This window comes from Xenopus tropicalis, chromosome 1 (assembly GCF_000004195.4).
Source record: "Xenopus tropicalis strain Nigerian chromosome 1, UCB_Xtro_10.0, whole genome shotgun sequence".
Classification (NCBI taxonomy): Eukaryota; Metazoa; Chordata; class Amphibia; order Anura; family Pipidae; genus Xenopus; species Xenopus tropicalis.
The window spans coordinates 98,042,062-98,186,240 of NC_030677.2; the positions used below are offsets into that span (position 1 = coordinate 98,042,062).

At 38.1% G+C, this 144,179-nt stretch overlaps 3 protein-coding genes across 6 annotated transcripts in view; 2 read left to right on the forward strand and 1 right to left on the reverse strand.

Moving 5' to 3' along the window:
• Positions 1–1,484, forward strand: part of dohh (deoxyhypusine hydroxylase) — a 4,145-nt gene extending 2,661 nt beyond the window's left edge. The window contains 2 exon segments of the mRNA NM_001126626.1: positions 72–309; positions 1,135–1,484. Of these exon segments, the coding sequence (NP_001120098.1) occupies positions 72–309; positions 1,135–1,451 (555 nt within the window). The 3' untranslated portion in view covers positions 1,452–1,484.
• Positions 1,485–25,113: 23,629 nt separating this feature from the next.
• Positions 25,114–33,417, forward strand: smim24 (small integral membrane protein 24). The gene is made up of 4 exons (XM_002938823.5): positions 25,114–25,249; positions 27,681–27,816; positions 28,829–28,864; positions 32,945–33,417. The coding sequence occupies exons 1-4, from the start codon at positions 25,189–25,191 to the stop codon at positions 33,078–33,080; spliced, it is 369 nt and encodes a 122-aa protein (XP_002938869.1). The 5' UTR covers positions 25,114–25,188; the 3' UTR covers positions 33,081–33,417.
• Positions 33,418–40,699: 7,282 nt separating this feature from the next.
• Positions 40,700–118,546, reverse strand: nfic (nuclear factor I C). Of its 4 annotated transcripts, none has more exons than XM_002938820.5 (11): positions 118,276–118,546; positions 95,857–96,388; positions 81,134–81,205; positions 80,434–80,508; positions 77,373–77,496; positions 72,876–73,000; positions 64,679–64,807; positions 62,426–62,610; positions 58,576–58,729; positions 47,366–47,451; positions 40,700–46,116 (listed from the first exon to the last, which is right to left on the reverse strand). In XM_002938820.5, exons 1-11 carry the CDS (start codon positions 118,276–118,278, stop codon positions 46,099–46,101), a joined length of 1,503 nt encoding a protein of 500 aa, XP_002938866.2. In that variant the 5' UTR covers positions 118,279–118,546; the 3' UTR covers positions 40,700–46,098. The 4 variants fall into 4 exon arrangements, 3 of the variants coding, with proteins under 3 accessions (XP_002938866.2, XP_012810254.1, XP_004911089.1); XM_012954800.3 differs by lacking the exon at positions 118,276–118,546 and adding an exon at positions 110,836–111,284 and having other exon boundaries at positions 58,576–58,678; XM_004911032.4 differs by lacking the exon at positions 118,276–118,546 and adding an exon at positions 110,836–111,284.
• Positions 118,547–144,179: the final 25,633 nt, after the last annotated feature.

Here is a 144,179-nt window from a genome sequence, read left to right on the forward strand (position 1 = left end):
TGCATCAAATTCAGTTTTCTTGTATATAAAGGACATTTAATGCTTAAGTGGGCTATTCTTTTACATCTCAGGTTGCAGAAACTTGTCAGCTGGCCGTGTGTCGCATAGAGTGGCTTCAGAAGAATTCAGATGCCCCTGATTCTAATCCTTATTTATCTGTGGACCCTGCTCCCCCTGCTAAGGAAAAAGACATTCCTAAGCTCCGTGCAACACTTTTAGATGAAACCTGTACGCTGTTTGACCGATATCGTGCTATGTTTGCACTGCGCAATATTGGAGGAGAAGAGGCTGTGTTGGCACTTGCAGATGGTATGCCCTTTTTAAATCTTTTCCCAGATTTTAGCTTAAATTTAGGGGACATGTTTGCACTGCGCAATATTGGAGGAGAAGAGGCTGTGTTGGCACTTGCAGATGGTATGCCCTTTTTAAATCTTTTCCCAGATTTTAGCTTAAATTTAGGGGACAATGAGAAGGGAGTGAATCAATTGCACCCTTTGTTGTTAAGGATACTGACAGATGAAGAGATTTGTCACCTGCAGTAAATCTGTGCTGCTGTATGCAGCAAATCTCCCAAAAATGCTGTCCCCTTGCGTAACCTTCAGGTCGCAGCTATCCTGCTTAATAGTAGAAAGTTGCCTTCTTTTGCATTTTACTGTGTGTAAGCCAGATTGCTGCAAGTAATGTGTTTTACTTTCAGGGATTCAAAGATTAGGCAAGAGGAAAGCATTTTTGGGAGATTTGTCAGCAGGCGTGTCAGTGCCAGTACCTTACAACTGCTGAATACCGCTTACATCATTCATGACATACAACAAATTATCCCCCTTGGACGCAATTTAAAAGGGAGCCCTCAATGTTATGCCATCTTAGGAGAGGTGTTAATTTGCATCTTCCAGGTCTGCACCCAGTGTAGAGGTAGCATTTTTTTGTGGATAACAAGGGCATTCTGCATGGGTTTTAAGTGGTGCAGTTTTAAAAATCTTGTCACTCAATTACTAGTAAATGAGCCTTATGTATTTTCACCCAGTAAATCGGACCTAAAATGGCATAAGCTGGACCAATGGAATAGTAAAACATGCATTAATTGAGTAAATCATGCATTATTAATTATTTTAACTATGTCTTTTACATTTTCAGGATTGCAGATCAGTGGGTCCCTATTCCGTCATGAGATTGGTTATGTGTTAGGTCAAATGCAACACAAGGCAGCTATCCCGGGGTTGTCTGCAGCTCTGGAGCGTTTTGAGGAGAACCCTATGGTTAGGCATGAGTGTGCTGAAGCTCTTGGTTCTATTGCCCATGAAGATTGTCTAAAGGCACTTCGTGCACATGTTGGTGATGGAGAACAAGTTGTAAGAGAGAGCTGTGAGGTGGCCTTGGATATGTATGAATATGAGAATAGCGGGGACTTCCAGTATGCAAATGGACTAAGCCAAATTTGTGGACAAATATGAAGTTTTATAAATAATACAAACTTTTCATCCAAAGAAGTACTGCTGCTCTTTTATTTAACTTCGCATGGTATACTTTAACATTTAAAATCTTTGGCATTGCTCAGTATTTCCTTTTGGCAGTTGCTAATAAAGATGGGGCACTGAGGAAATACATTCAGCACATTTGACTGTTGTCAGTGAAGCAGAGTCGTTGGTCGGTGGTAACATCTGCTGTGCAGGCTTTGATCTCCAAGAAGGAGCATACCCACTGGACACCGATTACGTCTTTGTTTCCAGTCCATGTACTCGTAGGCATATGATGGGGAAGAGAAATTGGTGTGCTTTGTGAGGGGGATAAAGGAGCATATTACAAAATTGTCAAGAGGGGATTGTTTGCTTACATTATTTTTTTTGAGTAAGCCTAATTGGTTGCATTGTTTTTTTTTTTTTTAATTAAAATTTAATTGATGCTGGTATTATTAGCTCTTCATCTTAGCCTGTACTACGTTTCCTTTTTAAAATTCAGTGTTTGTTTAATTTGGATTTCTTAACTCTAAAGGAAAACAAAACCCCCAGAATGAATACTTAACCAACAGATAAAGATTATATTATGCTACGTGAATTTTTAAAGACTCTTACCAAACTGGATTATATATATCCGTAAATATTGACCTTTTAAATCCTTTCCCTTGATCCACCATTTAGTGATGGGCTGTGTGCTCCCTCAGGGACCACATGACCAGAAATAATGCAGCTCTAACTGTAAAAGGAAGTAGTGTGGAAGCAAAAGACGAAACTCTGTCCATTCATTGGCTGATATGGCCTAGCATGTATGTGTGCCTTGGCTTGTTTGTGTGCACTGTGAATCCTATGTTCCCAGGAGGCGGCCCTTAATTCTTAAAATGGCATTTTTCTATTTAGGAGTACCCAATAGCCCATACACTAAAAAAGTATATTTCTATGAAAATGGTTTATTTACATATGAGCTGGTTTATGCAATATATGTTTATAGAGACCTACAGTGTTTAGGAGTATAGTTTTCCTTTAATGGTGTCTTCATACATAAGTAAATAAACTTAAAGGAAAAAAGAAGAGGAGACCAGAGTAATAAAAGGAAAATGTCAAGCTTTAAAAAAGGGGATGCGGAGCAGCAAAAAGTAAAAGGGCAAAATCTTTATAGCTTAAAAAAGGAGAGCCAAATAAGACAGGGCAAAAAAGAAGAGATGAAAAATGGTGGAGCATAAAAGAAAAAGTGGAAGAAAAAGTTTAAATGTTAGGTGGCCAACACACCTTAAGAGCAGATTTATCATAATCCAAAACATTGTAATTTTTCAAATTATCTGAAGTTTAAGTCTTTTTTCATTTGTCAGATAATTCTTATAGTGATGAGTGAATCTGTCCTGTTTTGCTTAAAAATTTGCCAAACTGCGAAAAAAAATCACAAAATGCTACCACGCAACTCTTTTTAAATGCACACAACTTTTTTTTTTTTCCCCTCACTCCAACTACACTAAAGTCAACGGGCAACTTTTTTTAAAGCACGCAACTTTTTTTTTTTTGAGCAAATTTGTGAAAATTTGAAATTTTGCTGCAAAACCATGACTGCCAAAAACAATTGCTCATCACTGTGCTTAAGTAAGTCCTGTGATAACATTTCTCCATAAATGGCATGCTGGTGTTCTAAATTCTATCCTTGTGAGCAAGCTCCAGCCAGATCTTCTAAAGGTGGCCCCACACGTGGCAATTTTAGATGTTGCATGAAAGATCGTACAATCTGCCACTAACCGTTCAGGGCTGAAACGGCAGATAAGGAGGTAGAAACAATAGGATTTCTACCTCCTCCTGCCGAATTAGCCCTGACGGGAGATTTTGCTCAGGCGCCTTCTATGGCGCCTGATCAAAATCTTTTAACCGGCCCGATCGGTGAGTCGACCGATATCAGCAGCCTTCTGCGATATTGGTCGACTCACCGACTTGCCATACACGCACCGAATATCTCGTACGATATTATCGGTGCGTGTATGGCCAGCTTAATGACTATTAGAAGCAATGACTATTAAAATACATAAAGCACACGGACATTTGCACCAGTTTGGAGAAATCAGTGTATGTATTTGGTAAGGCTCTAGCCCAGCGATCCCCAACCAGTGGTTCATGAGCAACATGTTGCTCACCTTCCCTTTGATGTTTCTCCCTGTGGCCTCAGAGTAGGTGCCCATTTTTAAATTTCTGACTTGAAGGCAAGTTTTGGAAGTGTAGAGACACAGAAACTCCAGAGCCTCCTGCAGACCAGCAGTCCACGTGGGGCTACCAATAGCCAATCACAGCCTTTATTTGGAATCCCCAAAGAACACTTTCTACATCTGAGTGTTGCTCACTGGTAAAAAAAGGTTGGGGATTCCTGCTCTAGCCCATGGCCTTATTTGTCAGGAAACAACTAGAACCTTAAAAACAAAAAACTTTATCTTATTACAGTATCACACTTTTCTTTTGCCTTGTAATCTGAATTAAACAGAATCAAACCTTACAGTATTTAGGTATGGTTTTATATGGCCCAGACCACAGTTTGGTGTAAAGACATTAAGGATTGATTACAATTTAGAGTGTATATATAACACAGTTTAGCCCACAGGTTATCTCAGTGATTAAAGCTAATTCCACACGAATTGTATTCTCAGCAAGCTGAAAAACATTTGCCAAGAATACACTCCTACGCTTGAAAAGCATCTTACCTGTGCCTGCACATGGAAGCATTGAATACGCTCAGGTGCAGGCACATGTAGCTGATATCCACCAAACGCGAGATTTTGCATTTCCAGCGGATATCGGCTACGTGTGCCTGTACCCAAGTGTATTCAATGCTTTTTGGTGCAGGCACGGGTAAGAGGATTTTTAAGCGTAGGAGCACATTCTTAGTGAGTGTTTTTCTAAATGCATTAGCCTTTAGCATGAGCCGATACAGCTGCTAAGAATTAGTGAGCAACATTTTTCATTGGGAACTAGTAATTTGCTATTATTTTTAAACCAGTATTTACAGGGTCAGCCTGTGTTTTGTTCCTCTCAGGCTGAGTGATGTGGTTGGTTTAGTTAGCAGAGTTTACATCTTTATTTGTTAGGTTTCTAGGATGTTTGAACCAGCCCCCATGTTTTATGTGAACAGTACTGAAAAGAATTAAGGTGATCATACACAAGCTACATGGATGGATTACAGTATGCAAAGATTTAAGTTTGAGTTTAGATTGAGAACAGTTGGAGCAATGGGCTTGTAATTTTAATAAAATATTGCAGTTAGAATGAATACTAGATCCTTTAAAGGGGTAGTTTACTTTTAGGTTTGCTGAATTACAATTTTGTTGAATGCCTCTTTTATAGTAACTTTTTAAAACTTTTGATTTTTTTTCGTTTACAGTTTAAAATGCTGTCTAGTTGTTGTCTCTCTCCAATTCTTCTCCTAGTCTTCAGTCTGTCATTCAAACCACTGCTTGATTGGCAGGGTAAACTAGACCCTAGCAACCAGCCAAAAATGTCAAACTGGAGAGCTGCTAAACAAAAATAAAAAGCCATAAAGAAAAATGGTCTGAGTGTAAATTGGCTCAGGACATTACTGTTGTATGTAAATGTATATATATATATAATGTGCAAAAGTGAATTCAAAGGGGAATTAGGTGTCGTTGTTAAGATGATCTGCCTGGGCACAGCAAGAATAAAGTAGGAGGGCACCATGTACAGTGAGCACAGAAAGATTTTTGATAGTTACATGGAGAAGCCAGTCATACACGGAAAATCTTTTTTTTTTGCTGAGGTTGGTAAACATTAGGATCATTGTATGGGCTGGCTACCCAAGTGGCAGGCTAAATAATTCTGAAAAGGTTCCTTCCAGTGGGCAAGTAACCATCCAGTATTTCTATCCCAACAAATTTGGCAGGTTGCATTAAGGTGCATGGAGAAGTAGTTCTGAAAAGGAGCTGTACTTTAGCATTTAGCATTTGAACACAAGTGTGATGATGAATTATATGGAAGAACTGCACTGAGCCCTGCACAATGTCAAAAAGCCTAACAGACAACGATATGTGGTGCAAAGTAATGCTTTAAGAACAATTAAACAACCAATACATGTTAGAAGTGCTATCAGTTATTTAGTGTTTTATTTATTGCCTTGTTGGCAATAGAGAAATTGGCAAGCAGGCAGTTCCAAGGTAGGAGAGTTTTAAGGAGGAATAAGAACAATAAAACTAATTTATTCTGCAAAATTGTGCAAACAATGCATATTTAACAAAATGCAACTGTGCAAGCTTTTTAGATTTTACATTTTGATTCACAATAGTTCCCCATTAAGATGCTGTGTAGCAAGTCTTGAGGCAGCTTTCAGAAATGACATAGAAACTGCTAACAAAATGTTCTTTACAAATAGATATGGCTTTGGCTCTGGGATGTGTTTACTGTTAGGGCCAATTTAGCTTTGTGATCAAAAGTATGCTTATATCTGGTGTATTGTTTTCAGAATTTGGCAATGCATAGTGATGAGCGAAAAATTTGCAAAACAGCAGGAAAATTTGTGAAATGGCAAAAATCGCCCGCAGCATTTTTGTTTGGCAGTCTTTTTTTTGCCACACCTGAAAAAATATCTAGTTTTCCTAGGTAAATTAAAAATTTCCTTAAATTGGAAGACCGTCAAAATCTGCTGGTTGATAACATAAATGAAGTGTGAAAACCAGCTGAAGGGTTAAATGAAAAGGAGCTGCCTTGGCCACTCTTCCCCGCCAACAATATCTAGATCTCTCATACTATACTTTCTCACAGCTTAGTGTAAGTCAATTTGCTGCAATCCATGACGTCAGTGCAGCTCTTTGTTAAAACTTCCTAACTGACTACTTGAATAAGATCTGAATTATACTTACGACTAATGGGCCGCTGTGCTGTAGCTAAAGTGGGACAAAAGGTGGAGGGACAGTTAGCACTGGATGGAGTGCACAACTTTATAATTCAAGTGCATGATTACATGTGTGATATTAGAGCTCATCACTGTAAAAAATCCTCCACTTTCTGTTCAGTCTTATGGGATTTTTAGAAGCATATTTATAAAATGGTAAAATCTAACTTTCACCCATTGATAAATACACTTCTAAAAGTCCCATAGGAATGAATGGAAAGTGGTAGGTTTTTCTGTGATGAGCTCTAATTTCATACTTCAAAAAATCGGTCACCAAGTGAAAAATTAATATGATATGCAATTGACTTTGGATATGTTTTTTTTTTAATTCATTACTGTTCCTAACACATTAATCCATACTAAATAATTGCTAACTGATTGTTATATGTTACTAACCAGGTGCAAATTTACCCAATGTTATTAAGTAAGTCTCAGTGGAAGGGAAAAAGAGAAGTTCATTAAGCTAGGGAGTAACGCTTTTTGGGTTCAGAACAGTGGGCACAATAAAAAAATGAGTGATTGATGTAAATTCTTACATTACCCATTATGGAACACAAGTCTGCCAAGCTCACAGTTTGTGAAAGTAGCCACCCTGGTCCTAGTGCTTAACCATGTGACTTTGGGTAATCACTTTTTATTTAAGGTTTGATCCTCTTACGTGATTGAAAATCCTCTCAGCTCCTACCAGTGTGGGTTAACTCCTTGTCTGCTAGTTGGTTTCTGTGGGGAATTAAACCTATGCTTGTCCCTAGCACCTCCTTCCTGTTTAAATCTTCAGTTTTGTATTAAAGTTGTGGTTCACATTCCAAATGCATTTTGGTGCTTTAGGTGTTTTCAGTATACCAGAAATAAAAAAAACTTTTTTTCAATTGCTTTCTATTTTTCGTTTTTGACAGTTTATTTTAATTAGAATTTAAACTTGAATGTTTCTCTCTATAATGTCTCACTTTATCAATACTGGGCAAAATTGCCCATGGGCAGTAACCCATAGCACCCAGACAGTGATTGGCTTTTTGCAGCCAACTGCAGATAGAACAATGAATGCAACAATCTATTGTTGTCATGGATTACTGCCCACGGGTCAATTTTGCTTATTATTGATAAATGACCCCACTGCTGACCTGTTACAATTTGCTAAATTAGTTGGTACATTTATCAGCAGCACTTGCCTATAATTAAACTCAGGGATTATGCTCATCAGGGCCAAAGGTAAGAAATGTATCAACTAATGTATTAAATTAGAACAGTTTACAGTGAACCCCTTCCTAGATCTGCTCTATAGAGACAGGAGAAGGTGAAAAATTAAACTTGTAACATCAGTATTAGAAAAACAGTTAAATAAAAAACATAATGCCATTGAAAAAAAATCCATTATTTTTAGTGAACTACAATAACATCTTTCTACACTTTCTACACTTAAGCATTTGTACCAGATGAAAGGCATCAACAAACCTACAAAGCAATGAACGTACACCTGTTTTATTTTAGGCATGGAACCTTTTAATACCTTGCAAGATATATGGCTAGGAAGGATAAAGTAAGGAGGATAAGTCTCAGGATCAGCTGTTGGCAGCCTACTGTGAGGAGACTGAATAAAGAAGTGACTGGAGCTAAAGGAAGGATGCTGCAGAGGAAGGGCAAAAAGATTTTGTGACAGGTAGGCAGCATATTCATTAGAAATATGTGAGCAAAGAGCAAAATGATGAAGAGAACAGCAGAAGAGCAGTGGACAACAGGAACCATGTGAAGAAAGTTCTATTTTTTCTTATGCGGTCAAATATACATGTTGTAGTCTTAGTGAAATGCATTTTGGTGGCTGACAGTTTACCAAATGAAGGAAAATGAAGGAACTTTCAGAATAATCTAACTCTGAACCCTACATCCCTATTGCGGTTTCTGCAGGAGAAGCTGTTAAACAAAACAAATTTTCTTGGAATATTTATAATAAGCACATGATAAAAATATATGTATATGTCAGGACAAGATACCCAGGATTGTTCTTGTGTTTCATACAGAGATGTGAACTGAAGGAATTTATGTGAAAGGAGTAACGTTCTAAGACAAATCTGGAAAGATAATGGCTGGTCATCTGCTGTCTCATTACTACACAAGTGAGGATGAAGAGGAACCACTTTACAGAGACTATAAGCCACCTGCACTAGATGCCATTCAGTTGCCAAAATATGTGCTTTACCTGCTAATGGCTGCATTGGTGGTAGTAGTGGTAGCATATGCAATAGTGGGCCATCTGATGAAAGATCTTCTGCATGATTTTGCAGGTAAGACTAAGAAGATAGAATAAAAAATGAAGTGGAAAATGATATGCCTGCCATGTCCAAAGCTAAAGGGGAAGTTTACAGTTTAAATAGCTTGCAGTTTATTTAGTAATGGGTAATCATGATCTGGCACCACAGTGTGTACCTTTACAGGGAGAAATTCACAGTGATCCATTGTTATTACCAGAAACCGGCTCACTGGCCAGGGCTCCGTTTGCAGCTAGTTCCTGCCCTTAACCTACTTTTACAAAGCCCTGAAGTACTGAACAAAATGTCCCTTGCATGCACATTAGTTTCATACAGAGAGCGAGATGCTAAATCAGCTTTTAGTTGTTCTTTATCTGTATATTGTTTAAATTCGTTTTTTTATTTTGTAGCTCTGCAGCTAGAATAAAAACTACTGTCTGGTTATTATTGACCCTGTGGCTATTGTATAAAGGCAGAGGATTTAAAGTTTAAAAGATGATCCGAATACAAAAGCAAATAATTAGAAAACCTCAAAAGTATATCAGACCAGCTGCATCATCATTTAGATTAATCAATACATTATATAATAGACAAATTTGCCTTTGATTATACTTCAGGTCTACTAACTTCTTATTGCAAGCAAAGACCCAGTAAATTCTAGTTTCTATAGGTAGTTGGTGATGAAGAAATTTTCTAACCTGTTATTACATAAACCACTAAAAGTTATTGTTTAACCAGTTACCTGTCAAATTTACAATTTGTGGATAAAAGGCATTCACTGATAAAGAACAGTGGGAGGCTGAAGCAGGTTGGTGCATGCCAGTGGGGTCTGATACCATGGAGGTAATATCCAGGCCAGCATGCAGCTATGTACCAGCTATGAAATTTATATACACAAATAAATTTTTAGGTCACTATATATTTACCCATTTTGATTTGTTAGAATGCATAGATTAACTAACTCAAATGAGTAAAAAAATGAATAAGTAAATAAATAAATAAATGAAACTAAATAAATAAAATAAACTATGGGATACAAATTAAGGTAATGATATAAAGCATACCAATAAATTCTAAAGGTTCGGGTGTATAAACCCCAAACCTATCTCAAAATTTTCAATCCCAAAGCAACCAAGGAAAGTCAATATATACCGGTCAAGATTCAAAATTAAAATAGCTCACCAGAGTCCAATGGTGGTCCGGGTGCTCAAAGCCAGTGTCGGACTGAGATGGCAGGGGCCCACTCTCAAAACTTTAATTCCTCCTCTCCTCCCTCAAACTCTATTATCCCAGTCTCTTTTCTCTACATCATACTCTATTCTTCCATCTATCAAGCTTCCTTGTTCTCATACAGAAATAGGGAGTGACCATGAAATAGGCGAAATAGATAGAAGCAAGAGGGACCACTTACACCAGGGCCCACCGTGAGTTTTCCTGGTATCCTGGTGTGCCAGTCCGACACTGCTCAAAGCCCCGAACCCGTAGCTGAAGGGTGAAGAAATCAAAAATCGTTGAAGGGACTTTCAGCACACCAGGACGGAATGAGTCCGCTAAAACATGTTTTTTATTTCTCCATTTAAAAACAGAGTGCCTGACACGTTTCGTGCGCGTGCACACTTAATCATAGGCCATCACGCATCAGGCACTCTGTTTTTAAATGGAGAAATAAAAACCATGTTTTAGCGGACTCATTCCGTCCTGGTGTGCTGGAAGTTCCTTCAACGATTTTTGTTAGAATGCATACTTACCTAAAATCTGTTTTAGGGTAAACTTACTATTAGGGGGCTTTTACTACAGATAATATGTGTTTTCCCTCAAATATTTCTGGTTCCCTCTTAACTGGTAGTATAGTTTTATTTAGTTGATGTCAGACATTCTGGTAAAATAAATAATATAATATATACATTTAAGGGATACTATCATGATTTTTTTGGTATACTTTTTCTTTCTAAATTACAGTTTACATAGCAAATAATTCACTGTACCATTTAAAATTTTATTCTTTAACCAACAAACGTACTTTTTTTTAATTTGTAATATTGGAGTGTAGGCAGCCATCTTAAGGTGGCCATACACGGGCCGATTGTAGCTGCCGATATCAGTCCCTTGGACCATTTTGGCAGCTTATTGGGCTGTGTAGGGGAAACAACGAGTGGCCTGCCCAATGATATCTGGACTGAAATCGGGCAGATATCGATCGGGCATTGGCTCGTTTATGCGGTCCCCAAACCTACTGCATCTATTCCAGTCGTTAAAATTCGATTGTTTCACCCCAGGGACAAACGACCGAATTAGCCTAAATTCCCCCAATATCGCCCACCCATAGGTGGGGATATTGGGAGAAGATCCGCTTGCTTGGCGACCTCGCCAGGCGAGCAGATCTTTACGTGTATGGCCACCTTTAGTGCACTGTGCCTGAATCTGAGCTTTCAGAAGGAGCCAGCGCTACACATTAGAACTGCTTTCAGATAACCTATTGTTTCTCCTACTCCCATGTAACTGAAGGAGTCCCAAGCTGGACTTGGATCTCTTACTATTGAGTGCTATTCTGATATTTACTGGGAGCTGCTATCTTGCTACCTTCCCATTGTTCTGCTGATCAGCTGTTGGGAGGGGGGTGATATCACTCCAACTTGCAGCTCAGCAGGAAAGTGTGACTGAAGTTTATCAGAGCACAGGTCACATGGCTGCGGCACCCTGGGAAATGAATAGTATGGCTAGCCCCATGTAAAATTTTAAAATTAAATATAAAAAAATCTGTTTGTGTTTTTGAAAACTGATTTCAATGCAGGATTCTGCTGGAGAAGCTCTATTAACTGATGCGTTTTGAAAAAAAAAGTTTTCCCATGACAGTATTCCTTTAAAATAAAATATCAAATACATTTTACTGCAGTTAGTGTTAAAAACAAAGAAACTGATAACACAAATAAACTGATTAGAAGAAATTAGGCCTAAGAACTTTATGGTATTTGGTGCTCTTTGGACTGTGGGAATGGGCACAATTTTATCATTGCATAAACTCATTTCAGTCTTAAATACAACCAGTTTGTCTGGATTATGTAATATTATTGAAAGGAACGCTTGGCCCTTTACACTCATAATTACTAGCTTTGAGAAATTTTACATTTGATAAGAAAAAGTGCCTGATATGAACAGTATGATTATTAATAGTCTGGACAGAATTTTTTCTTCAAGTGAACTGTCATTAACCCTAATCACATGGTATGTATGCATATGATATTGGTTCATTCTTGAATGTATTTTTTTTCCTATCTGGTGTAACTTGTAACTTACAGTACTGCTGATAAAAATTCTGCTTCAGGGAGAATTAATAATATTTGTAACTGTTTTATGGGAGGATTACATTGTATCTTCCAAGACAGCAAAGTCAGCACTAAAAGCTCAGGAGTAAAACAAAGGAACAATAATGTGCAGTATTTCCTTAATAATAAGAGGTGAATCCTCTTTTGATAAAAGTAGGAAAAATAAGAGAACACCTGTAGCACTGTTGTCCTACATACCTAGGGTATGTGAGAAGCAACTTCACTACAGTATAGCACTAAGAAAAGGAAGTACAGGTATGGGATCCCTTATCCGGAAACCCTTTATCCAGAAAGTTCTGAATTACGGAAAGGCCATCTCCCATAGACTCCATTATAAACAAATAACTCTAATTTTTAAAAATGATTTCCTTTCTCTCTGTAATAATAAAACAGTACCTTGTACTTGTTCCCAACCAAGATATAATGAATCCTTATTGGAGGCAAAACAATCCTATTGGGTTTATTTAATATTTAAATTATTTTTAGCAGACTTACAGTAAGTTATGGAGATCCAAATTACGGAAAGATCCCTTATCCGGAAAACCCCAGGTCCCGAGCATTCTGGATAACAGGTCCCATACCTGTACAAGTATAATGTACTCTCCATGTTTCATATAAGATACTTATTTTTGAAAAGCCTTATTACAAATTCAGCTTGTAACAGGTACACCCGTAGCTGATAGTCTCCTGCCACAAAGGTGATAATATTGCTTTAGGCATTTATATTGCGCAAAATAAATAGGGGACATTTTGCAATGAACCTAACTAACTTTATTATAAGTGAAATGTGATAATTAATAATCAAATAATAATAGACATGGCTAGACCTTAGAACATAGGTACTGAGAGAAAAAAAAGAATAGCTACAGAGATAAAAAAAAGAATTAAAAATAGTGTATTCAACTCAAATATACAAACAAGGATAAATAACAATAGTGTAAAGCGTGCACTGTTTAAATTAAAAGGGAGTTAACTAGTCTTCTTGAAAGGTTTAGACAAAGCAACAAAAAGCAATATTTTTAATTGCTCAGCATAATGAAGTTCCTAAAGTGATAAATATTTTGAACAACACTGCCATTTGTTCCAGATGATCTAAGCTTTTATTTCAAAACATTTGGGTGGTACTGTAATAGAAAGTGACAGGTTAAAGGAACAGTAACACTAAAAAATAAAAATGTTTTAAAATAATTAATATATTATGTACTATTGCCCTGCATTGGTAAAAGTTGCGTGTTTGCTTCATAAACACTACTACAGTTTATATAAATACCCTGCTGTGTAGCCATGGGGGCAGCCATTTAAATTGAAAAAAGGAGAAAAGGCACAGGTTACATAAGAAGATAACAGATAAACTGTGTAGAATACAATGGGAATCTATGCTACTTATCTGTTATCTGCTTAGTAACCTGTACCTTTTCTCCTTTTTTCAATTTAAATGGCTGCCCCCATGGCTACACAGCAGGGTATTTATATAAACTGTAGTAGTGTTTATGAAGCAAACACGCAACTTTTACCAGTGCAGGGCAATAGTACATAATATATTAATTATTTTTATACACTTTCATTTTTTGGTGTTACTGTTCCTTTAACATAGGTTGCCATCTCCAGAAACCAATCAGCACGTAGCAGTCACCTGTTTGGAAGAAAACAGCTGATTGGTCATTATGGGTCACTATACTTGTGCAAACTTTGCATCTTTTATTAATTACATGTTACGACATTAAATTAAAAATGTGTGATTTTGGGGGAAATAAAATTATTGGATTTCCTCTCTTGGGTTCCCTATTACTTGTGTTATGAATTACATTAGTAAAATGAGCAAAATTGAGAGAGATATATTTAGAGATTATAGAATATAAGCAGTATACCAAATAGCCAAAAGTATTTTTATAACAAGGCCTAGTTTATATTGGAGTTAATCAGACTGATCAGACCATGCTTAAAGGGGCTGTTTGCTTTTGAGTTAACTTTTAGTATGATGAAGAGTAATATTGTGAGAAAATTTGCAATTGGTATTTATTTTTTATTATTTGAAGTTTTTTACTGATTTCACTTTTTGTTCAACAGCTCTCCGCTTTAAAATTTCAGCAGTTATCTGGTTGCTAGGATCCAAACTATCTTAGCAACCAGGGAGTTGTTTGAATGAGAGACTGGGAAACGAATAGGAAAGGCCCTGAACAGAAAATTAAGTTATAACAAGTAACAATAACAATAAGACTGTAACCTCACAGAATGCAATTTTTTTTTTGGCTGCTGGGGTCAGTGACCCCCATTTGAAAGCTGCAAGGGATGAGATGAAGATAGCAAATATTTAAAAAAAGCATACAAAATAAATAATGAAGACCAATTGAAAAGCTGCTAAGAAATGACCATTCTATGACATACTAAAAGTTAACTTAAAGGTGAACCTCCCCTAATGTGTATGGGCATTATTGTGATAAAACAGGAAAGAGCCTCCCCTAATGTGTATGGGCATTATTGTGATAAAACAGGAAAGAGCCTCCCCTAATGTGTATGGACATTATTGTGATAAAACAGGAAAGAGCCTCCCCTAATGTGTATGGGCATTATTTTGATGAAACAGGAAAGAGCCTTCTCCAGCCTATTACAATAAAGAAGAAAGCACAGACTTGTTCATAATCTAATTACATCCTAATTGATACTGTACAAATGAGTGAAAGCAGCAGCATTCCAGTTACTTTGTGAAAGTGCAAACTAAAGCCTATTGAGCTTTTTAAGATACACTTAGAAAAAGATATATCTAACCTTAACCAATTTCTCCCTGCAGAATTAAAGTAACACCCTTCTGATTTGGCTTAACCCCACAACCTGGTCCCTGGACTTCTCATACCTTACCATGTCCTCCACCCACTTTCCAATACACTTTGTCCTACTCTTACTGAACTATTCAGCATATTTCCATTCTCATTAAAACCCTTTCTTAAAAAGCAGCACACCTACTAACTACAGTACAGTTTTCATACTATCTTTTAACTCTAAAGTGCTAAAAAGTCTTCTTTACTGCTGCTATATCCAGCATCTCACCTTCAACTCCATACATCCCCTGCAATCTGGCTTCCTCCCCATTCTGAACTCTGTTGGCATTATTCTTTCCACTTTTCTCTCTTATTTTCTTATTTTTTTTCTTAACATTGCTTTTCCCTTAAGGTCCTCTAGCCTTCTTAATCTATACTACTAATTCATTAATTCATTTATTTGAAATAAATATTATCTTTCTGCTGTTGACACCCAAACCTACCTGTCTACATCAGATCTTTCTCCTTCTGTACTATTTAAAATTACACATTGCCTTTCTGTTATTTCCTCCTCTAGGCATGAATTCGCAGAGAATTCTTTTTTTTTTACGTGCCCATCATTATTTTTTTTTTTAACAAATTTTTTGCCATTTTGCGAATCTTTTAAAAAATGTGCAAATTTTTGGCGAAGCAAAACGGGACAGATTTACTCATCACTATATAACACTACCTAAAAACGCCACCTGTCCAAAACCAACTTCTTTGTCTTAACTTTTCCATTCAGCATTATGCATGTAGGAAGGAAGCCATCTTCTGGCATCATCCACACCTGGACTGTCAAACAATGATATGCAATTCATCATTTAAGAGAATGTGCTTTCTCTGCTACACTGCTACAGAGTTTAGTGGTAGCAACCTTTACATGATTCCAACCAACACTTGGTGCATGGTGTTAGACTTGTATGCACCTGCTCACCCATAAAAAATATTTAAATACTACCAACTGAAAACATTTTACAAGTGGTGTCCAGATACATTATATGGCAAAAGTATGTCAGATTCCATATCTGCTGCTTCCTTATGCAAATCCTTTCACTAGTTCCCAAATCCCAATCAATAACTACTGATATTTAAGGTCCTAAATGAATGAACCCCTTCCTACATCTCAACTCTGATATGAAAATTAGTCCATCATGCATTCTGTGCTCTGCTTCTGACCCTTATCTCTCTTTTCTTCCCATTCTCAACTCAAAGATTTCTCTTGAGCTTCTATTGTATCTGGAATTAACAGGTATAACTGATCCATGATGATTTTTCCTTGCCTCCAAACATTTAAAAACTCCCAAAAACCCAAGTCTATAAAGAAGCTCATTTAATTTTTCCTGGCTCATCAGACATTAACAAACCATAATAATTACAAATTCAATAAATCTTAAGTTTTAACTTATCCAAGTCTCCCAATTATATTATATAATTGTTATTACATTATTGTAAAGTGATGTGGAACTTGTTGGTACTATAAATACTTTATAGTGATAATGGTTGCCATCGGAGAATGGATGAGCTGTGGTGATTAATAAGGTGATTTATGTTTACAGGGTAACCCTTTTGAAATAAAAAATAACAAAAGTGGTATTAAGGCGATACCTTTATTGGCTAACTAAGATAACCATAGCAAGCTTTCAGAACATTTTAGTTCCTTTTTCAAGCTGATTACTGTTAGATCAGAGAGAAGTGTTCATTCACGAGCAATAAATTAGGAAGTTACAGAAACAGGAAAAGATGATGTACCGTGTTAGCCAGTCAAAAATGTTTACAGGGTAACCCTTTTGAAATAAAAAAGCAAGCTTTCAGAACATTCTAGTTCCTTTTTCAAGCTGTGATTTACAAATATGTACAAATATGGGTTTTATATGATTGAAAATAAGCCCAGTAATGCAGACCTACGATGCCTCTAATCATTTACAAATCTATTGTTATGACTAACATGCATGTTTTATACAGTTACTATTGCAACTGAATCAGTAAGGGAATACATAATACTATAAGATTAACATGTCCAACTTCTGTATCCATGAGGTTTTGAATGGATATCCAGGACAGCCATTGCTAACAATCCTATGCCCTAACCCTACCAGTGTTTATTTCTGATTATTTATACTGTGTTAATTTATGTTTCACAGATTGGGCTTTTGGGCCAAAATTAGAAGAATGCAAAGAAGGGGAAAAGTCATACAGAGATGATGGAGAGAAAAGAGCAAATGATATAATCTTGAATATTGATGGATTTGGTGAGACACAGAGCGGCGAACTTCCACCATTTGATTTAGATCCTTTGCCACCACGCTCTGCTCACCGTGCCTCTATCATCACTTTCAAAGAGACAAAAGGCAAACTATTCTGAGATCCTTTACTTGGACGCTGGGGTACCAAGTATGAATTAGCATAGGAGCAGAAGACATATGTATGATTCCTCAAGCATTGGACACAGGGACAAGATGCTTACCTCTTTTGCAATTTAGTATTCTGTAAGCAATATCTGCCTACAGACACTTGTTGTACAGAAAGATTGTTCAGTAAGAATTGCATCTACAACTAAGAGATAAATATAACGTGGAGACCAAGAAATGCCTTACTTTATTGCTGGGGCATAAAACCAACCGCTGTCAATATCTAGCTTTATGTTTCTGCCTAATTTAAAGCTATTTGTTCTGTTACTATGTATAAAATGCATAGTCAATATATTGTCAATAATAAATTTACACATTTGCACAAATCATGGGGGAAGCATCAAACATGTTATTTCCTTCTTAGCCTTAACGTCCTGCACAGCAGTGCAGTAAACCAACGCTAGCAATTCACTAAAAGTGTAAAACAGAGCAGGTCACTACTACAATAGAAGAATGTTCAAAAATAAACAGGTAAGACTTTCTGCCATATGTTTTTGTATTCTACTTTCTTAAAACAGTTTCTATTAATAAACAATTAGTAGAATCTGAACTATGTAGCACCCCCATTTTAAGGTCAAGATGTAATGTATTCCCCTTCGTAAAACTGTATTGGTAGCTGAACTGCTGGGGGGTTCTGTTGCCCTCCTCTGAATCAAGTTATAGATATATTTTGAGAGTGTCAAAGCTATAGAAAGTTGAGATTTTCACCTCCTTATTATTTGTTATTTGATGGAGTGGCTGGTCATAAAAGCACCCTACTCCATCTAGCTGTCTGGAATAATTTTTTACATGGTACTCTGAAGTTCTCGGGGGTAAAAGTGATTCATTTTTTCCCACTTTGTTGTGCCAGTGCCAAAATACTTCGATAGCCCCTATAATGACTGGAAGCCTACAGAAGGCTCTGTTTGGCAATTACACTGGGTTTTTATGCAACCAAAACTTGGCTCCAAGCCAGGAATTCAAAATAAGCACCTGCTTTGTGGCCACTGGGAGCAACATTCAAAGGGTTGGTGAGCAAAATGTTGCTCACGAGCCACTGGTTGGGGATCACTGTACTACACTGTATACTTTTCAAGTCAAACTTAGTGAAGGCAGCAAGCTTAAAAATGTACAGTAGAACACTATGATTACAGATTGAGCATTGTGATGCTAAAATTCCACACAAAGCAAGTAAAATATATAGATCTTAGGGCAGGGCTGTCCAACTGATGCCCCCCGGGCCCCATGCGGCCCACGAACCCCCTCTGTGTGGCCCCCCCACCTGTCTGGCTGCTTTGATGGTTTACCTTTGTGGAAGTTTTAAATGGTATCAGTACTGAGATTAAATGGCCCCCTGCATGGTTCACACCTCATATTCAGGCTGTAATCCCCCTGTATTGTTTAAATATGTAATCTCCTGTACTGTTCACACCTTTTAATCCCTGCATTGTTCACCCTCTGCATTGTTCACACCTCAGACTCAGACAGAGTATGGCACACACAGGCAGGTTAGGGCAGGCAGAGTATGGCATACACAGGCAACCTTCTCTATACTGTCTGTGTGTGCCATACTCTGCCTGCCCTATGCTACCTGTGTGTTCCATACTATCCCTGCCCTATGCTGCCTGTGTGTGCCATACCCTGCCTGCCCTATGCTGTCTGTGTGTGCCATACTCTGCCTGCCCTATGCTGCCTGTGTGTTCCATACACTGCCTGCCCTATGCTGCCTGTGTGTGCCATACTCTACCTGCCCTACCCTGCCTGTGTGTGCCATACTCTGTCTGCCCTATACTGCTGTGGTAGGTGAACCTGGCAGGGGTCTGTTCTGGGCGTTTGTTAGCATTTGAAAATAGTCATTATATGTGTAATTATGTTCTGGAGGTTGCTGTGCTATCCACAGGGGAAGTGGAGGCATATGGATTTAAGGTTGTGTCTTAATATGACATAATATAATTCTTTCACATATGAATGAAGTGTTGGTTGCACTCACATTCTCCAAGTGCTCTGGGCAGCTGTTTAGCTAAGCATAGGGGTTGTCGCAAATTATCAAGCAGAAAATGAGGTTGGCCTGTCATATATGCTGATGCTACTGGGCTAATTATTAAGTCTTATACAAATTGTACTGGTTTCTGAGCTGTCAGGTAATGAGAATCTGAATTAATTACTAAGCAGCCCTGTACTGTGACATTTATATCTTATATACACATACCCCCCCGCTTTCCGTGGAACAGTCCCAGATACTTCAATGAATGTCCCGCATTTCCGTAATAGATTACGGAAATGCGGAACATTAATTGAAGTATCCGGGACAGCGGGAGGCGCTGGCTGGAACCGGGCGCTCCTTCTTCTTCAGCGGTTTCTCTCTGTATGTGGCTCCTTGCGCGGCGATGACAGGCCCTTTTTTTATAAGGTTGAGCCCCGAGCGTATTGACGTCACGTGTACACACGGGGCGCAACCTTATAAAAGGGCCTGTCCCTGCTGTATAAAAAGCCGCATACGGAGAGGAGCCGCTAAAGAAAAAGCGTGTATGGGGGCTACTTACTCTGGGGGCGTTGTGTATGGGGGGTACTTTCTATGGGGGGCACTTTGTATGGGGGGTACTTTCTATGGGGGCACTGTGTATGGGGGGTACTTTCTATGGGCGGTATTTTCCATGGGGGCACTGTGTATGGGGGGTACTGTCTATGAGGGGAAATGTAGGCACTTTCTGTGGGGGGGTACTATCTATGGGAGGCACTTTCTATGGGGGGTACTGTCTATGGGGGCACTTTCTATGGGGTGCACTGTGTATGGGGGGAATTGTCTATGGGGGCACTGTATGGGGGGTAATGTCTATGGGGGCAATGTGTATGGGGGGAACTATGTTTCAACAGCTAACTTTACTTGTGTTTTGAAGAATTTTACACCAAAATGAAATTGATAAGCACACCTCTTGGTATAATGTAGGATAATGAACATGTAAAACAAAAATGTCCCATTAATGGCCACTTTAAATGAAGGTCAGGCTATAGGTAATCTTCCCCCATCTAATCTGCAGTTATTACACTAATACAAACAAACATGTGAAAGAGCTGGACTTGTGAGACTCAAATAGGCCCATTGGTCAACACAGATGCAAAAATATTGGTCAAAGACTGGCAAACAGATAATTGAAAGTTACAACACCCCTGGTATGCTTTTAGAAAATACTTCAAATGTTCAAAGACCGCAATGGTGCTCAGATCTGAGCAATTGTGCTAAAAAATGTTCTTTTTCTCTTGGGATCACTGCACACAACATTTCAGGGGATGCTCCCCCCTTCCTCGGGTGCTCTTACAAACAGTGCAAATGGAAACAGGTATATAAAGGAAAGTCCACTCCCCTCAATTAAGCAAATCAGTGTGAACCTTTAGACACCAATTACATTAGCATGTAAGCATTATATAATAATAAAGAAAAAATACCTGACGCATACGTTATAAACAGGAAAAAATAGCTAGAATTTTCCAATATTCAGGTATAGTCCACTCTTACAGAAATTTCCAACTCATAAAAATACAGTAGTGGCTGTAAAGGAAGTATATGTAATCAATGATAAAAAAAAATCACAAAAATCCAAATACAAATGAGAAGGTTACACATAGTAGAAGAAGCAAGAAAAATTCTGACTTTCATTAAGGCCCATAGGAGCCATTGTATTCAGTTTATCAATCCACATAATTTCTTTTTGTAATAACACCCTATTGTAATCACCTCCTTGGGAGGGACTATTTTCCACCTGTTAGACCAACCATCTTAATTATGTGCTACTATGCCCTTGTTGCTTATAATATTTACTCACTGGTGTTACATACTGTATATACAGGTATGGAATCCCTTATCCGGAAACCCGTTATCCAGAAAGTTCCGAATTACGGAAAGGCCATCTCCCATAGACTCCATTATAAACAAATAATTCTAATTTTTAAAAATGATTTCCTTTTTCTCTGTAATTATAAAACAGTACCTTGTACTTCATTTTAACTAAGATATAATTAATCCCTATTAGAGGCAAAACAAGCCTATTGGGTTTATTGAATACTTAAATGATTTTTAGCAGACTTAAGTTATGGAGATCCAAATTACGGAAAGATCCCTTATCTGGTCCCATACTTGTAGTAATAAAAACTATACCATAAAAATCATTACAGAATCCCTTTAAAGGTAAACTGCTATAACAGATTATAGGGTTGATTTACTAAAGTGCCTTAAAACGAGCGCTATTTATAGCATGCGTTAAAAATTTTATCGCATCTAATTTTTTGCGTCTTAACACACGATTCACTGATTCAATGTTGTTTGCGTTAATTAAGTCGCGAAGACTATTTTCGTGCGGTATTTGATGCAACGTGCGCTAATTAACGCAGCTCACTACTTGTCACGCGTGCTAATTAACGCACATGCGCTACTTTTCACACGCATGCCATATTATCCATACACAGCATTACGTTCGTAAAACTACTTTTTTGAAAATGACCATTTCCCTGCAAACTGAAGGCTGCATCACTCTAGGGCCAACACATACTTGAATAAATAACACTGCAAAGTCCTTATTATGTTGCCAAAAGCTCATGAACTGTACTTTTCTATAATTACCGCCTGCCCCAAGTAGGTGTTATTTTTCGCACAGACTAATGCGATATTTAGCGCGTCTAAGTGTTTGGGAATTATGCGTTAGTATTATTTCTGTGCGATATGCGACTTAACGCATGCGATAATACTTTAGCATATCGCGCTTTTTTTCATGTCAATTTTAACACAAGAAAGCATGCGAAAACGCTTATCGCACTTTAGTGAATCAACCCTTATGTATGTTATTCCTGATGGCCTGAGATACACTGGCATGATGTACTGACAAAGCCATACCAAATGAGATGAGATTTTCAGCAGTTATGATGCAATCACTGACTATTCAGTCAATTATAATAAAAAGGGGAAACACAATAAAAAAGACAATTATGTAGAAAAGGGATATTTACAAAAAAATCGACATTATCTTATCTGTCACTAAAATAAATGGATGACAAGCACTTAAACAGGTGAAATATAAGGTATGCTGACCCTACATATAGCACAAATGAGGCAAGGATTCTGAATCCCTGTCTAGATAAGAATGAGGTGGAGCTGACTGACAGTGTAAAGTTAACAATTATTTACTCTTTGGATCAGTTGCTGTGACAATATCTCATTTACTAAAGTCCAAAGATGAAACATTTAACTCTCTCAAGTACCATGCAAAGGGAAAGGGAAACCAAAACAGTCTGCATTTTGTTAAGATAAAAATTGATAATAACAATAAATATTTCATACATTGTTGCTGATTAGGGCTAGGTTATTTTAAGATTAGACTGTCCAATTTAAATCCCAGCCTTTGAGTGGTATTTTTGGCATGGCTTTGTACAGTATAATATGCCCCCAAGAATATCTAGAATATTAGAAACTTCCAACTGCTTGGAAAATGTTAGGGAGTACTGTTTTAGGGAGACAGGGCACCCTGATTTTTCTCGGGCTTCATGATTTGGTGAGGTGTTAGCGTTCAATGCCCCATAGCACAAAATGCCTTGGGCAGTCGAGCACATTGTGCCAATCTGGCACACTGATCAAAGCAGTAAATGTTTGTATAGATGTGCCAGTTTGTTAAGCACTTCTAAGGGCCATGGCAGATGGGGAGATTAGTCGGCCGCAACAAATCTCCCTTGTCGCGGATGACTAATCTCCCCGAAATGCCATCCCACCTGCGAGAATGTAAATCACCTTGAAGGGAAACTCAAATGCGATCCCACCGGCAATTTACATTTTCAGTGGTGGGATCGCGTTTTGGGGAGATTAGTCGCCCGCAACAAGTGAGATTTGTTGCGGGCGACTAATCTTCCCGTCTGCCACGGCCCCAACTGTAGTTTATATATTTTACTGCTGTAATCCCTTTGAAATTCCCAGTTTGATGTTTACTGCTATTTTTAGCACCAACATTTTTAAGCACTAATATTTCAAATTTGCCCCTTAAAGGACATATAAACCTCCCACAAAAAATCAGTATACCCTTAGTGAGCATAAAAGATAAAAACAAATAGTGATAACCATACTGACAAGTAACGTTTATGTCATTTTTGGTTATCTATGTAGTACCTTTTTAGATGAGACCATACAAAGAGCCAGATTCAATAGATTGAGAAAGACTTATCACCTAATTTAGTTACAGATTTTCCTATAGAGCCAAATGTAATTCAGTGAGAAAAATGTAAGTCACTGTTTATCACATGAAAACTCTATTTAAATCGAGGGGGAAAACTGTAACTGAACTAGAAGAAAAGTTTTCTCTCTCAGACTTGCCCATAATTTTCACATGATAAACCATAAAATGTTTTCTTACAGAATTGAATCTGGCCCAAATTCTGATAGCAAATGCAGGCCGGGAGTTAAGGATGTGAAAATCTGAGCAGAATTACTATATTCAGAGCCAGTTTTTACACTGGTATTGAACGTGTAAGTTATACATCTTAGTCACAGCAGCATAACTGCTTAGTTAAACAATTTTACTACTTTGGTTTCTACACGGGTTTTGATGCGGTTGATGGTATAAAGTTCTGTCAATTCTGTGAGAAATTGAAATGATCAGTTTATAAGTAGATCACATTATGGGTCACATTATGGGTCACTAAAGGTCGATAAAATGAGTGCTATTTATAGCGTGCGTTAAAAATATTATCACTTGTTAACGACTGATTCACTAAAAGGACACTTGTCATAATTAAGAAGCGATGTTATTGTGGTTATTTATCTGGCGATGAGCGATTTTAAGTGATATTTTATCGCATGCGCGATATTTTTTGCCGCACGCTATTACGCACGTAACAGTTACTTTCTGAAAACTGCTGTTCTGAAAATTACCATTTCCCTGAAAACACAAGCATGCATCACTCAAGGAAGATCACAAAAATCCAACTGCAAACTCCATCTTGTCACCACAGACAATCACCAGCTGCAATTTTGTTTAGTAACGCCTACTCCTGGGAGGCGTTAAGTTTCACAGTAATTATCACCACATTTTACGTGTTTAGCGCTTCATATGTGTTCGTGAATCATGCGTTAGTACAGGTATAGGACCCATTATCCAGAATGCTCGGGACCAAGGGTATTCCGAATAAGGGGTCTTTCTGTAATTTGGATCTCCATACCATAAGTCTACTAAAAAATCAATAAAACATTAATTAAACCCAATAGGATTGTTTTGCATCCAATAAGGATTATTTATATCTTAGTTGGGATCAATTACAAGGTACTGTTTTATTTCTATAAAGAAAAAGGAAATCAGTTTTAAAATTCTGAATTATTTGATTAAAATGGTGTCTATGGGAGATAGGCTTTCCATAATTCTGAGCTTTCCGGATAACGGTACTTATTTATCACATGCTTTTTAATGCAAAAAAGCATGCGATAAGCGTTATCTACCTTTAGTGAATCGGCCCCTATACTGTATGTGGAAACGGGAATTCACCTTGATTTCAATTAATAAAAGGCCAAAGTAGGCATGAAACATTGTATTGTGTAGTCTGCACCATGATATACCAATTAAAGCATTTTAATTTCTTAAAAACATGGTGGAGTGCTGTTCAGAGTTATAATAAATATAGAAAATGACTATTGCGGGACATGCACCCACTCTACAAAGCTTGTCTAGTAAGGTGCTGACTACAAGTTTCCATCATTTACCTACAGCAACCTTATACATATGCAATTGATACATATTTTACATTTTTAATCATAAAATTAAAATTGGCTGTTTATAAATATGCCCCTAGGACTTATATTGCAGTAATGGGGAGTACCTTGCATTACGCTGTATAGGAATGAGTTAAATAGTTACTAAAGCTCCTAGCTGGTAAGGTAATGGATTTTACCCCCTGAGGTGCCATAAAACTGCTGATAACTAAGACATTAATAAGGCTTTGAGGAGGAGCCATATGAATGCACTATTTGCAGGAAGAGGAATTTGCTCTTTGGTAAAAGTCCCATCTGCATTGGTGCGATCTTCTGCCTGGCACCTCTCTGACCACCATCATGTCCACGCTTTGCTCAGTTGTCATTGGGCTTATTCTAGCTTTTTCAGCAATGGCACAAGGTAAACATTTAAGCTTGCTGTTTTTTTCCTGCCTGTTCTTTTGTGAGTGCAAAAGGTTCCCATTGCTTTTCTGTTAAACAAATTCGCACACCCCAGTTTTATTCTAGCTACTAGCTATTTCTATCTGCCATGAGCTTGCCATGTAGCTGTGTTTTATTCTTTTTAATCTTGTAAGCAAATCACATGCAAAATATGATGTTTACTTACTTTTCTTAGTATATTAAGGATCTTCCAGTATGTCAATGAATATATTACCCACCTGTTATTAAGTGTTATTAAGTGTTAACAGATATAAAAGCACAAGTGTGCTAGCCTCAGCAATAATGACACAAAATGCTACAGTGGCACTTTGTAAAAGCTTTTTGTCTGGTTTATAATGTCACATACTTGCACCTATTACTGTAAATGTGTTTTATAAATTATGTTGTCTGTGGTTAAAGGATTACAGTAGGTACACAATACAATGCTTTTTTAACAAAGCAAAATAGGATAGATTTTTTTCATGTGGAGCATAATATAAGGGACAAATAGGTAAACAGTTTGCTCCATTTTCATTTACATTGCAACCATCTCTCCCGTTACAATTTATGGAATTACATCCTACAGTATGTGTTTATTTTTTTATGCCCTCATAAGTGCATCCCTAGGGTTCGACACCACGGTGGCAGCACAGTACTCATCAAGAAAATGTCATTGCTGACATTGCCACTTCAACTACACTAAAAAGTAGATGGTGGCAGTGTATAATTATATAGTACTATATAATATATATATATAATATATATAGTACTATATAATATATATAATATATATGGTATATATGTATTATTATAGTACACTATACAATATGAAGAAGAGAGCACTGGCACCATAAATGTATTTATTTACAGTGAAAGGGCACTCATCATGGGCTTTTTTTTGCACTTTGCACACTATTTTGTGCATTGAAAATGACCCCTATGGTTTCTAGAAGCCCAAAAGTGTTAAAAAAGTTTTCATGGCTGCCAATTTGGCCCCAACAAACAAAATATACAACATTTTGTGCGTAAAAAAAACCTTCTATACAGTAAGTTAGGACTCCAATATATGCACAGTACATTACATATTTCATAAATAACACTTTGCAAATGGGCAGCAACCCATAGCAAGCAATGAAACACAAACATTTAATTGTCTTTTAAAATTCTATAGCATAATACGCTAGTTCAAACTTTCAAGCTTTTATTAAATGAGCACTGTGCTTGTTTTATGCATACCAAAGCCTTTAACAATAAGGTAACGTCTGGAGTCGATATAAATTTAAAAGTGAGCATGTTTTTACCTCCTTAGGAGGTACATAGAAAAAAAATAAACCCAAACAAAAACAGTTTACCACTGTCGGGGAGGAGCAAAGGCAGAACTCTAGGCTTTTAAAGCTTTGGGGAGGGACCTCCTGTTGGAACATATGGAAAGTATATCCTAGATAGCGCTGTAGTTCAGGAAAATTACTGTTGTACTTTCGTCAATGTATTTGTTAGTGACAAATATTATCATATATATTCAGTATGCTGAAGTACTACTAACTCTAGTTCTGTAGGTGCAATCTGCATTCAGTTTGGTCAGTTTTTTGAAATATTGAAGAAAAAACCCAATATGAGCACTTCTCATTAAATAAAGCAGCTGAAAAGCTATTAACTTGCTATGCTACTAGCCCTTAAGCTGAAGTCTGTTTGTTTAAACTGAATTTGCTAACTATTCTAGGTTCCAAGTTATTAGCCATTAAAAATTAACAGTAAAGTCAATGATGTATGGAGTGATCCTGGTGTTTTGACAATGTGTTTTCCTTCCAAAGAACAGGGCCAAAATGTGTAGCATTTTAGTGTGTTACTGAAAGTTATTATATATATATATATATATATATATATATATATAAAGAATATGTAAAGTAAAATTCAAAAAAATAATTTATTAGGACCAAGAAGAAATATAGACTCACAGCCTATGAGTAAGTGCCCTACAAAGCATGAAATGCGTTAGGAAATGGTTTTTTGAATTTTACTTTACACTACTATGACAATTATTGATGTATTTGAACTAAAACACCTTAACCACAATGTGATGTCACCTCCCAATATATATATATATATATATATATTTATAAATTTAGATAAATATAAATATATATGTGTGTGTGTGTGAGAAAAGGGGACCTACAGAAATAATTATTACATTCATTCATTTATAAAGCACCAACATATTCTACTGTATATAATAGTACATAACAACCAACATAGACAGACTGATGCAAAAATATTGCACAATTAATATGAAATGAATGTACAGTACAGCATAATCTGTGTCCTGTGAGGGGAATTTTTTAAAGAAACATAGACTGTGACTATGCCTGTTATATGTGAGTTTACATTCCCACTGTAATTACTATTTCTTGTAGGTGCAGAGAGAGCCTCTTCTGGAGGAAATTCATATGCCCTACAACCCTGGTTGCTAGGCCTTACTGCTGTGGTTGTTTTCCTGTTCATTGTTTTCATCTTGCTGATTGTTAACAGACTGTGGTGCAAAAAAGAGAAGTAAGAATTACTAGTATCAATAATATACAGCACTGACCAGCTAATTAACCAATAACCATAAAAAACAGTATTATTTTTAAATAATTCCTACTCTGCATTTATTGTATTTATCCATACAGCAAAAACACCATAATCCATCATATAATCTTTTGCCTATCTGGTGAATAACATAAGACCTTTTCAAAACTTTCTCAAGCTGCTTTTGAGGAATTAATAATTTTCTCATCACATACCCATTCTTATTAGACCCAGATATGGATCCCTCAAAACAGCCTCCTCGTGAAGGAAATTCAAACCCTCAACAGCTTGTTTTTCTGTGATGATAATGACACTGCTGTTCCTCTGTGCTTAATGTGTCCTCTAGATCAGCCTAGTTTCTATATTAGTTCTTATATTAGCTTATTAATGAACAATCCCTTCTTTAGTCTTCCTATAGTTTCAGAATGACCATTGTGTATAGCAGAAATGAAAACTGTGATAGAGGTATATACCTCTTTTAATGCTGCTACTGCTTTTGTATACTGCTACAGCTACAGCTAAAGCTTTTTTACAAGCGCCCAAAATTGCACTGATTAAATTAATGTTCTTATGTGATTGTTGGTCTAATTACTAGGCAAAAACATAGACCTCTCCAATAGGTACCTCCATTGCAACAGTTACCTCTCTACCTTCAACCTAGATACTGTCAGATAATACATATACCTATGCTAACTAACTGTAGATCTTAAGATCACAATAGCATAAAAGTTCCTTTTCAAAGCATTAACAGAATCACCTGGCAGGGCATTCCTCAACCTCACTGCTCTCACCTATGTTGCTTCAAATTAAAGTATAGTTCCTAAAGTCTACAATGGGTGGCCTCTGGTTTTATGTTATTTTCTATAGGGAAAAAGATCCCCCCACTATCTGTTCAAAATTTGCTCTAATGTACTTGTAAAGAGTAATCATGTCCCCATTGCAAGTATTTTTTATCAACAGAAAATAACCTGTTTTCTGGTAAATTGTCTTACAGGCATGAATCCAATGAGGAGAACCCCAAAGAGGAAAGGTAAGGGCGTTCAATTTTGAAAAAGAGTATAATAAAAAATGCCTGTCACAATTGGTTTGCCTAAATGCTCACTATAGTGTGTTTGGACAAAAGACCACCAGTGGAGGCAGTTTCCATTCTACTAAATGGAAGGTGGCATAGGAGGTTTGGGGTATTTGTAAGGAGGTGAAATAAGATTTCTTTCTGTGTATATAGTTAGGCTATAATAATTTTGTCCACTAGGTGGCACCAACCTATTGTTGAAAGGTTAGAGGAGAACCTACGTAAGCTGTAGTGAGATATCTAGTATAAATAAATTTGAAGCAACTGGACTTGTTTAGTAATCATTGAAGATGTTTCACTACTCGTCCGAGCAGCTTCTTCAGTTCAGAGATAGCTTGAGTGAAGCTTGGCCACTGTAAAGTGGTCAGGGGTCCTGTAGACTTTGGTGAGGAACAGTGTGTAAATGAGAAGAACAGAGAAATAAAGAGAGAACATGGTGTCCGTGCTGAAGAGACAGAGAATCTACACATAACACATGTTTACTGTGTTTTAGATTTTAGTTTTAGATGATCATATAATTCCATATACACTTTATATATGTATCACTAATTTACAGGAGTCTTTATTCTGGTTGTATATATTGTACATACTTACCTTTTTACCCTCTGACTTGATTTTTTTTTGGTTTTGATATCAACACAGATAACTGCACATATATGATTTTTAACTTGGTCACCATTGTAACGTTTAATCAACAGAGCAGGATTGACTTGTTGGTGTGTAAATATGCGCATTACTATGGAGATTCGTTGTGTAATTACATACGCTACACAACGTCATGACGTCATACACGCTTGCGATTCTACGCTCTTTGCCAATTGATTCTTTTGAATCCAGGGAGGTTCTATATCTACATATACTCCTCTTCATGTAGCCTAGCAAATTGCCTTTACATAGACCGAGCAAATGCTCGTCAGGCCCTTTTAGCTGTGGGGGTAGACAGGCAGACAGGCAGGCTAATAGGTCTTATCAGTATAGGTATTCAAGTGCGCAGCCTATCATTCAGGCACGATGCATCGATCCTCGCAGGCACACCGCTAAGCCTTCTGATTCAAATCAAAGTACGGAGGAGAGCACCATAAAGCAGAATACCTGCTAAAATATACTTTTTATTTCAGACCACAACACACAACATGTTTCAGGCATGATAAAGGGCGTTATATTGCCCGAAACATGTCGTGTTGTGGTCTGAAATAAAAAGTATATTTTAGCAGGTATTCTGCTTTATGGTGCTCTCCTCCGTACTTTGATTTGAGGCTAATAGGTCTTGATGTGAATGGGTGTTGGGTGGCCTTGGGCTGGGTGTTAGAACCAATGCCGAATTCTGTTAATACGCTTATGAATTGGGAGGGGTGTGCTGAGAAGAAATAATGTCTTGACAAACACACCAGGCTCCGTTTCTTTGATATAACAATAAGGGGTACATTTATCACGCTGTGTAAAGAAGTGGAGTAAAACATTTCCGTTGATGTTGCTCATAGCAGCCAATCAGATGATTTTTGTAGGTTTTCTAACTGTTGAAATCTAATTGCTGATTGGTTGCCCTGGGCAACATCACTGGTAATGCTTCACACTTTTTACACAGCATGATAAATATACCCCTAAGTGTTAGTTGTGACCTACATCATACCTATAGGAATATCAACTACTTTCTATCCTGCCTCTGTTCTAGGGTTTCCACCTCTCCTCTCTGGGAACTTCGGACAGGGAGGCGGGGCATGACGTCATGGGGATAAGGTGTGATGTAATGGGCGGGCTGTGCCATTACGAGGGCGGGGCTCTGACCCAACGATTGGCCAATTTCCGTGTCAATCTTAGAGAATCCTGCCCGGTTTCCAAATTTGACCTGGACAGCCCTACTCTGCCTTCTGGTTTTTATTAGTATTTTTCTTTAGACATAATTTTAGGTGTAAAAAGTTTTATTTTATTGTGACTTACAAATCTGATTTACCGTAAGTGAGTGGTGAAAATTGTGGATCTCTTGGTGGGTTCTTTCCAGTAGTCTATTTTTCAAATATTTGTTTTTGATCCTGCACACTCCCTGCATTTTACTTTGTCTCTTTATGAGTGGAAGGTGCTGCTTCTAGTATCTATTTAATAATGTAAATCACCAGTGAGAAAACATACATGGACTTCATTTTTCCAATGTAGCTTGAAGTTGCCTCACAAGAATACTTTGGGCTATGTCAACAAAACAAAGTTTCTGCAAGTGCCATAGCCCTTACAGAAGCAAGCAAAGCTCCCTTTGTGCAATTAACCTCATTGTGCAGTCACAGGCATTCCAAGCAGCAATAGCATACAGGGTCAGAATGGGGGGTGCAGGGCTCACCCGGGCTGCTGCCCCAGGGGCCCCGCATCGCCCAAGAGCCCCCCCCCCCAAGATGCCGTGTCACCCGCACCTCCCGCAGGGGCCCCCGCTGTACCAACCAAACCCCCTGCAGGGTCCCCCGCTGCCCCCTGATGTCCTCCCCTGAGCGCGAATAAGTGAAACGTGTCAGGGGACAACGTCAGTGGCAACAGGGATCAGGTCTGGGCATCCGGGGCCCACCGGGTGTCCCAGTGGCCCAGTCCGACCCTGTTAGTATAAGTTGATGAGCCCTGCAGCTAGCCTATTTCTGCTTTATAATGTAAGAAGTGGCTCTGTTTTTATTGGTGATCAAAAATGTACAGTCAAGGTAATGCCTCTATGGTTTGCCAATAAAATAAAACTAATCACATGGTTTCCAGAAAAGTAATCCTTCATGCATGCAAAAAAAGCTACAATAATTTGTCCATTAGTAGATTTTATAGACACTGTCACACATTGTTTTAAGGACATTTTATTCTTATAACAAAGTTATTTTAACTAGCTGCCATAGATAAAATATAGATATTGTTACAGTAAATTTGAAGATTAATAAAAAAAACTGTTATAATTTACAGGGAAAGAGGGCTCCTGATAAGAAACTGCCTGTTACCCCATGTATTTTTTCCAGTTGGACGCAGAAGGGGTCATTTAAGAACCAGAACCCAGTGTGCAAACTGCAAAAAAAGACCACAAAAAGCCATTTTTTTGTGTTATGCACATTGTGTTCTGCTGCTTAGGAATAGCCACGGGTCTCTGTATTGGTGTGGGGCAGACAGAGAGAGGCTGAAGTCACTTCATTCATTTAGGCTTGAAATTTAAAGGGGTGGTTCACCTTTCAGTTAACTTTTAGTATGTCATAGAATGGGCAATTCTAAGCAACTTTTCAATTGGTCTTCATTATTTATTTTTTAGAGTTTTTAAATGATTTGCCTTCTTCTTCTGACTCTTTGCAACTTTCAGCCAAAACAACAATCACTCTGTAAGGCTATCATTTTATTGTTATTGTTACTTTTATTACTTTTTTGTTTAGGTCCTCTCCTATAGATATATCAGTCTCTCATTCAAACAAATGCTTGGTCACTAAGGTCATTTGAATCCTAGCAACCAGATAACTGCTGAAATTCCAAACTGGAGAGTTTTTGAACAAAAAGTGAAATAATTAATAATAAAAGTGAAGACCAATTACAAACTGTCTCAGAATATTACTCTCTACATCATATTGAAATTTAACTCTAAGGTGAACAACCCCTTTAAGGAACAGCAGAGGGCACAGGGGCCTTGTCCTTATTGCTTTCCCTATAGCAGGCAGTAAGACGGTGCCTGACCTGCACCCCTGATGCTGCTTTCAGCACAGAATGATATTTCAGCTCCCCCTCGCTCCTCCATGCTTATGTTCCTTTGCATCGGGGGGGGGGGGGGGGGGTATCTATTCCATCCCATGCTTGTGTGACTGCTGGCTGTGATTGGCAACCCTTCATTTGAAACCTGGACAGGGTCCTTAAAGGATCTATGGGGAGCTCCAAAAAAGGGGCCATTTTAGCCCACACTGAAACTGGCACCATTTAAGTATTTATTATTGCCTACAGGATTGGTGGGATTTTCAGTTATGATATATATCTCTTTTATCATATGTGAGCAATATAATGGTTTTGTCTGTACCCTAACTCATTGGATTTATTCCTTTCATTTAGGGTTGAAATTAATGCTTATGAAAATAAAGGACTGGAAAAGGATGATGACGATGAGGACAAGAAGAAAGAGCAGAATAAAAAGGAGGCAAAGTGGGAGAAGGATGAAAAAGAGGATTCCAAAATCACTGCCATGTGACTTAAATAACCACTACCGTTTCCTGTAATTTATTTTGCAAAAGATTTAGGCAGTACAACACCTGCAGTGTTGAGGAGAACCGTAATAAAAGTTGTAAATTTTGTTTCTTTTTGCATAAATAATAGTCTTTATTAGACAGTTATTACAAATGTTAATTTTGCACAGTGTATTTTTAAGGTCTACTTAAAGGTAGACCAGCGTTGGCTGGGGTGCCAGGGGCCCAACACAACACCTTTAACTGCAGGCCCACTCTCCAAAATATTTTCTCCCTCCCTCTTCAATTATTTGGAATGCTTCTTTAAGCTTTACACTAAAATAAAGTTGACTTTGTATGTACCATGTATGTTTTCATTCTAGAGCAACAAATGTACAGTATGTGCTTGTGAAACCCCAGCAAGCATCTTAGATGAAAGACTGTAATTCCTCAACTGATTGGACTAATTTACGGTCATAGATATATAAAACAGAACGAGTGAAGTTGTTACTGAACATTTGCATTTATTTTCTTAGTAGAGTATTGGTATTAGATGGGTATAATGTAGCCCCTATGTTGGTAAATTAACCCTATTATATCAAAGTTAACCACTGGGTTGTTGGTTTAAAGCCAAAATAATTTTTGTGCATGTGTTGACATCTACGCTCTAGCACACAAATTCATGCATCTAACAGCATTTTTGTGCACGCACATTTATCAATTGTTGCCAACCTTTTGCCTGACTACTGATCTGAGAATCTATTCCGCCTGCCTAGACCTTTGCCAGATAAAGTCTTTGCCTGCTATCTTGGTACTTTTTTTTTTTTACCTTTCTCATGCCACAGGAGTGTCCTGCTTAGCAATTCTGATACTCCTCCACAGAGCCCAGTCCAGTCCTCATCTGAAGGTGCTGTTTGAAATGTGAGAAATGTAGGAGAGTATTTTTTTCTTTAAGTGGTGCCTAAATCCAGCCAGTGCTACAGTAACTGCTTGCTTAAGTTTTAAAAAGGTTGCTAAATTCCCATTTTTTCCAATTTTTGTCTATTTTTTTCATTATAAAATGAGAATTTCACTTACCTCTTATCGTAAATTCCATTTCTTCTAGTCCCGACATGTCAGTACGCACGGGCAGTATTGCCCCCACAGCTAGGAGGTAGGACCTATATACCAAAGCCAATCAAAATTAACCCTTACCTATAAGACCATGTGACTTCCTCCTCACCACTGTTATACATTTGCCAAGCAATACAAGAAGCAAATAATTGGGATGGGAAACCCCGTACTGACATGTCGGGACTAGAAGAAATGGAATTTACGATAAGAGGTAAGTGAAATTCTCATTTTCTTCTTCGTCCCTTCCATGTCAGTACGCATGGGATCTACCAAGCCATGCCCCTAAAATATAAGGGGTGGGAACAATAATATCAACAGATGCTAAAAACAAATCAAGCATCACAAGAAAAAACGGACCATTACAAGAATCCTCTCAGGGACCAGAGGGATTTCCACACTACGGTTGCCATAAACATCCAAGCCCGGCTCGGGAGGATCCTCTGCCAACAAGAAGAAAATGGTCACAATCATAACTCTGACACTGGGCAGTTCACTGGTGTTACCAGCCCCGCAGCAACCAACCAGTTAACCACAACTCTGATGCATTATCCACTAGAGCTGTCTCTATGCCCCCAATCCTTAGCACTAACCTGGGGCCCTAGAAAAATAATTGTGGCACACAAGCATCTAGCTCCAAAGCACACCGGTATCAGCTTAAATTGGTGTTGACAGCCGTCAAACTCAACAACCCCCAGATATCAGCCAAAGATAATCCAAGCACAGATCTGAAGCAAGGAACAGTGAAAGGGCACACTAGCCATCAAGCCCCCCTATGGCACAAACAAGCTAGGGACTCAAGCCTGTAACAGAGCATGACAGGCTGAAACCCAACTTCCTACCACTCACTGTAGCTACCAACCTTGAGAGGCTACCTAACCAGCAATGTTAGGGCCAGGTTTAGGAACTGTACACAACCTGCAGATGGAAGATCAGCTAACCAGTATAACATGACTGGAATCAACTGGAAAACATGCAAGGAACGACTGGTGCACAGCCAGCCCATACTCAATGTACCATCTAGCCACCCTGCATGAAAGTCAGAAGCGCCATATACTATGCATGCTAAACAACCAGCGGACAAACCAACACCCTGCCAGAAAGCAGTGGTGGACATGTCAAGCAAAGCACTGGAGAACACGCCAGCTGCCATCCCTGCATGCAAGAGCCCAGAGTGAAAGACAGCTAACACACAAGCAATAGCAAAAACTAGCGCTGTGCTTGCAATACATGACTCTGCAACCACTGATGGACTGTTCAGATACTGTAACTGCAAAGAAATCGCTCCCTAAACTAGCCACGAGCAATCTCAGGATCACCCACATGTCACCCTCAGCGACCTACCAGAACCAGGGGGGTAGCGCCCATAAGTACAACTATAGGGAGAACTACCAGACACCCCACAAAAGCCTTACCCTGACTTAACAAGAAAGGGAAGAGGGCTGTCGCATTCTGCCAATGTTCACCGAGAAGAGCAAGTTACTTTTCCAGGAACAGCACCTAGCCTGGTAAGCCCTTCCACTGATCTAAGATGAAAAAAAAAAAGTGAGGAGGGAGATCCTACCTACCTGTCCGGTAGGACAAAAAATAACGGTGGTGAGGAGGAAGTCACATGGTCTTATAGGTAAGGGTTAATTTTGATTGGCTTTGGTATATAGGTCCTACCTCCTAGCTGTGGGGGCAATACTGCCCGTGCGTACTGACATGGAAGGGACGAAGAAGAAACATCATTTCTCTCCCTTTAGGGTAATGGCACATAGGGCAGAAATCTTGTTTCTTGTGGGTTACAAAAAAACACAAATAATTCCCTCTTATTGCAGTGCTTCAAAATACTTTACCCATGGCGATTCTCATTCAGCACAAGGTATTTTTGGTTGTTTTATTCATGTGAAAAAACATATTCTACACCATTGTACCATCATGCATTCTAGATGGCTTTTCCAGATGGCTTTCCATAACCCAAATAGCAGTTTGCCTGGAGAGGGAAGCTGCAGTTGTATCAGATCACAGAGGCAATGGTCACAGCTACAAGTATAAGGTTCTGTAGCATCTCCAGCTTCCTTTGCAGCAGCAAATATTATATTTTCAGTTTTTGTTGATGAATCTGACTTGGAGTCTAAACCACTTCCAGAAATATCCATGAGTAATAGGAAAGACAAGTATAACAAGGCGGGCCTATACCAGTCTGTACCTTCTATTTTATATAGAACACAGCTCTGCACCTAAATGTTAGCAATGGCTCTGCACAATATAATTAGTAAAAAGACATGTCAGTATATTATTTTTTGCAGTAGACACAGCTTTGCATACTGTATATTACTCCGTGATTATCTTAGAATTGGCACTGGGGACAGCTCTGCATTGTAAGCAATAAATGCAGTATATAGCTGCACATTATAATTAGTAGTGGAAACAGGATAACATTAAACATGCTGTTCTTAGTTTCAGCAATGGAAACACCAAATATGTTTCATATTTCATGTTCACAGTATTGAGTCCCAAATTAAACCTACCATATATAAATGCAAAATAGACAAGGACTCATGAACCCTCATCTGCTCTTCTGCAACCCAGCTTCAGGGGCAAAAAGTAATATGGGTACAGTACCAACAAAGTCAGACACATCTTAGCAATACAACGTTAGAGCTACATACATTAAATGCCATATTTCTAAGTAATAGTTACATTGTTAAATTGGGTTGAAAAAAGACCAAAGTCCTTCAAATTCAACCCTTTAAAACAAACCCCAGGCACACACATACATATCTACATACTCCAATATATAAACTATATATGCCAATACATATACTAACTGTATATCTTAAGGACACTATAGCCTTGTATATATGCTTGTTCAAGAAGTTATTCAAGCCCCTCTTAAAGGCATTTATAGATTCTGCCATCACATCATCGGAAGGGTATTCCACAACCTCACTGCCCTCAATATGAAGAACCACCAACGCTGCTTCAAATAAAAGATCCATTGGTGGCCAGTTGTGCGCTGATGCTTTTCTGTAGGTAAAATTATCCCCTGCTATCTGTCTATAATGCCCTCTAATGTAATAGTAAAAAAATTATTATGTCCCCTAATAAGTGCCTTTTCTCCAGAGAATCAACCTCAACATTGACAGCCTACCCTCATAGTTTAAAGGAGAAGGAAAGGTATATTCCAAAATGTTAAGCACCCCCCAGTGATTATAATCACTTACCTGAAAACTGCACTGGCCAAGGGTACCTTTGCACAAGTGATCCTCTTCCTCTTGTCTTCTTTCTTGGCTATTCACTCTACTCTACATGTACAAGCGGTGTGAAGACAGAGGAAGGAAGAGAATCACTTTCTCGCAGGTACCCCGGGCCAGTGCAGGTTTTTGATAACAGGAGCACCGACCTGGGGTATCAGGTAAGTGATTACATTCACTGAGGGGAGGGGGCCCTAACATTTTGGCAGCCCCCAATAATTATACCTTTCCTTCTCCGTTAAATCTGCCATGCCTTTTACCAGTTTAGTTGCATGTCTCTGTGTTCTCTCTCTATCTCCTTATTAAAGGACGCCAACCCATAAAATAATTTTTGCCTAATAAAAGAAAACATAATTCTAAGCTACTTTCCACTATGAATTTATTAAACAATTCTAGTGCTTTTTCAAAGTTATTTGTAAAAGTGCTGGAGGACTTGCTTTTGCAATATTGTTTAAAAAGTTATAACCAGGAGTTAAGAAAATGGCTCAAGAAGGGCAAAGCTGGTCTGTAGTTGGGAATCTGGTCAGCTATTATCCTGGCTTCTGCTTTAAAAACCCAGTGAGTGAGTTTTAGCCTATAGGATAAACCCATGTAAATAAGATTTTCCTGGAGCTCTTTTGGATTAGTTCCTAGAATTTTGTGAGTTTCTAAACAAATAAAAAAAGCCAAGGGCTAAGGACAGACCCCTGCAGTACGCCACTAACGACACTGGTCCAATTAGAAAATTCTGCATTTAAGACCACACTTTATAATCTGTGCTTCAGCCAGTTCTCTATCCAAGCACAAATGTTATGTTCCAGGCCAATATTCCTTTGTTTACTCTCACATGTTCTAGTCTCTTATGAATTTCCTTCTGAGTGACCCATTCATCAATAGGTATATTATTAGAATTAGGTCTGTTGAAAAGGAGGCCTTCATTATCTGGTTCCTCAGAAGACAGATGAAAAATAACAGTTTGGAATCTTTGCCTTTTCTCTGCTCTTATTAACCAACTGACTTCCCTCCCCAGTGAAAGGGTTCCATTTGCACGAGCAGTTTAAAGTTGAATTCAAATATAATCCAGTGGCAAAGCTGTATTCTAATTTGTATATACTTGCCACCATCCTTCTTTCCTCTACTGTCTTCTCTCCTTTTGACATCTTTTTCTATCCTACTGAAGGCTGGTATCATAACAGGCCACCCTCACAATAATTTTCACACAACAGGAGATACTAAAAGCCTTATTTACAAAGTCAGTGGCAACTTTGGGACACCTATTGCTGTGTCTGCATTTCAGTGTTTTCCCCCCACAATTACAGCATAATTGCTAACACACGATTACTATGCCCATTATACACCAATACAGACACAAAGTAATGTTCATTTTCTCTGTGTGTTTTGGAATCTTATCACTTGTGGCACACCACATTAGTAATGGTAAATAATTCTGTGTGGGCAATTGGCACTCACTGCAATTAGCAGCAAGTCTCTTGGAGCATTGCTGTTTGCCCTTGATGCATTATTGCCAACTGACATCTTTTTTTTTGCAAAATGGGCATTCATTTTTGTACATTATAAGAAGGAGCTATATATATGTTTTATATAGTGTAGTTATTTCTACCAACAGCAGATGAGGAGTGTACTGTCCCAGCAGTTTATGGTTGAAACTATAATATAATATGTGGGCGAGGATGCCACCTAGCGACTGCATTTATAATGGCACATTTTAAATTGAATTTCTATTTATCTGTTAGCCCTTTCTTTCTTCATCTTTATTTGTCAAGTTTCTCTTACCTTTGTATCCATTATATGTTAGGAAGTGCTGCTAACATTAAAAATAGAACACTCCTTTTGACCTCTAACACTTGTAAACAAAATAAACTACTTTTGGTCGACACCAATGTTAATGACTCTTAATAATTTATTAATGTGCTCTTTGAATCTAGCATTTTTCCTGCAGGAAACAACTCAACCTTGCTTTAAAGCTAAACTACATTTGAGAATTTGTAGGATAGTGTTGGATTGATAGAATGTATACTACCAGTTTGATGCAGTTGCATGGGTCAAAATATAATGGGGCTGATAGAAAAATTGACCATCCAACGTGACATGCCTGCATGTTTGTCCACATGCAGCCCCGAATTTGGCCCCGTCAGCGCCCCCCTCACTCGCTCTCCCCAGGATCTCCATCACGCTTAGACCCATGTCTATTTAGGGGCATGCCACTCCTTGTGCCACAAATACATCCAAAAAGGTAAAAACTGATGGTGCCTGAAAAACGTTTTCTTCTCATTGAAATACATTTACTGTCGGATGTAGATGCAGGAACAAAACTCACTATCTGACTTTATCTGAGCCAACTTGCATTATAGCTGTGGGGATCCGAGCTGTTGTGTGACAACATTTTCTGGGTCAGAAAAAATCTTATAAAATCTGATCAAGTTCCCCCGTGTAGAGTAGTACTTAGACAAATAGCAGAACCAAATCCCTGTACAGGTATGGGACCTGTTATTCAGAATCAAATAAAACGTACTGTTTTATTATTACGGAATTAAAGGAAATAATTTTAAAAATTAGAATTATTGAATTACAATGGAGTCTATGGCAAATGGCCTTCCTGTAAATTGGAGCTTTCTGGATAACATGTTTCAAGATAACAGATTCCATACCTGTACCAGCGTAAAACAGAAACATATTTTTTTTCAGGGCTATATTTTCTTTGAACAGACAATTAACCACAACATTTTTCAAAAAGAATTGTGTACAGGTATCGGACCCCTTATCCAGAAACCCATTAACCAGAAAGTTCCGAATTACAGAAAGGACATCTCCCATAGACTTCATTTTAATCAAATAAGTCACATTTTTAAAAATTATTTTCTTTTTCTCTGTAATAATAAAACAGTACTTTATATTTGATCCCAACTAAGATATAATTAATCATTAATAATTGGAGGTAAAACAATCCTATTGGGTTTAATTAATGTTTAAATAATGTTTTTAGCAGACTTAAGGTAGTAGATCCGAATTACGTAAAAATTCCTTATCCGAAAACCCCCAGGTCCCAAACATTCTGGATAATGGGTCCCATACCTGTATTATATATGTAAATAGAGCCATGGGATTTTTGGTGAATAGTCTGATCTTTGTAATTAAAAAAAAAATACTAATAAATAGTACCACAAATAGCATAGGTTCGAGCAGTATACCTTTGGCTTGACATTATACAGAGTAGCTCACACAAAGGTTACATTCACCAGACACCACATGTCCATGCCTCCCACTTTTTGACAACAAAAAACATAAAACTGCTGAGATTTTTTTTCTTTTTTTATATATTTTTTATGCATATTTTCTGATTGCTTACAAAAGAAACAATTTGTCCATTGTTAAAAAAATAAGGTAACGCATTTCCTCCCCCAAAAATCCCAAAATAAAACAACAGAAGAAAGGAGATCTCTATGCATGAAAAACTATACAGATTAAAAACCCAAGTATTTAAAATTCAACAAAAATTAATCACCCCTCATTTAACCTAAATGCAGTCAAAATTGATTGCAATGTTTACATGAAGTCCCTTTCAACAGCATTGAGGTTGATTTTAGCCCTCTAAAAGTTTTGGGGAGAGGAGTACCCTGAATTTGGTTTATTAACGGAATACACAAATCTTGCTCCTTTTCACCCTTGCAGACAGGCCCCACCCCATATTTAGTACATATGATCCGTGGCAAGTAAAGGGGCACATCCTCTCCCCATGCTCTCACAGGGTTTAGGGCACACAACAAGTTGCATATATTTGGAGGCTTTGGAAGACACTATAGAAAAAATACAGAAAAATATTTGTAAAATGTTGCCACACGTGGGAATGGGAAGAGGACAAGTAAGAGATGAAATGTAAAACTGTATGGTAATAAGGTCAGGATCACACAGTCCTGGATTTATATATTTGATGGAAATACAGGGCTAAGATTAAGATGCTGGCATTTATTTACAATTACCATTATGAAGATTTTGGACATTGAGGAAACCAAATAAGGTAATAAGAAAAGGCAATACAGAAAAAACAAGGATTGTAGCTAGCAATTGGTTTTTTTAAACTACCATGAAATATGTCTGTAAGCATCCTGTTGCAAAGTGGAGAATGTAAAAAGCAGCAATATAAGGTAAATATAAAGCCAGGACTGGATTAGTATGATGTAAGAGAGAGGCAGTTAACCCGACTAATTGCTGAAGACTGTGCAATTTGCTAAAAATGAAACTGGGGCACTTTTGGCTCACCTGAGAGCCTGCTTACAAAGGCCCATCAAGTCTTTATGAGTGGCCCAAAATTAGATTACTTAAGTATACCCACTGGACCTGCAGCAAATGCAGCATTTTTACCTTTGCTGTGTTCCCAGGAATATAAAGCAGTCACTTTCTATGTTAAACTCAGTTTCTGTCCATTGGAAAAGGCATTTTGATAATGGCTTACAGCACTGGGGCAGTCAAAATGCTGAATGTCCTATAGACCTTTTTACTATTGGCAGTTGCTGGTAGATGGCATTATCAACAGTCACAATAAACAAATCCATATTACTACTCAATATAAGATCTCAAGATGCTGCACTGAGGCTGTACTTGAAAATGTCCCAAGAAGCTTTGCAAGCGCTACAGTTCTAGGTTTGGGACTATGATATAGAGGTAAATACCCCTCAAGGAATACAGTAATCAACCTGTTGCTCTCTAATTTTCTCAACTGCAACCCAAGGCAAACCAACAGATTCTGGCTTAAATGTTGAAGCGAAATAAAGGCTACAGCTTTTGAATGGCCGTGGTTAATACTGCATTACTTCAACCACTTCTACACAATTTTTATGTCCAACAAAGAAAACCCCTGACACTCAATTGTGTAGACGTATCTGTGTTGGAGTGCAAAGAAAACAGATTGGGCAAGACAAACAGAGCAACTTTCTGAGGCTAGGATTGTGATATATACTAACTATACTAACTTGGCTTTAATCATGTTTAACTTTGTATGTAACACCCCCAAGTTCTGTGACCTCCACTCTAGAGGAAATCCAGCTTCTTACCATACCTTGAGATATTCAATATTCAGCAGCTTTAGAGATAATATGAGTTAGATAGCATGAACTGAATAAAGCACATTTTGCAAATATCGCATGCTTTCTTAAATGCTAAAATGTGACTATTACAATATATATCTCATGAAGTCCTCAAAACCATGAAGCGTTTTTAAACTTCCAGAGTTTTTCTTTAATGTGCATATTACTATACAAAAAAGCACATGAAAATAATAATACAGAATGAAAGCAATGTGACAGGTTTGTTCAGAAAATGTGTAGCAGACGGGAGAACAATGGCCAAATCTCTAGGGGTAGCTCAAAACAGCACGTATTTACCAATAACCCTGACCCACACTTGGCAATAAACAAAAACTTGCACTAATTGGCTATAAACAAATTTGCTAGTTGCACATACTCTGGTGCATAATATCCAAGGAAGACTGCTACTGATGTTCTGCCAGTTAAAGGGTATATAAGCCCACATCCTACAATTTCCTTTCAGATGTATGGTACTTGTATTTGCATCAAGTTTACTACACAATTTATTTTATGCCTCTGGTATCTGACACAAATATTGTTCCTGAATGTTTTCACTCCTTTAGTAAATGTAGCCTCAGTTTGAATAAAGTCACAACATTTTTGAGTTTTATACAGTATTACTTGTGTCTACTACAGTGTTTGTTTACAAAACCTTCACATTGTTTTCCCTATACCTAGCTCACATTATATATTGAGCTGAAAAACATGTATATTATATACTGCCAAAAACATGCTAAACACTAAATTGCTATATAGTGATTATGTTCAGGAAATAACTTTAACTGAAAGGGAATAGAATTCCAGCAGCCCTTACAGCAGTTTTAATAGAGCAAACTACAAGAAGCAAAACCCACTGCAGGCACAGGGCAAATTTGCACCTGAGTAGAAACCCATAGCAACCAATCAGTGATTAGATTTTTCCAGCCAGATGCAGGAAAGAACAATGCAAACAAACATTTGATTGGTTGCTACAGGTTTCTTTCCTGTCAAGGTTCTGCCAGGATTTAACAGACCAATTGAACACTGACCATGCTATTGCAATACATTTTGCAAATAGAAACAACTTGAAATGGTTAAATTGGTAAAATTGGGAAGGAATAAATTGCATGAACTAATTGCAAAGATAAAGTAATAAAAGGAATAGGCTAAAACATACCCAGCCGCACAGCAGCAACAGTAATAAGTTAGCCATCTAAAATTACACTAATTTTCTCCTTTACTGTTTAACCTTACTCTAGTACCTTAATGCCACATACACCAGCCCCAGCCTGTTTCATGTTAACAGCCTCTCTCTGAGTGAAAGATTGATGGGGTATTGGAAAAGTGCTGCATCAACAAGGAAGTGGGAAAAGCAAGGAAAAAAAACATTAAAATAAAATATCAGAAAATCTGAAACCATTAACTATTTAATGTCTGTACATATTTCATATCTTCTGTATACTGAATAATAGCATGCAGCAAATGAGCAGTGGTTATTTCATAATTTGTCAGAAGGCAAGGCACATAATGTGATAGAAAATTCCGTGCAAATAAGGGAAAAAAGATCATTTGTACATATTTAATGCTATATATATATTTATATATATTGACACTTTACTAGTGTTTTTTTCTCTTCAAATTCTATACAATTTTTTAAAATCTCTCCAACAAACAGCATGAACAGCAGCACACCACGTAGCCCCTTATTTTAGATATCCCAGGAAGGGATCCTTCACAGCTGTTCTTACATCTAAATGCAGACATTTTCTTGGAGGATCCCCTGGTTTCTGGTAATTTACAATATGACATGAAAAAAAGTACTAACACAGCCAACAAATTAGGATAAAAGAATTTTGTCTTATGACCATGTTGGAACTTTCTACTGGCCACAAGGGTGTTCCCATAGGGACATTATTCCACAAAGCCTTTGTTAAAACTTATTACCTCTAAAACCTCTTACAAGACTTGTTGTAAACAGGTTTTATCCGGGGCAAATGGCATTTACAAAATCCATATACAAAGGGCATAGTGCAATATATAAATCTGCCATGCAGGTCTTCAGCCATAAGCTGGCTAGATGATCTCAGACTGGGGGTGCAGGAGAAAGCACCATGCGGGTCATGTGGCTGAGTGAGCAGGGCTATCACCAGAAAAACTGAGGAGAAGAGCACTCAGTCAAGATGATAGAACGTCTAGTTGCATATGACCAACAGGGCCTCTGTCATAATAATGCACTTGCTTAATATATACCACGTTATATATAATAGTCAACTCTTGCCTTACACATACACTGGGAGACCAATAGAGTAGTGTATATTTGTGAGTCAACCCGAGGCCCTCTGTTTTTCCACCCCCCCCAAAAAAAATTAAAAGGGGAACAGATAAAGTAACCCTGGTGATCATAAATATTGTCAAGGTTGATACACATACACATATTTTATATATGTATGAGTGTCTTAATGTATGTATGTATGTAGATCTAGATATATACACACACACACAACCTCCCCCCCCCCACACACACCCATAAAAGCACATCTTATATTTAAATTAAATTATTAAATGTATAATGTGAGTACACAGACATACAGAAATCCACAGAAACAGTTTAAAATAGGCATTGAGTTTAACACTTGTAGTTTTTAACAATAGTGTTATTGCATTAATATGTTAGTATGTTACATTTATGTATGTGGATATCATTTCTTATTATAATATTTCTGATTTAAAAATAGGGCCAATTTATGCCAATTTATTAATCTTATGCAACCCTGGTCATACCCATTTACAGTGGGTTCAGCTCACTCCTTTGGCTTGACAAAATACAGACAGATAGTAGAAGGGTATATAGATAGCAATTTAGCACCCTTATACATTTACAAATTTAACATTTTTAAATGTTGTCTCTTTGACCTATAGTGCGTGTTGCTATCAGTACAACATACATAAGAAAGCCACCTGGAAACCCTAATTCTACAGCTCTGGAGCTATGGCCCTTTACAGACAAGCAACAGGATCTATGGTCTGTGGTCTATTGTAATTTTTAAACAGAAATCCAATACAGTATTTTTTCATTAATAAATGGCACATTTGTTTTAAAAACACTTGTTTTTATGGGTCATGGTTTAAAGACCAGGTGATAAGAGCCTACTTTTAGTACCAACCAATGTTCCAGCATAGATTTAACTTTATAGCAACTCTTGATGGTAACCAGGGTGTCAAAAGATGTATTCTAAAATAATCAGCCTGATTTAGGGAAATTATTATATGGCTGTAAAGGCCGTATTTAATTACTGTTTCATCAGTAGAAGTTGAAGAGATTATGACAGAAATTTAATATGAGATGTGTTTGTGTGTGTGTGTGCATGTGTTCTTTTCTAACTGGATAGAGGGTGGAATGAGGATTACATTTTTCTCATCATTACCCTACTGTGTTTTGTTTGAAATTCAAGGCCATCCCAGAATAAGTAAGAATATCTGTCTTCTTCTTGCATTCTTGTTTCTCCCCAGAACTCCTCAGTTTTTGGAAGTTGGGGTTCTTTTATCCTTTTTGCAAAAGAAGTTTTTCTTCCTCCATTGTCCCTGGGATTTGTGTTCCATAGACTGGCTTTAATAAAGCAGTGAGGGTCAGGCCACTATCCAAGGTACCAGGACTGAGAAAATGAAAGATAAAGATTTTTCATTAGTAGGAAACAAGGGTATATATGTAATATAAATATGGTCTTGTAAATATGTAAATTATGATGAATATCATGAATATTTTATTAACTGAAAGTGAATTCAATAGAGAACCCTGTGAGACACCACACAGACATAGGGGTTTATTTATCGACATTAAAATTTGTTGAATGTCGAGAAATGTCATCTTATTTGGAACTGGATTACACGATTATTAGGGTATATTACATAAGTAACCGTATCCTTATTTGCAAAAACAAAGAACAAAGCATTCCATAATTAAATAAAAACCTTTCTTTTTGCTAGACACTTCACACATTCATTGAAAACAAATGCCATGTATAAATGGTAGGGAGTATTTTATTTCCATCTCTGATACCGGCTTGCTAACATATACTCTTCTCTGCTGCCACATAAGTAAGTGTACATTGTAGATACAATTTTTAGAGGCATATCACCATGTGCTTTACCTACAATGCAGCAATTCCAGCATCATTAAGGACACCGCAACTTGCCCAAATTGTAAAACTGAACAAGCATCTTGACTAATTTGGCGCACCAATGTGCATGGTGTCACTAATGGTGTCAGCTCATTTGTGGCTAGGGGAACCCTGAAATTATTGCTCAATTACTGCCACAATTTTCTAGGAGCATGTTTTAGGAAATAAACAAGAATTCAACACATTAAACATCAGATGTTAAAATATTTAGGGGCTTTAAGCAATTATAGGGGTAATTTGTATACCCCTAGATGCAAATGCTAGAGCACTAAGGAGGGGTGCTTAGTATTCACTTAAGAAGCACTACAAGGCCATTATGTGGGTTGCGTCTCTTGGCACTTTCTAACTTATATGTCCAAATGACACCCAATTTAGGGGTTGGGTGGAGGTCTCCTTCGTTTCTCCCCCAGCTACTCTTGGACTGAGCACTGCCCAACACATACAGGGCTTGATCCAAGGCAGCACGTGATCTAAGGGAAATGTTGCAGGTCTCTGCAAAAAGGAGCAAAATGCACTCTGCATGGTGTGTAGTAAATGACCCCTTGCATAAACTCAGCACAGAGATAAGATAATCAAAGGCAATGGCTTTCTTGGGTAAAATGAAAATATGTGTTTCAATGTTTTTCGTAGAGAAATGCTCAGCACACATTTTACATGTGTCCCTTTAATAGCCTTTATATTTTTGTGCAATTTCTAGAGTCACCTCTTTTACTTTCTGTCTTACTTGTGCCTGATATATGCTCCCAGGTTCACGTGGTCCAAGTCCCACAAATGATCGGTTGGTGGGTGGCGTACTGGGGGCAGAGTATGCTGTAGAGAAATTAAATGATGTAAGTAACTTGTAAAATCAGAAATAATATAGCTGCAAATACAGAGAAAGGGAAGGAAGTACAGGTGTACAAATACTATTTTTTTCCACTGTATATACACACTAGCAGGCCCACAAATGCACCTGCATAATACTGCAATCATACCATGACATGCAGGAATACAGACTTTTTTCTTTTGCTTTTTACCTCTTGCCTCTTTATGCCATTAGCATGCCCTATTCACAGTCTCAATAAAACTCATTATGATTAAGGCAAAAAGAGCGAACATTTGTTGCTAATAAATGAGAGTGTTCCCAATGGAAAACATAAAGCAAAAAGAAGCATAACAAGAAGGACAACATCAAAAATTGTATAACAGTGTAAGGAACACATGGATTACACTCAGTTTGCATGAAAGAAACAAGGAGTTATGACTGACACACCATTTGTTTATTTAAAGATAACTGGCCTGCATTTATTTCCATATTTACTGTGGTAAATTGCGGGTGTAATTTTATTGGTAGTTGTGTCATTATTTATGGTTTCTCACCACAGTCTTTTATGTGCCCTAGAACAGTTGATTCTGTGGATACCCTTTTAATCTCTACACTATTTTTCTCTTGCACTTCTCTCAATAATTATCCAATTATATTAATCCTTCAGTCCCATTTCCAGACTATGTTTCTATACTTTAGACATTCTTTGGAGAAAACAGTGCTGGGGTGAGTTTTTTCAGTGTGACCCGTTCAGAAATGATATCGCAAGCACAAAATGACAAGAAGGAGCACCACAAAAGAGCACCCAGCAACCTGCCTATTTGCATAATGAAAGTATAAACTCTCTGACATAATTATAAACAAATAGAACCTGCCTGATTAAACACTAAGGTTATGAAAGAGTCATGCAATAAATGGTTAAAACTCTGCTAGATGTCTAATCACCAATAGCATCCAATAAGCAGGCAGCATTTACTGGCCATCTGCTTAAAAGCAAACATCTTATTGGTTGCTAGGGGTTACTGCTCCTGGGCAAACTTTGTGCCCAGGAGTCTCCAGCTTCCTCCATCATTTTATTCATTTGCACTGTGCACAAGTGCTCAGGACAGGAGCACAGGGGGTTAAGCAGTGAGGGTTGTATATTGCCACGCCTGCCTATGCTGAATCCTTCATTTGTTTGATGTTGATAAAGTTGCCATAACTTTTGCCTATTCTGTATGCTTGCTCAGGGCTTTCAAAGTTAGTTTCTTCATTTAACCCTTTATATGACAATATGTTTTGCTCAAAATCTTCTCATCTCTTTGGCCTTAATGAATTCTATCTTTACAATAATAATTATTCTATAGAGAATGTTCAGTCTCATAGTGGCTTTCCTCTCTCTCTCTCACTGCTAGTAGTATCAGCAGTAGGCATTCTCCTGTCTTTTTGTTTCTGCTTCAAGCATATCCCTACACATTTACCCTTCTGGCTCCCTTCTGCTGAAGTACAAGCAGTTCAACTGTTACACCTCTTTCTGCCCATGTGGTGTAATAAACAAACCACCCTTTGCCACATGCACTGCAGCACTTGATTTTGACCAAATCCTGTCTCTCCTTTTTTCCTATTCTCACAGGTGGGTGCTGTTAGTTGGCATATTGATGACCTCCAGCAGTGGACAGAAACAGACACATATATGGATGGTCGCTTGCCTTTACCCAACCATATCTGCAAGTTATTCTTTTCCTCTGATCATCAATTTGTCCTATTTTTGGTGTTAACACTCTACTCCTTCATGTAAACCTTAACCAAAAGTCCTCTTTACAAATACTCATACTATTGATCTGCTCTAGATATCCCTCTCAGTTTCTCTTTCCTCAAGGTTTGCTTTGGTCCTGAACTGAAACCTCCATTTCCCCTTCAATTTGAAACTCTAAAACTACCATTTCCCCTTCAGTTTGAAACTCTGAAATTCTCCTGCTCTTTTCTCATAGAGAACCATTATAGCTTCCTGTAAAGCAAAGCTTCTTTTAAACTCCTTTGCTCTTTTGCACCTCAAAACAACACTTGTGCCTCGACATGTCCCTGGTTGTCTCCTTCGTTGATCGCAGAGCTACCATCTTTTCACATTACCAAATCCTACATTAATCCTTTTTTCTTGCAGCTCCTTGCCTCTAGACTTCCATCTCTGAATTCCTTTGTAAGTAACTCTCTCTCAGCTTCTTCAAAACAAAAGTCATAGCTTACCTCATGTAACTCTAGCATGGTATCTTATACATTATTAGCACTTATGGACTGGTACCTCAGCCATTGTGAACAGCAGCACTCATTACCCTCTTGTTTGTGCCACTAATTAACCCACCCACTTAGAAAGTAAGATCTGCTTTTCCTAATACAGGTATAGGACCCATTATCCAGAATGCTCGGGACCAAGGGTATTCCGGATAAGGGGTCTTTCTGTAATTTGGATCTCAATACCTTAAGTCTAATAAAAAATCAATAAAACATTAATTAAACCCAATAGGACTGTTTTGCATCCAATAAGGATTAATTATATCTTAGTTGGAATCAATTACAAGGTTCTGTTTTATTTCTACATCCAAAAAGGAAATCAGTTTTAAAATTCTGAATTATTTGATTAAAATGTAGTCTATGGGAGACAGGCTTTCCGTAATTCAGAGCTTTCTGGATAATGGGTTTCCGGATAAGGGGTCCGATACCTGTATTAGTAACCCTGTATTTTTTTTATTACTAAAAAGCTATCCAACCCTTTCTTAAATAACTAATGGATATATACAAGAGGGGTTAAGACACCAGCAGAATATGTAGTTCCTAAATATGAAATTGTTATTAAAAGTAAAGTTATTGTAAATGCTACATTGTGTTATTTATCTATTAGCAATTAATGTTTATAAGCAAGCAAGTTGTTATTACTGTATATAACGTGTAAACTGTTCTCTTACATTGAATATATTTGTTCTCTCAATATAAATTGCTTATGTTATATATATTGCTGAGTATCAAAGAGAACCCAGAAATTTTGGGAAAGTTCCCTATGTGCGAATTACAAGTTTGACAGGAAACATGCAAGATATATATCACATTCTGGTTTTTAAATAGAATTTACCTGTTTAAATCTTTGCATTTTTTTATTTACTGAGTTGTCTCAAGCAAAGCACCCACACCCGTAAATACTGAATTTAGCCAGCTTTTGTTTTTATGGCACAATACTAAAATATTCCGTTTCCTTAATGAACTTTGTTTGTCTGTTTCTCAAAAATTAAAAAAGAAATTTTGTCAAATTTGGCATTTGTCAAAAATCTATTTTTTTCTTATAGTTTTTGAGATGTTAATAATATACAATTACCCTTTTGGTATATTTATTTTTCCAGGTACAAACAGCTCATACATGCAATGAGCTCTAGGAGAAACAAGGTGTACAAGGTAAAAATTGTTATACTGAAGAACATAATACAGACAATACTTAGCAAAGTATAAAACACAAAAAAATGCCCATAGAGAACTCCAAAGTTCTTTACATGTGAATAGGGTCTTTTGGCAAAATCTATGTGTTCCCTAGTCTAACAAATTGATTCCAGGAGTGCCCAGCTGCCATACAGCAGCAACAGTGAAATAATGTTTGGTTGAGACGGCACACTAAGAAAAAAATTTATTTGTCCAACACACTAAAGCTTGACTATTTTTTTAATCTAGTCCACTGCTTTACTAGTTAGAAGCATATATAAATATGCCCATTCCCTTCAACATGCTATATATGGAATCAACACCTTCTGTGAGTTAGGGTAGTAATCAAGCTGGATGTGGAATCCCATGCTAGTTATCACCTTTACAAGGGCAGCATGGAACCAAAACTTCATTCCATGACATAAAACAAGTTCTCCTAAAAGAGTAAATGTTAAAGGATGAATAATGGAAGACATGATGCACCACACTATATAATGAATAATGAAAAAGTGCCTAGGAATATGAGAAAAGTGCAGCATTGTCATGCATGTGATTAGGGTAAACAACATAACATGATAAATGTATATAAAATCAGGCATATATAAAATGTTGAAAAAAATCCAAACATATAGCGCCTCAGTTAGTGATCTTATCCCATTTTAATCATAAATAACTGTCAACGGTACCTAATTTGCTGGGACAGTCCTGTTTATTGAAGATATGTCCCAAGGATTTTTATCCCTGCTCTTTTAAATTCACCAGCTGCACAGTAGTACTTCTCATCTGACCAGAATGTAACTCTTAGTGCCTGATCCTATTTTGTATCTGTTAAAAGTTAAGAATTATTGAATGTTAGTATGTAAAACCTGAAATTCAGTAGGGTTGGGGGTGCTTATATGTGATGGCTTTTGATTTGCCCGTCTGGCAACAAGTGTCCCCTTGGAAATACATTTAAAAGGGGGACACTACAGGGTTAAAATAGTATTAAAATTATACCAGTTTAAGTCCAGAAGATTCCTTCAAGCCCCCCAATCCCAACTTCCTAAACTTTTGTGCTGTTAACTTGAATAACAGAAACTTGAATAAAAAAATACTGTCTGCTAGTTAAAAACATTTTAATAATTCAGGGTAGACAGTGAATATGGTCATAACAGTTGCATTATCTTAAGCACATGCAGTGACTGACCCAATTAGTTCATTATGTGTAATTCCAAAAACTAATTTCATCGTACCATGCAGCTTATGATGGGTGTTTGTGAGAATTTACCATTTACTGTAATGTATTAGGACACCAAACAATTTAGTGATAATATAAAATCACAAGGCCACAGGCCACACCTGGCATAAAATGAGCATTAATATTTTGGTTAAGAGAAGTGCCATAGAGCTGCAGGTAACCCTGTCACTACTGCTTAATGAATGTTACTACACATTTTCAAGCAGTAATCAGCTATCAGGCTACTCGTACATTGTGGCACATGATATTTTGATGCATTTGAAGTAATCTGCAGCTAGTAGGGACATTTTGATAACTGCCACAAAAGGCAATAATCAATAGTACAGGAATACATTACCCCATGGAATAAATTATGTCCGTGTACCTTATATTAAAAGGGGTTATGCACCCATCTGTAAAACTTAATGTTAAATTGTTAAAAATGTTCAGAGCACTTTTGCAATATATATATATATATATATGTATATGTATATATATATATATATATATATATATATATAGAGTCTACAAAAAATCGGCACTCACAACCCCATAGATAACGGCTGTGTGCTAGGCAAAAAATACAAAGCACATATGTAGAAAGCACTCATGGCAATAGATATATAAACAGTCTGTTTATTCAATCATGGCATCTACGCGTTTCGACCCTCACAGGATCGTCATCAGGATAGGGAAAGGAAGTGAAGTGCATACATAAATACAAAAGTGAACCAATCAGTGCTTAAAACCAATTAGCATGTTCAATTAGAGTGTCAGTAAGTATTATATCAATTTAAGTGATCAAAAATCACTATTAAAGCCCCACTCTCTCATACATAATATATGGAGCACCTACCCACATATCTTACATATATTTAGAATTTATATATTACAATGACACAAATTGGCACATGATTTTTTAAAAAAACACGATCATCAATAATATCAACAAAGGTATTGGGTCTAATAGAGGGTGGGGATAACCCAATAGTGAAGGATAAAAATACTCAAACCATCTCCCATAATGGGAACGTTAGAGAAGTATATAGTATACTATATATCAAAGTGAAAGTGTCACTAGAATTAGTATAAACCCATATATGAGGGTCAAAATTAGTGTAGTGATACACTTGTTTATAAATATATAAGCTAAAAATCTGAAAATACTAAAAATATCAGCAATATCAAAGCAAGGGAGTTAATTTATCAAAAGACAATAACTGCATGAAGAGACATAATAAGGAGCAATAGAAAGCAGTTATAGTTTATCAGTTACATAGAACTTCAGTGGTGATCCTAAGAAATTCATAAAAAACAAGAAAGCGAAAACATTTCATTAAGCCCGCGAGGGGCAATAGTATCCAACCTTCGAATCCATTGAGCCTCCCTTTGTAGTAGTAGTTTAGAACGATCACCACCACGCAATAAAGGGGGAATCAATCAAAATAGAGCTTAACATGGGCAATGAATGTTTCTGTTGTGTAAAGTGCCATGCAAGTGGAATATCAGATTCACCACTAGCCAAAGCCACACGGATCACTGATCTGTGATTGTTCATTTGTGTGCGTATCGCCGGGGTCGCTCACTTAGAGACTTGCTGATGGTGACTGATTTGAAAAATGAACCATCTGGAATATGGCTGAAACCGGTTAAACCGGGATGCAAAACGTATGGGTGTTTAATCACAGGTACTACATTCGCTCATCCCCACACCGGGAAATTTTTTTTGATACAGCATAGATTGACTTGTACGTCAGATCATGACTTCTACTGTATTATGTGCCCATGTGGCTTGTACTATATAGGCAAATGCGTTACATCTTTCCGCACACGAATGAACAATCACAGATCAGTGATCCGTGCGGCTTTGGCTAGTGGTGAATCTGATATTCCATTTGCGAGGCACTTTACACAACAGAAACATTCGTTGCCCATATTAAGCGCTATTTTGATTGATCATATTCCCCCTTTATTGCGTGGTGGTGATCGTTCTAAAGTTCTACTACAAAGGGAGGTTTAATGGATTCGAAGGTTGGATACTATTGTCCCTCGTGGGCTTAATGAAATGTTTTCGCTTTCTTGTTTTTTATGAATTTCTTAGGATCACCACTGAAGTTCTATGTAACTGAAAAACTATAACTGCTTTCTATTGCTCCTTATTATGTCTGATCATGCAGTTATTGACTTTTGATGAATTAACTCCCTTGCTTTGATATTGCTGATGTTTTTAATATTTTCAGATTTTTAGCTTATATATTTATATATAAATATATATACTAGCCCCAATACTTATGTTGATATTATTGATGATCGTGTTTTTTTAAAATATCATGTGCCAATTTGTGTCATTGCTGTAATATATAAATTCTAAATATATGTAAGATATGTGGGTAGGTGCTCCATATATGATGTATGAGAGAGTGGGGCTTTAAAGGAACAGTAACACCAAAAAATGAAAGTGTATAAAAATAATTAATATATTATGTACTATTGCCCTGCACTGGTAAAAGTTGTGTGTTTGCTTCATAAACACTACTACAGTTTATATAAATACCCTGCTGTGTAGCCATGGGGGCAGCCATTTAAATTGAAAAAAGGAGAAAAGGCACAGGTTACTAAGCAGATAACAGATAAGTAGCATAGATTCCCATTGTATTCTTCACAGTTATCTGTTATCTTCTTATGTAACCTGTGCCTTTTCTCCTTTTTTCAATGTAAATGGCTGCCCCCATGGCTACACAACAGCTATTTCTATTAACTGTAGTAGTGTTTCTGAAGCAAACACACAATTTTTACCAGTGCAGGGCAACAGTACATTATATTTTAATTATTTTAAAACATTTTTATTTTTTAGTGTTACTGTTCCTTTAATAGTGATCCATGATCCGTGATCAGTAATCCGTGTGGCTTTGGCTAGTGGTGAATCTGATATTCCACTTGCGAGGCACTTTACACAACAGAAACATTTGTTGCCCATGTTAAGCGCTATGTTGATCATATTCCCCCTTTATTGCGTGGTGGTGATCGTTCTAAACTACTACTACAAAGGGAGGCTTAATGGATTCGAAGGTTGGATACTATTGCCCCTCGTGGGCTTAATGAAATGTTTTCGCTTTCTTGTTTTTTATGAATTTCTTAGGATCACCACTGAAGTTCTATGTAACTGATAAACTATAACTGCTTTCTATTGCTCCTTATTATGTCTCTTCATGCAGTTATTGTAAGGTCCCCATACACGGGCCGATTCTAGCTGCCGATATTGGTCTCTTAGACCAATTTGGCAGCTAATTGGCCGTGTATGGGCACTACCGACGGGCCTGCCCAACCGATATCTGGTCTGAAGTCGGCCAGATCTCGATCGGGCAGGTTAAAAAATCTAGTCGGATCGGGGACCACATTGGCTCGTTGATGCGGCCCCGGACCGACTTTGCCTATACCCGCCTATTCTCCCGTAGGTGGGGGATATTGCGAGAATCTTGGCGACATCTTAAGCGGAACTTAAGGTGTATGGGCACCTTAAGCTGTATAAATCTATATTTGTGGTATATTGGGTTTATTTAATGCTCAATTATTTTTTGTTCACTTTGGTGATCTAAAGTATGAAAAAACTCCTTTTGCAGAAAAGCCCCAGTCTGAAGCCTCCCACATAACAGATCTTATATCTGTAGCTTAATTTACTGATGTTTCCTGAAGTTTCTCTGATTAGTTTTATTGCTTAATGGGCCAGAAGTGATAGAACAGAGCAGTGAAATGTCAAGAGGCATTTCGTGTATTAGCAGGAACTTCATGTCATTGGGTTGGTTGACAGCTTATGTTATACAGTCATGATAACAGTAGTGCTAATATAATGAAATCTGAAAAAAACATGCATATAAATGGCAAAGTGCTCAGAATGTTTAATAGGTTAAACTGAAGGGTATATTCCCCCTTTAGACAGTATTGCAGGAATAGATTTCACTATATTAAAGGAAAACTATACCTCCAGAATGAATACTTATCTAACAGATAGTTTATATTATGCTAAGTGACCTATTAAAGAATGTCAACAAACTAGAATATATATATATCAGTCCATATACATATACATCCTTTCCCTTGATCCATCATTTTGTGATGGGCTGGGTGCTCCCTCAGGGGTCACATGACCAGAAATAAAGCAGCTCTAACTGTAACAGGAAATAGTGTGGAAGCAGAAGACAGAACTCTGTCCATTAATTGGCTGATGTGGCCTAGCATGTATGTGTGCCTTGGCTTGTTTGTGTGCACTGTGAATCCTATAATCCCAGGGGGCGGCCCTTAGTACATAAAATGGCAGTTTTCTATTTAGGATTACCCAATAGCACATACTACTAAACAAAGTATATTTTTATGAAAATGGTTTATTTAGATGAAGCAGGATTTTACATATGAGCTTGTTTATGCAATACATGGGATAGATAGAGGGTACAGTTTTGCTTTAAAGTGGATCATGGAAACCTAAACATAACAGCTTAGGAACACATTTTTGGGTCCCAACCGATAAATAAATCTCTATGATTTAAGTAAAGAGTAAATGAGAAACAAGAGGCAGCAAGTACATGTAGAAAATAAGGTAGAATTCCATTACTAGTGCAATTTATACTTGTTTTAAGTAGATTATGTCAGTAAACTATCAAAAGCACTTTGCTAAAGGTAGGTAAGATTTATTTAAATAATCCTGCATATAAATGCAACCAGCTTTCACAGTTCCTAAGTGCCATCAGATAGAAGCATCAGAAGAATATTTAATTTATTTCTGTCATTATATGTGTCTAATCTGTGTCGCAAGAGGCTGAAAACATAGCATAACTGTGTTCCACTTTTAATGGACAAGACAAGAACCTCTTTTCTATTAATATGATGTCTCCGTAGGAAACGTCACAATTGCTTTTTATGCTTTACATTTTCCATTTGCTACATAAAGAAGTTTTATATTGAAAAAAAATTGTTTTCTTTGGTCTTAATGATATGTCACATATTTGACTCATTCTTTCTTGTCCTTTAAGTTAGGAGGTATAGAAGGAGCATATACATATTAGCAAAGATTACTAGGCCAGTTGTGACCCATAACGTCTGTTTCTTAGTGAGGAGAATAGCTAGGCAGAAATATTCCATTAGCCTTCTATATAGCTCAACACTTTAATTAACAGTTTAGTCGATAAGTTTGACTTTGACCATTTTAATGCTTAAGTAGTAGGGCTTAATTAAAACTGTAACCCCCCCCCCCATACCTAAATCATATAAAGCAAATTGTAGTCAATGACTCTAATCTTTGTCAGTGGGGTGAGGGGTCAAAGGGACTATACCTGAAACTGGTTCATAATGTTTAAACCTTTAATTGAGAGAGCCTGAATTCTATTAAAGAGGTGAAAACAATGCTCTTTAAAGTAGCAGTTCAATGTAAAAATTAAACTGGGTAATATAGATAGACTGCTCAAAATAAAAAATGTTTTCAATATAGTTAGTAAGCCACAAATGTAATCTATAAGGGCTTGAGCGGGCAGATGTCTAACATAATTGCCAGAACACTACTTCCTCTTTTACAGCTCTCTCTAAGCTGTTAGCAGTCAGTAACCATTCAGTGACTTGAGGGGGAGCCATATGGGACATAACTGTTCAGTTCGTTTGCATTTGAATCTGACAATCTCACAATCTAACTGAACGGTTATATCACATGTGCCCCCCACCCCTTAAAGTTACTGACTAACCAAAAGGTTAGAGAGCTGAAAACAGGAAGTAGTGTTTTGGCTATTATGTTAAACATCTGCTCACTCCAGCCTTTTTAGAGGACATTTTTGTCCAACTAACTATAATATTTTTTATTTTGCACAGTCTGTCTATTTTACACCGTTTGATAAAGATACTTGTAGCAGCTACTTGTCACTGCTACGAAAATAGACAATGCTGATCATTTACTGATAATTGTCTCTATGTATGTTTTAGCAGAGGAAATTCTCAGTATTGTCTTTGGCAGTGTATTTTGTGGTGTTCAGTAGCCGTGACAAGTAGCTGCTACTAAGTAGCTCCATGTTTCTTCACTCTTATTCTGCCTATAACAGGACTTCACATTGTTGCCCAAAAAATGAGGCACTAAAAAGCTCAGGAGTTTCACTGTTCACTAAAGATATGCATGTGATCACTATAGGCTGCTCCCATTCAGTTAAGTTTTGCCAAAAATAGAACCAAAAGCATGCAGTTTCTTACAGTATTTTGCTGTTGTCAGAAGCCATAGTTCATGGGGATATTCATTTTGACATTTTTAATGGAACTTTTTTATCTTTTTAATTAACAGGTAAGGAGACACTTTTTCTATCACCAACACCATTTGAATTTCCCATTATGTACCCATTATACAAAGTCAGCAATAACTTAATTTCCAACATATTCCCACCTAATGCTAGACCAGCCCATATTTCTCTCATGAAATAAGTTCTTACCTGAACAAGTTACTTACTTGGAGATGTTGGTGAGGAGGTGCTGCCATCAGATGCTGTTGTAGATTTAGTATCAGATGACAAAGAAAGACGAGGCATTCCAGGAGGAGGTGGGGCCAGCATCTGCGTGGAGATATAGTGACTCGAAACCTTCACCTGACCGCTCCCATTTAGCTGATAGAGCAAGGAGGAGTGGAGAGGAAATGTGGTAATACTGCGGGGTACCCAACCCAGCAGTTTATAAAATATGGTTTCTATGAAATTCTTAATAACTAATGGAGAAAAAAGTGCACCAAAAATGTACTGATATCCAGCAACCAAACTGATACATCAAGGCTTATCTGTTATCATGGAGCAATACTGGCAAAAACTTGCACAAAATAATTTGTGGGTCAAAATTAACTGCTAGTATGATGCAAACACTAAGGGGCAGATATATCAAAATTTGAGTTTAGAGCTTAATACATAAATACTCCACATTCTATTTATTCCTATGAGTGTATTTATCAAATGGTGAGTTCTAACTTTCACCCATTGATAAGTACCCTTCAAAAAACCACTAGGAATGAATGGAACGTGGGAGAGTTTTTATGTATTAAACACTAAACAAATCTGCCCATAATATTTTAAATTCCAAAACAATATTTTCTCATATTATTTCTGGTGAACTATTAGAAAACAAAGGTGGCGAAAATATGTTTGGAAAGTGAACTTTCTCTTTAAGATTAAGAATGTATATTAATACAGTATAACAAGCTGTAATTATACTGAATTCATCCTCTTAAAAACCCCAAATTTTGCGCTTTTTCTTTCTTTATATAAATATGTTTAAACATTTTATATTCTTTCTATAGCAATGATGCATATTTTAATATGTACATAGGATTTCAAATGTCAGAACCAATTTTAATGAAAATGCAAGTTGTTGGCAATCAATCACTTTTTCCACACATCATGTCTTTGATCTCTATGTGGGATTCTGAATGCTACATATATATATATATATATATATATATATATATATATATATATATATATATATATTGCCATCAGCTAAGGATAGTTTTACTAAACACAGAAATTGATCAGTCAATAATCCTTAAATATATATTCGAAAATCAATCTAATTCAGATCAATCCTTTAGGAAAGTATGATAGTGGATGATAAAGCCTGATGGTGGATGGCATAGGGGAAAAAATTTTCAAAATGTAAATATTCCCCGTAACCAAATATAGTTATTCAATAGCTCAGCCCAGTCATTACTTTAGCTATTGATCCCTGAAGGCTATATAGCTATAGATATGAATCCTGCCTGATTACCCATTTGATCTTTGGTAAATCTGCCGCTTAGTATTTTCTCTACATTTAACAAAATAATTTAATGCAGATGCAGAGACTTGTAAAAAAGAACCACAAAATAGTATCGTTTGTAAGGACAGAGCAGCTTTACTTAAAAGATCGCTACTTACAAATGTTAGGTCCACAGTGGCAAGCTAGCAGTATGCACAGTCTCTTCTGTGATGTCTAGGCATGTATTGATCAATTGGATCTATCTGTTTCCTTCTAAAGATTCAAAGGAGGTTGCCGAGCCTTGCCTGATTCAGAATTAGTAAAAGCTAAGGATGCAACTTAAAATGTTTTGTTGCAGCAGACTTTATAGAAAGCTTATTTTTTAAATATCTGACTGTTTCAAAAGAGCCTGCTGACAAAATGCTTTTTGCTCATTATATAAGTTGGAGACACACTGCATGCAAGTGTTGCATAGCATGCTGTTGTTTAATAACAATAATAATATGCAGAGAAAGCAGAGCAAAAAAGAGGGAGCATTTCACAATTAAGATCAGAATAAAGGAAAAGATCAGCATTTATGAGCAGGACATTGCGCTACACTCTCTAAGCAATCTTGACAAGGAAAGCAGTAAATATTTCTATTCTAGAATCTTGTGTAGTGCATTTCTTGGGAGGTTATAGCTTCAGCTGGCTTTCACATGTCAAATGATAGTAGTTACATGGTTAATTTGGGTTGACAAAAAAAAACAGGCCACAAAGATCATTCCCTCTAAATACTCCGAACCACACATATATATCCAATGAAGTCTATATTGAGCAAATTTAAAAAAAGCAAAGTACCAAAGTAAAGACACATTCTATAACATCCTCTATGAATGTTCTCTAGAGAGAGAGGACTCTGGACAAAGTCCACTTTCATAAGTTGGAATGGTGAAAATAGTCTTGGTTGGATCGGCTGAATTTGTGTGAGCTGGTTCTAATCTGATCCTTTTGGGCCAGCATGTCTTTGATGGCATTTATAAATAGTTTATAAAATCTTTGACATGACCCATTCCATCTATATCACCATGAAATTCTGCTGCACTTTCAGCAGTTGTTATGTTCCCTTTGTAATTTAGGGGTTTTTGGTGTGGGAGGCTACTTTGGAACTGTTCTAAATGTTTTTTTAGGCAGCTATTAATATCTTGTAAATTACATCCTTATAAATTGTGTTTAGTGATGTCATTAGCTATAATCAGTGCTTAGTGGTGTGACTTTTTAACACGACTCACAGAAACTTGTGTATGACAATATATTATATGAGGATATTACAAGTCATCTCGGAGCTCCATGACCTAAATAAGAACACTCGGCCTTCAGCCTTGTGCTTTTATATGATGATGGAACTCCTCGGTGACTTATAATATCCTATTTTACAACAGGGGGTACATTATTCACTATTTAAAGAGCTGCTAGAGTGTTAGGATGGCAAGCAGAATTACCTTAGGCGAGGACTGGATTTACCTAGCAGACATCCCAGGCCCCTGTCAGCGCCCATTGTGTATGCCCCCCTACCCTTCATGCATGCAAATTTACAAATTTCACTCTTCGGGTACAGAGTGCGGGAGAATGGCACGCAGGAGATTTAATAAATAAATCTAATGTCCTGCATGTCCCCAGTAGTGCTGCTGATTAGACAGAGCTGATTTTCCTAGTACCTGAGGCTAAAGTTATCAGGGAATATAGGTAGCATGGAAGCACATCTTCTGAAACTTAATGATTCTGTACCAGCCAGCATAGATAGAAAAGAAAAATCAACCTACTGTATCCTGGATGATAAAAAAATTAAACTATGGGAAGAGAAGAACGACCCTTACAGTTTCAGTCTTATCCTGTCTCTAATCACACACCAGAAGAAATTACATGCCAACATCATGTTTAATGCCCCCAGAACAAACAGAATGCAGCGTCAGCTTACACCTTTAATGCCCCCACAAAACAAAGCAGGACAAATACAATGTCAACTTTATGTGTAATGTCCCAGAACACACTGTAGTATAAATGCCTATGGGTGTGAGTATGGGTTCATGAGGCTATTGAAAGCTCAGTGGGATTGGGGGACAAGTACAGCCTGTACTTGGGGCAGTTGCAGCCTGTGAGGCTGGTGCTGGGAGCCAGTGTTCAGGCTGCCCAGAGGCAGATGAGTCTGTGGCATCATTTCCCTGAAGTTGAAAAACTGTGTAAACTGCAAGCTGCCTAATTAGGACTTTTACAGGAGCGAATAGCAGTTTTTAAATAAAGTTTCTCTTTCTTTAACCTACAAACTAGCAATAGCAACCAGTTTTGTGAACAGAAAGGAAGGAAGTAATGAAGAAATCAGTGAAAGTGGAAAAGGATACTAAAAAGGGAGAAAACCTTAAAACTCTGATAAAAGATCTTAAAAAGTATCTCAAAAGAAGTTATGTTCTAAAGCAGCATAAACTATTCAATCCCATTATGAATGCCACACATTCCAGTTTTTTTAGGCTCTACTATAAACTTCTACAATTTTATGCTTCACATGCAGTTACAACACACCACCATTTCCAACAAAGACTTACCGGGCCAGGCTGTTGGCTAGAGGTCTCACAGGCAAGGGACACCAAATCTTTAAGGGGGTCCTGTGGATTAAGGTGGGGGGGATACCGGATTGCAGTGTGAGGAAAGTAGGTGGAAGCAGCCTGGGGGAGGAGAGAAGAGGTGGGAAAGTGCAAAGTAGTGGAGGTATGGGGACTGCGAGCAAGACCTGGGTGGCATTGAAATGGAAACAGTGGAGAGAGAGTGAGAGAAAGAGAGAGAAATATATCAATAATCAGAGCCCATTACATAGATCGCTAACTGCATGCATGACAGTTTGAATTGCATCTCTTTTGTTTTACATACAAAAGTGTCCAAAAATCTGTGTCCATCACCAGGAACTGTTTTTATGTTTTCAGTTATACTGTGGTGGCAAAGTCATGCAAGTTGGCAATACTCGTGATCCCTTGGACTTTAAATAGGCCTGGGACAGCTTTGATGCATATTTAGAACCTACTTCCACACAACTTACAAAAGCCAGTGGGGATGGCAGTGATTATTTTTTTAGTCAAGGTGTAGTTGATGCAAGTCACCAGACATGCATTCTAGTCAAGTCTGGAATAAAATATTTCCAACTGACATTAAAAGTAATCGTATTCAAAGCATTTTTCCAGTCCTTAAAGTGATACTGACACGAAAAAACTACTTTTCAAAATATGAATATACATAAAAAGCTACCTATAGGTCATGTTGACGGTTTTTCACTGACAGGTTTGGTTTTGTAAGTAATTTTTACTTTAAGTTCCTAAACCTGACTGTTTTGCCAACCTGACTGTCCCTTCTCAGCCTGTCAGTTATAGCTTCCAATGCAAACAGACAAATATGGCTGCCCCCTCTTTGAGGAACATGGGGGATCAGACAGGTAATGTAAACGCATCAGGCAAATATTTTTATGGCAAAATTATAAAGTTCTTGCAAAAACAATGTTATGATAGATGTAAAAAAAGATTTACTTTCTGGTGTCAGTATCACTTTAAGAGTAACATCATAGACATTTTTCCTAATGCTAAATGTTCACACCTGTTTCTTAAGTTAAAGAATAGTTTTGGAAACTTCTAATCTCCAATGGATAATGCACTACTCATTCTATATTTGGATAGCACTGAATCTTGAATCTTGCAGCTGTTTTGTATGGTAATGGAGGGGTCATTTACAAAGAGCAGTGTAGGGTGCAAAGTGCAAAAAGGGTGCAAACCACCATTTTTTTTTTGCACATTTTACCTTCACACTAAGCACCAGAATGAAGTGCCAAGACCTGTGCTTTCCCATCAATACAGCACTTCCAGTGTTTGGCAGTGATGTATTCAGAAGGTGCTGGCAATAAGGAGAGTGTTGTTTTGCGTCCACCAGTGCTCTCCACCATGATTTTTAATCTGGTATGAGGTGCCGATCACAGCAAACCCCAGGCATAAGTACAATTATCTTCTCCTTACTGCTAACATTTGCTCTGGGGATCTTTGTAATTTCCTCTTTGGAATGTTGTAATCACTTCAGCTCATACTGGTTCCTTCGTTTGTCTCTGGGATAGTATTTCAGCACAACAGACAACAATTTGACATTAACCTGCATTACGTTTCTTCTGACGATGAAAGCAGGAAAACATTTTTCAATATCTTTTTCTAGCAGTAGGTAAAGAAAATGTACACCTTTGAAAAACATCCAGTACAAGTATGGGACCCGTTATCCAGAATGCTTGGGACCTGGGATTTTCTGAATAAGAAACCTTTCTGTAATTTGGATTTCCATACCTTGCCTACTAAAAAATCAGATGAAAAAATTAATTATACCCAATAAGATTATTTTGCCTCCAGTCAGGAGGCAATCAATTAATCTTAGTTGGGTTCAAGTACAAGGTACTGTTTTATCATTACAGAAAAAAAGAAAATAATTTGAAACATTTGCCTAAAATGGAGTCTATGGGAGATGGCCTTCCCGTAATTTGGAGCTTTCTGGATGAAAGGTTTCAGGATAATGGATCCCATACCCTTATTAGTGGATAAAGAATAAAACCATTTACATTGTTTATTCCCAACACACATATTTTACTATTTGAATTATTAATTACCAGAGAAATTTTGACAAGACACTTAGGTAGCTTATAATTTCATACAACGACTTTTCAAAATGATGTCATTTCCAAATTATTTTAATATAAATGAAGTATACAGGTATTGCAGGTGGACTTTTGGACCCTACTGTATGTTTGTCTAAGGCCCTCTCTGTGTATTTACACTTACCACTGTGAACAGCAATAACCGGCCTGTGGTGTTGAGTGAAGCCACTAATTCTTGGTGAAGTGTCCTGAGGAGATGGGCTATGAAATGGTGATTTGTCCAATTCAGATTTCTTCACAGTGGGAGACATTCCTGCCAGTCAAACCAAGGAAAAAAATATTTATTAAAGGAGAGTAGCACAGACATAATTTGTTTAAAGACAGGGCCAGACAGGCCAAGCATTCAAGAGATTATTATATGATCCCCTTAAATTTTTATTTATACATAGTTATCATAACACCCCTTAAGTGCCTCTTCATCAGCTTAAACAACCTAAACTTGGCCACTATTTCTTCATAACTAAGATTTTCATACCCTCTACTAGATTAGTTGCCCTTCTTTAGACTCTATCCCTGATACCTAATAAAAGGCACTAAGTTTGCCTTTTTTGCTTTTAAACAGGTGACCAGTTCTACAAATTCTACATGCTGAATGGTTGCTATGGGTTACTGCTCCTGGGTAAACCTAGTGCTTTTTATTACATAACCATTCAATTTAATAATATCCCTTTTAAGAACTGGAGACCAAACTGCAGGGCATATTCTAGATGGGGCCTTACCAGTGCTCTGGTAAGAAAGACACTTTCTCCCTGCGAATCTATATCCCTGGTGACTGGCATTGCCTGCAACAGCCAAGTTTATTATCTTTAAGGAACTCCAAGGTCCTTCTTCATCATGGATTTGCCTAATGCAGTACCATTAAGGTTATATGTGGCTTGGGTATTGTTTTACATGCCAAATACATAACCTTATAGTTATTTGAATCACATCTGTCAAGATCCTGCTGCAAGGATGCCACATTCTGGATGGAATTTATTAGGCTGTATAGTTTTGTGTCATCTGCAAACACGCAAATAGAAAAAAGCAGATCCATTCCCATCCAGACTGTAGGGCCACTGATAGGAATGATGCTGGCCTGTGTGTGGCTACACTGAGTATGCATGTTCCGGCCAAAATCAGTGTCAAAATCAGCTCAGTGTAGCTGCACACAGGCCAACACCTTGCCTGTCAGTGGAGCTACACTAAGGGGCTGATTCATTAAAACACGAGTTCGAATCCCAAATGGGAAAAATTCGGCTTGGATACGATATTTTATGAAGATCGCAAATATCACGAAAATGCTTACGAAAAAATCGTATTAGTCACGATAATACCGTATTGCCGATCTGAAAGACACTAAATTCTCGTACCGAACAGTTGTAAACAGCGGCAGAACCTTTCCGAATTTTTCACGCAAGCGTACGAAAGAGGACCACAGGCGTCCAAAAAAGTCACGCAAGCGCCAAAAATCATCGAAAATACGCTTGGAGCGTTCAAATGAACGCTCCAAGCGTTCGTGTCTTAATAAATCTTCCCCTAAGTGTAGATGGGAGCAGATGTGCTTTTCTCTGTCTGTGTTTTTGCAGATGACAGAAAACTATGCAGCCTAATAAACTCCATCCAGCATGTACACTGGTAAGGCCCCATCTAGAATATGCTGTGCAGTTTTGGTTTCTAGTATGGAGCGGATGCATTTTTCTCAGCCTGTGTACACAGGCACTTACATGCACCTGTGTTAATACAGCTCCATCAGGAAGAATGGGATGTGGAATGCTGGGGAGCGCAAGAAAAAAAACGCTTGTGAGTACGAACCCCAAATGGGTTCAAGTTTGTCCACCAAATTTTCACAACATAATGTTAGCAGCATGCTGCATTAGCATTTTAAGACAGCATACACATTCAATAGGTATTTCTTTGAAACTGAGAGCTATTCTGACATCTTCCACATGGTGGTGCAGGAATGTGAGCTACAAAACAAATTTGCCTGGCAGGAGAATTGCAGCAGATTTTAACTGGTACAATGCTGAAAATAAAATGTAAATATAAGGTAAAATATAATGGGTGATAGTCCTAATTGCTAATTTCTTTTGCATTTTGTACACTGCGTGGGGCATGAGAGGAATGGCCAGTGCTGTTGCATAACCTGTGTTTCAGACAGTATGTAAGAGCACTGTGGTAGAATGGTCTACTATTAAGTCAGAATTTTACTTACAAAGAAGGACCAAGCTGCTGCTCATGACTTGGTTGCAGATCCAAGACATTTGACAACTCTTACCTGAATAAGCACAACAGTGCAGGAAATAAGCACCCTCATATCTTATCTGAAGTGGCTGTCAGACAGGTGCTCTCCACCTAACTTTCCCCCCTAGTCTTCAGACTAGACCACTTTTGCTCATAAAAATGTACACAAACACACATATAACAGTATTAAACCATCTTTTCTGGTGTTCACTTGTTTAGTAACAATGTGGATGTTATTAGAAGAGACAGGGTACAGTACAATTTAGCATGGTACCTCAAAATTATAGTATCCAGTATTAAATTCAGGGTTCAAACTTGACAAGGCCAAACTTGTCAATCTCCCCATGTGACATTACCCTAAAGGTACAACCATTTTGTACCTTTCTGAATCGAAATCACTATGGCTATCTTATACATCGATTACATATCAAGTGCTAGGGCTATTACCTGCTATAGAGAACTCTAGTGATGACCAATGATGGTTTGTGAGCTGCGGCTACCACACAAATTGTTTAACGCGCGTAACTCTTTTTGATGCGAACGCCACTTATATGACATGACTGTGACTTATTTGATGCGACTGCAATCACAGTGCACAATGAATGCACTACCCGCCCTTCCCATTCTGCACCTGCCTGCCCGTCACATCCCCACTCACCCCTCACCTCCCAACTCCCCATCCTCCCTCACTCACGTCCTCCCTCCTCGCCCACTAGCTCTCAGGTAGGACAGCGGTGGGGAGGAAGGTTCTCTAAAGCTATAAAGGAAGCAGACCCCATGGTTCGAGATCCCCCAGTGAACTGCGGGTTTTGCTTCCCCAATAGTTGCGCCATTGCATGCCTCCTTTTGGCTTCTTGTAACAGGATTATAAACACAATAGGAGATTGTGGGAGGTGATGCATTTGAGGCCAGTCAAAATGTGAAGCGATGACTGCTTGGGCAAAACTAAAACTAGCAATACTTTTACAAGTGCTAAGGGATAAATGGAAAATAAGCAGACATTTAAAATCCAGAGGGAAAATAAAGATGATATACTGGCCCTTTAAGGCTTACTTTTTAGGCATGTCCAGTCCCAGAACCCTTCAATTATAGGCTACAACCGGGCACACTCTGTGTAGTATATTTATCTGTGTGTTTACCACTGGGAGTAATATAGAGGGCGCTGTGCTATGCCTACAGTAGTTTTATTTTCAGTGCCTGTTCTGCTAATGCTTGCTCTCTCTCTCTTTCTTGTACAATAGAGTTATACCCTGTGCTTAGGGATTAGATCTTCCTTGTTAAATAAACTTACATAAAGTTGTTAATATGCTGCCTGTTTCTGGATCCTTGATATAATCTGCAGAAGCTGAAAAGCTGAACACAACACTCTGCATGATGTTCTCTTACCGGCTGCTTTTATGCTGCTTTGGGGCTCCCTACCCCAGTTCAATTTGTTGATAGAGAGTTATATAGTAACTGCCATGTAGCAATATGCTAATGCTGTGCGTGTATACTTTTAGCTGTAAGAAAGTGTGCAGATTTGTGTATTATTAATAAATAAAGTATCTTTAAGAGTTTGGAAGTGGACGGTACAGTATGTGGGGCAGATGAGAAAATTCCATTGCCCTCTAAGAGCAATGAAACAAGATTCAGATCTAACCACAGGCTGAACAAACACATTAACTGAGGAGAAAGAGGGAGGGGAGTTAGAGAGGAGGGGGCTGGGGTGTCATAACCTTGCTGGGTCATCTCAGGACAGCAATCCATAATATACCAAGTATGTTACACAGAGAGGGGAGGAAACAAATTATTCACTACTGACATATTTCAAACCTCTTATACAGTGCTAGTTATATGTTAATGCAGACAACAATCTCCTTGTACTTGGAGATTACCGAAGTCCTAATAGTTTTCATATTTTAAAGAGCTTCAGATTCCTTTACAATAAGTCTTTTTTTTTTTTTTACAATACAGCAAACTGACATATTACTGTATGTGTTTTGTAGTAATGTGACACTTTGCACCCACTGGTAATGTGGTAAAGCAAATTCCTGTAGCTTGCTTTGTTGTTACAGGTATGGAACCTGTTATTTAGAATTTCTGGTTAAGAGATCTTTCTGTAGTATGGATCACTGTACTTTAAGTCTACTAAAAGAATAATTTAATAATTTAACAAACCCAATAAGGATAAATTATATCTTAGTCAAGTACAAGTAATCAAGTACAAGTTACTGTTTTTACAGAGAAAATTAGAATTCTTTGATTTAAATGGACTCTGTGGAAGATGCAGTTCCTGTAAGTCAAGGCTTTCTGTACAATGGATTTTCAGATAATGGATCCTGTAACTGTATTAAGCTTTACGAGATGCATAGTTCTCCCACCCACCCCCTACCCCTTCCCTAACTTCACTTGCACAAGTGAAGTGGCGCAAGATGCAGAGAACAGCCATGTCTCGGAAAGAAATGCTCCCTGAATGAGCTCTCATGGACACGCTCTTGTGCTCCTTAGTGCTCTTGCACTTTTTTCCCTGTAAATGACCCATAAAGAGTTAGCATCAAACTACTATGCATTGAAGCATCACAGCTTTGAAGGACAATTATTGCAGCACTTAGCTAATATTTTTAAAATGAACACAATTACAGGTTGTGTTTAAGGAGGGTTCTAAGTACCCAGGAGATAAATAACCCTTTAAACCAAGCCATGTACACTTCATTTACCATCTTTTTTCTGCTTTAGTGGTCTACTTTGTTTTCTTATTTCTATTCTTTACATCTGCTTAACCATTAAAGAGTTTTTTTCCATTATTGTCTTTTATCCACATTTTTCTCATTCTTATTTTCTTTTCCATGATGTTTCTGCCTACAAATTTCTCCTCTCATATTTACATTGCTTTCTCACCTCTACTGTTCTTTAGTAAGCCACTACCCTTATTTCTACTCTTCTCTATACCTTTTCCTTTCCTCTATTTTGTACTCTCTCCTTTTCCTTCTGCTCCCCAGGTCACATAACTTTCCTTATTTACCACTTTAATTCTACTCTTGTCACTTACTGTCTTTTCTTTGATACCCTGCTCTTTCCTTTTCTTCTGGGCATGGTTTTATGCTTTTTATGATGTTGCAAGTAGGAAGTTAGACAGAGGTCCATTGCCAAGACTTTTTACACAGTGCCACAGTGCTAAACATAGATCTCACTATCTTCCTGTACTGGGTACACTTTTATTTAATGCATAGTAATGACTTGGAGCAGGTTATTAAAAGAAATGTATCTATGTCTACTAATGACACAAAACTATGAAAAAAATTAAATCCATCCTGGATGTGTTAAGCTTGCAGGGTGATCTTAACTAACAGGCATCCTGGGCCGATGGCAGTCATTGCAGACATAAGCACAGTTATGCATTTGGGATCAAGATATGCAGGCTATTTATACTATTAACAGAATAATACAGACAAATCCTTAATGGAAAAGGACCAATTAGTACATGTGGATAATAAATTTGACTGCAGAAATTCAAGTTGGTACAGTAAGGGCCAGCATGATACTGAAGGAGGAGAATATAATTCTTTCCCTTTACAGAGCACTAAAGTAGCATTATCTAGAACAGTGATCCCCAACCAGTGGCTCAGGGGCAACATGTTGCTCCCCAACTCCTTGGATGTTGCTCTCAGTGCCCCCAAACCAGGTTATTTTTGAATTCCTGAATTTGGGGCAAGTTTTGGTTGAATAAAAACAAGATTTACTACCAAATAAAGCCCCTGTAAGATGATAGGGTGCATAGAGGCTGCCTAATAGCCAATCACAGTCCTTATTTGGCTCCTCCATGAACTATTATGGTGCTTATGTTGCTCTCCAAGTCTTTTTACATTTGACTGTGGCTCACGAATACGAAAGGTTGGGGACTCCTGATGTAGAACATAGGAGTTTTGTTCTCCAGAACTCAAAACATATATATACTGTATATAAATATATATAAATATATATTACTGAAGTGAGTCTAGAGAAGGACAACTGAGCTAATGATATAGAGAATCTCAGTTATAATATTTGGCTGGACAAGTTGGGACCGTTTACATTGGAAAGAGGATTTAAGGAGGCATTTATTGGGGGCTTTATTCTGTTAAGAAGAAAATGTAAAAGCATTAGGAACCAACTTATATGGCAAATTCAGATATAAGGAACTTTATAGGAAGGAATAGGAAAGCATTTAATAATGCAACTCACAAGGGACCAATAAATATTATATTAGTAGTATTAATAGTATTATTATTATATATTTCACTTGCTGGTCAACCCCCAAAATGTTATTAAGTATATTAACAATCAAAATTATATTGTAATAATGTTAATCCTTTATGGAGACTTAGCAGTTTGTGTTGCCTGCTACAGCAAATATCAGCTGCAGTAAGGATCAAAGAGAAGGATAGATTCCTAGTAATTGCTCCCTAATACACAATACAGAAATTATTTAAAAGTCCACAGAAGACAGACTAAACTTATGATAGGTATGTACATTTTAAGCCATGACGATAGGTTGGAATTGTTTACACTGGTAAGGTTTTCCTTAACTGGGATTATGAGGACTATGTATAAATATTCAAGTGTGCAATATAATATACCAGTATATCTCTTAAGAGGACACATGGGCATCTATTCATATTAGAGGAAAGGAGGCTTCATCTTAAGGTAGGTAAATGTGTTTTTTTTTTTACAGTAACAGTTTTGGAGCAATTCTCTTCCTGCAGTAAGGTTTGGTTGCCTTTTTAGCAAGTAAGAAACACAAGGTATAACTAAACTACCTAAATGATCTCAGTATGCCACATGGATAATTATTAAATAAACACAAATGCACTGCTTCACTTTAAAAACAGCTAATACTCATTAAAGCAAAAGGACACAGAATAAGGAGACTCTCCTCAAAACAAGGTGCAAATATGCATGTACATTATGTGCAAGGACATTAAATCAGAAAACAAATTCTACCTACAGTGCCAAGTCTGTAAACAACCTTTGGAACTAGGTGTTCAGAACAGTAGGGTGCACAGAATTTACCATACATTGGCCATAGTAAGCAAACTTTTAATTTTTTACTTTTGCAAGTGATGCATCTGCTCATCCATTGCTATGAATCCTACATTTAAATAAGTGCAAACTGAAAGTGCTGTATTTTCATATAGTCAGTAATAATCACTAATGCATCCTGTTTGTTCCAATGTGAAATGGAATAGATGTGTAGAATGAAGGTGCTCTTAGAACACTTAGGGGCAGATTTATCAAAATGGGTTTAGAGCTTAATACATAAAAACTTACCAACATTCTATTAATTTCTATTGGAGTTTTAGAAGCATATTTATCAATGGGGGAACGTTTTACCATTTGATAAATACACTTCTAAAATTCCCATAGGAATCAATAGAACATGGGTTCGTTTTTACATATTAAGCTCTAAACTCACATTTTAATAAATCTGCTCCTTAAAATGCAAGCAATGAGTTGTGTTTGCAGGTGCTAAAGAGTCAGCCATAAACATTTGTATGTGCTAGTTATATTTTGGGGAATCTACAAGCCATATAGTTGCTATATATTTTTCATATCCTATGCATATTATGTATCAAACTGTCCAGAATAGCCTTCACATTTATACATTTATGAGCTGCTTTATTAGCACATTGGCTTCTGTGGACATATATTGTGGATAATCAACTTAGTTGTAGCAAGAAATGCTAGTTGGCAGCAACAAGTGTAAACAAAGTAGTAATATGCATTAAAAGTGGTAAAGAATAATTATAGGAGAGGTAATTCTTACCCTTTAAAAAGAAATGGTAAGGCACCATCTAGAAGGTTTGGATACTGATTTGGTGACTGAGAAAATATAACGTTACCAGTATTATACTCTAATTACAATGTGTGTGATCCACTTTTTTAGAGTCAGAAGAGATGAAGTTTCAGATGTAGGTGGACTTGGTGGATGTATATATGTCTTTTTAACCTCAATTACCATGCAACTTTGAAATGAAAATTAAATTACTTCATTCTTGGTGTAATGCTGCAAAAAATCTTGTTCACCGACAATGAATCAGTAAGGTAGCAATCTAACTAAAGAGGGAAATTCTGTGGACACTTACCACCTTCCACGTCATCTGCCCAATTACGATTGCTTCCAGTCGGTGATGAGGGCGATGTGTAGTATTCCCCCCCAGGGCTGGTATCAATGTCATCTTCCATAGAGCCAGATTTGTGTCGCTTACTCCTGTTCAGAAACAAGTAGCAATGCTATGACATTTTAGCAATGATACATTTTGCATAATGCATATACTTCACATATGAAGAGAAAGTAAAACTTCTGTATTATATATAAATATTTACAGTACAAAATTTTTATGCCTTTGGAAGTATTTTCCCCAGAACATTGAATCACAGTGGATTTAATTTTTGCCTTTTTTTTGACACTGAGCAACAGCAATAGATTGTTTCATGAAATCAGGTCTCTGCTAAGTGATTTAAAGTAATTTCAGTGCAAGTCTGATAGTTAAAATCCTTAATTTTCCGGCTTCTGGCAAAGTATAGGCAAAATGTCAGTGAGTTTTAGTTTACAGTGGATTTCTTTCTGTCACTCACCCTTAAAACAACAACTGGTAAAGCCCAGGGCAACAGTTGTACATAGTTTCTCAAGTCTCAGCCACCGACTCATTCATAGATCTCTTGGTGGCCTCCCAGAGTAATCTCATTCTTACCCTGTCACTTACTTTTGGTGGATGGTCTGCTCTTGGTAGATGTACATCTGTGCCATGATCAATCCCTTTTTTAGGACTGACTTAAAGAAGAATGCAAGTCAAAATTTAAAAAGCATACTGCTCAATAGTCCTCCTATTGTTTAGTAAAAACGCCACACTTTTGGCTCACCTAATCAAATATTTAATCAGTCACACTTACTTTACATTTTCTAGAACAGGCAGCCATCTCTAAAAAGGTATTCTCCCTTCCTTTCCCTCCTTGCTTCATATTGCACATGTGTTTCATTCCCTCCCCCCCTCCCCTCTGCCAGATCCGCTTCTGATTGGCTGGTGGGCATGTGTAGCTCAGAACAGGAGACAGGATCAAGTTACACACATGCTCAGAGAATAAGAAGGCTGCCGCTGGCAGTCTACAGGAAGGACAGAGATATTTCAGTGATGTCACTGTAGTCTTCACACTGCTGTAGGCTGCCAGCACCATATCTGCCAGCACCATATGCAGTAAGTACTTAAAAAGAATGCCTTTAGACTTACTTTTAATTTATATTAACCTTTCATTGTCCTTTAATTATATTCAAAGGGATATTCAGTGATTAGGAAATTATAGATGGTATAAATTATGCCATGATACTGACTTTGCAGAAGTTGTTTTTTTTTCAGATACACTTCTATATTACAATCACTTGAAATTCCATGACTGCACACAGATTATCTCCATTTCACTAATTATGTGACATTGTAAATTAGTTGGCACCAGTAATGATTTAAGGCTGTCATATTAAAGGGGGTTTTATTTATACAGTTTTACATTTCTCAGCACTCCATGAGTATAAATTGCTATAAATGCATTTTAAGAAAAAAAAAATAATTACCAACCCTACACACACTTTGTCACATTGTTTATACAAACAATCATAGCTTGTGTATGTATACAAATCTGCTTTCCTAGACCTCTTAACTTCTGAGCTGTTGGGCCGTGGCCTGTCTGCCATCTCCTGCTCTGAAAAAACTTTGATGCTGATTGATATGATTTGGTCATTGGTTCTGGGGCCACATAATTTGGTCCACTGTTGGTTTAGATTGAAAAACAGGAACTAAAGAGGCTTTTCTTCGCTTACTCATCTTCTGATGCACCATACATTGGTACATATAGGGGCACATTTACTAAGCCACGAACGGGCCGAATCCGTCCGATTGCGTTTTTTTCGTAATGATCGGTATTTTGCGATTTTTTCGGAAAATTAACGCGACTTTTTCGATACCAATACGATTTTTGCGAAAAAACGCGAGTTTTTCGTAGCCATTCCGAAAGTTGCGATTTTTTCGTAGCGTTAAAACTTGCGCAAAAAGTTGCGATTTTTTCGTAGTGTTAAAACTTGCGCAAAACGCCGCGCCTTTTACATTTTACCGCTACGAAAAAAGCGCAACTTTTCGCGCAAGTTTTAACGCTACGAAAAAATCGCAACTTTCGGAATGGCTACGAAAAACTCGCGTTTTTTCGCAAAAATCGTATTGGTAACGAAAAAGTCGCGATAATTTCCGAAAAGTCGTAAAGGTGCCGAAAAAATCGCAAAAAATACGAAAAAGTCGCAAAATGTTCGTTTTCAAATCGGATTTTTCCAATTCGGACTCGGATTCGACCCATAGTAAATGTGCCCCATAGAGTATCAGCAGATACAGATCCTTAAACAGACCGGTTTTCTTTTATCACCAGCCAGTACACCACTGAATTCTACAATCTTGCTGCAGAATGTGGCTGGAATTATAAGTGGTGGCATTCTGGCTAGTATTGTCCCTGATAAATTAAAACATAATATTGAGTAAATTAAGGTATTTTATATGATTGATATCAAAGTGGGCACAAGCTCAAAAAGACAGTGTCAGATTCTTTTAACTAGTATTAGGCTCAAGTTTTTAAAGACCTTCTTTCTCCTCCTGCTTCCTCTTCCACCTCACCAGAAGAACATATTCAAATCTGTGGTACACAGCTTTCTGCTGCATTCTGTGGTGGAAAACACACTTTGCCTACAACTGCTCACAGAAGTTGGAAAGCTCTCAAATTTTCATCTTGCACATTTTCTGTCATCATAGTTTGCCCCTTGAGATTGTCCTTGACAGAGGTTCTCAGTTACAGTTTATTTCTAAGTTTTGAAGAGCACTTTGTGATGCTTTGGGGGGTAAACTCCAAGAAACTGACTTGTTAATCAAGATGTCACTAATGGCAGTGGAAATCTTGCTATGTCTGCTGTAGTTCTATTAAAATAACATGGACACATCTGCTCTAGCTCAAAATACTTTTCTTGACAAGACACACAAATCATCTCTACAATATTCTAATGGTGGTGATTCACTAACAGTGTTTTCAAAAATGGGTCCCACATTTATTAGTCCTTTCCTTATCATTGGAATTTTCAACCCTGTTTCAATCTGTCTACATCTTGCTCAATATATACACACCCTAAATGTATTCTGTTTATCCCTTGTCAAGAATAAAATCTGTTTTTCTTGGATCTTCAACTAACTTCTCCTGTCATTGTGGATGGTAATCCACCAATATAAGGGTGGGTGAGGAGGCAATGAAATGTTTTGCTGATCTATGAGATCAGTGCACCACTAGGAGGGATGTGCACTTTATGCAGGCTGGTACCAGTGTTGGACTGAGATGGTAGGAGTTAGAAGCAAGAGGGCCCACTGACACCTGGGCCCACCGGGAGTTTTCCTGGTATCCTGGTGGGCCAGTCAGACACTGGCTGGTACTAACCCACACTTCAAGGTCAATTCAGATTATATGTCCATACTCTGCTACATTCCTGGGCTATTTTTTCCCTACACCTCTAAATTAACCGATTTACTGTTTCATGTCTGATTTCTAACCTGTTCTTATAGTTCCTGACCTTTGGACTTTGACTCTGTTTAACCTTTGGATACATCATGCCCAAACTGTTTCTCAGTGCTAACTTCTTTCTAACTCCCTACTTGCAGCTCTGACAAAATAAATTGGGTGACAAGGAACAATAATGCTCACTTTGATGCTTATTGCAAATGTAACATAACCACATGGCAAGAGATATCCTTGTTAACAAGTTGAATCAGAATGAATAGATATAACAAGACACAATTACAGCTGACCATACACAGGAAGACACGTTGTGTTTGTTTAAAGGAGAACTAAAGTTGAAATCGCTGGAGGGTAACTTATATTAGACACCCCCCCAGTGAGTATAATAACTTAACTGATACCCCAGGCTTGTGCTCCAGTCAACAGAAACCTGCACCACACCTGGGTATTTCTGTCTTCTTTCTTTTTCTGTCTTCATTTCTCTGGGCGGAGGCAGGCACATGCACAGTAGTGGGATTTTCTTGTTTAAGTTCGGCTTTCACTGTACTTCACATGTGCCTGCACGAACAGGAACGAAAAAGGAAATGGAAGAAGATGGCAACGAAAATCTTCTACAGAAATACCCTGGGCCAGTACAGTTTTAAGCAAACAGGAGCACTGGCTGGGGTATCAGGAAAGTGATTTTATTCCCTGAGGGGTGCCTAGCTTTTTGGTGCCCCCCCCCCCCAGTGATTCTAGTTCTCCTTTAATAAAATTAAATGTAATAGGCCAAACTAGGATGATCTGAACATAAGGCCCTGAGATAATATGGCAGGCCTGTCCAGACCTTTGCTTTTGGGTCTTCAACACTGCTTCAAGTGGTCTTTAGACAACACAAGCCTGTCTTTTTCATATCTGAACAGGCAGAGACCTCATACTGATTAGGAAGAACTTAATTTTGGGCAGTAGGCTTTTTTAGAAGTAAAAATATCTGCACAAGTAAGGTCATCTTAACACACTTTTGGATTAAAAACACTCAAAGGGCCTAATAACATTTCAGTGTAACGTACCCACTAGATGATGTGCTGGGGAGTGTCCTCCTCATCCCAGTGCCTGTGGGATTTAAATCATATGCCAGGTGTCCCTGTAGCTCTCCCAGAGAGAAATTTGGGCCTGTGCCAGACACAACTGGGGCTAGAATGAGAAAAGGAATTAAAATATAAGTGCAGTAATAAGTGTCATGCAGATTAGGGATCCATTGATCTGTCACTGGTGGGCATATAAACAAAGCTTAATTATTTTGCATATGGTATATGAAAGCATTAAAGAAGGTTCCACTGACTTTTAATCATCGTTACAGCATCATTTAACTCAAGGAATCTAATCACCAAAGTAAGATACAGCAAAATACTGTATCAGTATATTAGTAGTTAAAACATGAGATGTGTAGTCCAGAGAATTCTGAGAAAATTAAAATGCTAAATTATTAATTTTCCTCTATATAAAACAGAGCAGTGTATCAATGCAGATAATGTACTGTGATACTCAATTTCTAACACTAGGCTTATTTGCTTCAGTGCAGAAATCTTTAGAAACCCAATATTTGTTTTCATTGTCCTTATGCCATTAGTTTTGGAAAGAGAAAGCTGGGGGATAGGGAAAAGGGAATGCTGCTTACTAAAAAAAAACAGGAGAGAAAGCTGGGGAGATATACCTTCCTACAAACATTACTTAGCTGGCACTCATTCCACATATCCACTGTCTGAGTAAACCTGAAGGTTTGAGTGCAGTTTGATACTAAACCCTTGAAAGAGCTTCAGCACTTCCTTGTAAAGCCCCAAATTAATGAAGATCAATGCAGCCAACTCAAAACATTATATATAGGTGTGGCAGGTCCCTGCAGAGCATTTGTCAGGACACCAAAAGAAAAATTGGCTTTTATTTCAGAAATCAGAGGCTAAGAGGTACAAGTGCTAGAGCTCTAAGGGGCACAAAAGCCCCTTCATCCTAGGTCTGCCGGTGGAGCTTGCAATCTACGGTCCCTATCACATTAACACACACTAAGAAAAATTTTATTAGTAGCCCATTAAACTGCCTATTTGTTTTTTTACGTGTGGGTGGAAACTCACGCAAGAGTCCTGGTGCTAAAGGAATACTGTCATGAGAAAACATTGAAACATTGAAATCTGTTTTCTAAAAGTGCAAACAGATTGTTTTATACTTAATTTTAAAATTTCATATGGGGCTAGCTCTATTCTTCATTTCCCAGAGTGCTACAGCTATGTGACTTGTGCTCTTATAAACTTCAGTCGGACTTTACCGCTGAGCTGCAAGTTGGAGTAATATTCCCCCCTTTCCCCCAGCAGCCGACAAGCAGAACAATGGTAAAGTAAAAAGAGAGCAGATCGCTGACACCTGTATTGCTAACAGTGGTAGATTTTAGAATAGCCCTCAATCATAAAATATCCAAGTCTACCTTGGGACTTCTTCAGTTACATGGGATTAGGAGAAACAATAGGTTATCTGAACACAGTTCTAATGTGTAGCACTGGCTCCTTCTGAAAGCTCAGACCAGGCACAATGCACTGAGATGGCTGCCTACACACCAATATTACAACTTGAAAAAACCATTTGTTGGCTCAAGAAAATTTTTTAGATGGTAGAATTAATTATTTGCAATGTAAACAGTGTAAATAAAAAGTACACCATAAAAATCATGACAGAATCCCTTTAACCCAGGACCAAAGCAGTGCAAGGCAAGCAGATAACTATTAACTGCCCATTATTCATAATTCCTCAACTTCATTCATCTTGGGACTGTCCTGGCACTGCCTTCAATGAGGGTTTATCCTCTGCTCCAGGGCAGGCTTCTTCTTTGTGAAAGAAAAAAAGATGGAGGTCTCTAGCTTTGTATTTAATATTATTTGAACAAGGTAATGCCCTTTGATATCTGCAGTGGACAGGATAATGTTAATAATACCTTTAGAGACTTACTGGAGAAATCAGTGGTTATCTAATTAGATGACAGATCTAATTAGATCTAATTAGTCTTTTCCAAAGATTTGTGTCTAGGTCACTTAAGTACACAACAAAAGTACCTAAAATTACTGTCAAGGGGTATAAAATTTTCACAATTGTTTTGAAATGGACCCAACTTAAGTTTCTGCAATGAACTTCCAGCATGAAGGCTATTCAGAGGGTGATATAGGGCTTCTTCTCCTTCCGTCCCTGTTCTTACAACCCTAAACTATGTTTATCAGGAATTACATGCTATCGAGCTAGCATTTAAGAGTGGCAAAATCTGTTGGAAGTGGGACAAACCATACAAAGCATAAAGATCTGAATTTAATCTAGGTTCTCAAAAGTCTGAATACTAGCCATGCTTGATGGGTCATCTTCTTTGCCCAGTTTAATCTTATTGTCACATATAGCCCAGGCCAAAAAATAGGACACTTAATAATACAGGAGACTTTGTCAGCAGTTTTGCCCATGAGGATCTTCCAGGATCTTGTTTCTCAACTTTTTTCCAAAATTGGATGTTCTCTGCCTGACACACCTTCTGTCCCAGCTGTTCTACACTTTGATTTACCTCCACCTTTTGTTCAGAAAACCCATAGCTAAAAGCAAGCAGGTCATCAAGGGATCCTCATCAACTCTTAAACTATCATGGATTTTATTGTTGATCTACTACCTTCCCAGGGCAACACAATAATTTGGATGGTAGCAAATCACTTAATCAGAACGGAATATTTGTCCAATTATCCAAACCCTGCCTGCTGCTGAATCGTAACTTTTTCTGCAACACTACCATCACCATGGCTTTCTCCTGGAAATTGTATCCAACAGAGGGTCTCAGTTTAATACAAAATCGTCTTCTGTATACCACCCTCAATGCAACAATGGTGCTGAAACACATAATCTAGCTTTGGAGCAAATTTTAAAAAAATATTTCTTTCTTTCAGGATGACTGGTCTGACATTTTAATCATGTTAAGTCGGGTTACTTGCTAGAAACATCCACCTCATATGTCTCTCCCCAAAACTTTAATTGAAATTTCATCAGCTTGTCAAAGTAATAAAAAAGGCCATGGCTCTATCGGTTTGTCACTACAAAACAAATATAAACACTCACTTCTAGACACTTGAATTAATTCTGTGACGCTGAAAACTCCAGAAGTGACAAAACTCTCCTGAAAGTCTGTAATATCTGCAGAGAGAAAGAAATATCACAAGAATCAAAGAAACTCATATAAATACAAGATGTACAATATTTCCCACACAGAAGATCTTACAGAAGATATTAATGTTGTCGTGCTTTTTAATTTTACAGAAAGCACATGGAGAGTATGCACATAAATTCTGATCTTAATGGTTTTAGAGTTTTTTTTAAACCCACATTAAGTCATTTCCACTAAGCCCACGAATATCTAGTCAGTTATTAAAAGATCCAAACTGACAACAAATTGGCACAAATTAAAATGCAGAATAAAAATGAAAACACAACAACCACAATTTTTTTTGTGGTTTTTATGTTCTACTATGAATCTTTGTGGACTTACAAAAGAAAAACCCCGGAAAACCTCAAAGCCATGAATTAAATAGAGATTGTTACAATTTGCCTACGACAATTACCATTGACATCTACATGACTTTGACAACTTTAAAATGGCAAAGTTTTGTATTAGTGTTTTTCGTGTTTTTTTAAATTAATACATTTGTGTGTAAAAAATGTGTGTTTTTTTAGTGCAAAGAGACATGAATTGTGAAAAAAAAAAGAAATACATAATTTAACGCCCCACTTACTGTCAAGATCACATCTATCCCAAACTCACCCAGATTGATGGGCTTAGTGTCCTCTAGGTCTGAGCCAATAGTCGTGCGAGGGCTGCTGTTCTGTTCTGAGTCTGAAACACAAAGTAAGCAAATACATGAAACAAAATAGTTATTGTCAAGGTAAGCTAAATGATATTAAGTAAAATTACACTTTATGAAAAAAAGTTAGTGCTGGATTCATGCTTTGCACTTGCCTCAGCAACATATTAGGTGTCATTTATTAAATGCCCTACCTGAGCTCTGCAACTTATTATGAACTAAAATGAATGGATAGCAATTTAGAAGGTTGGAGAAGGGATATATATGTGCCTGTCCCACCTGCCAAACACAGGCAGTGGGGTATTTACTCTGCTAGTGGGACAAGCTGCAATACATGGAAAACATGGGATTTTTAATCTGTTTTTTTTACACCTTCAGCCTGCCCAAAAAGTAGTAAATGAAAAATTTAGATTTGATGGTAAAAGTGTTATTTCTGCCATGCTTTTCAATCAGCAAAGCTATAGGAGGATCTTCTAAATTATTAAAGAAACAGGTTTGTTGCTTGCAATACTAGCTCTAAATATTAAGAATAAATAAGTGAAAAGGCACTGGTAGCATTGCTGTTCTGCAGTGCTGAGATTCCAGGCACAATCAGGGCACTTTGTATTCAGACCCTCTCCTTTTCATCCCCTAGTCTCTCATTCAACCCAATGACTGGTTGCAAGGGTAAAAAGCTAAATATTTCATAAACCATAAACAAATGAAGACCAATTGCAAATAGCCAGAATATCACTTTCTACAACTTTTTTTAAAAATAAAAACATTGGGTACGTATGTAGTAAAAGATTACAACTAGATAAGCTTGTTTGTGAGGAAACAAAGAAGTGCAGATTCGAAATGTATTCTTTTCTACAGTATTTAGAAAGGAGGTATACATTCTTTAACGGGGACCTGTCACCTTAAGAAATAATTCCAAATTGTTTTCTATTGTGTTTGTCAAGCAGAATAAACTTTACTTACACTATATAAATTATTTTAATTTTATTTTCTTCAGCCTTGGATTTCACAATTGCAGCAAGCTGGCAGGTGCCATTTTGTGGACATTGTTATTAAGGCAAGCTTTGCATCCTGCCAAAATCTTGTTTCTGTGCCAGTATGGGGGGGCCTGATACCCATGTCCCTGCACTGGTTACATAATTACATGGTGAGGAGGGAGGGGGGAATGTGAGGAGGGCAGCAACATCTTAGAAGTTCTGAATTGAAAGTGAAAGTAACTGTCTGCCCCACCTCTATGCCTAAGGCATATATTATGCCTTATTATACAGCTTTTTATGTCTGTGTGATAGGTCCACTAAGAAGGAGGCACATTTAAAATTCCAAAAAAATATCTTCAGGGGTTTCTAAGCAGTTGAGTGCTGGTTAATGAATGGTGTTTTTGTATCAACGCAATTATGAAATTAATCTATAAGATTGACTTTGGCAAGAACTGTTGTGAATGATCATCTAGTTTCATATCATTTCTTTTAATTGTAATCTGTCTTTGTTTGTATTTTCATTCTGTCACTGTCTAGTCTCTTGCTTTTCTATTGCTAACTGACCATTTTTCTCAGTGTCCCTTTTATCCTACCTATTTAAAACACACACAAAATAAATACTTGGACACAGCTATAATTTTTGCCTTAGCTTTAGGGTCCTGACATCCTCATTTTGTCTCCATTTTTGTGTCCCTGCCCTGCTTTCCTCTCCTTGCCTCCTTTCTGCATTGGTCTATTAATATCCCATTCCTCCATTCCTGCAGACGCTGAGCTCAGCAGTTCACACTCACAATTATACAGAGCTTTACATCTATCTTCTCTGCAGAGGATCAGTACATCTCTCTTTTATTCTGTCTCTATTGTATTTGTCTTTAGCATAATCAGTCAAATAAGTCAAACAGAAAAACTGAGTAAATCACTAATGATATGATACCTCTGTATAATAATTTACAGTAACATTCATAAGTTTGTAGTGCTTACTTTCTAGAGCTGAGGTGTGGATCTGGAGGATTGTTATAAATATGTTTTATGTATATCAGTATTTATATTATACCTATATTTATATAGTAATAAACACTAGAAACTGATGGCCACAAAACACCATCATAGCTTATAATCAGACCTTTTTTGTTTTTTCTAAACAATTTCTCCTTCACTCCCCACCTCTTTCCAAACTACGCAGAGCAGCACCCATTTTGTGTTTTTCCATTATAGACCTGTGCATGTCATAGGGAGGGGGAGTGCCTTGCAGAAGCCAGAAGGTTCTTACTCACTCCCTTTTGACAAAAGGTATCTTTTATTTGCCAGCAGGTATTTACGTGCACTACAGTTACATTCTTCTCTCTGGAAAAAAATGTAAGTTGGGAATGGACAGAAAGCTTTTCAACCCAGGGTTGCAAAATACAATACAATATTAATGTTTGGAGTCTGCAAGTCTGCCAAGAAATTGAATTTGGTTAGCTTGTTCCTCTCTCTATGTTTTCATTGTATCTCTTAATCCTTATAGCTTTATTTTTTCTTATATATTCAGTTTCCACCATTTCAAACTTCTGTTCAATTTAAAATCATCTCTACTGCTGTACCGCTCTCTTTTATTTCCATCTTTCTACTTTTCCAAAAATATCATGATAACTTTGGAAATTCATGGATACAATTAATATTTGTCTAAACACTCCAGGCTAAAGTATAGCACAAGATCACACAACTAAAATGAAAATTACATGTGATGTGTTAATTTGTTGAACAGTCATAGCCAATACATTTGTGTACCAGTGAACCATAGCTAGCATAGGAGAGACCTATATTCAACAGTTTGTGCCTAGGGTAGAGGTAGTAGGAGAGAGCCCTAATCATTGACCAGTATAATCATGCTTTTGATGCACAAGATATCATACGCCTATGTAGAAACAGCAGCCAAACCACCAAATATGAAGGCTATACCTCGATAGAACCCAGCAGCACAAGGGGCCAAAGTGAAGTGTGAAATGTTGGTGTTCTTCCCCCTGAAGCATCCAAAGTACAGCTGTGGTATAATATACCCCAATGAAATTGCCAAATGTAGAAATAAATAATATAATAAAATAGAAATAAAAAGAAATGCAAATATTATAATTCTGTTATTATTATAGTAAGTCTCTTAAAGTGATGACTTTGTGAATAGATATTTTCATTGATAGCAATATTAATTAATAATCACAAAATCACAAACATCTGATATAAGCTGACAACAGATTCTTTTTGTCAGTCAAGCATTTTAGTTCCACCTTGCACTGATTGACAAGCCCCAAAGGACTATAAAAGTGTGTCGGATTCCAACGTGCTCTTAAAACAAAAGTTCCAATACCTCATCTACACAAACAATACAATCTCTCCTTTCTTAATCCCAATTGTCCCAAGTTACAAAGACTGACATTTTCCCAAGACAGACATGGCCCACTTTATCCAACACCCATATTACCCTTTCTATTGTCATTAACAACTTTACTATCATCTAACCCCCAAGTTGGGTGCATGTTTGGAGTTTTGTGATTTTACACTCTTTTTTATTGTTAAATCTAATAAACTCCTAAATTAAGTCATGTTCTCCTACAGAATGTTTCTAAAATTTATCAAACGAGATGCCAACAAGATTACTTCTAAATTCACACACTCAATATGCCACATATTATCTGCTGGGGCTTTCTACTGATCTACTACTGACCATCCCTCCACAAACTATTACCACTGCAAAACATGAAAATGAATACTGTTGTCAAACTCATACACCTCACTAACACCATCCACCACATCACTCAATCAGTTCCTACACTAGATTCCACTACCACTCAAGATACTATTCAAACTACTGACAATTGATGTTAAATATTACAGTTTTCTAATGGTCTATTCTTTAGTAACTCTTTCATCACACTGGAATTGCATGTTGCATTAGACCTTTTCCCAATATTTCAGCCTTTATATAAGCTCTTAATAAACATTTGTATAGATAAAGCTGACCCAGTTTAGATTTATTCCCTTTCTACTACTTCATGATACACATATCATAAGTGACTACCGCCTTCTCTTGTTTCCAACTCCCCGCAACTTGTGTCTCATACTCTTTTCATATTGTAATCTGTAACAAGCAGAATCCTCTTTACATTCTGTATCAGGCTGCATTTCTATGGTAAATACATGTTTTGCTATATATATATATATATATACCCTTGATTAATCTTAAAGTTTATGTCCTGCAGTTTCTTTCCCTGAATAGTTGTACAGGTATGGGACCCGTTATCCAGAATGCTCGGGACCAAGGGTATGCCGGATAAGGGGTCTTTCTGTAATTTGGATCCACATACCTTAAGTCTACTAAAGAATCAATAAAATATTAATTAAACCCTATGGGATTGTTTTGCATCCAATAAGGATTATTTATATCTTAGTTGGGATCAATTACAAGGTACTGATTTATTATTACAGAGAAAAAGGAAATCAGTTTTAAAATTCTGAATTATTTGATTAAAATGGAGTCTATGGGAGACAGGCATTCCGTAATTCGGAGCTTTCTGGATAACGGGTTTCCGGATAAGGGATCCCATACCTGTACTGACAGAAACTATAATAATATTCACAGTACCTTAATGATCCAGGGACTGTTCCAAATACCAGGTGCTTCCTAGACATCTTTAAAATGTTTTTCAGTGATTTTAGCATTTGCCCCATTTTCCCAGATTGGAAGCTAGGCATTAATTATTTTCCTTTAATATCTTTTAAATTGTTTAGAATTTTAAAAAGATTGTTTGTAAGAAATCTTTAAAATAATTAGTGAGGCAAATATATACAAAGCATCGTGGTAGATGCTTTCATCTCTCAGTGTGCATAGGTCATTAAAGGAGACATATTGAATAAATAAAAAATTTTGTAGACAATTATGAATAATATACGGTGCTGGTTTCACTTTGGGCTAAACATTAATCCTATCTGTAAAAATTGACCCTTTATTGGAGCTCCCTATAGATCCTATCAGTTCTCTGTCTATGAAGGGTGGGCATGTCCTAATGGTCCCTGAAGCTTAGCAGGAGGGGGATAGCTAATCACAGCCTTGCACTCACACAGCAAAAACAGGCTTCAGTTCCCTATCAGGTCAGCCTAGCTGCTGATTAGTTCCTATTCTACAGTGCAGTGTATTGAGAGCTGGTGGCTCGCCTGCACATCCAGAAAACTTAGCCAGCAGGAAGTGGATCAGATGGGTTGGGTCTAGTGGGGTTTGGGGGGAATTTCTCAATAAATCAGTCTGAAACACAACTTTTTTTAAGCACAATCCTTCTATATTTGAAGGAGTATAATTCACTGGTACCTTCTTAATTTTTATATGATATGTCTCCTTTAAAAACAATGTTTCCTTATCTCCTCATGGGAGCAGTTCGCAAAAAAAGATTGAAGTGATACAAATGTATCAGATTAGGTTGGTGCACATAAACAAGATATATTTAGATTTGTTTTGTATAAATTAGCTGCACGCATCCAAAAATGCTTATATTTTTTGGTAGAAAAAAAAATGTAAAGGAAGAGCCATCCCTTTTAATATGAAGCTACAATTTCATTTCATAATAGTTCCTCTTTACATTACAAGTTGCAAGGCATTTTAGTCATGCTGCACAGGGGTAATAATGCAGTCTGGGGTATGATAAGCATGGGGGGGTGAGGGATCAAACTGTTCAGAGGCACAGGATCTTGTAGTAGTAACAGTCTTTGGACCAAGGCTTGTAAGAAATTTATTATGTAACCCTATTGATATTAGGGTCTCTTCTGCACTTATGTTTTTATTTACTATAGCATGTATTATCCCTCAGCTTTTTGTAGCAATTTGTGGGGTTTGTAAAGTAATGTTTTCTTGCTGCAGTCTTATTCTGAGGAAGAAATTATTCTTCCTCAGAATTATTAGAGAAGTTATTATAAGGTTGTAGGGGACCTTGTAATTCAAGAACTTGAGAAAAGGATTGCTCTGAAACACCAAATCTCGATAGTAAAAGTACAAGACTTAAATAGAAATAAAACTCTGTTACAGTTTATCAAAAATAGAGTGTGCATTGGAAGACCTGTTAACTTTAACCCCTTCTCAATTAATGCAGTTTCTCCAAGAGACTAACTATAAGACACACATTCATATTTGCATTGTGTTGTACCATGTTAGCCATAGGAAAAAAACAGAAAGTATAGAGTAGGTGATACCTTTTATTGGCTAACTAACCTATGTATTCCCTAAAGCTTGCATTTTTTTATGCATTTTTTAAATCTACTTAGTAAGCCAATAAAAGGTATCACCTACTCTATATTTTCTGGACAATTATCATATTATTAACCCGGGGTAGATTCACTACATCATAAGTGGGGAGTCCTATCTGTACAAATAGGAATAAATGGATCCATAAACAAACTGTACAGGGAGCTTAAAATGGGTGAACAAACTGCAGGCCAGTAACTAGTAACGTCCTGGTAATGTTTTTCTGTACTGCAAGTCAGCTTTGCATCCCAAAGCATAATAAGCATGTACTATGCTTTCGCATCAGACCAAGAAAAGGTTTGGGTGGTAATGGACACAGCTTTTGAGAAATAAATTGTTAATAATATATATCACAAACAGTAAACCTTAGCTGTGATATAGTATGCTGCAATCCCAACTATTCTAACCCACCTCCCACACAGTTCTTTGCCAGGACTGATCAATATCCATCGATTGACTTCTGTCTGTGCTGCCAATCAGAGGCTGATTAGAATTTAAAGTTGATGGGACAAACTCCCCTCACTTCACCTTATACTCCACAAAACAATTAAGTGTGCTGCAATGAATAAAAACATGCTGATTCTGAAAATATCTACAGCGACGAAGAATAATGCGTACAAATGTAATCCATAAAGTCCAATATACCACAGCTGTGCAAAGGTGCTAATAGTAAAACAACAATGTTTTTGAGACTACAAACATTACTCTGCAAGCCAAGTCTTTAATATTGAAACCATATACAATACACATGTATTTTAATAATACATAGATTTATACCAGGGCATAATCTTTAACCCTATCCCTGCCAGTAATTTTGCCTGGATTAGGGAGCTTCCAAAAAATCCTGTTCACAGGCAAAATGTTAAAAGATGGGGTAGATATAAATGTTGGCTATGTATGTTGAGTAATATAACCAAATCTAAACATAAATCTCCCCTTTCCATTAGTTTTAAATATACGAATATTATATATGAAGGAGTATTGAAGTGTATGAAGTGTAGTGAGAATGTAGATTGATAACCCCACCCTAAGTTTTTCAGTGCTGAGATTTTGGAAAATATTAAGTGCATTTCCTGCAGGGAAACTATCTTGGCAATTCATTTGTCTAACATTTCTGTTGAAAAGCTTTAGCATGCCACTATATGGAAATGTTGACAAGTCAAATAATTTCTTTCCACTTGTTCCACCCCAGGCAACTTTAGCATAAAAGATACTCCTTCTGCATCCCCTTACCTTCTATCCTAACTATGGGTAGAATCATTCCAGTAACAAAGCTTTCACCAATGTGAAGCTTTGACTCTGTCTACCATGAATTGTTGAGCAGTGTGGACACTTTGGCATGGTAGTCTGATGTATTCAGTGCAACTGTATACTGTAGGGCAGGGCTGTCCAACTGGCGGCCCGCGGGCCTCCCTCTGTGCGGACCCCCCTCTGTGTGGCCCCCCACCTGTCTGGCTGCTTTGATGGTTTACCTTTGTGTATTACCTTTAAATGGTATCAGTACTGAGATTAACTGGAAGGCAAGCATAGTATGGCACACATAGGCAGGGGAGGGCAAGCATAGTATGGCACACATAGGAAGGGGAGGGCAAGCATAGTATGGCACACATAGGCAGGGGAGGGAAGGCAGAGTATGGCACACACAAGAGGGGTAGGGCAAGCAGTACTCTGCCTGCTCTATGCCTCCCCTATGCTGCCTGTGTGTGCCATACTCTGCCTTCCCTATGCTGCCTGTGTGTGCCATACTCTGCCTTTCCTATGCTGCCTGTGTGTGCCATACTCTGCCTGCCCTATGCTGCCTGTGGAAGGTGAACCTGGCAGGGGTTTGTTCCTGGAGTTTGGCATTTGGAAATAGTCATTATATGGTCCCCAAGGGGTGTAATAATATGCTGGGGGGTTGCTGTGCTATCCACAGAAGAGGAGGAGGCATATTGATTTAAGTGTATGACATAATATAATTCTTTCATATATAAATGAAGGGTGATATCCCTTCAGTGAGCACCAACCATTGGGTTTTTGCTGTGTTGCCACCATTAATGTGGGGATGGTCTTAAAAGCTCTTGTGATAGCATGGGTGTAGTTTGAAGTGGGTGTGGTTTAAAAAAGGGGAGTGGTCAAAACTGGCTTCCATTATCGGCCCTCCACCATGTAGGCAAGAAAAATTCCGGCCCTCGGTACCACAGAAGTTGGACAGCACTGCTGTAGGGAATTCACTGTACACTGTAGGAAATTCCCTACCAGTCATTTGAACCGAATAAGTCACTCAGATGAGTGGTGAAACGTTTTCAAGAAAAACTCAGAAAAGTCTAGTTGTTTTAGACTTAATTCTACTAGATACCACAATAAATTTCAGACAAAACTTATGGTGGATAAAGAGCAACTGGATAGCACTACTGGATGGCACGTGAATACTGCCTTTCATTTGCCCCAGCACAAACCATTAGCTTTAGGGCACACATTCAAGGCACTTGCAAAGCAACCCCAAAACATCAGCAAGCCACCTCCATGTTCAACTTTAATGATTGTCTTCTTTTATTTGAAGGCTTTCATTTTTTTCCTGGGAGCAAGGACAAACACTTGGGAGTTGTTAAAAGTCAACAGACCTGTATAAAAACACCTCGCCTGTAGCCTTTTCTTTTTTCTGATTACAGAATTTCACAGTCACTTCTTATATAGTCCACAGTTTAGTTGTTTCCAAAAACTAAAAGTCAAAAACTCTAAATTACATTCCATTCAAATCTCAGCTCTAACAATCTGTAAGAACTAGAGTGCTGGAAGAAAGACAAGTACACAAGTACACTTGTGGTACTGCTAAAACACTAACAACTTCAGCCCCCCCCAAGAATGAAAAGATTAGGGGCAGGGAAATAACATGCCCCCAACAGCACCAATACCTATGGGACCCCCACACCATTCTTATCAATGGGTTCTCCTCCTGCAACAGCATATACAGTGTAAATGTGGGGGGTGAGAATGAAAGATGACAGGTCATGCACTCAATGAGAGTGTTGCAGGTTCCAACTGAAACCCTCAGACCTGTAGATTATAATGAATAATATACCTCCGACTAAAATTTATAACAATATTAGAAATCACCTTACATTTACATAACTCTGAATTTCAGATAGGGATACATTTCCCTTACAATATATATATTATAAAAGTCTCTATAATACATTAGGGCAATGTTTATAATGTAACAGCAGTGTTAAACTACCTCTCTGTGTAATCAGTCAAGGCAAATAACATTTTAAAAAGTTAACTTTTAACCTTCTGGGTATTTTGCTATGAATTATGGGGCTGTATTTGTGCTATTAAACCAGCAGTTGTAGATGCATAGCTGGCCACAAGAAAATAGGGAATAATTTGCAAGTCTCCACTCATAATTCCTTAAGTGAGGGTTAATGCGTTTCATTTTTAGTTTTGAGGTGGTGCTTTGTGGGTAGCATGTCAATACCTTCAGTTTTAGGAGAATTTTCAATATGGGGGCTATTTACTAACCGTGATACAACTGTGTGATACAGTTTTTGCAACATACATTTTCTCTACTGCAACCTACAATTTACCAATATGAATGTAACTGATCCAAGGTGACTAACTGATCCAAGGTGACTTACCTAGGGTTAGCCTTAAGGAAAAAAACAAACATTTGAGCATTCAAAATCCCACAAGAGGATTGTCATAATATAGCAAGGATTTATGATAGTTTAGTTAGCATCAAGTACAGTGTACTATGTTCTATGAGATTTTGCCAAAGCTAACATGAAAAATGTTACTATGTCCAAAAACATTAGAGGAAATAAAGTCACACTCATAGATTTATTTTTACAACTTCATAAAGCATTAATTTTTAAATGCATGAAAACAACCAACCTTGTAAACAGCTGCAGCCTTATTGCCAAGTTTTAATTGGAAATTTTAATTTTAAGAAGCCTGTAGAAGTTAGGAACAACATTTGGGTTGTAAAAGGATGTGTTATTAAACTGTAACTTTAATACAATAAGATTATTATCCCTGTCTTGATTTAGAGGGGTTATAATTGGGATTGAGGGTCCAGTACTAGAGCATATAGTGAAAAGGAAACAGAGAAACAAAAAGTGCAACAAATTGGGTTATTAACAGGTGAAATATTTACCATGTCTATTAAAGGACCAATAACAAAAATATAATGAATATTATTTGATGTATGTATGTATGTTATTTATTTTTATCTAAACAGTGTATGTAATTTTTCTTTAAAGGACAAGTTCTGGTTTTTATCATTTATCTTTTACATGTTCTTCAACTAAAGCTCCACCTAGTCTATTGTGTTTAAAGGAGCGTTAAGCAATGTAAATTCATAAATTGAAAGAAAAAATACAAGTAATATTAATTATTCAAATGCCATCAAATGTAGTGTTGTATACCAAAAGAGAAAGCTGTAATTCTAATTATTTCTGTTATTTTGTTTTCAGTTTCAGCTGAAGTAATTTTCTCTCTACCCTTGTTGCTTGTTCTTTGGTATATCACTTCTTTTCAAACAGAATTGTGTATGGTTAATCCATGTTGGAGGCAGGGCTGTATTTAGGTCTGGTGCTGCCATAGGCACTGGATCTCAGCTTGCCCAAATCTCTTGGTAATCAGCACATGCATAGACAGTCCTGTTGTACTGCACATGAGCCGATAGCAGAGGAAAAATTTAGCCCTCCCCTCTACTGCTGGATTTAACCAGGCCCAGATTAGAGGATCAGGACAGCAGCCGGCAAGTACTAATCTCTCATTCATTCTTCCGTTCACCTGTATACTGGGCTTTGTTACATCCAATCACCTGATTTTTCATCCTGCTCCGATCCTTCACGCGCTCCGCTTTGCCTGTTCCAGATCCTATGCCCTATCTGTCTTGTCTCAGATTCTTCAGCTGGTCTGTTCCACTCCTTCCTATTCCTGGATTGTCACCCTTTTAACCCTGTTCCTGTTCACATTATAATCAGTCCTTGCCTAAAAGGCTCAACTTTTCCTTATTCTCTTCCTTAGCTCCTCCTACCTATCTCCCACACAAGGTTCAGGCCCCAAAAGTCCACAAGGTCTGTTACTGTGCCGTCCAGCCCTAAGCCTAAGAAGTCTTACCTCTCCTTGGCCACTTTGATGGCAATCCTGATATACTAGAAGAGGTTAAACTACTCTCTCGGGCCAAGGCCCTGTTGGAAGGAGAAGCTTGCTCCTGTATGTCACCCTTGATTACCCATCCGGCATTTCTGAAATTATTTGTGCTGGCTCCCCAGCGGCAGCTGCTGCCCCCATTCCTGTGCCGACTACCCCGCAGCAGCCACTGCCCACAGCTCCTGTGCAGCAGCCTGCTTCAGCTCCAGGGTCAGCTATCCAGCAGCGGCTATCCCACAACAGTCAATGCCTAGTCATGTACTGACTGCTCAAACCCAGTCTGCTTCTTGTTCAGCACCCTGAGGGGAGGGGCCTCAGCCATGTCCAGCACTTCGAGGAGAGGGGCCCTATTTGTGTCCAGCACTCCAAAGAGAGGGGTTTTAGCCATGTCCATAACTCCAAATTGAGGATTTCCTGTTGATCTGGTGAATAAGACCTTCCAAGCCTTTGCCTTTCCAGGCTCTGTGGATCCCCCTAAGTACTGGACACCCTCAAAGGTGCCTTCTCCTGTGACCCCACTTAAACCTCGGGCACCTATGAGGGTGGCTTTAGTTGGCTCTGCACCCAATTAGGTGGCTCTGCCTGCACAAGGGTGGCTCTGGCCGTGATCCTGTCTGTTACTCAGGCACCCATGAGGGTGGCTCTGCCTATGATCCCGCCCAACCTGGGGCATCTATGAGGGTGGCTTTTCCCATACCTCAGTCAATTACTGGGTCCGCTTTTTCTGTCTTCCCTGCGGTAGTTCCAATTATGGTCTATTTAAAATTTGGCATCTGTTAGGCAACTGGAAGTCGTCTTGTAAGGAGGGGGAAAATGTTAGGCTCTGTTTAGGTTTGATGCCTGGAGCTCCTGCTTGCTGGCTGCTCTCCCTAGCTAGCCGTATCCAGTGCCCATAAGAGAGGTGCCTCAGCCGTGCCCAGTGCCCTGAGGAGAGGATGTCCTGCTAGTCTGGAGAATAAGAATAAAAATGCCTTCCAAGCCCCTGCCTTTCCAGGTTCTGGGGGTCCCCCTAAGTACTAGACACCCTCAAAGATGCCTCATCCTGTGACCCCACATGCTTGGCTCTGCACCAACTTAAGTGGCTCTGCCCAATTGGTTGGGGGGGTCAGCCAATCAGGGCTGACTCTGCCCTATATAAGTCCAGCACTGCCAGTTCCTGAGCATTGGCCTTAATCCGGAGCAATGGTTGACAATTTTTGAAAGTGTTATAAAAGTGAACATTAGAAAAAGTTCTGGTGGTGTTAGTAGCCTTTTAATAGCCATCTCTGCAGCCTTGTAAGAATTACTTAAAGAAAAGTCCTTTCCTCAAACTGGTGCTTTTTGTTTGCAAAAAGCAGAGGGGTATACTTGCAAAAACAAGTATCACTTGACAGACTCCTGTATGTGAACAGAAACTAGTAGAAATTAAACTAAAGCTGTAAAAAGGAGTAAAAAAAAAAAGACAGCAAGTCAAGTTGCCACCTGCCTGGTTTTGATCCCAACAGCCCGGTTTTCGGAAGGGCTGTCTGGGTCAAAACCTCCTGCACAGTTTTCCTAATTTGGATCGATGCGGTGATCGACCAATTGGCGCCCCGTGACATCATGATCCCGCCTCTCCACCACCCCCGTGGCGTCACTGCCTGTCCCCGGCAACCCTAACAGCAAGTCAAATAAATGAAGTACAAGGTGGGAAAAGAGAGCAGGAAAAGCACGAACCCCCAATTCACACACATTTTTATATACACTGGATAAACACATACATAAATGATAATAATAACTCCTTGTATGTCCTGAGTTATGATTATGGTCTTTACAGAAAAGACTGGAGAGAAAATACATTTTAAAAAATAAAGCATGAAGAGAAGTCATTACAACATCAAAACTAGGGGCAATTGTCCATAGCTGACAGATAAAGTAACACCTGGTTTAACATTAAACAGCAACATTAACAAAACAACAATTTAAACGTGGCACAGTTTTCATAACCAAGACTATAAAGTTTCATGTTTTAAATGAGGCTGAGTTAGGGTGTGCAACTGACAGACCCCAGAGTGTAATTTTGTAGCGGTCAGGTGTGGTTAATCAGCCTTATTCCAAGTACTCAAGTCAAGCCCCATTGTTGACTTGCATTCAGTCAGGACTGCCTTTTTAGTAGATCTAAATTTAAGACTTTTAGTAGAGTAAAAAGTGTCGGTAAATTTAGTGAGAAAAGACTAAGGGATAAAAGACAAACACAATGTGGTATAACAGAAATATGAGACATTAAAAACACATAAGCAAAAAAGTCACTTACATTCTGAGAAATACACACAGGGGAGTTTATAAGCATAAAGGAACAAACCAATTAGTGTGAAAAAGTAAAAGGATTTTTTAGGCAAGAATACTGATATGTCAGGATTAATGTTCCCTCTAATTCCTTCTCAGTATTTTTGTGTGCATTTTTAAAAACAGTGTGCTCAGGTCAGAATAGATACCCACCATAATTTGTTGTGTGCACTGGCCTCAATATTTGTGCATGCGTGCATGAGTGCCCACCTCAGAGGGAACAATGGTCAGGAGGGTCCCAATAATGTGAAACTGAGTATAGAAGCAGATTCCCAACTTTAGGGTCCACTTAGAAAAAAGTAAAAAAAGACTGGACTTAGAGGATAAAACTATTGGGATTTAAATTACTATTCCCCTCTGAGATAAACATCAACCTGTCAATAAGCTGAATTATAGATAGGATTTACAAAGTACACATTTATAGATTATAATAGGTTACTTGTCTGATGATTTAGCTGCAAGTAGAAAAAGCTGTTTTAAAAACAAAGCCTTTAGGCTAATGGCACGGGGGCACTTTGCACACTACTATCATTTAGCAGGAAACAGCCACAAAGAAAACATCTCTGACCTCCTGTCACCGCTAGTAATGTTACTGAATGAAAAGAGCTAGGGCATCATTAAGGGTGCATTACACTCAATAACATAATGTGCAGTTACAGGTGGACAGTGTAATTCTGACCGCTGCTATTTTTTTACCAATGGCAGCAGTGGTCAAACTGCCCTGTGTGCCGTTAGTCTTACAGTACACAATGTATGGTTATTCTTTTGTATGCTTGATTACATCAATCATATTTTCAAAATATAAGTAAAAATTACTGCACCTTTGAAATGATTGACCAAGGAACCCTGATAAATTATTTAAGAATTACACGTGAGACTTGCTGATATTTAATTCCTGTACCATAGATAAAATAAGGTAATATTTGTTGCAGTACACAGAGCAGTTAAAGATGCAAAAAGAATAAAAACTAGGACAAAGTGGGTGTTTACTTTCACTCACCTCTCTCTCGAATGAAATAAGCCAGGTAAAGGTCTAGCTCTTTAACAGAAACACTGATGTGATGCGGCTGCACACAAAGCTGGTGATTAGAGCAGTGGCTGGCTTTCACCAGTCTCTCTCCATCTGTGCTCTCCAATGGAATACCCTTGAACAGAATGACCATTACAAGGTCCAGCCTCCACACTTTGTCTGCTTGCCGCAAACAGTCAATCCGTCTCATCTTTCCTTTCTGATCAGGGTTGGAAAGGACACAGCTTGCAGCCTTCTTGCCTGTAATAGACAATACAAAGTCTTCACGGAACTCTGGCCGAATGTCCTTGCGAAGTTTTGCTAGAAGACGAGATGCCCACTTCTGCTTAACTTCTGCCTTTTCATTTAATAGCTCATCTTTCACACCTCGCTCTTCCTCCTTCGTCATCTTCTTCTCATGCTTTTTGTAGTATTTCCGTTTTCGTGCTTGAAGGTTGAACCAGGTGTAGGCAAAGGCTCGTACATGAGGGAGAAGAGCCTCAATGAAAGGATGAAACTCGTCCTAGAAGGGACAGAAATGTAATTACTTTGAGACTTTTTAAATAATTTTTTATATTGTACTTAGCCAATTTACTGTTTTTTATTTACAATCTAAACCATAAAAAACTCATATAGTAGATGTGAAAAAAAAAATCAACCAGTCTTTTATAAATAGGAGCTGTATAACATGGGGTCTATTATCCAGAAACCTTTGTGCAATCAAAGGCTTGATAAATCTGCCCCTAGTGTACATCAGCTACAACACCTTGAACTTTTATGTTTACTTAACAAGCACTAAATCCATGCTGACAGGAAAACAATTCTACAGGACTTTTTGTTAAAGGGTATGTGCAAATGCAGGGCAGCTAAGGGTCTCATATAAGCTCCACACACTAAGGGACATATTTATTATGCTGTTTAAAAAACGGCGAGAAAATTCGCCACATATCACCAGGATTCGCTATGTAAAAACCTGTGTAAAATCGGCGTAATTGTTTTACACGGTTTTTCTTCCGCCGGAACTAATGTAAAACAACGACGTAAAATCTGGCGTTCGGACGGCGATCTTCTCCGTTTATTTTACACAGATTATTTTATGCAGTTTTTTCGGCTAATTCGTTTTGCATTTATTATATTATCTCTCCTTGTTGAGATAATCTCCTTTTGCCCACTATTTCATCATTATTTCCATAACTTTGCTGCCATCTCCCAAACTAAATACCCCTACTTCAACAAATATCTTTTAAACCTATTTACTGTTATGTCCATAGATTAACTCTAGCATTGCTGTTGCTGATTAGTATTGTTAAGTTCAGATAGATTTATCATCCACAAATATTACATTCTTAACATTTTTGGTTGGTCTTGTCAATGTTTTCAATATCTGTGGATGCTGTTGGTTTTAGCAATATTTTTTGCAGTGATACTTTCATGTCAGATACTCTGGAAACCAATCAGGGAAATCAGACTTAACCATTAGTTGATCCAGAAGATAAAAAATGACAGAAGCTGTTTCCAGTCTGCCAATGAGAAATATTGTTCGCATACTACACCCTGAGTAAACACTGTACTAAGATAAATATCCCTAGCCTTGTATTTTGAACCCTTAATACTATGGAATGTATCTGTCAATATAAACACTTCAGGGAGAGAATTCCACAACTTAATTTTTTCACCTTAAAGTGAATGTCCTTTGTTCTAATCTGTAAGGGAAACTATAACCCCTGAAGATGTAGTTATTTATAAAAAATATATCACATTAAACAGCTCATATGTAAAACACAACTTCATCTAAATAAACCATTTTCATAAACCAATATTTTTCTAGTAGTATGTGCCATTGGGTAATCCTGAATAGATATTCGCCATTTTAGGTACTAAGGTCCACTGATATGAATCACTGTACTACCACACAAAGCAAGGACACACATAAATGCTAGGTCACATCAACAAATAAATGGACAGAGCACTGTCTTTTACTTCCAAATTTCTTCCTGCTTAAAGAAAAACATATTTACTGTTACTAATATTTAGTAAAATATACATATATATACAGTAATGTATATTTCAATTCGGTAAGATGTTGGTAATGTTTAAATTATTTTTGTTAGACTTAAAAGAGAAGGAAAGGCTAAAGAGTTAATCTCAAGCTGCAGGCATACCTTCAGTTGTCTTAATAGTGCCCTTAAGTCTCCTCATATTTCACCTGTTCAGATTATCAGAAGCCAAACAGGAAGAAAAAACGCTGAGCTGTGTAAAGAAAGTTCCCATAATGCCTCGCTCCTGCACAGACACCCAGACCAAGTGAACATGCTCAGTTAGTTAGTACTATGAGTCAGCTTCCTGAGAGGAGACAGCAGAGAGCTGCGTGTCTCTGGCACATGAATTACAGACACAAGAAATCTTTTCACAGAGAAGTTAGTGCAGCATTTCTGTGAATGCTTATGGCTGTATGTACATAGACCTTTCTGATAAAGCTTACTTAGTTTTTACCTTTCTTTCTCCTTTAAAGTATGGTGATCCAAATTACAGAAAGACCCCTTATTTGAAAACCCCCAGGTACCGAGCATTCTGGATACCAGGTCCCATACTTTCATATTTTTCAATTAAAACAAACAATAAACAAATAACAGTAGAGACAGTAAAGAAAACAGAAAAAAGGAAGAAAGATAAAGGCAGTGAGCCAAGTGATTCATGAGAAATTACTCAGAAAACCAAGAAGCCCAAATTGCCTCAATTTTTAAGGACCAGCCTAGGCCCATATAAAGCAATTTCTGTTTGGGGAGCACATTATTTACCAGTTTGTTCCAAAAAGTAATGCATTGTGCCATTGTGGCTTCCCACTGAAGTTTTTTTTTCATAAAACAGTAGCTATATTTTTTTGTGTGCATAAAACAGTAGTTGAAGATAAAACAGTCTGTCATCTAATTTGGTTACCCAAAATGCAAGCCAAAAGGCTAGGAAAACATATTTAAGATAACAAAAGACTTTCATTTATGTACCTTAGAATTTTGCATTGCCAAGTTTTGCAAGCCCATAGGTTGTTAAGAAGGCATGATTAGAAACTTTCACCAGAATAAAACTATCTCTGGTTGAGACTTGGTTATTTTAGACTTGCCTAAGGACATCATTCCACATTTCCTCATGAATGTCTGGCATGTCCCTCTGCCACTTAGCCTGTACTCTAACCAAGGAGTCACGATTGATTTGCCACAATATAATATAAAACCAAGAGAGTGCTATGCCAAAATCTTTCACTGTATGAATACACCTATAGGTCACACTAGTTCTAGTGGCCTTGTGGGAAAATTAGTTTAAAAAGCATGTCTGTCCAGTAATTAGCATAAAAGCAAGTTAAGGGGGAGGTAGAACTATTCTAACATTTATCTGTTAGTAGCAATTTGCATTAACAAAAACACATTATTCCTAGAAGCACAGAAGAAAGGTAAGGAAGGGTACATTTGCCCAGTGTGGCATTCCACCACAATGAGTCCTTGCCATCTGAATTTTTTTTTCTACTAAAGATATAGTGAGGTGAGGTCTATGTTTAAGACATGTATAAATCTGCAGTGAAATAAATTCTAAATCTACTAATTTTGCCTGGGAGAGAAAGGGGAAGGTTTTGCCACACTCTCAAAACTGAACAACTGGGGAAAGACTGAGATTTTCAGATGTATTAAAATCTTTATGGATCAGTATTCTCATATATTTAAATAAGTTCACCACTTTAAGTTTTTAATGTGTCCACAGAATGTACCAAGAAAGGGACTGATGGAGTAGATAAGAGAATTTGTTAAAACAACACCACCAAAATATTTTATAAGTATTTTATATACATTTAAGCATTATGCATTGTTACCCCCACACTGGTAAAAATGCTTTGAAGCCATGGCAGCAGGCATTCATGTTGTGAATTAGGTTTAAAAGGCACAAATTAAAAAAAATCAGGGTTTACACTGAGAATTCAGGTAGGCACTCCGGATCACCAAAAAATGTTTCAAAGCAGCTCAATTTTAGGTAAAAACGTGCTTAGTTTATTATGTCCATACAAAAAATGCCAAAAAAGCCTTACCCCTTTCGTACCAAGAGAAGTACCCAAGAGGGGTACTTAGTCATAGGCATTGAGCCTATGACTAAGTACCCCTCTTGGTATGAAATGTCTAAGGCTGTTTTTTGCAAAAGAATCTTTGGTAAGATTTCTACCTCTATCACTAAATAGCTGTGTTTCCTGTGTTTTGAGTATCGTAAAAAAAATCAGGGGTCTAATGCCACCCTTGGTCTCTAGAGAACTATATAATGAAAACCTGTCTCATATAAAATAAGATGCTTGTTACCAAGAAACCGTTTGTTTGTAAAAGCTTGACCAAAAAAGGCACTGTTTAATGTAAAATAAAATGTTCTCACCTTTTGGCATCTTTGGTCCTACAACATGACTGTTTAGATCAAGGCACAGTTGAATGAGTGCAAATATTAGAAAATGGCCACTTCAACAGGGCAGAGAAGACTTTGGGAAGCAGGGCTGAAGGGTCGGGTAGCAACTTAGAAACCTCAAGTCAGAATGAAAAGTCTTGCTTTGGCTAAGAAATACAAAGGCTGATTTTTTCCCACAAAAAAATGTTGCCACAGTTTCATGAAAGTTCTACTGTGATCATAGCAAAAATGACTATTCTGATGATGCTCATTCAGCGATACTTGTCATTTGTTCAAAATATGTTTACAAATGAATTGCTATTCTGTAACTCTGTATTCTGTATGAGGCATTAATAAGCACTTAAATTGCAATACTTATAAACATAAATGTTCAGAAACTTTTGCCTGGCAGTGTAGAATGGCATTGTTGATAAATAGCATTAATCCTTACAATCAGCCACTGACTAAAGGAAAATTGGAAGGAAATCGAGTGAGTGTTTGTTAATGGTGCAGTGCAAGTTTTCTGTGGGTCCTGCAGGTTTGGGCCAACCAATGTCCCATAGAGACTAGACACGGAGGGCAGCAGGCCATATTATCTATAAGACCAGATGGTCCCTGACCTTTTCACACTTTCTCAGCCCCACTTGTGCAGCACTTGTTTTTATACTTGAACTTGCCCCTTATGATGTCAGAGAAGGAGCTAGGGGATGCAGGAACACAAACCAGTATAGTGGGCTGGGTTGGGTTAGGGTTGGCCATAGGTAAAAACATCTTCTAGTGCAAATCACTTGTGCATTGTGCACACTCTCAAAAGAGACATCAGCAGATAGGTTTAACTGACTCCACTGTCTTTAGAATTCATTGACTCTAAAGACATTAGATAAGGTACAATTACCTGCCCATAAACATGTCAGACCTATTACTCTCCATAAAGAAACTTTTTCTTTGATAACTGACCTATTGAAGAAAATACTTTACTGTTCTGCACTTTACTGCATCCTGGATTAATTAACATTAGATCATTTACACCACCAAGTGCCAGGCCTGTATTTTCAAATTTCTGGCACTTCTGGCTTTGTGCTTTACCAGTGGTTCTGACCTCCAGCAAATGGCTTCTAAATGACTCCAAAACCTCATTGTCAATAAGCAAGAAGGTGGAATGATGACTCATAGAACACATTCACTTCAGGAATTAATCCAAATGGCAAACACATCACAGCCACGTGTATGTTGTTTAAAGATTTATGCTAACACCGCTCCTTTACTCCTGAGCTGCATCCTGTGACTCCTCAAGCCCTCATCTGCCTTCATGTTTTACCTGCAGTCTTACCAGTGAGCTTGCATGACTGGAATGCCATGCTCAAATGTGAAGTGAATACATCTTTTATTATTTGTTGCATTTGCACTCTCACATGACACATCAGAATACACAGATACACTTTATCAACTGGTCACCAGTATCCTCTTGGATAATACTACAATACCTAATCTCTCCCTTTTTACAGCCACCATGTCAGATGGAGAGGGGCGATTTCACTGCCATTGCCTTGGCTGATAGCAGCACACTGATCTGGAGTAGAAGGGCCAAGATGACAAAATGCCCCGTGCCCAATTAGCCTTATAGGGATGCCCACATTCAATCCTTTTTGACTGATAATGTTAGTAACCCTGACATATAGACAGAAATCCCAGGTAGAATTGGAAGTTGCAATTTTTATCTTTAATTTCTTGTCTTTTTTTTAGGTTCTGCTATTTCTTACATAATGAAAACTGCTTCCTGATCCTAGGATAATTAACACAAAGCAACCAAATAATTAGAATTTTAAAAAACTGAAAATGTAAAAATTTCAAAAACCACAAAGGATACAAAAGGAAGACTAATTGTGAGCTGCCTTAAATTCTGCCATCTACTCCATACTAAAAGGTATGAGGACAGGAGTCACTTGTTTATATACTTGTGCTCATCCCACCCCCTCCCACGCATGGAATCCATTTTCTAAAAACTGGTTATCTATAAAGTCCTGAATTATGGAAAGACCATCTCCTATATACTCTATTTTAATCAAATAATTCACATTTTAAAAAAGTGTTTCTTTTTTCTCAGTAATAATAAAACAGTACCTTGTGCTTTATTCTAACCAAGAGTGTAATGAATCCTTATTGGAGGCAGACCAATCCTATTGAGTTTATTACATTTTTAAATTATTTTTTTATTAGACAAAGTATGGTGCTCAAAATTACAGAAAAAAACCCTTATCCAAAAAACCCCAATTCCCAAAATTCTGGATAAGACATACACAGGCCCCATACCTGTACTAGATATTTTTTTACACCAATTTAACATTTAACAAAGCGGTGTGCTTATTTAATATCAGTTTGGATCCATTCATACAATTCTAACAAGTAACACCTGTCTCTATGAGTTGCATGATACTTTGGTAATCCTATCAAAGTAACTCCACTGCATTCCCACCTCTGTGAGTTTCAGGTGTCACCTCTCTGAAGAGTTACAATGTGCCATTGTGATTGGATTAGTAGAAGAGTTTATATGCTCAGGACTTCCCATACCAGTCAGTTGAACTGAAGAAGCTGCTCAGATGAGTAGTGAAACGTCTTCAATGATTACTTAGCAAGTTCAGTTGCTCTAGATTTACTTATATGTTTTTACACATTTGTAACTTTTATTAAGGTAACTGAGCTCTCACTAAATGTTAGACTGAAAAGTGGGGCTTTAACTATAAATGTATGATAAATATTGGGTTACATTTTGTACACAATTACTTCTCTCTGAAGCTAAGATGGAAACTGCAGTCATGCAATCATATGCCACTTAACTGTGCATGATAATGTTACTGCACACAAACTGTAAATCAAAAATATAAATACTCCAACACAGATGTATCAGTGAGCAAGGCAATTATACTATTTAATGGTTTACATGATGAGAAAATGATTATGATAATGTGATATGAAAAGAATATTGATAACTTCTCTTTTATAAGAGAATGCCAATACAGGCAAAATCCTGTGTTTTGAGAAAGGTTAGGTGTTCAGTATATTTAGGCAATATTTATTGTGAGCACTAGCCTTTTGGGCAACAAAGTGGTTAACAAAGGGTCCCTCGGACTGTGGGGAGGTGCTGGGAGCAGTGAGGACCCCTGGGAGCTGCTACGAGGGAGTACAGGATTGGTGCAAGGTTTTATGGGGGGGGTGGTAGATAAAAGAGGAGATGCTTACCCGCCTTTTGCTTCACCTGGAGCAATGTGCATACACCTGGCAGCGTGCCTGGCACACAGTAATGGCGACTGATCATCCCACCCACACCCCCCTTTTTCCTTTGTGCTTCTGGTTAAAAAGTTTGTATATATTATTTCTTGCACAATTATCTTGTTTTTATACTATTTGTTTATGGATACTTTGTTTACATTGTCACAGCTGTGGGCGGGTATATTTAATTTGGCCCTTGCCCTTTCGGGTATGTTGTAAGAGATTGCACTTTACATGCTCACTGCAGTTGCGGTGGCTGGCATCTGGGCATTTACTATTTTGGTTATAATGGGGCAAGGACATTTACCAGTTTAGTATCATTCAATAAAGCTGTGGCCGACCTCCACCCACTAAAAGGAAAACTGAGTCTGTGTTTTTTTTTTAATCTATTTAGTATGATTACTTATACACACGACTACCTCTCCACAGTCCTCTGTAGCACAGGAGCAGTACCGTACTACACATAGGACTGCAGCATCCATGCTGAGCAATACTTGAATTTGTAATGCCCGCTGTCACCTATGTTATGACATGTTTGTCTGATCACACCCCTGCTCTGGGCACCTTTTTTTCTGCTGATCATGCTATAATTAATTAGGTCCAGTTCTTGCTTCCCCATGGACTGCAGTGGACTCTTCAGATAAAAGTGCAGCAATATTCTTTCATCATTTGTTTGACCATTTACCTGGATATTAAATCCTTAACACCTTGTATGTCTCATTGTAGTGCTCTGTCTACCCACTGTCTATTTACCTATAGTATTATCTTGCTGTGCTGCAATAAAGCACCTACACCTACAATTTTACACCCTTTTTTTGGTATCTCTTGTGTGTATACTGGCAGATACATTTTGTGCTTTTTCACCTTACTAATGGGGAGATTTATCAAGACAGGAACACTCGGAGCGTTCATCTGAACGCTCCGAGCGTGTTTACGTCGATGTTTTCGCACCTGCGCGACTTTTTCGGACGCTTGCGCAAAAAAATCGGAAAGGCTCTGCCGCTGTTTACAATCGTTCGGTAAGAAAATTTTGTGACTTTCGGATCACCAATACGATATTATCGTGACTAATATGATTTTTACCGTAAGCATTTTCGTGATATTTGCGATCTTCAGAAATTTTCGTTTCCAATCCGAATTTTTCCCATTCGGGATTCGAACTCGTGTTTTGATAAATCTGCCCCTAAGAGTAAGCTGGCCCAGAAAAAAATTTTAAATGGCAAATATGTGTTTCAATATCAACTTCAAACTTAGCAGTTTTAGGAAATTTCTAAAACTCTGCACCACCTTAAAGGAAAAATCAACCCAAAATATAATTTTTGCCTAATAAAAGAAAACATAATTTTAAGCAACTTTGCAATATACATACATAACACGAGCCAACAGATTGACAGACCTGCCTTGCTTGAGGAAACTGACCTTTGCAACATTGTTTAAAAAGTAACAACCAGGAGTTCAGCAAGTACAGCTTTCAATAGCAATTACATTTACAAATAACTTTAAAAGCACTACAAATTCACATTGGAAAGTTGCTTGGAATGCCATTTTCTTTTATTAGGCAAAAAATTATTTTTGGAGTTGTGTCCTTTAAGGCTTATTCACATCTACATGTGCAGTGATGGTCCCAGCAATTTCCCTCCAGTCAGTTGTTTGCAAAATCCCTTTCATTAAAGGAACTTGCATCAAAATGCTATCCTTGCAAGTTCCCTATATTTGTGTTCAGCACAAGTTATAACTTCCTGTCTGGTGAGAAAGTGGTCGTAGCTCCAAGGACCCTAAGTGCCCTGCGTCAATTGCCACAGTTCAGTAGCACCAAAAGAATAGGGTACACATGTCACTTGCACACCAAACACTGAAAATGATGCCAGCAAAACCCTGGAAATAATGAAAGGCAGACTTAGAATATATTCAGTACAATAAAGGCTGCTTTGTAACAAAACACAAATTAACAAGCACTAATTTTGGGAAATCGGACACAACTGTGGTAGGCGCAGCAAAATTGCATCAAGTATCACCCCTTTGTAACAGTGCTGCCAAAATTCTGGAGAAAACAATGCACTGTGGGAAAAAAACATGGTGATTGCATTTGAAATTGCACTATTCTCACTGTACTTATGGATATTATGTTCCACATAACCTTATCTTCTAAATTTCATACCCAGTATGTGTAGGATTACAAAACTATGTGGTATGTAGAGGACCCAAAATGAAAATACCGAACAAACAATTTTTAGGCCAAAAACAAGTAATCAAGAACACAACACTGCTAATCAAAGCAATACAACTTTTTTTTAAATGTTTACACAGTTAGATTTGTGGTCAAAATCATAGTTCCACTAGCCTCACTGTGCAGTGTATGTTTTATAGGCACAAACATACAACCGCAATGCAATACTTAAAGGGATACTGTCATGATTTTTGAACCAAAAAATTTTTTTTTTTAGTTGTACTGGTATGTAGACAGCCATCTAAGTGCATTGTGCCTGAGTCTGAGCTTTCAGATCACCTATTGTTTCTCCTACTCCCATGTAACTGGAGGTGTCGCAAGCCAGATTTGGATTTCTTACTATTGAGTGCTATTCTCATATCTACTGGGAGCTGCTACCTTCCAATTGTTCTGCTGAACAGCTGCTGGGGGAAAAAGTGAGTTGAGGGTGATATCACTACAACTTGCAGCGCAGCAGTAAAGTGTGACTGAAGCTTTTCAGAACAGGTCACATGGCTGTAGCACCCTGGGAAATGAAGTACATGGCTCCATGTGAATTTCAAATAACCAAATAATAACCAAAATAAAAGCATTGACTCTATATAGAGTGATTAGCACTCACACTGGTTTCATTAACAAAAACTTTATACAGAAACAGAAAGAAAGTGCAAAAATGCATGTGCTTACATGTCGACTTTTTAAATTCTTTGTTCATTTGGGTTGGTCCTCCCACATATTAGCTCACCTAAATAAGTCATGTCAGACCATGTTCCGCATCCACTCAGTCAGTGCCCTATTTGGGCCAATATAATGGGGCCTCTGAGTTGACTCATATCTGTTCCTTATGATAGTGACCCTGTGTGTGTATATGCAGTAAATGTAAAAGTAAGTGACACTTATTAGGGTGCAAGTGCAATGTGTTCTTCAAAGTGATGGGAACACCTTTGCCTAGCTGTGCTTTTCATTAGTAAATGAGCATTAAAGTATCATACAGAGCTGGATATAATAAGGGCTGTGGCATTAAAGGCTTACATTCTAAGGGCTTGATTAAGATAATTAATCTTTACATTTTGTGCAGAGGTTTCACAATTGAGCAGGTGCCCAATTAACCTTAACACTTTATGGCATACATTTAGGCTGATGCCACACCAGGCGTAGGGCTGATTTTTTCGGCAAGCGGAAAAACGCTTGCCGAAAATTCAGCCCTACGCCTGCTACTTGTGCCTGCACCCGAATGAATGGGATACGCTCGGGTGAAGGCACAAGTAGCCGATATACGCATGAAAACGCGAGACTTTGCATTCTCTCGCGTTTTCATGCGTATATCGGCTACTTGTGCCTTCACCCAAGCGTATCCCATTCATTCGGGTGCAGGCACAAGTAGCAGGCGTAGGGCTGAATTTTTGGCAAGCGTTTTTCCGCTTGCCGAAAAAATCAGCCCTACGCCTGGTGTGGCATCAGCCTTATAGTCTGTGGAATTAAGAGAATCCAGTTTCCTAAGAATGACATATTTCTCCTCAAAACACACAGTTTTTGGGGTTTCAAATTCCCGTTGGCCTGCTCAGTGGACAATGAAAAATGGTTAGCAATTATGCTTTCAGTGTTCCTGAGTGGGTCAGGTCTAGACGTTTAGGCAGCTATAGTATCAAAATGAGGCATTAGGGGAAAAAAATTAAATCAGGTCATAAAGATATACAGTACCACTGAAGTATCCCTTTAATATTACTACTGATAATTAATTATTCATTAAAAATGGGCTAATAAATACTGAGTGTGTGTTTATATTTCAGTGCATGTTTGTGCCTTGAAGTGCATGTATATATTTGTGGCTCTTTTTTTAAACAGACAAAAAGCTGAAGTCATTTTCAGACACCCTACCAGGGAAGAAGAGAAAATCAGCAGAAAGCAAATAATGCTTTTACAAATTGTCTAACCTGATATATAAATCTCTCCAAACCTCTGCAAATCTGTCAGACAAAAGATTGTCATTAAAGCTAGGTCAGGCCTGTGAAAACTGCTTGCAGGGAAATGGTTAATATAGTGCAGGGCTGCATGATCTAGAGGGGGGTTGCAGTCTCACTTCCGGAGTATGAACAGGTGGAGTTGTAATGGGGTATTTTTTTTTTAAAAAGGTTATGTGAGGACGCCTTGTGTGTTTGTAGGTGCAAATGCGTATCGACCTACTAGCTACACAACACAGCTTACAGCACTGTCACGTACAAAAGCAGCTTTGTATAATGCCAGATCTGCTGTACTCTGATCTAAGCAAAATGGTGTGTGTGTGTAAATATTTATTGTGTGCACAACTTATTTGTGTGTTACAGACCTATGCATTATATGGAAAAATATATTCTGTTTTTTAGACTGCATAGATTTTTAGATCTGTATGATTAAATGGTAACATGGTAAATGGTAACAATATTGACATTGTTCTGTTATTTGTCCTTTTGCATGCATCTTACTTAAAACACTACTGCTTATATACTAAGGTTGGCAAATTTGTATATCAAAGATATACAGTATCTGTAATAGACTGATTAATTGTAATTGCTAGTTGGGGTCTATAAGTTACTTCACTCTTGTAAATTTACCCATTGTAAATAAATGAATGACACTGAAACTTTAGCTCGTGTGTAGAAGTAAAATTTAGAATCATGATTTTCCATTATCTATAAAGGCTGGCAATTTGGGACAATCCCTGGCATGAAGTTACTGTGCTCTTTTCCAAGAAAAAAAAAGGCAAGACAACATGACACGTGTGCCATTGCTCTTAATAGAAGCAACAGAAGCTGTTCAAGGCTTTTTGGAATTAATAGGTTTAGATGGTTTAGAAATAGTACTGATTTTTTCCATTATGGACCCGCTTTAGCTGAACAAAGAGGGCCACTTTTACTCTTGGTGACTGAAACAAAGGGATATCATGCAACGTGCTTAGGTTATGGAATACAATGTTATCAACATACAGGGCTAAACTGAATAAAAAGGGGGAGAGACAAAAAAAAGCATAACTCTTTAAAACCATAACCAGTATTTTAATGAAGAATGGATACCTTCAAATCAGATTCTGCAAAAAAAAAATCAAAAAACCTCTAGCCTACCTATTTTAGACATCCCTACTAAAGGCATGAACTCATGAGAAATAAGAGTTCCTCTTATTTTTCCTTGGCTGTTTCCACAATAATTATCTCTTGTGCGTGCATTTAGAAATTGTGTACCCAGAGAAAAGGGAGGGTCTAATTATGTACTAAATTATGTGTGTGTTTAAAATACCCTACACACAGTACAATTTGTAGTGTGCGCTGGCCTTAAATTTGCTCAGAGGGAATATTGCTTGCAACCAATCATAAAACCCACCAAACGTACACAGACACATGATTATGCACACAAGTCAAGAGTCTCACTACGGACTGACTTCCTTACTTTATTAATATTAAGTTTTTTCTCTGTTGGTTTGTCATTTGCGGTTAATTAGTCCTGTAGACATTAGCTGGCTAGAAATGTAAAGAGCAGGGAAGTGGCGTACTACATGTTCATATTTTAATGATTTACCTTGGATACATATTATCTTAAGCAAAAATAAAGTATATACTTTGGCTGCCATATATAATTGATATTGTAAATTTTAAGAAATAAATATGCAAAGATTCTACTGTGTAAAATAATTTCTCATTAAGACAACATAAAACAATTTTGTGCTAGCTAAAATAGCAATATTTTGATACTGTGTTTGCAGCCTTGTGCATAGCTATTAAAACAACATGTGCTAGCACCACATAATTCTGCATGGAGATTAATAAGTAGCAATAAAAAATATTATTAATATGAGAATACTAAAAAAAACATCCATATGCTCCTTCTCCTCCGGCCTTTATAGAAATTCATATTGGAATTACAAGTATACAGGTATGGGATCTATTATCCCAGAACCCTGTTATCCGGAAAGCTCCAAATTACGGGAAGGCCATCTCACATAGAGTCCATTTTAAGCAAATAATTCTACTTTTCCTTTCTGTGTAATAATAAAACAGTACGTTGTAGTTGATTCTAGCTGAGCTGCATAAATCCATATTTGTGGCAAAACGATACTATTGGGTTTATTTACGTGATTTTGAGTAGAAAATCCCAGGTTCCAAGCATTCCAAATAATAGACCCTTTACCTGTATCTAGTTATTTATACATCGCAACACTCTTGCAACAGCAACTTCAATTAGGCTGTATTAATATCCCAAGCCAAGGTCACAACAGGCCTATCCTTTCCTTCAATTAATGTTTTGTTTAACAGTTCAAGTGCCTTAGCATAATATTAACACGAAATGCAACAGTTTGTCATTTGGCATAAAAAGGGTTATTATCTTTGTTTAACAAGATCCACCCTACAGTTACTCAGCACCCCAGGGAGTAACACTGAGGATACGCCACAACAACTTAAGCACAGTTCCACAAACACTTATTTATTGCTTTGTAAGAGCAACTACAGAGCACCCCTGAACCCCTAAAAGAAAATCTGGTGAAATCGCGGACACCATATTTGTGCATACATATATCAAATGTAATATTTTAAACCGTTAAAATGTCCCCGAAAAAAGAGCGGGCAAAAGAAAGGGTGTTGGGCAAGGGATGGGCCAGCGGGTGCGGGGCAAGACATGTGACTTTTTTTCGTAGCAAAGGATGGGCAGCAAGACGCTGCATAAACTAGCATAAAATATATTAAAACACCAGAAAACCTTTAAAACCTTCATTACAATAACAAAATATGTTTAGTGCTGGCATAGAAAAAGACAAACAACTGGTTAACTGTAACCTCTTTTAAGGACAAAAGCACTTCCTTAAAAGCCTAAACCAGTTACTCGCTCCCCAAATCTTTTAATATTATTCCAAAATGTTACAAAGTTTGCTCAAAATCACCATGCACCCCTTATGAATTTTAAACAGAAAAAGACATATGCCTAAATGTTTAATCTATTAAATTATGATCATTACAATCGAACACCTCTCTTAGCATGGAGCCAAGTGAATACAGCTAATAGCAAAAAGGAGAACGAAACCATTAGAGAAACTAGTAGAAAATCAATTTAAACCACTTTACCTGTGTCAGACATAAAGGTGATGCATACATGCTTGAAAAGGAGATCCTCTTTTATTCCACAGTTACATGCACAAAGTTAAACAGATAAAAACAGAGGGAGTATACTCTTCTCTCCTTGTAAGATCCGACATCCAACTTTCTGTCTTCTTGATTTAAAAAAGAGAGAGAAATCCCACAAAATCCTCATTTAAATGCCAAACACGCACAATTATAATAATATATGACTATATATCTATATAGATATAAAGGATATAGCTTCTCCAGGAATTTCAGACACATCCAATATCGTTGGTAGATATATTTAAAAATCCTGCCAACCTAATACAATCCCTAAAAATAAGGCATCCATACAGGGAGGTGGAAGGCAACTTTGTGAATTGGGTTCCATTAGGAAAATGAGCAGAGGAACGGTAGAATTAAAAAAGAGAGGAAAAAAAAAGAGAGTGGAAAGGAGGGGGTAGGAGGAGAAAAGGCGATGACGTCCTACATCAGGCCCATCCTACATTAACAAAAAAAAAAAGATATAAAATGACATCCTTTTAAAGTTGTAGTAGTATCCACACTTGGAGGGAGAAAATACAATGATGGGAAAGAGAGGGTGTTTAATTCAGCATGAGTTATTACAAGATCTGTTTGGCAATGCACTGGTTAACAACTGCCAATACTTTTGGGCGTATGCCAGGATGTCTGCAAAGTCTGCAAGATATATTATCATAAAATATATTATTTCTTCTGGCAATGAAAGCCTTTTAGATTGAAAAATATGCTAAAAACCTAAAATAGTCTTGTATTTCTTTGTTTAAAATGTAAACACATTCGTTTACTGCATATATTTATACTTTTCATTAATGAATCGTAATCATTTCTACCCCTAACGGTACAGCATATAATTGAATACAAGACGTTATATATTAATATATATATAGGTATTTTTGTGTTTATATTTTAGACTAAGAAAGGAAGTGGTTTTAGAGCGACTTGCGAAAACAGCTAACAGCAAGCAAGCACAGGCTGTACTTTACAAAACACATCTCAGTGTTGTCAAAGTGCCAAAACAAAAGATACTGTCATTTAAAACTTGCTGACTGCAACAGCGTGTACATCAGTACAGAATAAACATAAACTATACATATATATATATGTGTGTGTATCTTTTGCCACTGTATTTAACAAAACAATTAAACGAATGGAATAAACAAAATAAAACCTTTAGCTAAGTGTGGCAGGTTAACAGAAAAAGTATAACATTTATAGTCTGTGCAGTACTGCTGTGCTTCATACTAAGCACCCATTAAATTAAGTTGGTCATATACGATATTAGCTCTGGTTTTGTCCCCTCCAGACCGAGTCAGTGGCCCTTTTAAAGGGGCCATATTTTTACATTTAGCCCCTAAGGGAGTATGTGGGAGTATGAGAAGACTCTTTAAGGTTGATTCACTAAAGTGCGATAAAACAAGCGCTATTTATAGCATGCGTTAAAAATTTTATTGCGTCTTATTTTTCGCGCCTTAACGTACGATTCACTAAAAGGATACTTGCGTTAATTTAGACGCAATGCTGTTTGCGTTAAGTCGCAAAGACTATTTTTGTGTATTTGATGCAGCGCGCACAAATTGTCACCGTGTGTGAAAAAACGCTATCACTTTCGGAAAACTACTTTCTGAAAATGACCATTTCCCTGCAAACTGGAGGCTACATCACTCTAGGGCCAACACATACTTGAATAAATAACACTGCAAAGTCCATATTGTGTTGCCAAAAGCTCATGAACTGTACTTTTCTATAATTACCACCTGCCCCAGACTAATGCGATATTTAGTGCATTAAGTGTTTGTAAATCATGCGTTAGTATTATTTCTGCGCGCTAATTAACACAATGAGTTAAAATTAATGCATTTGGTTGAACGCTATTTAACGCACGCGATATGCGACTTAACACATGCGATAATACTTTAGTTAATCGCGTGTTTTTTCGCTGCAATTTTAATGCAAAAAGCATGCGATAAGCGTTATCGCACTTTAGTGAATCAACCCTTTTGCGTGTTTGGAGGTGGCAGAGAATAAAATTATACACACAAATTGGGCAAGAGTGCTGTACTGACAGAAAGCAAATATAGTATTTACATCAAACTACAAACAAAACATCCCCCCCGGAATGATATATTAAAATATTTAAAATTATATATTTCTTGCAGAAGTATAAAACATCAAGCAAAGGGGTAGAAACTTTACTTACACACTCATAACTCAAGCACTGAAGTTAATTTACCAAACTGATAATGTAATATTAAGTAAGCCAAAAAACTAGCAAGATATAAAAAAAATGGCTAAGGTAACAACACCCTGTGGTGGATTTACAGTCCATAGGGCTTATTTACATTTCACTTGGGGCCCATGGATAAAAGGGTGCCTGGTGTTTGTAAGGAGGTAAAATATATATTTTGTTTAAACTGTGAATAGGCCATTTTCAGTACAGCCAGCATGTGGTTCCAGTCCTAAGGGTGAAGACACATGGAGCTACTTAGTAGGAGCTACGTGTCATGGCACTAAATGCCAGAAAATACCCTGCAATAGACAATACTGAGAATAGCTTCTTCTAACACACACGTAGTGACAAATAAGCGGTAAATGATCAGCATTGTCTATTTCTGTAGCCATGACAAGTAGCTGCTACTAGTAGCTCCGAGTGTCTTTACCCTTAAGGGCTCTGGCACACGGGGAGATTAGTCGCCCGCGAACAGGGACATTTGTCGCGGGCGACTAATGGTGCCAGAGCCCTAAAGGAGAAGGAAAGACAAAAACAAAGCTTTATTAGAAAGGTCTATGTAAATACAGCCATAAGCACTCACATACATGCTGCACTCTGTCAAAATAAACACAGGATTTCTTGTCTCCTTTTTTGGGAACATGTTCTTCAGTTCTTTCTTTCTCTAATTTAGGGCTCCTTCAGGTTTGGGCATGAGTCTGCTTAGTTCTCCCCTCTCTCCCCCTCCCTTCCCCTGCTCCCTCCTCCCATAAAAATGCATAATAACTTACTCCCCCCCTCCCTTAGGAATGTGTGATCTGAGCTTCCAAAGGCTATAACTGCAGCTGGAAGCTACGAAGACCAAGCTAAAATGGCTATCGGAGGGAGCTTCCAGGGCTCTTTAAGCTTTACATAGTAAAGCTTTCTTCTGAATAACTATAGCGTTCTAAGTGGCACTAATATGGCAAATGTATTGGCAGTAAAATGTCAAAATTACTTTCCTTCTCCTTTAAGGTTGGCCTGTATGGTAATTCCTCTTCAGGAGCTGATATACAGAAATGCAGAGCCAAAAACCTTCTCTTTGGCATAAGACCATCAGCAGGCAGTACAGACATCTGCAGTGCCATACCAGGTAGTAGGCTTTACCTTGTTAGGGCTAGAGAGTGAGTTAGAAGCTCTAGTATCAGCTAGCTCTAAGAGTGAGAGCTAGCCAGGTTAGCCTGCAAGGACAGGATGTTGTCCTGAGGAGGAATGAGTATTTGGGGAAAAGCTCCAGGTGATTGTGTGCCAGTTAGGTAACTGGAGCATTCAGGATTAAGTTTGGTGGAACCTAGTGGAGCTGTACTGAGACAGAGGAGGCCCTCTTAAGGGCTGCTAGCACTCTGCTAGTGCTCTCTCCAACATGAGAAGGGCATTGAAGGTGTATCGAGAAGGAATGTGGTGTATGAAGAGAATCCTCTGTGTAGTAGTTTTTTTGGGGTTTTTTTTTTTACTGTAACCTGCTACTGATCGGCCTCCCTAACTCCCATCTTTCCCCCCTACAGTCTATATTAAATACTGCTGCCAGAACTCTCCTCCTCTCATCCAGGAGAGTTCAGTCCTTATTGTGGCTTCCTATTAAACAAAGAATATCTTACAAAATCCTTCTCTTAACCTTCAAAGCCCTCAATTCCTCTGCTCCTCACTACATCTCTTCCCCTGTGTCTCTATACGTTCCTGGCCGACTCCTTCGTTCCTCGCAGAGCTGCCCCTTACATTTGGAATGCCCTCCCCTGATTTCCTCCGGAGAGAATCCTCCTTCAGTCTTTTTAAAACTAAAATTAAAGACTACCTTTTGGAGCACTCGCACCTGATCTGGAAACTAGCACATATTGTAATGTCACCCACTGTGACCTACAGCATTTATTTTTGCCTACTTGTGTTTGTAAGTTACCCTCCCATATAGATTGTAAGCTCTACGGGGCAGGGACCTCCATCCTCTTGTGTCTTTGACTCTTATCTTATTGCAACTATCTCTTTTATTTATTTGTATTTATTGCAATACTTTGTATTTATCTATTATCTTAATAACCCCCTGTTTGTATTAATGTATTCTACTGTACAGCGCTGCATACATAAGTAGTGCTTTATAAAGATATACATACATACATACATACTTGTGCCAAATGGCACTTCAGGCCAAATTCAATTCCATGAAAACATGAAAACATTATTTTATGGTTTATCATGTGAAAATTTATGGATGAGATTCAATTTTAGGAGAGAAAACATATCTCCTTATTCAGTTCCAGGTTTTTCCCATATATTTTAATAGAAATGTTAAGTAATAAACAGTAAGCTTTTCTCACTGAATTGAATCTGGCTCTATAAGTACATTAGAATTGAATTAAGAGATATGCTTTTCTCGTCAAACTGAATCTGTCCTATTATTACCAATAAGTGACGCAATGCACACACAACTACAATATGAAAAATGTGCACTGGAAATAGCATGGTGTTTGCCAAAATGGATGCCAATCTGTGTACATACAGTATATGGGTGTATGTTGCGATGGACGATACTTAGCAAGCTCCCACTACTATGGTGAAATTCTCACTATACTCCATTGTAGATTTAAAAAATGGTGATTTGTATCTGCATGTGTAATTGAAACTATTTAAACTGTATTAGTTGAGATGCAATTCCTTGGCTTCATTAGAGTCTTCAGGTTCATGTAGAGTTGCAACATGTGAGCATCTGTGGTGAATGGTTACTGTTTTACTGTGTTAGATATTTCTTTTAACTACAGCAGGTAAGACACTACTGTTTACTTATCCTTATATATATATATATATATTAATATAGGGTTTTCACACGTGCAGAAGGTGCCTATGGAGGGTTTAGAAAACCTGCAACTTCAGACCAATCAATAGAAGCGACAGCAGTGACACCGACACACATGCGCGACAGATGCAGCTGCTGAATGATAACACACTCGCTCAGTGCCGCCCATGTAAAGCTGCAAGCAGATTAATATGCGCATGCTAAAATACAATCAGGAAGTTGCTCTGTTGCCAGGTAACTGGAAGCATCTATTCATTGCTGTCAGAATAAAGAGAGGGTAGGAAGTGGGGCTAAATTTGTATCCCTTTTTTGTTTGCATATATCAAAGTATCGGTGGGTCAGGAGTTGCGCAAGGGAGTAAAGCAGCTTTTCAAGTACCTTGATATGGACGGTAATGTAATATGCACCCAAAAAAATCATGTTATTGCTTCAGCGCAGGGAGAACAGACAGTAATGAGGTGTGATGATGGGGCAGATACAGTCAAACTCTGCAAGCATGAGTTTAATTACGGTCTGCTTCCGTACAATTATGGTCTGTTTCTGTACTGCCTTGCTCTATGCCCCTCCCCCTGCCTGTGTCTCCTGCCACTCCCCCTGCCTGTGTCTCCTGCCAGCAGCTGTGTCTCTCCCACAGCTCTCCAGTTTACATCTCTCATCTGCTCACTGTCTTTAACCCTTCACCTGCATGTCCTTACATCTAGCAGTCCTGCAGTACAATAGAGCCTGAATTCCCCACTATAAAATTGTAAAAGAAATAATGGTTGAGTGAGCTATATCTATCATTAAACCTTAGCTGTTGCTACTGTACCAGTGCCATGAGGGCGACCACACTGTGCCTGATGTGAAACGTGGGGGCCACATTATGTTAGGGTCATGATATACCTGCTGTGAATGACTGGGGGGGGGGGGGGCACACAGTGCCTGCTGTGAAATGCAGGAGGGGGGCACAGAGTGCCTTTCATGAAATGCTGAGGGCCATACTGTGTCTGTTGAGAAACTGGTGGGGTGGGGTACATTGCGCCTGTTCTGAAATACTGGGGGATACACTGAGTCTTTTTGTGAAACACTTGTGGGGCACACTGTGCCTGTTGTGGAATGCTTAGGGTCATACTGTGTGTGTTGTGAAATGCTGGGGGGAGGAACATTTTGTCTGTTGTGAAATGCTGGGGGGCAACACTGTGCCTGTCATGAAATGCTTGAGGGGCACACTGTGGTTGTCAAGGGGGGCTGGACTCCCACTCTTGAAAACAGGTGAGCCACTGTGCTTGTTGTGAAAGCTTGAGGGGCACAATATGGTTGTTATGGTGGGTGGACTCCCATTCTCAAAGACAGGTATGCTACTCAGCTCTAGTATGAATCTATTGAATGTCATAAGTTCATAGAAGAAGTGCAACATTATATGGTACTTTGGAAATGGCTCATTTTTCTGCCTTGCTGCCAAAATCTTTCTAACTAAAAATATTGTCATTCCTTCTACTTTTGATCTTCAATATTGCTAACATTTGTAAAACATTATTAGCAACAGTAGTGTTCATGGGCAATCGTGTATGCACACAGATATTTATTTATATATCAAAATTGTCAAACAAGAAAAATCTATAATTGCCCAATGGGCACTATGTTTGCTAGTAGCCATAATAACTATGTCATTCTCTAAGCTAGAGCACTATGTAGTGATATTCTAAACTGCTAGAGTGCAATACACTGATATTCACGACTGTTTATAACTGTCCCCGTCATAACATCTGGACTAAGATATAAGTACTGTACAGTTTCAAATACTCTTACAGCAAAATGCCACTGTGTTTGGGCTGCTGTAACTTTAACACAACCCAGTCTAAATAACTGCCCGACCCAAGCACTGATCTCCTCGGTTTTGCTTCCAAGTTCATGTTGTACTCTATCATGGGTCCCTCCCCTTCCTACTCGGCCATTTTTACCCAGCTCCTGCCTCTTGTACGTTCAAGTAAAAATCTCCCCACCCCCTTGTCCTAAATTCCCCTCCTCTACTATAAAGCAGCGCATAGGAAGGGTGAAGGGGGGTCATTCCTTTAATATATGTGGGAGATAAATATAAAATGGCACCCCCACAATAACTCACCCATATTATATATGCAAGATCAGGAAGCGAGGTCGGGGATGTTTAATTATCGGCCCTCCAGTTGTTTTTGAGCTACAAGTCCAAGCAGCAACCTTACGGTTGAAGGATGCTGGAACTTGTAGTCCAAGAACAGCTGCAGAAGCACACATCTGCAAAAATCATAATTTGCTTTCATTTCTTTTGACCCAAAACTGAGCATTTTAGATGTTCATCATGTGAGCCCCTGGATCCCCACCCCTCCCGCAATATAATGCACTCATAGTAACCTACCATGGTCACGGTGCTGCACAATCACAGTGCCTGCTAAAAAGTCAGTGCAATCCACAATCAGACTGGTGCTGCTTGGCGAGTCATATTAAGGGTTTCCCATGTTGTAGCCGGCTCCATCCCTGGTGCCCAGAGTGGCGGGGAGGAGTTGGCAGTCTCAATTTCCCTTATGTCAGATGCTATTGCGGGTCCCCCATTCCCCTGTCTCTTCTCCGTGGCGCGGGGAATAAAATGCTGAGTAACATAGTGTGTGTGATTCCAGGCTGCCCTCCCCACTGCTCCAGCTAGACAATTACTGAATGCAGCTTGCTGAATCCTAGAGGACACCCTCTCAAAAACTGTTATAAAATAACCTCAAACTCTAATGCCATTTCTTCAAAGATTCCCCTGAACACACATAAATATGTGTATACTCCTCCCACCCTTATATAAGATACCCTGCACCAAATAATAGTGAATTGGCACTGTAACCAAGATCATTTATTTTTTTTTAAGATTTGATGCTGCAGTTGCTATAAATGTACAGCCCGCCCCTATCTGCACTGTCATTTCCTTATATCTGTTTAATTTTTACTTTATCCTGCGCTTCTTTTACATTTTCTTCAAAATTACTCTTTCTGTTTTTTACACAACCCCAACCAGCTATCTCTCCCTCTTATTTTCTATTTCATATATCCTCCTTCTATAAGGTATAACCCCCACTTCAAGCTCACTTGCCCTTCCCAATTGGACAGTGCCCCTTGGCATTTGCAGGGGTGAGGGAGGAGTAGGGTTGTGTCTACCAGCCCATACTCATACTATGTTAACCACTTCACTGCAGCTGCATATAGATCTGAGTCAGCATTGATAACAAAAGAAGGGGTATAGACGATATCCATTATAATTTCCCTCTAAATACAGTATGTCTGCTCTAATAACTGTTATGCCTGTCTAGTTCAACATTTGCTGTATAATCCCATGTTCTACTACTATATTACAAAAATTAGTATTGCACAAATACCTTTTTTTGTATTTCATATAGTGAACATAGCGAACACAGAAAACACTAGCAAACAAGCACTTGTTTCACAGTTTTAATATATAAATAATTGCTTGTGTGCATACATAATTCCCGCATGGGACTACCGTTAAAAATGTTACTAAAATTAAAAAAGTAGATGGAGGAACAATATTTTTAATTAGTAAGGTTTGGAAAAGAAGACAATAACATGAGTCACTTATACAGCGCCATATAATGCTGCACTTCATCTATGTACTTATGACATACAATAAAGCCATACTGGAGCTGAGTAGCACACGTCTTCAAGAGTCTAGCCCCCTAAACAGCCACACTGTACCCTGTACCCCCAAAGCCATCCATGACAGGCACAACATGGCCCCCCAGCATTACACAACAAACACTGTATGGTTCTAAGCATTTCACAACATGCACAATGTGTCCCCCAATGTTTCACAACATGCAGAGTGCAGCCCCCCCAGCATTTCATGACAGGCAGGTCCAATTCATGGCACTGGCACAGTAACAACAGCTAAGGTTTAATAATATGAACTTTGCAAATATGTGGTATGCAGTGGGACAAAGTGTGTCCAGGAGGACAAAGTCAGGATATTTGGGGAATGGTCCTTTTCAAATGCTTTTATATGTTGATTTTCCCCAGTGATTAATTTTAAGAAAATAAATGAAAGGTTATGTTTTAAATACTATGTAGTGAAACATTATTTCTTTGCACTTCATATTTGATACTGCTCACTCAACCATTCCTTTTTAATGAATTTATGTTGGGGGATTCTGAAACTATTACATTGCAGGGCTGCTAGGAGTTACAGAAGATGTGAGGACAAGCAGTAGAAGGGTTAAAGACAAAGTGAGCAGCTATGGAGATGAGAGGCAGGCCCAGAGACACAGGCAGGGGGAGGGGCAGAGTGCAGAGCAGTACGGAAGCGGACCGTAATTAAAATCCTCATGCTTGCAGGGTTTGACCGTATTTGCCCTCTCCCTGCCACATTTCTGCATGTTCTCCCTTTTCTGGAGTAATAATATGATTTTTGGGGGTGTATTACATTACCATCTCTATCAAGGAACCTGGACAGCTGCTATGCTGTCTTCTCTTGTGCAGCTCCTGACCTACCAGTGCTTTAATATATGCAACCAAAAGAGAAATTCAATTACTGTTACAACAAAGTGCCACTGTGTTTGGACTGCTGTAACTTTAACATAACCCTATCTAAATAACTGCCTGACCCAAGCGCTGATCTCCTCAGCTTTGCTTCCAAGTTCATGTTGTACTCTAGTATGGGTCCCTCCCATTTCCACACAGCCATTTTTACCTAGCTCCTGCCTCTAGTACGTTTAAATAAAAATCTCCCCACCCCCTTGTCCTAAATTCCCCTTCTTTACTATAGCAGCACATAGAAAGAGTAAAGAGGGGGAGGGGGTTATTCCTTTAATATATGTGGGAGAGAAATATAAAATGGCACCCCCACAATAACTCACCCATATTGTTTCTATGGAAGATCAGGAAACGAGGATGGGATGTCCCAACCATTGGCCCTTCGACTGTTCTTGGACTGTACAAGTCCAAGCAGCACCCTTATGGTCAAGTAGTACAAGACTGAGCATTAGAGATGTTTATTATGTCAGGATAGGTCAGAAGTCACCCTATTTTTGCCCTCCCTCTCCTGTTAACAACCAGTAGCAGCCCAGACACCAGGAATCTGCACCTGATTTACAGTTAACCCCTGTCAATTTAAAAATGCACCAAATTACCTCAGAAACCTTTTAGCATTGGCCAGAACACAATCAGGCATAATGGGCATGGACAGGGCATGAACAAGAAGCAATCCAAATATAAATGTACCAAGTTGGCATCTCTGCTTATTATTTTTCATACATTTTATTTTATTTGTTTAAAGAACAGTTTAAGTGAATTTAGGGGAAAGTGCTATCTTTTTGTCTGAGGGGAAAAGAGAACCAAGTGGTCCTCAAGCAGCCTGGCACAGCCAATGGATTCAATGACCCATCCCTCAACATATGGGTCAAAGGATACCATCTGGAGTTCCAAGAAGTAAACTGTTGTACCATGTTAGCCATATTTTAGAAAAAGGAAAAAATACTTTTTGTAATGTACAGTAATACCATTTATTGGCTAACTGCTATATGTAAGAATAAACTATACCTACGTCAAAGCACCTAAACCTGCATCTTTGTGCTTTTCTATGATCATGGAACTCTTCAAGGACTTTTAATAGCCATATATTTTTAAATTCTCTGCAAAAATATTTTCTTATGATATGAGTGGTTCTCCTTTTGTAACATAAAGATGCCATTGACTGCTATTATCAATAGTTTTAAGACAAATTTACTGTACTCTAACATTTCTCATTTTTTTTTTTTTAAATTTGAATAAACTAATTTCCACGAATGTCTGACATTTATTTAAATCTGTGCGGGAAAAAGTCACAGAAAAGCCGTGATATTGTGACTTTTTCTAATTGTCACATCAACATTGTCGCACAAATACCCACGTCAAAAATCCGAAACCTCTAAAGTTTCAAAGCAATAGAAGGGTCCTTCGGGAAGGGACATCTGCCATTGACTTTTACATGATCTCGGCAAGTTTTAGCTAGAAAATTGTCAGACTTGGTTTTTACCTATTTTGTCATACAGTAAAGCTTAAAAAAATCGCAACTTTTTTTCTATTACTTTTAGTGCAAAAAATTCTGAATCGGATAAAAAAAATCAGACCGTTAGGACATGGCCCCCTTAACCTAATAAGCCTTAATGTCCTTTTGCCCTTGCCCCTCTTTCATTGCTGCCATCCTATCATTAAAGCTATCATAGTATATCTGTGGTTAGTTATTTTCCTACACATGGTAATTTAATAGAATTAAAAATTTGCCACTGTCCTCATGTGAGTGATGTCACACTGATAAAAGAGAGAACCCAAAGCTAACTGGCACTCTTAAATGCAGCTTCTTTCCTTCTTTAAGTAAAGACCTCACCAAGGCTCATTTGTCAGAACTGGGCAAATTTGTACCTAGGCAGTAGCAATTAGCATTTTTTAACTGTAACTTTGACTGTAGGTAGCACAATGAAAGCAAATATTTAATTAGTGGGTTACTGAACAGCTGCAAATTTGTCAGTATTGATAAATGAGCCCCTTTATTACTGTGTCATGGCAGTTCTATTCTTTCTGAAAATCCATGACTATTTTGACAGCAAGAATAGTCTACTGCAAACTAGAACTTGCTGACCTCATGTGACCAGATTGTGTTTTATGGGACATGTTGTTCACACATGCTAGTACTAAAAAAACTTTTACTTTGGAGCACATCATTGTAAGCAATGCAAGCAGCTTATACAGCGCCGGATTTTTATCCAGGCGCCCTGATGCTGCCCCCATTCGCTCCTCCGCAGGCCTAATAAATAGTCACCATCTATGACATCGTACAGCAGCATCTGTGACATTTGCCAAAGTCTACAGATATCAATCTGGGCCTGCAGTATACTCCCTGCCCTAACATGAATAGGACTTTTTGCCCATTGTTTAATAAAGAAAATTTCATTTATTTTATTTCTTCAGCTAAACTGGGCAAAGGGAATTTAAAGCTACTGCAAGTTTGGGGTCTTGTGAGGTAGACAATTCTATTACCTGTGCACAGATAATCCCCCATGCACATTCATGGGGCAGAAGGCAGCAGATCTCCACTGGTCTATTTATGTCAATAGGAAAATGACCGAATGTGCAATTAGCCTGAATTAAAGAAAATTAGATTTTATGCCCAGTTGCAAAGTAGCAGTAACCACAGCAAACAATTCAATGTTTGCTTTTAAACAGGTGACCAGTACATTCTATCTGCTGGTGGATTGCTATGGGTTACTGCTCCTGGGCAAACTTAGCTCCTTTTATGAAATAACCCCTTTAAGGTATGGAGATCTAAATTACAAGCATTCTGGATAACAGATCCCATACCTAATGTGAGTTATCCAATGAAAAGATCATTGTTTGGTGTATTTTCCACCAGTGTTAAAGGTGGGATACAAGTAGCACCAGGTAAAATGGCTGGTTTTGCAGCAGGTAATGCTGTGTTTAAGTTACTGGCTTAGGCTAATGTCAGCCGAGGCCTCTGGCGTATATTTTCGGCAAGCTGAAAATCGATCGATCGAAATCTGATTAGGCTGCAGGTGAGCAGCAAATAAAAGGGCTGTGGGATGACACAGTTGGGGGTTAAGTTGAAGTTGGTTCTTGACTCAGAGTAGGTCACAGGGCAGGAAGGCTGCCTGTCTGTGTTAGAAACTCCCAGAGGAGCTGGGGGTGCCTTCTGCCACTGCGAGGAGCAGAGGGAGTCATGACCAGGTGGATGAGAGCTGAGAAGGGTCAGCAAGGCTTAAGGTGAAGCCTGAGTTACCCTGGATGGTGAGAGCCCTGAAGAAGGGACAAATCATATCTATGAACTGTAAGTTGATGAACTGTGTTCCTTTAAGCTTTATGTTGGGGAGAATTTGCCCTAAATAAACCTGGGTTTTGCCTGAAGACGTAGTGTCCCTGTCTCTATGCTCCAGATCTTCTGCATACCTTCCTACCATAGCTAATTCCCCCCAAAATTGCGTGTATTGGCAGTCAGCATGTCACATTGTATATTACAGCTTGAAAATGTTTTCACCTTTTACTTTATTAATTATGTTTACTTTTATTTCTGCTCATTAATATGAAGGCTGTCATTTTGCTTCAAAATCTATCCCCTTGTCTCTTAACCCAATCCTCAGCATCCCCTATGTCTTGAGATATTGCATGCCTATATATGGGGTTTAAATGCTTTTAAATGTATAATAAAAACCGACACAGGATGCTCACCAGTCTCAGAACTTTGTTAACAAATGTACTCCCTTGTTTGTGTCTCTGAAGTGAAGGAGCATTGTTCTGAACTGCACACTCAGAGATCAGACTGTGCACAGAGGGTGTCCTTGTCTGACCCAGCTGAGCGCAGGAAACTGTGGAGGTGGGGACTGAGCTGCAGAGGACTGTCTGTGTAATACAGAAAACAGAAGGGGAGGAGGGGAGATGTCTCTATTATAGTAAAAGGAACGAACTATGTAAATGCTTGCATGGCTTAGCTTTGTGTGTGTGCACATATACATTTTGTGAAAACATGCAGATTTGTACAAATCTCTTCCTCTGTAAATATACAAAAATAACTACCAGCTGCTCTTAAATATGTGTTTTAGGCGTCTGGCAGAGCTGTGTGGCATAGTCTTCTGAACTGATGCTTTTAGAAACCAAAGCCACAAATGCCATTGAGGGAAAATGCAAATAAGCTTCTGAAGATGCAGGCAAGCAATAGCTGCCAGACTGTCCTACTTAATGAAATTATGCATCAAATATTGACATGCAGAAAGATAAGACTACACCCTATTCTTCAAGGCTTTAGTACATATACAGTATAATAAATGTAAAAGATATTTGCTTTGACAAGTAAAGGTGTCCAAACATGGCCAAATCCACTAATTTGGGTCTTGATTTAGGTCTAGGGAGCTCCAGGACTAACAATTCCTACAAGATCCACTGGGTTCTAGGGAGACCCCTCATCAATTGATATCTAGCCATACATTAGCCATACATTAGCCATACATCTGAAGACTTGGTCTAAACAGGGATAAATATAAGCTATCCATGTATTTGTCACCCATGTGTTGACATAGAGATTCTCATATAAACACATACACATACATTTCTAAACACTGAAGTTAGTAATGATGTATGGACCATGATGCAATGTATTGTGCATTACATATGGAGTCTCATTTAACAATTTCAATGCAAAATTGCAGCCTTTATTGCTCATTCACACATCACACTGGAAAGTTATTTGTGCTCTATACCTTGTGCCAGAATAAAAATCTGCTAGAGATGCAGAGTGCAGGGTCTCTATCCTTACCTCCTGCCATAGGGAAGTCAAAAAGAACAGGCCTCTTTTGCACTTATTTGCTTCCCAATGCCAAACCCTCATGAATAGTGATGCAGAATGAAGGCAGAGTTGTATTTATGAGGCATATGTAAGTTTTCCTTGGAGTGCAAAGACTTGATTCTTTCTTGAAAATCCTGGGCTGGGTGTAAAAGTCCAGAAAACATGATGGTTTGCACCTCATATTCACAACTTGCACCCTGCCTTGCACTTGTAAAGGAGAGCAACAATATTTTTGTTGTTTTATCCAGGACCAAAGACTGCTGGAGATTTGTCTCAAGATCTTAAAGGACCACTCTGTGCACATTAGTTTGACATGCTTATCACTAGAGTCTGTAAAAGGAAAAGGTTTATTACACATATTTATGCTGGCCAGGTGTATTTTGGGAACAGGAAGGAGTATGTTCCTACTTTTCTGTACATTTGGTCAGTTTTATATTCTTGGGAGTATAGAAAAGGGCAAGATGATCTTCAGATTTTTTCTATTTATCTATATATTACTTTCCATGATTTTACATTTTACTATAAGGTAGTTATTGATTGCATTGTTATAATTTATTGATTGCATTTTTATAAATTATGTGATACATGTCCATGGTAAGTGTCAGAATGAGAGAATTGAGGTGACTTAGTTAGAAGGAAGGGAAAATTACTTTTGTCCTTTAATTATGTGATGCTTCACATAGTTTGCTACTTGTCTATTAAAGCCAGTTAGGCAAGGTAGCTTTTACTGGTAAGCGCTGTGATAACAAGTATTTCCTTGTTGCCATGGGTTATTAGATGTATCACGGGTTATTAGATGTACCACATGTTACATGTCCGCTTGAGTTAACTTTATCAGAAACCAATTAATCTAAGTTTGTAGATTGTGTGTGCAGGGTCAGACTGGGGGGTGCAAGGCCTACCAGGGGCCTCTGGACGCGTCCCCCGTACCCGCCCCCCAAACGGTAGCACGGATCAGGTCTGGGCTGTCGGGGGCCACCAGGTTTTTCACTGTGGTGAAAAACAGATTTACAGAGGAAAGCCAGTTACCCAAACTACTTCACAGGCCTAATAAATCACTATCTATGGCATGGTACTGCAGCATTTGTGGCATTTGCCAAAATCTACAAATATCAGTCCGGGCCTGTAATATAATCTTTCCAACTTGAACAGGACTTGAGTGGAGCATACTTTTTGTTTGATAAAGAAAATCTGTGTTTCTTTGTTTCATCTTAACTGGGCAAATGGAGATTAAAGCTACTCCATGTTTGGTGCTTGTGAGGTAGACAGTTCTATTACCAAAGCACAGATAATTCCCCTGCAAAATGGACTTCTGCTTTTCTGTAGTATGGTAATCTCATAATCTTCTCAGCAAAGACCACACATCCCATATTTCCCAGGTAAACTAAAAAAATAACAAATACTCTAGCTCTAGTCACTGAACTAACTTTAGACAAGAACAGACAAACTGCCCCTTTTAGGATAATGCTACACAAAGTGTGTGCCTGTCAGTGCATGCATATTCAGGGGGCAGAAGGAAACAGATCTTTACTCGTCTATTTATACCTACGGGTAAACAACTCATGTGCCATTTGCCTAAATTAGAGAAAATTAGACCAGGGCCAGAAGACAAACTTTATGTGCCATGTAAAAGACTCTAAAGGGAGAAATTAGATTAGGGCCAGAAGACAGACTTGTCCTGTGTCATGTGAAAACCTCTAAACTTGCCATACAGTGTTTCCCAGTGGATGCAGCCTAAGGGCAATGACACAATGGGCACTGTTGCCTGAGTGATATCACAGGTGCTAAATGTCTGAAAATGTCCTTTTGTTGTGTCACCTTGAAATTGTAGCAGGTATGTCAGCAAAGGATTGTAATCTCAAGAAAATGCATTTTCATGTCATTGCACACTCTTAGTAACATACCTGCTGAAAGGAACATTTTTCAGCCGTTTTGTTGCCTGCAGTTTCACAGAAGTGACAAAATGACCCATGAGTCATTAACCTAAGGCTTGAACCCCATAGAGATGGTCAGCATGGTCATGGTACTATCTGATGTAACTGACTGAAGCACTCTGTTGTGGAGCACTATGCTTCTGAGACAAGATGGTGGTGCCCATGGGCACATAGTAATGTCATTGTGCCGCGCGACATCATCATGCCGTATTTTGGTGTGAAAATAAAAGGACACCAGGTTCAGTGCCCGAAGATAGGTTGTACTCTGAGTGTTCCTGGGTGTGCATCAGTTTCTAATTGACTGATTTCTGGACCTTCCTGATTTGACACCTGATTATGATTGACAGCTGCTGGGCCTGATCTTTTGCCTGGATACGAACCTGAACCTTCTAACACATTTGGAAACCGCAAACTGGATTATTTCCTGCCAAGCCTGTACACCAGCTTCCTCCATGGTCCCATTAGGCCCTAACAGTATGTTTGGGACATGAACCCTAATGTAGAAGCTTTGATTTGGAGAAGACCCTCCATGGCATGGTGACTCACATGGAGGCTTATGAGGATCAGCAGCCTCACATAGGGCAAATCCTGGAGGCCCTTTACTCCCAAATGCCTACTGCCTTGCCTGTTACTGGAAATCCTCCCACCATGGTAGCTCCTCTTTCATCTGTTTTAGCATCTGCTAAGGAACCCTGAATTCCCCCCCACCATCTTCTCACCACAACAGGGATCCTCAGACTTGCCATGGGTTTGTGAACTAGTGCCTTATTCAATTTAAATTGCAACCTGCACACTTTGCTTCCAGACAAGCTAAGGTGGGCAATGTAATTTCATTGTTGGAGGGCAAAGCTCTGGAATGGACATCTGCAGGGCCGCCATCAGGGGGGTAAAGGGGGGACAATCGTCCCGGGCCCGGTGAGTTTTGGCGTTTAAGGGGGGCCCGGCAGTGCAGCACTTACTTATATTAGCCGGGCCCCTTGCTGTCAGCACCTAAAGCTAGGATATTTTACTTTACCAAGCTCGCTGCACTGCTTGGCCCAGCCCACCCCACCCACAACCCGATTGGCTTAGCCCACCCACAACCCGATTGGTTTAGTCCACTCCCAACACGATTGGCCCAGCCCGCCCCAGCCCGGATTGGCCCAGCCCGCCCCCAGCCCGAATTGGTCCAGCCCGGACTAGCCAAGCCTTCCCCCAACCTGGATTGGCCCAGCTCTCCCGATAGAGAAAAAGATGGAAAAACAAGGCAGGGGTAAGAAAGTTTTGAGCAGAATAATATGTTAAATGTGAGAGTGAAGAGATTGGGAGGAACAGAAAGGAAGAGTATGTATAGAAAGCCAAAGAAGTGATGAAAGGTAGCAGAGTTGAGGGTTTGGGTGAAATTTGGACAAAGAACTCGGCTTCTGCTTCTGATAAACCTCAGAAAGTAGTAACTTAAAATACTGTGCATTTTTTAGTCAAGCAATATTTATATTGGGGTTCCTTAAATGAAAAATAAAACCATTTCATGCACATGTACACATCAAGCTGCATATAATGTCAGGAGGTTACAGAGAGGGAAACTGCAGTGGACCCTGTCTTGTTATTAATTCCTTGAAAAAAAAAATATATTTTTTTTTGTTACAGATTGCTGCTTTTTACTTTTTAATACATATTGGATAATTTGATAGGCATAGACATCTCTGCTGGCTTCAGTATGTTAAAAACAAATCAATTCCCTTTCATTTTTAAAACCAACCTGTTTAGTTATTGTAATTTCCATAGAGCGACAGATCTTCTGAAAATACCACTCCCTTCACTAACATACACATCACAGCATATAAAACACCTTACTTGTGGCAATTCAGCATAATTGCTGAAAAATGTGTAAGAAGGGAGAGACGTTTTCGTGAGATTTGTCGCCCACGTTGTGAAGAGTTCCCCCAGTCTTCTCTTGTGCCATAACCATTAGCACTGCTGTTGCCACGTCTCCCTCTAATTGGTTACACGGTTCCCCTGGCCACCAATATGTGTTCTGGTTTTTAATATCAGAGATGGACATTATAAGTATTTAGTGAAGAGTCCTAATGCGCCTGCTGTCTTCCAAGAATTTATAAATGATATCTTAGGCCAAGTATAGTTGTCTACTTAGACAATATCTGCATGTTTTCTAAAGAGCCCAGGTGTGAGAAGTCCTTTCTTGTTTAAGGCACAGTTTTCTCTACACTTGCTAGAAATGCATTCAGTTCTTTTTTAAAATGTATCAATGATTTAGGGGGACAATTCTGAAACTTTTTACCACTTAAAGGGGCAGTATACACCTAAAGTACACCTTTGCAAAAAAGAAGCACAATAAATTGCCATTATAATTATATTAAATAGCCATTGTAAATTAACTAAAAATTAGAAAGTACTAATGGAAAATATTATTTTTAATGGAACATACTCCCTATATTGTTCTGTAAACAGGATAATTTGTTAAAAGGAGTATAAGGATACCCAAATAAACAAAGTCCTCCCTTTCTTAAGCTGCAGCCTTTGAGATGAAGAGCAGCTCAACAAAGAGGCCTTCTTAATGGACAGTTTGTTTTGTCAGCTTGTTCTATGCTCACCATAACAAGAAGTTACAGGGAGTGGTTAAGTAGAAGGGATTTTATTTTCTTATTTAGTTTAAGAAATAAATTTAAAAAAGACAAAAAGTATATTCCACACATATCCTATTAATTGAGCTCATGTTTAAAAAGCCCCTTCTGTGTTCTTAAAAGTTGTACTGAAAATTTATTATAGAAGCCATTTAGGTATTTATACATTCTGAACTTCTCTTATATTAAGTGCTTCATTTGGAAAAATTAAAGAGCTAAAAACCATAACCAGATAACTAGATTTACTACTGTTGTACTTTTGTAATAGTCACAAATTCTGTATATGCAAACAATAAAATCATACATTTCATTAATACTGCTGGACCAGACACTGATACATGTGCTATAAAAAGTTGTGACTGAAAGGTATAAATCCAGAATTGTGCTCTTGAAAGAATATGAATTTTGACACCATATTTTCATCACTTACAGACTCTGAAATTGAATAAATCAAAATCTTATTTTAAAAGAGAAGGATAATAATAATAATAGGATTAATAATACCTAATTCATCTCTAGTATTTGCATGGGTAAGCAGTTTGGAAACTGTAATCATAAAGGTGTCCTTGAAATTATAGATAAATGAAAGGTTATGCACTTTGCTAGAAGTAATAATCCTCAAAGCAAATAAAATGCTGTCTTGCATTAACTTGCTCTAAGGTAAGACCACACCTTAGCATGCAGTGCAGTTTTAGGCCCCAGTCCTAAATTAGTTGAAAAGAGTGCAGAGACATAAAAACTAGACTGGTATGGAAATGATGCAAGTACTAGAGGACATTATAGACAGACAATGGCAGATAATTTATCCCATAAAAAATGTCAAAAAACAAGAGGCCACCCTTTTGAACTTGAGGAACTGAACTAAATCATCAAATGTGGCTCTTCATGGTCATGACAAGGGAACTCCTCAGTTGATCCTTCGCCTTGAGCCATCCCACAGAACCCTCTTGTTACATACCTTAATAAAGGTATGGGGTAAAATGGCCACAGCATTTATTTACATTTAAGGACCTTGCCAGCCTAACCCAAGGCAATATTCTAAAGCCAGAATTCCATAAGAGATCGCTACTATGCTCTGCCATTCCAAACTAAAGACTTGAATTTTACTTCCATAGTTACATAGGGTTAAAAAAGACCAGAGTCCATCAAGTTCAACCCTTCCAAGTAAACCCAGCACACACAAAGTAAACCCAACAACACCTATCTGCCTATAATCCCCTCTAATGTACTTGTAAAGAGTAATCATGTCCCCTTGCAAGCCTTTTTTCCAGAGAGAACAACCCCAACTTTGACAGTCTAACCTCATAGTTTAAATCTTCCATCCCCTTTACCAGTTTAGTTGCATGTCTCTGCACAATTTCCAGCTCATTAATATTCTTCTTAAGGAGGAGCACAAAACTGCACTGCATACTCAAGGTGAGGCCTTACCAAAGACCTATAAAGAGGCAAAAAATTTTCATCCCTTTAGTCAATGCCCTTTTTTATACAAGACAGCAATTTATTTGCTTTAGTAGCCACAGAATGACACTGCCTGGAATTAGACAACTTGTCTCTGCAAAGTGGCAGCATACTGCATAGGTTCTTGAACCGCCTGAAATAAAAATATGTCATTTAGCATATTTACAAACCTGCTAGCTTTTTCTGACTTAGCCACCCCATTACTCCAGTCAATGTCCGGATAATTGAAGTCCCCAGAGTGAAGCCCCCCCACTTCCTGTTCAGGTCTCTCACTCTGCACAAGGAAGCAAAGGGAAGGATTAGCTTATAACTGAGGAAGCAGGTCAGACAGAATGCTGCGACAAAGGTAGATAATTCTGGAGGCTGTTAAGAGTAATTTTACTGATAGAAAAAAAAAGGTTTACTTATTCTTTAACTTTATTAATGACCTGGAGGTGGGCATAGAAAATACTGTTTCTATTTTTGCTGACGATACTAAATTGTGCAAACCCACTAGGAATGACTCTACTTGGGACCTGGTAATATCTAATAATACTGAACTCATCTCTAACATTTGTGTGGGTGAGCATTTGGGGAACAGTGATCACAACATGGTCTCCTTTGAGATAACTCTATAAGGGAGTAACTAAAACTCTTGATTTTAGACGTGCAGACTTTGCCAGTATAAGGGCATCTCTGCAATGTGTCAACTGGAAAAGGCTTTTCATAGGGTTAGACACAAAAGGAAAATGGAAAATCTTTAAAACATTGCTTTGCAGGTATACACAACATTATATTCCCCTTGTAAGCAAGGAGAGGCATCGCAAAGCAAAACCTTTATGGCTGAATACAAGTGTTGGTGTTGAGGTTGGTAAGAAAAAACGTGCTTTTAAAGCATTCAAGTTAGCTGGGACAGCAGAAACTTTCATCAGGTACAAGGAAGCAAATAAAGCATGCAAAAAAGCTATCAGGCAAGCTAAAATAGAGATGGAAAGGGATATTGCAGCCAGGAGTAAAAAGAATCCAAAATAATTTTTTAATTATGTGAATAGTGAAAAAATGAAGCAAGAAGGGGTGGGAACCTTATTATCACGGGGGGGGGGGGGGGGGTAAGTTGGTTGATGAGAACAGGGAAAAAGCAGAAATTTTTAACTCTTATTTTTTATCTGTCTATACATCTGAGGAGCCACCTAATGAAGGCTTCCCTTTTAATATGCCCAGTTCTAGTAATTTAGCTACTGACGCATGGGTCACTCGGGAGGAAATTCAAAAGAGACTTGAACATGTAAAGGTAAACAAAGGTCCAGGACCGGATGGGATTCATCCCAGGGTATTAAATGAGCTGAGTGCTGTGATTGCCAAGCCTCTTCACATAATTTTTCAGGATTCGTTGAGGTCTGGCATGGTGCCGAGAGACTGGCGAATTGCTAATGTGGTGCTGTTATTTAAAAAGGGATCCCGTTCTCAGCCTGAAAACTATAGGCCTGCTCGTCTGACATCAGTAGTAGGAAAACTTTTGGAAGGGGTAATAAGGGATAGGGTACTTGAATACATTGCTGTTCACAATACTAAAAGTTTGTGCCAGCATGGTTTTATGCGTAACAGATCTTGCCAGACTAATTTAGTCGCCTTTTATGAGGAGGTAAGCAGGAACCTCGATGCTGGAATGGCAGTTGATGTCATCTACTTGGACTTTGCTAAAGCGTTTGATACAGTACCTCACAGAAGGTTAATGATCAAATTGAGGAATATTGGCCTAGAACATAATATTTGTAATTGGATAGAGAACTGGCTGAAGGATAGAGTACAAAGAGTGGTGGTAAATGGAACATTTTCTAATTGGACCAGTGTGGTTAGTGGAGTACCGCAGGGGTCAGTCCTTGGTCCTTTGCTTTTTTAACTTGTTTATTAATGACCTGGAGGTGGGCATAGAGAGTACTGTTTCTATTTTTGCTGATGACACTAAATTGTGCAAAACTTTAAGTTCCATGCAGGATGCTGCCACTTTGCATAGTGATTTGAAAAAATTGGAAAACTGGGCAGCAAACTGGAAAATGAGGTTCAATGTTGATAAGTGCAAAGTTATGCACTTTGGTAGAAATAATATAAACGCGAACTATCTACTGAATGGTAGTTTGTTAGGGGTATCCTTAATGGAGAAGGATCTAGGGTTTTTTGTAGATAACAAGTTGTCTAATTCCAGGCAGTGTCATTCTGTGGCTACTAAAGCAAATAAAGTGCTGTCTTGTATCAAAAAGGGCATTGACTCAAGGGATGAGAACATAATTTTGCCCCTTTATAGGTCCTTGGTAAGGCCTCACCTTGAGTATGCAGTGCAGTTTTGGGCTCCAGTCCTTAAGAAGGATATTAATGAGCTGGAGAGAGTGCAGAGACGTGCAACTAAACTGGTAAAGGGGATAGAAGATTTAAGCTATGAGGTTAGACTGTCGAGGTTGGGGTTGTTTTCTCAGGAAAAGAGGCGCTTGCGAGGGGACATGATTACTCTGTACAAGTACATTAGAGAGGATTATAGGCAGATAGGGCATGTTCTCTTTTACCATAAAAACAATCAACGCACCAGAGGCCACCCCTTTAGATTAGAGGAACGGAGCTTCCATTTGAAGCAGCGTAGGTGGTTTTTCACGGTGAGGGCAGTGAGGTTGTGGAATGCCCTTCCTAGTGATGTGGTAATGGCAGATTCTGTTAATGCCTTTAAGAGGGGCCTGGATGAGTTCTTGAACAATCAGAATATCCAAGGCTATTGTGATACTAATATCTACAGTTAGGATTAGTAGTTGTATACAGTATATAGTTTATGTATGTGAGTGTATAGATTGGTAGGTGTGGGTTGTGTGTGCTGGGTTTCCTTGGATGGGTTGAACTTGATGGACTTTTTTCAACCCTATGTAACTATGTAACTTACCTTTAGGTCACCTGCCATGCCAAACCAGTTCACTCCTGGAGAACTGGATGAGTACAAGAAAACCAAAGCAACTAGAATATATTATTGGCCAGACTTAGGAAGTTGTAAGATTACCTTGCTACAAATCAATACCAAAATAAATTCCATTTATTTTGCCCATGTGGTAAACTAGGATGCTTGCATAGATCTTCCAATGCAATTTGATCCACCCTGAATACCAAACTTTCTTTTAATAAGAATGGAGTGCAGGTCAACCTTCCCATCTGCTCTGGAGGCCCTAAGCTGAAAATGCCCAACTCAGAGGGTAAAATCACTCAACTACATTGCCATACTGCTTCCTTAGCAGACCTCCCTTTAGCCACACATGCCCAGCTCAGAGGGCTCACCCAGCCACTTTGCCATGTTGCTTCCTTTGCATTCCATCCACTCTATACACAATAACCTCCAGCTCAGAGGGTAAGCACACCCAACCTCTTTGACATGCTGCTATTACCATAGCTGTTGAGGAAACACACTACTTATATCCACCTTGAGGGTTAGACAAACAAATATGGCAGAACACCATACAACAGCTTCCCTCCCTGAGGTTAAATAAACTTGCTTGTGCTGTCATCATTGGTGTTAAAGGGACAGTAACACCAAAAAATGAAAGTGTATAAAAGTAATTACTATATAATGTAATGCTGCCCTGTACTGGTACAACTGGTGTGTTTTCCTTAGAAAGACTACAATAGTTTATATAAATAAAGCTTCTGTGTAGCCACGGGGGCAGCCATTTACAGGAGAAAAGGCACAGGTTACTTAGCAGATAACAGTTAAAACCCCATTATATTCTACAAAGCTTATCTGTTATCTGCTATGTGCCTGTGCCTTTTCTCCTTTTTCCCAGCTTCAATGGCTGCCCCCGTGTTGACATAGCAGCTCATTTATATAAACTATAGTAGCGTTTCTGTTGCAAACTTACCAGTTTTACCAGTGCAGGGCAACTGTACATTATGTTTTAATTACTTTAAAACACTTTCATTTTTTGGTGTTACTGTTACTTTAAGCTTTGATATTATGGCCACCATAGTAACAACTAGCCACAGAAAGAAATAACCTTGTCATGACTGGGATGGGGCCTATTAGTTTCTCAATTGCTTTCACGCCAAAAGGATCTTATGCAGCAAAAAAGAACAAAACTTGTTTATTTCCCAGACAAATGATCCACAGGGTTATGCAATAATCACAATATGGATTTGGCAGGTTAAGGCACAGCAGAAAGATAGATGTGGTGTCTACCGGTTTATCCCACCTCAGTGTGGGCAGGGTAAAGACAGTCAAACAGCACGGCACTGCGGAGAATAGTCTGGCTAGCAATTCTTTTATCCTTAGGATATCTACCTTAATGATTTGGATCACCTACAGCCGACGTGGATCAGGGAGAACAAAGCTTGCCTGATACCCTTGTACTGCGGTCCCTTCACTAAGGCAACAGAGCCTGTAAAGGAGAATACTCCCAGCTACCTCTCCTGGTTGGAGCCAGAAAACTGCTCTCTTACTTTCCTATAAAGTACTATGACAGATTATATCCTGCTCTTACTAATCCTCATTCACAGGGTCCCTGTTCCCCAGCTTCACTAGAATTTGATGATTCTCTAGGGCAGATAGCTTTACTGGGCCCTGTAGATCCCAGGCTCAGAAGAACTTCCACCTGAGTCAACAGATGTAGCCAAAGAGGAAGATCCAAAATGATAGCAAAATAGATACATGGGTCTTTGCCCTGTAACAAGGAATAAGGAAATGGTAGGGTTTAAAGCCATAGTGGCAAATTAAACTTTCGGGTCCCTACATTAGCTTTGATGCAGTCTCTGAATCTGTTAGCTGTTGTACAATGTTTCCTTATTCTATTAAGAGTAACATCGTATATGCAGGGTTCCCAAAAACATACAGGTAACAGACCCATTGTTATGCATAAAATTGCTAGTATTGCCAAACAGTACCTGGCAAAAAGAACTGCATACAGCTTAACTGCTTTAAATGATTCCAAGCTAAATAAATAAATTAGCAGTACAACAGGCTGATAATATAGCACTAAGAAGGTCCAAAAGGTGTAATCAAAAGGGGTTGCTTCATGATTACTAAATGTTGTATTGACAAAAGGAGAAACTGCTTTCCTGCCCATACAAATGGAGCTCTATTAAAATGAAGGCTAATATTGTACAGACACTATATGTTATAGTCCCAGGGGGTGCTAAATGATAACCTAAATAGATATAAATATAGTAAACTTACATCTACCCCCGGGCCCTATGCTGCCTGTGAGCTATACTCTGCCTGCCCTATGCTGCATGTGAGCCATACTCTGCCTGCCCTATGCTGTCTGTGTGTGCTATACTCTGCCTGCCCTATGCTGTCCGTGGAAGATGAATATGGCAGGGGTTTGTTCTGGGAGTTTGTTAGCATTTGGGAATAGTCATTATATGGTCCCTAAGGTGTGATATTATGTGTTGGTGGTTGCTTTGCTATCCACAGGGGAGGAGGAGCCATATGAATTCAAGGGTATGTCTTAACATGACATAATATAATTCTTTTGCATATGAATGAAGGGTGATATCCCTACAGTGAGCACCAACCATTTGGGTTTTTGCTGCGCTACCACCATTAATGTGCGTATGGTCTTCAAAGCTCTTCTGATAACATGGGTGTGGTTTGAAATGGGTGCAGTTTAAAAAGGGGAAGTGGTAAAAACTGGCTTCCATTATCAGCCCTCCACTATGTAGGCCACAAAAGTTCTGGCCCTCGGTAACCACAGAAGTTGGACAGCACTGCTCTACACTAAAAAAAAACTCTATTTCTTTGAATTTCTCTGCTTTTATAAACTACTCCCTACAATCTGGTTTTCAGCCAAAACATTCCACAACATTCCACAAAACTGTTCTAACATGAGTCACCAATGATCTTTTATTTGTAAAAGCCAAAAGCCACTTCGCCTTACTAATACTGTTTGATATCTTACCAGCTTGAGATAGGTCAGTTGTCTATAATTGTCTTTCTCATCTAGTCTTTCCCTACTTTTGCCCTTTATGACCATTTATTTGACCCTGCCCAGACCTGTTTTCCTTTCTAAATTACTTGTTTAGTGTTTCCTACAATAGACGTGGTCCCCGATCCGACTTTGCCTATACCCGTTGTTCTAAGTCGAATTACCCGTAGGTGGGGGATATCGGGTCGACATCGCCAAGCAAGCGGATCTGAAGGTGTATGGCCACCTTTAGGCACATCAGTTTCAGTATCAATTCTACGTTATTGATAGCCAAATTAATCTCTTCACTCATAATCTCAGCCCAGTTGTTTTAACAAGGGTCTCTTCTAAATTGTTAACCATTTCAATATCTAATTAACTCTTTCATCATATCTTGAATTAACTACTGCAGTTGTTTATTGATTGACTTATCAGTCACTACACAAGTCAATAGTAAATGCAGCTTATACACCTGAACAACAGTTCTTTCCTTTGACAATACTTTCCTTGCATTGGCTTCTGTTACTATTCAGAATAAAATGCAAACTATTAACCAAAGCAGGATCAACACAGATCTGCCCTTAAAAATAGTTGTTACAAAAAATGAGAAGTTAGTACCACATTTTGGCAGTAACAGAGGGCTACCTGGGTCAGCAAAACTACCTACCTACAATGTTGTATATCACAGGCAGCTGGAAGACCACCAGGGACAAAATAGGCAAAAAAGGACCTTCAAAATGAATTATAGAAAGATATTTTCGCATATTCACCCTATATGTGTTACATGAGTGTAGTTCCAAGAAGTCAGGCTGAAGGGTTGTTCCAGAGGTTTATAGTAGTGAAGGCTGAATAAATACCTCTATCCAGTTCAAACCTTTGCAAACCTGTGCAAACCTATGTAAGCTTGAGGTTATCTAGAGGAAGGTGGTGGTGTGGGATGGGGATCTAAATCTTTCCAAGCTCCAAAATGCCAATTAGACCAGAAACTTCAGTATCAGAATATCAAGAACCTTTTCTGAGTGAAACCTGCCTAATTTGCCTAAATGGAACTTCAGTAGCATTGTATCTTCTCTTTTGCTAAAAATGCAGCCAACCATTCTAAAAATTATCTTATGTACTTTTCCTACAATTTAGTTGCTTAAATTACTTTTTCTATTTCGCTCACATTCATTACATTATATACACTGCCATGCCAATGTCTAGGGTTTTGCTTACCACCACTACATTGATCTGTTGCCTGTAAAACAAAATTGACACAAACTTATAGTATTGTGATTTAAAATGCATTCCAGTATCCAGGGTTGGGCTAGGGGGGTGGAGGGCCCACCAGGGCTACCGCCCCAGGGGCTCTGCACCCCCCATATCTCTCTTTTCACATTTTTCTTTTTTTTTCACATTTCTCACTCAATCACTCATCAACAGTAAAATTAGTAGAACTGTCTCTATTAAAAAAAAAGAAACCTTCATTAACTGGTTCCTCAGTTCTGTAAATAGAACATTAATAAAAATTCAATATCTTTTTCCTTGCTCTCATCAACCAATTAACCTTTCTCTAATTCTAAGGGCCCACCCCTTCCTGCTTTATTTTTTTACTATTATATATTCAAAAAAATAATTTAGGATTTATTTTACTTTTCACTGCAATGCCCTTTTCATCCTATATTTTAGCGTGGCTGATAGTTTTTGCCTGTTCTATTGGCCTCCTTGTACCTTGGCTATCCCAGCTAACTTAAATGCCGTAAATGCAAGTAGAATTTTAAAGACATTCCATTTAAGCGTTCCCAGCTAATATGTTGCAGAGATGCCAAAGTTTGCACATCTAAAAGGAAGTCTTAGTTACACCATTATATAGTTATCTCTGCAATAAAATCTCAAGGGATATCAAGCTGTGACCACTATTTTGTAAATGCCCACCCACACAAGTGCTCAAGATAAATTTGTTATTATTAGAAGATGAAAATGTCCAAAAGAGTGTCTTTAATAGTAGGTTAAGGCAAAAAGTTGACATTTAGCATATTAAAAAACAGTTTTCAGTCTTTGCTGCACCTTTACTCCAGTCAACGTCTAGATAATTTTAAGTCAACCGTAATTACAGTTGACCTAGTTATGAATTTTTCTCTTTTATACAGGAGGTTTGTAGAGGTTTGTAGCATACACCAATGATAATTTCTCATCTCACCTTTCTGTACATTCTATTAACAATTATATCATCTTGCCTGACATATTCCGTACAAGTCAGTAGAAGTTGGAGCATGACAGTGAAACTTACTTAAAGGACATGTAAAGCCTACATTTTTCTACAATGTATATCAGTTGGGCACGTCTCCCCCACCCAAATGGCATCATTTGTACTGCTTATACCCCCTCCGCTTGCCAGCACCATCACATTTTCCTAATGCAAATAGCAGCTTTCACCCGGTGGCCATTTTTCCTCTGATACATAATCAGATACATTTAAATCTGCAAACACCGTACACAAACAAAGACTCTTATTCAGCATACATTTCATCAAGAATACATGCTCACACAGGCAGGACTGTCTTTGATAAAAGTTCTGCTTCGGTTCAACCAGCAATGCCATCTCTTTACTGGCTGCTAGACTGGAGGGCGTGTTTAGTAACCTGAGCTTAGAACAACTGAGCATGCCCACAAGCCAGAAGTCAAAGCAAATTCCCGGGGGGGGGGGGGGGGGGGGCGAGAGGGTTACAGGAGGAGAAGGAAATCTAAGTGATTAAGGAGATGCTGCAGCTTTACTATTATATTAACCTTTGGACAACCAGTGTGGCAGGTATTGAAAGATTTAATGTTTAATGTTGTTTCATGTACTATGTGAATGTATTTTTTCAGCAAGTTGAGAAAAGATAGGGTAAAAATAACTGGTTCAGTGCTGTCAGGTAATTTTTTTACCTAATAATTCTATACCATTTGGATAATACTGTATATTACTACTTGGGAAATAAGTCTTTTTCCTTCTCTATCAGATTTTTTTTACCTATAATTACAGATTGTTGGTTTAAGTTGTATAGTTGCTGTGCACAAATTTAGAGAATAATGACCATATGACCTTAAAGATCACACCCTGAACTTATCATCTTAGTGAAATCAGCTTACCAGCAGAAAATCTCAAATCCTAAGCTATTTATAAATACAGTGGACAGCAGGTTAACACTTCCTTATTACTGTAACCACACAAAAGGTTGTTCATTCCTTAGAAGCAGTCTGTATATAAGGTTCATATTTTCACAATGTTAAACTTTTAGCATAATTATGTTATCAGTAGTGGTGTTATTAGCCAGTAGGAGCTCAACTTCAATATAACTTTTAGCTGTGTTATCCTAACAGCCAATACTCACTCCACACCAATACACAATATAGGGGAAAAAAACTAAAATGTAGCTTTTACAGCACGGTTCACAAGAGCTGAAAGTTTTACATCTCTGTATCAGTGATGCAGAGTGGTACATTAACCTTGGATTAGCAAGTTCTTTATTTCAATTGAAATTAACTTTAAACAAAGTTTCTGTAATCTGCAAGATGGTTATTGTGACTTAAAAAATAATACTTTATGGTACACTGCAAATGTACATTATCTGCTAGGATATCTCCAACATAAAAGGCTGCACTCTCCCTTCTCCACCCGTATGCCCTGCCCACATACACACACCCCTCCACATTCACCCCTGGTAGTGCCACGTCAACGCCAGCCTAGTAAGAGAGGGGGTTGGAGTGCTTGTTGGTTGGCACAGAGATTATGAACTATTTAACCACTTCACAGCTGAACTATGTGCCCGAGGTATTGAAGCGGGCTAAGCTAACAAAACTTTTTTATTTGAAAGGCTAGATCTCCAACTCATTTTTGCAGAAAACTCTTGCTTTCGCACCCATCCTTTTCTACTTGATGAAATTCTGAGGCAGTTTCAGCAAATCTGAGTCACTGGGCAGGAATTTTGCCAGTGGATGTGTGGTTTCCAGGGAGGGTGACAAAGCATCCAGTTCCAGTGCCACAACAACTTCTCCATTGCAATAAAAATCAGGGAGACCCTTTACTGAACACATTGCTGTGAATACTGCTACACTTTTCATGTACATACAGTATGGATGAGTTTACCTATTGTAGAACATGGAAAGGTTGTACAACTTGCAGGGTATAAATGACTGACTTGCACTTATGTTTACTAATGCCTTATATATATATATTTAGGCCAGTCTTTAAGCATACCTGACTAATGGTGTCTGTACGTGTTTTATAGGTTATTCCTAGGTACAAGGTAATGTAATTGAGCTATTTCATAGGATTCTACTCATAAAACCACTGATGGGAAAGAGGCCAAACCCCTAGGGCCTGCATTATGCAAAAGTTTAAAATTAACATCAGGGGGTTTGTTTGCTCTTTAAACATTTGACTCTAGTGTATTGTTTAAATATAATAAAGTACTGATAGATGGGTAGGAGCTATGGGTAGTGACTGATGTAAATGATAAGCAGTCTCTGTAAAAGGTCTGGGTAACATGGCGGTGCTATATAAATAAACTATAGTACAGGTATAGGACCTGTTATCCAGAATGCTCAGGACCCGGGCCTTTCCGGATAAGGGATCTTTCCGTAATTTGGATCTCCATACCTTAAGTCTACTAAAAATAATTTAAACATCATTTAAACTCAATAGGATTGTTTTGTTTCCAATAAGGATTAATTATATCTTAGTTGGGATCAAGTACAAGCTGCTGTTTTATTATTACAGAGAAAAAGGAAATCATTTTTTAAATTTAGAATTATTTTCTTTTAATGGAGTCTATGGGAGATGGCCTTTCCGTAATTCAGAACTTTCTGGATAATGGGTTTCCGGATAATGGGTCCCATACCTGTAGTACATAATGAATTGGGGATTTACATACTCACAAATTAAGAAAAATAGTTTACCTACTGGAATATGTTTTATTTTGCTAATAGCAAATAATTGTAATTTAATTACATTTTATTTTATTTAATTAATCATTTTAAATGTGGTAATAATTATTGTGGCTGCACTACACAGATCAATTGTAATTGCAGACTATATGGTATTGGTTTATTGTGGTGCCACAATGCCATTCTGTACATCTACTATCATGATTTATGTCAGGCCCATTTCGGTAGAGCTAGTGCTGGTATTGAAGAATGTTCTTGAGAAAAGAAACTTGAGAAAGCGATAACATGTTGTGTGCATATTGAGTGAGTCAGGACAGTCCGTCATTATGCAAATTCCCAACGTGTGCTTATAGAGTTAGTGTCCTAGCTTACTCAATATGTTCCCAGTACAGGGTGCCCAGCACTCTCGGGTGGGGGGGTTCTTATGTTTGTGCTTGGTAAGTAAGATATTAAAGAAAACACTGTTTTTTTCTGTATTAACCCATAGTTTACTTTCTTGAAAAAGTGTGGGCTTGCCCAGGTGGCAGCCTGGAAATACAGCAGCTAGGTCATGCTTGCCTTAGTCTCATAAATGTCATGCTGTGACCTTAAAGGAGAAGGAAAGGCAAAAACTAAGTGCGTTTTATCAGAAAGGTCTATGTTAATACAGCCATAAGCACTCACAGAAACAATGCCTCTATCAAAAGAAACACAGGATTTCTTGTCTGTTTTTTTGTAAACATGTTCTTCGGTATCTTTCTCTCTTTTAGGGCTCCTTCAGATTTGGGGCACGAGTCTGCTCAGTTCTCTACTCTCTCCCCCTCCCTTCTCCTGCTCCCCCCTCCCATAAGAATGCATAAGAACTCACTGCCCCCTGCCTTAGGAATGTGTGATCTGAGCTTCCAATGGCTATAACTGCAGCAGAAAGCTACCAAGACCAAGCTGAAATAGCAGCTGCTATCAGAGGGAGCTTCTAGGGCTATTTACTCAGGTGTAGTAAAGCTTTTTGCTGAATAAATATATAAATATGGCACTCTAGGTGGCACTAATGTGGCGAATCTATTGGCAGTAAAATGCCAAAATGACTTTCCTTCTCCTTTAAGGACAATGGTACATGGGTTGATTTCAGGAGCCTGAAATTATTGGTAGCTCAGAGAAAGTGCCAAATCTACTCCCCCCCCCCCCCGACTCTTATGGCTATTGTCTCAGCCGATTTGGTGTTACCCCCTATAAATCGCTAATGCCAAAATGGAGGCAATCAGCGCCAAGATTTTATTTATTTAGAAGGGAGTGATAAAAATGCTTAAAGGGCTGGTAAGTTTGTTAAGTGAAAGCGCCCACTTAAATTGTACAGGGTTTTAAGTATAGTAGTTTTTTCATTAATACCTAAGTAGAATTGATATAAAATAAGGTTTGTATATTTAAAAGTATTCATGATTGTGAGTTCTAGCAATAAGGACCCTGTAATCTTCCTGTGTCATTCTGCAGCCATTGTTTGGTAATTCACTGTAAGTATCCTGTTTGTTAAATTATGATTGTAAAGCTCTGGCATTATATAAATAAAACATGATAATGATGTTAAGCACTGCCAACTACTATAGATGTTAGGATTTTTGTCAATATGGTGACATCTACTGGTGTTTAGTAGAATAGACAAGAAGGGTCAATTGTGTACATAGTGCAATGTGCAAAGCAATTTTTAGACACAAATTAATGTGCTTTTTATCTACACAGCATTTTCCTTAGAATTCCACCATATTTCCATCCATGTTGCACCTGCTGCTGTATTGCACCTGCTGCTGTATTGTGCGCAATACAAAAACACCCACAGGGCATGTGTGTAAGTGGGTCCAAACCCACCCCACCCACAGGTCCTGCAGGTTTTTGGGCCAGCTCATCATAAATATGGAATATAACAGCACAGAGATACATTTATATTTAACTTAGCTGCTGCGCTACAGATAGGATTCTTATGGTATATGGGAGCTGTAGGAATGTTTGCAAGGTTTTACATATCTGTAATGAATCTGGGATCATCATAAAACCATCTTAACCAAAAGGCATGCAGAAATATTGTAATTTTAGCAGATATCTTGGTAGATTCTGTATAAACAAGGCTACAGTACGTTCTTTTG

What these genes read in the sequence shown, in the direction of transcription:
- smim24 (XM_002938823.5), top strand. Translation starts at nt 25,189, where the DNA reads ATGTCCACGCTTTGCTCAGTTGTCATTGGGCTTATTCTAGCTTTTTCA. An exon ending in CTGTGGTGCAAAAAAGAGAA is followed by an intron (nt 27,817 to 28,828) that starts GTAAGAATTACT and finishes ATTGTCTTACAG; the next exon opens with GCATGAATCCAATGAGGAGA. An exon ending in GAGAACCCCAAAGAGGAAAG is followed by an intron (nt 28,865 to 32,944) that starts GTAAGGGCGTTC and finishes CCTTTCATTTAG; the next exon opens with GGTTGAAATTAATGCTTATG.
- nfic (XM_004911032.4), bottom strand. Translation starts at nt 110,865, where the DNA reads ATGTATGCATCACCTTTATGTCTGACACAG. An exon ending in CACCTTTATGTCTGACACAG is followed by an intron (nt 96,389 to 110,835) that starts GTAAAGTGGTTT and finishes TGTCCCTTCTAG; the next exon opens with GACGAGTTTCATCCTTTCAT. An exon ending in ATTAATTCAAGTGTCTAGAA is followed by an intron (nt 77,497 to 80,433) that starts GTGAGTGTTTAT and finishes TTCTCATTCTAG; the next exon opens with CCCCAGTTGTGTCTGGCACA.